General features: G+C 45.0%; 2 protein-coding genes across 2 annotated transcripts; both read right to left on the bottom strand.

Moving 5' to 3' along the window:
- Positions 1-13,409: 13,409 nt before the first annotated feature.
- Positions 13,410-75,009, bottom strand: NSG2 (neuronal vesicle trafficking associated 2). The gene is made up of 4 exons (XM_046668634.1): positions 74,881-75,009; positions 58,888-58,971; positions 15,346-15,456; positions 13,410-13,601 (listed from the first exon to the last, which is right to left on the bottom strand). The coding sequence occupies exons 1-4, from the start codon at positions 75,007-75,009 to the stop codon at positions 13,410-13,412; spliced, it is 516 nt and encodes a 171-aa protein (XP_046524590.1).
- A 43,399-nt stretch (positions 75,010-118,408) lies between these two features.
- C7H5orf47 (chromosome 7 C5orf47 homolog) lies at positions 118,409-123,827 on the bottom strand. Its single transcript, XM_046667766.1, has 4 exons — positions 123,329-123,827; positions 120,512-120,597; positions 118,971-119,070; positions 118,409-118,431 (listed from the first exon to the last, which is right to left on the bottom strand). The coding sequence occupies exons 1-4, from the start codon at positions 123,825-123,827 to the stop codon at positions 118,409-118,411; spliced, it is 708 nt and encodes a 235-aa protein (XP_046523722.1).
- Positions 123,828-134,803: the final 10,976 nt, after the last annotated feature.

Consider the following 134,803-nt stretch of genomic DNA (forward strand, 5'->3'; position numbering starts at 1 on the left):
ATGCCAGGGTAGTCTTTTAATAACTCTAAAAAGGTTTGACCTAATTCATCCGGGAGGGGAGCAGCCTGGGCAGAGACACCTGGTGCTGCTCCTCCACCCGTCTCGGCCCTGAAGCTGTTGCCGTGAGCAAGTCCCTGGCTTCGGGCCCCCTTATCAGGCCCCCCGCAGCGGGATTTTGAGTGCTGTGCAGAGAACTAAGCCTGGAGTTGGGGTCTCCAGCCCTCCCGATGAGTCTGTGAACCTCTTAGCAAATTTTAATCATACCCTTTTTCTTGTTATACTATCGGGGACTCTCAAACCAGGGAGCAGAGCCCTGAGGGGACGTGCGGGCTTGGGTGTGTTTTAGGGACGCTGTTTCCAGACCTTCAGCATCCAGAGGGCCTTGCTTCTCAGCTGGGCCCCTGGTAACCTGCAGGGTCTGTCTGTTCTACTTTCCCACCCGCTCTGTCGCCGTCACCCCTCTTGCACTGAGCAAAAGAAAGACCCGCTCGCCTCCAGCCCCATCATTACTCTAGTGCTTTGCCACAGGGAGCAAAGATCTCTTGGCCCAAATAGAGGGAAAGACTGGAGAAGAGACAGCTCTGGAGAGAGTCTCTCAGCAAAGCAGAGACCTTCAGGAGCTCAGGGCAGACTGCCCGTAGCACTCCCTCTGACTCTACTCAGCCATCTACCTGTCACTTCCTATATGTCTATCTGTCTATCTACCTATCTGTCTATCTATCTGTCTATCTACCTATCTGTCAATCTATCTATCATCGATCCATATCTATCTATCTATCCATCTATCTATCTATCCGTCTATCTACCTGTCTATCTGTCTATCTACCTATCTATCCATCCATCCATCTATCTATCCTTCTGTCTGTCTGTCTAACTCAGAATTCAGAAGTGCGATAGTCGCTTCAAGGTCAAGTTTATTTGCACTAAGTAATGAAGTCAGATGTTTTCTGACAGTTTGACTTGCCTGAGGGTTTAGATAAATGGCCTTGCCGTTTAGACATTTTTCAAAATTGAAAGAGCTGAATGTGCAATTTCAAGGTTTCAAAGAAAATATGTTTAAAGCAAACAGTTATACAATAAACAGTAAGCTATATCTTTTACAACCATTTAAACTTATAATTTAAAAGAATTTACATTACCAACCTAAAAATGTACAAGGGAAAACAAAGCTTTTAAAATTATTATTGTTTTCGGGGGACTTTGAGGAAAAGTTTTGAAGACCCCTGCCTTAGGCTATCACCCCTCACCCAGACTTGGCGTCTCAAGGCGTTTCTTCCAAATAAACACAGCGCTCTTCTCAGGGGGAAGTCTGGCAAATTGGCTTCTCCTTAATGCATTGCATTAGGAAATAATAACCAGGCTGCCCCTCTGCCTTTGGGAAAGGAGGTTCACTTGCAAAGGCTTCGATCAGGCATAATAAAGCTGTCTGATGGGCCAGACGAAAGGCAGACAGACGTATCAGAGAGGAACAGAATCACAAGGTGCGTGTTTGTGCCGTCCATATTTTCCAGGCCTCGGTGGAAAGAGGTTTCCTGTCCAGAGCTGCAGGCAGGTGCTGAGGCTGGAGCCCAAGCCAAAAGCGCTGCTCCAGGCTTTTCCACGATGCTGAGTCCAAACCGCCTCAGCCGTCTTCACTCAGGGCAGCGCTCCCTCCAGTGAGGAGTCGTCCACACCGGCAGCCATGCCCGGACTCGCTTAGGAAGAGCAGAGCGGCAGAGAGAAGGGGCTGGCTGCCCGGCTGGCTGAACCTAGCCCACCCAGGTTTCACCTACGCTGCTGAGCAAAGGGTTGAAGAACAGCTAATTAAAAGCACCACTTCTCACGCTGGAGAAAATACAGTAATGACTTTAAAGATTTTCCTCTGTGTTCTTTCCAAACGCAATTAGACGCCAACTACCTTTGCCGATTTCGAGCCTGAATTGCTGAGCTGTTTTATCTAACTCCTGATTACAAAGGCGTCTAGGGCTAACAGCAAATACCCCAGGGAGAGAGTTTGTTTTCCAGCTCATCTCGTCCAAATGAAGTGTCTCTCTTCATTCTGTTCTCTGGGCCAGCTCGTGGTTGGGCTGCTGTGGGTGTGACTGTTGGCATGATGACGGTTGTTTGTTTTCTCTGTCACCACACTGTGAAACCTCTGGCACCAGAGGCACACTGCCTCCCTGCAGCCCCCTCCAGGCTGTGTAACCCTATGTCCTGTCTCCTAGGGGTCAGCCTGGGAGCTCTGTGAGGGTGAGACCCGGTCTTCCCGTCTAAGTCCCCAGCAGCTGATCCAGACAGCGTGCGCCCTGCCTCAATGCTGTGAGACATTTCAAAGAACGTAAGAGCATCACTTTGGAGCTGCATGTGTTTGGCATCTATCACGATCACCCTGAAGGTGGGGTCTGCATTTGAGTCTTGCTGGCTCCCCAGTCCCTAGCAGAAACCCAGCATGTGGAGGTGGTCAGCAAACACCAAATCGGATAGATTCACTCAGGTTTGTATTCATTCGTTACAACGACTACACAATGAATAGCTGTAGCATGCAGCTCGGAGAAAGAACACAGCCTTTGGGGTCCACACTGCTTTGCTAGGGCTGGGGCAACAAGCACAACAGTTCTGGAGGCTGGAAGTCTGGGATCAAGGTGTTGGCGAGGCTGTTTCCTCCGGGGCTGTGAGGGAACGTCTGCTCTGGGCCTCTCCCTTAGCTCCTGCTGCCTCGCCGCAGTCTTGGGCGTGCCTTGGTTTGTAGATGCGTCGCTCCAATCCTCCACCTTCACAAAGCGGTTCGCCCTGGGTCTAAATTTCCCCTTTTTAAAAATTTCCCCTTTTTAAAAGAAGGACACCAGTCACACTGGACTAGGGCCCACTCAGTGACCTCATTTGAACTTGATTACCTCCGTAAAGACCCTGTTTCCTAATAAGGTCACATTTTGAGGTCCTGGGGGTTAGGACTTCAGCATATTTTTTTTCGGGGGACACATTTCAATACACAACAGACTCTAGCAGGCCTGGCTTAGGTCGTGACTCCATGAGTTTCCAGCAGTGTGACCACATACTCTCAAGCCCTTCGGAGGAGGTGCGGACCACTTGGTGTTTTTCTGCAATTTAATGCAAAGGCATAGTCTTCCCGTACTTCCACAGTACATGGAGTGCCCCACACGTTTGAATACTTTCTCAAATGACCTTCCAGCAGCCATCAATTCACAGATGAGGAAAGTGAGGCTCCGAGAGGTGATGCGACCTGCCTGAGGTCCCAGAGACAGAGCAGCGGAGCTGGGGTTCAGACCCAGGTCAACACACTCCTAGCCCAGGACTCTCTGATGCCATGGGTTTGCTGGCAGCTCCTTCATTTTCTCTTTCAAGAGCTCATTGGTGTGAATCGTGTTGTTTTTTCTTATTTAATTAGTTGGACAATTTGATAGAAGGCACTAAATTACCAACATAGAGAGGCAAGTGAATGCTGTTCGTCCTGCGGGAGATGGGGCGGGGCCTCCAGCCTCCAGCACTGCATGGCAGAGGGCGGCAAGGCAGATGGAGGGTGGCAAGGTGGGCACAAAGGGACTCCCTACAGGGATGCATAGGCCCACGCACAGGCGCTAGAGCAGCAGGGTGGGTTCAACCCCCAGCACCTGACCTCTCTGAGCCTCTGTTTCTTTATCCATAAAATGAAACAATAATAATAACACCTACTACATAGTCTACTGAGTGATCAAGCAGTTATAAAATAAGTAATACAGTAGAGGGATGGATAAGATGCTGTGGAGGCCCAGAGGAGGGGCTGACTCAGTCAGAGAAAGTCTGGATCAAAGTCTGAAGCAGAGAGAGCGTATGAACAATGGAGAGATGAACGTGGGGAGAAGAGCCCAAGGACACGAACCTCACTCCATGAGTTCAGGTGGGCAAGACCTCCTTTTCCCCCAACTCAATTTGGTTTCTATTTCAAGCCCCTGTTCTGCTGGGCCAGCAGGAGACGTAGCCTCAGTCCTTCAAGGAATTTGGCTCTCGAATCTTGGGCGTCTCTTAGAGACCAAGTGTGCCCGTCTCCATGCCCCCTTCGCTCTGTGTCTGAGCTGCACACGGACCCCTACAGTGTTCTGGGAGGCCGTCCATCCTCCTGGACATGTGATAGCCTTTCCTCTCTGGGGCCTCGGTGTCCCTGTGGGCGTCACCTGGTGAGCACCATGCAGGGTCCCCGTCCCCTCGGAAAGCCCCAAGCTTTCTGCTCTATCCCCTGCTCCCTTCAGCCCAGGGGGTCCTTTCTGGAATGAGGCAGATCTTCCTCCACGTTTCTTCAAGATAATTCCTGCTACCCAGGAATTGCCTCCCCTCTGTGGAGCAGATTTTGGAAACAAAAGCAAGAGGGTCGGGAAAGCGTTCCCTACTTTCTTCTGCGTGGTATCCTTTTCCCACACAATCAGCTCAGGGACATTACCTGTTTCCATCTGGTGTGGTGAGGAGGGAAGAGGGAGTGAAAAAACAGAAGCTTAATCTCCAAAATATATAGCAGCTCAAAGGGCATTGGAGGCTGTGGGTGCTGGGAGGGGCCAGCTTGATGGGGCTGAGTGTGGGTGGGAGGGGAGGATGGCCCATGGGGGACACGAGGGCGTAGGAGAAGCCAGGGCTCAGAATGCAGTGGGCTTTCAATGCCAGGTAAGGAGAGCCGATTTACTCCTGAGGGCCGGGAGGAGCCACCAAGAGGCTAGAGGCAGGGGAGTGACAGGGTCGGTTTAAGCCAATGAGAAGGATGTGTGGGACGGGACCCTGAAGGAGGGAGACTGAGGGGGCTGCCTGGGGGAGGAGTGAGGAGGACCAGAACTCGGGTTCTGGCAGAGGAAGGGGCAGGTTCAAGCCACAGTGTGAAAGTGGAATGGTCAGGGCTCAGCGGCCAACAAGCTGTTGGCTGATATAAAGGGAGGTTTCCACTCTGAAAGGCTGAGTAGTTGGTGACATCATCACCCGATTTAAGGGACGTGGGAAGTAAAGCCTATTTGGGGAAATATGATGAAGGTCTGAGGACACATACTGACTTTGAGGTGCCTGCAAGGACATTCAATTAGAGATGCTGAGCAGGAAGAGACGGACACGGGTGTGACTCTCAGGAGAAATATCTGGACTGGAGACAGATATTTAGGAGTTATTGATATAGAGGCATTTTTTTTCACCATCCATCCAGGAGTTCACAGACAAGTAATCTGATGATACAAACAGATTGTGATAACTTTGTGACACAGAGATACACAGGATTTGGGGGGACTACAGTGGAGGATCTTACCCAGTTTGGGGAGGTCCAGGGAAGACTTCACAGAGAAAGTGACACCCGAACTGAGTCCTAAAGCATGAACTAGAATGTGCTTGATGGATGAGATTGCTTGGGGACTGAGGAACTTTCTGGAGAGAGCTCATCTGAGGGAGCGGGTGTCATGAGCCTACGCTGTGGTGAGGCCTAGCTGTTGTCGCAGCCAAGCCTAAACAAGTCATGGAGTCCAGCTGGAAAGTGGATTTCATTTGTGTATTGGTGAGGGTAATTCTTTCTGCTGTAACAAATAAAATCCAAAATTTCATTAATAACACTATAAAAATTGTTTTTCAGTCATGTAATGGCGCAATGGTGTCAAGTGGCCCTCCGGCACATGGAGATTCAGGGACCCAGGCTCCTTCCATGTCATGGCTCCATCATCCGCTCAGGCCTGAGAATCCTCAGCTTCCAGACACTGCAGAGCAGGGAGGAGTGCGAAGGAAGAGAGCCGAGAAGCCCCACCATCTGCTTAAAAGTGCCAGCCTAGAAGTGACACACATCACTTCCACTCACATTTATGGTATATAATCAAGCTTGGAAACAAGAAGGGCTGGGAAAGATGATCCTTCACCAGTCAAGTCCCCCCTGGTGACAACTCCGTGCTCTGGAAAGAGGTAGTGGAACTTTCTAGAGAACCAGCAATCTCCGTCACCATTGGCATCAAATTGAGTAGCAGAGGGAGCATGGAGAACTGGTGTGGGGAAAGATTATCCGGCTGCAGCAGGGCTCCGTGAGAAAGAGCGATGTGACTAATTCGCAGTCTGCCATGAGTCCAGATGCGAGCAGTTAGGGTGACCATTTACTTACAACCCAAGCAGGACAGCTGTCACTCACATTTGGCTTTCAGGGCAGCCCCCATGGCTTCATGTAGGGGTCCCGTGTAGAGCCCAGAGGAGGTAGGGGTGCTGTGGATATAACAGAATGAAAGCGTTGTTTGGGGTAAAATTCTGTAGGATAGGCACTAGCCGTCCTGCAGTGGGCTCCTGATAATAGAGTGAAATTCAAAGGGAGGAGCACGTCTTCTCCTCTTACTCCACTGAGCATGAGGAAACTGGACACTACCCGCACTGTAGGGCGTCCGTGGCACTGCCCGTCAGTCTGAGCACGTCAGGGGCATCCACGGAGCTCAGCCAGGCAGCAGAGCCCAGCAGCTCCACACCTGTTCTCGAGCACAGGTGAGACTCCACCTGGGCCGGGGAAGGGGCTGGAATCCTCCGTGAGCAAATGGGGGCAGATGTCTATGACATTTAGGTATAAGCGTTAATAAGATCCCATCATTGCTCTCAGTGGGGAGGACCTGGGAAACTCAACTTAAATATAACCCAATACAATGACCCCTCCAAAATTGTCAGCCTTCAGAAAACAAGTGGTTCCCTCTCTGAGTCTTGATGGTTACACACAAAGGCAAATGATATACACCAACACACAAAGTTAATGAGTCAAAAACCGTTCTTAGAGATGTCAGAAATTCTAAACGTCAAAAACATGCCTTATCTGAAACAACTTTGCAGGTATACTAGAGATGAATGGATAAGTAAATCTATGGTAGATAATAGTCGGATTTTCCACAGTCAGAGACAGAAGTTACAAGGAAGCAGAGGGAATGTTAGAACAAATCCTTCAGTTTTGCACTGGAGACAGGTAGGAAAATAAAGTCACGTGGGTTCAATTTGATAGATGGACAGATGATAGGTAGGTAGATGATGGATAGACAGATAAAGAGAGAGAGAGAGATGTGTGTGTACGCGGGCTTGGACACCCCCATAATTCCCTAACTCCACCTACTGAGAGGCCCTGGAAGCAGTGATTCCCGCGGAGCAATGACCACACCTAACAGCCACATCTTAGTTCTAAATACCACTCCTCAATCAAAGAAACAGGGGGGCCGGCTCCATGGCCGAGTGGTTGAGTTCGTGTGCTCCGCTGCACGGCCCAGGGTTCGGATCCTGGGTGCTGGCATGGCACTGCTCGTCAGGCTACGTTGAGGCGGCATCCCACATCCCACAACTAGAAGGACCTGCAACTAAGATATACAACTGTGTACGGGGGTGGTTTGGGGAGATAAAGCAGAAAAAAAAAAAAGGAACAAGGGCTCCTAGGAGGCATGGTTGATTCCAAGACTAGGAAAGGGAAAATACAAGATGAGCCTGGAGCATCTTGTGGTGCCGGAAAATAAGAATGTGCCAAGAAAAAGTGTCAAAAGAACACAGGAGCTGACCTGAAAGTATTCCCAATGACATAAGCTGAAATGATTTGAGCAACAAAATAAATAAAGATAATATTTGATTAAAACCCAAAGAATAAATAAATATCCATGCATCCATATTAATATAAACAGATGATTGAATAAGTAAATAAATGGGGAGAAGGGACAACTCTTCCTTGCAGAATTCCAATTACTAAACCTAGAAGAAATGAGGGAAATAGAAATTACTATAAGAACACTACAGTAGTGGTCGCTGTGGGCAAGACACCCTGATGAATGCTAAAATGAGTGTGTGGAAGTTTAAGGGGATACAGGTTATCTGTACATCATCAAAGCACCTTCTCCCCAGTTTGTTACTAATTAGAAAGGGAAAAATAGCAACATTGAGGTTGACATCACCAGGAATAAGACGGCTCAATCTCCCGCACCCCTGCCGCGATGCTCTGAGCCTCTGGGTTCTTCCCCACGGGCCGTCTCCTCACCGTAACTGTGGGCGGCCACGAGACAACCCAGACTGAGCGGAATCCTCAAAACACCTGAGCAGCCCCCCTCAAAAGTGTCAAGCTCGTGAGAGACAAGGTAAGACTGAGGAACTGTCACAGGTTGAAGAAGACTGAGGACACAGCTAAATGCAATGCAGGATCCTGGAACAGATCTTGGAGCAGAAAATGGATTTTAGTGGAAAACTGTGAGATCTGAATCAAGTCCGCAGTTTGGTTTTTTTTTTTTTTGATGCAGGTAAAAAGTTTGGTTAAAATTGTTTCAGGAAACATGACAGAGACCTCAAAGCAATACTTTAAATTAACGTTATCGTTAACAATGATATATTTGCATAACTAAATGTGACATTTGGAAACTGTGAGTAGAGATGAGGAAAATGGGACGCCCATGATGGGGGAGTAAGGCAGGCCTGGAAGGAAGGAGACCGTGTCCCAGAGCTTCCTAAAGCGGGGGAGGTAACGGATTTCTGTGTTGGGGGCACTTCACAGCCACTGCTGTATTTTAAGCCACAAGAACCCTATGAGGGGAGGGGTTATTTATAAATAATTCCAATTTACAGATGAGAAAACTGAGGCTGAATGAGAGACTTATTCAAGATACAGTAGCTACAATTTGTTGAGTGGCTTTTGCAGGTAATTCTTTAAAGATTATTCCACTGAATTCTTGCAAAACCACATAGGTACGATTACTATCCCTATTTTAAAGATGGGGAAGCTGAAGCTTAGAGAGAAGGGAGTTGCCCAAGGCCGCAGATGCAGGAGGAGGAGCAGAGCCTGGAGACGAGCTCCTCCCAAGAGTGCTCCCCTCCCTCTGCACGTGCCCGACCCACACCAGGCCCTGACCCAGCACAGCGCTCACCAGGGACCTGGAATTGGAGCACAGATTACATCAAGTCAGCTTCTGGACGCCATTCCCCTGGAAGAAGACAGAGAGGCAGAGACAGAGAAAGACAAGGACAGATGGAAAAAGAGAGAGAGAGAGAGAGTAGAGAGAAAGGCAAAGAGGGTCTGGAGAGAGGGGAGGCCATCTTTGAGGGCAACTTTGAGTAATGAACTCTGGGTCTGGAATCTCAGAAACAGATGATTTCTGACAAAAGGGCAGAATCAAATACACCCCTCCACCCCACACACCCCCTCGCACCCCCACTCCTACCACCCCACATTCCCCCCCCCCACCAGACTGAGTCTGATCTTTGGGGACCACCATTGATGTTGCCAGGGAAACCAGACCTTTTCCCTCAACTGTTCAGAAGCGCTGTTGTTTTTTTTAAGAGGTGGTGTTCTGTGTTTCTTGGAAACATTACCGGGGTATTTCTCTCTTCTTCTTTCACACGACTCTCCAATCGGGTTAGTGCACATTATAGGCGAGGGGGGGCAGGGTTATTGATCGACAGCATTTCCGACAGGTGATCTTTCAATTTTCCAGGAAAACATACTTCTCCCTAAACATCTTCTAACCTGATTAACAGCTGGGATTGCCCCGGGCGCCACCACCGCCTTCCCCAAGGCCCGGCTATTGTCTGTTCTTTGTCTTCTTCCCCCTCGCTCTCATGAGCCCCAGGGGAGCGGTGGCAGCTTCCTGTGCCTAGCCAGTCTTTGCATCAGCACTGCCACAGGGGAACCATCCCAGGAGCATTGCGAGGGGCGGCCCTGGGCTTCTTTATGTTGCTCTTCCCAGTAATGGGGACGGAGTGGGTCTGTGGGGTCTTCTCTCCACCCTCCTGAATTCTTCCCTTCAAAATGCAACCCAGTCTTCAAGGCCCAGTTCCAAGACCAGTTCCTCCAAGGACCGCTGGCAGCCCCCGCTCTGCCACACTGCCCTCCTCGGAACTCTGCCCACGCCCTCCCCTGCACAGCTTCAGTCCAGGCTCGTCTCCCTGTCAACTGTGAGCCTCTCAGGAGACAGCTTCCCAGGGTTGGTGGGGAGATTAAAAAGTGGGCAAAAGCCACAAAGAGAGCTTGTTCTCCGAACCAGGGTGCTGTTTCCATCATGGCTCCGTGTCTCCCCCGACCCTCTGTCTGCCAGCAGCGCTCTGCTCTGCGAAACCCCATCCTCCAAAAACCAGAGGAGCTTTCCCCGGCCAAACCCCCTTTGGTTAAACTCTTCTAGAACTAATCTTCCTCTCCTTGGGCATTCATGGGGGGAGTTCAGCATCCTCCTATTTTGGGATGAGAAAATTCTGACTCCACCAGGAATAGCACATGGCCCCAGGGTTGCTGCTGAAAGCAGAAATGTCTGTCATCCTTTTCCATCCCTTCTAGCCTCCCTTCTTTCCAGTCACACACCCATAGCCTGTTCATTCCAGAGCAAAGATAGCTTTGGTTTATTTTTTGAGGCAATGGAGTGGCAAATCCATTTATGACAGAATGTTTGAACATGTGTTCATTAAGTCGTTAGCTGACTTTGTGTAATTGAAAAACATCGTGGGTGTTTGTGCGTTGGCCATATGGATCCGCCTGCCTCCGCGAGCGGGAAGCCAGCCCAGAGCCCGCCCTGTCCTTCCCGGCACTGTTCCCGACAGAGAGGCTGGACTCCAGGGCTTTACGGCACAGGCCAGCCTGTCTGAAGCCCGTGCGCAGCCCTGTGCCACCCAGAGGGCAGGCGCACTGCTCTCTTCCCCTCCTTCCCGCCAGCGTGCACATCAGGGCCCAGCTCCTTGTGCAGTCAGCAGCTTAGAGCCTCCAACCCTAGCTCTGCCCAAAGTCAGTCCTGGACTCTGCCTCCAAGGGCCCGCCATCTCAGTGAGAGAAGAGTTGTGAACGCAGACTATGAACTGGAAGCAAACTGCAGCCACGAGCGGCACTGCCCAATGGCACCGTGGCTAAGATGCTGGTACCAAAACGTGTGGGCTGGAATCACAGCCGGGCTGCTTCCTAACTGCATGACCTTTTGCGAGCTGCTGTGAGGCTCAGTGCCTTCATCTCAAAATGGGGGCCATGATGAAGACAAGGATGTTGATGATGGGGGTGCCCCCTCCCGGAATTGGCAAGAGGGTTGTATGAAGTAAGACACGCAAATCCCTCAGGACACGGCCCATAGCAGAGGCGTTTAAGTGTTTGCTATCCTTGACGTGAGCCGTTGACACTGAGTTCTGGCTGAGAATAGCTCAGCTCGCTTTTGTGATACCTTGACTCAACTTTCTGAGGAGTGAACTACGAGCTTGACAGCGTTGCTCAGGATCTTACAGGAGCAGTCGAGGGGGCCAAGGAGTCACACACACCCGGGGTCAGATTCCAGCTCATCCCTGAAGGCCTAGGGCATCTCTTCATCCTCAGAGCCTCAGTCTCTCCATCTGTCAAATGGGGATCAATAACTCACATCTGCTAAGGTTATAATAAGCCTTAAATGAGCTAATTATGAAGAGGGCCCCATCATCGCTCATCATCTTCCTCCTCAAGCTGTTGGCTACTGGCCGATTGTCTTCTGTCAAAGGCACCCGCAGACTTCTTTGGCCAATGTCTGTTTCCACATCCCCCTCCACCTCCAGACTTCGGGGCAGTGAATGCGGGTCCTTCACCACAGAATGCCCCGCACCCAGCACAGCCTGGCCCTCAGGAGGTGCTCAGTAGATGCTCTCAGGGTGAAGGACGTTGGGCTGCACAACCAGTAGCCCACATCTCTTGGTCCTGGCTTCTGACCTCAGCTTCATTTCAGGCCCCGCGGCCTGAGGATGGCAGGCCCCCCACAGTCCAATTCTGGCTCCAGCCTAACAGGACACTTGCCTCCAGAGCCCACCCTGTCCTTGGGACCCCTGCCCCCAGCATTTTCCTGGCCGGGCTCACTGAGCAGAAAGTAAAGAAAGTTGCAAAGGAAAATCAAGGGTCTCAGACACATCTATCTTTATTTGTTTCCTGTCAGAAAAGTTCAAGAATTACACCAAAAAATACTTCAGCCTCTGCTACCTACTGACAAAAATACACCACAAAATTATAAAGCGCTCAGCGGTTTTGCTGGGGACAATTTGTTATTCCGCTTCAGATGACGAATGAATTTACAGGTGACTCGAGGCGATGGGGGTGGGGGGTCGGATGAGAGCGTTTGGCAGGATAGTTCGAGCTATGCTAGTCAGCCACCCAGCTGCTGCATATGAAGGTTTTGGCAACATAGCAAGCCACCAGAAAATGCCGGGTACATGGCCTGTCAGAGCCTCATGGGGAAACAGGATCACATCTCAAATAACCAAGTCTCCTGTCAGTTCTGGCCCCATTGGGCCTGGAGCCAACACCGCACAGAGTGGGCCTCCCCGAAACATTCGCAGGAGAGCCGCGTGGGAGCGCCCGATGTGGCTCCAGGACAGTGGGAGGCCTGCCAACCCTCGATGCTACCTCCTGGTCAGGAGCTTCTAGAAGCAGCTTGGGGAGCTTGGACGAATGTCCCCTGTCAACACAACAGAATGGGCAAAAACGGTCACGTTTTTCAGCTTCCTTTAGAATGATCTGGCATTGCTGCAGCCCCAGTCTTAAAATCTGCCTGGCTGTCACCTGAGCTTCCTGTTAGGACCCTTATTGTTCTTCCTATTGTCATCAGCACTCTGGGAAACAACAAACAAAAATTTGAAAAGTTGGGTGCCTGTGCTCATAGTGTGGCCAGATGTCACACGCCCGTCCTGGCCTTGCCTCTTCCTGCAGCCTCTCCTGCCCTCTCTGCTTGCCCCCTGCCTTCTCCTCAACGTGGGCATCGCCCAGGTGTGGCCCTAGAAACACAGGAAAAACGCAGAGGCTGCCGGCTGCTCAGTCCGCTCACACCCGCCCTCCCCGGCCGCGGGGCTGGGCCCGGGCTCTAGCTGGCGTGCCCGCACACACGGGTTTGTGCTAACCTTGCGAAATACACCCGTGGTGGCTGCCTTCCACTTCGGGTTGTGTGCGTCCCAGGCTTACTAATGCAGAAACCAGTCCTTCTCTGCCCCTCAGCAGGTCCCAACTCCTGTGTTCCTCTCCTGCAGACGGAGGCCAACCAAGAGCCGGCGCCCGGGTCACCGCGTGTTCGCTACCTTCCTTGAGAAGCCCGCGCTGAAGCTACGATTTCTCCCCTCAGAAGCCCAGGGTGCGCTCTGCCTTTCACCATCTTCCAGATGCAGCCAGTTTAAACCCTTTTTCGTTCATTTTCTTTGTTCCTTTCTTTTTCTGTTTTTAAATTTTCCTAACAAATAATAAGCAGTGGCTTTGAAAATATCTTACATGGGAACAATCAACACGAAACATGCCTTTGTACATGAGCCTGACTGGGGACGGATCAACAATACCAAAGGACGGAAAGAAATATCAATTCAGACAACTCCAGTGCACGATATTTTCGGTGAGTTCCCCCCACCCACCCCCGGCCCCGCCCCCGCCCCCGCATCCCAGGAGTACAGTGTTGTCTTGTAACTGGAGTTGGCTTAGCCAACGGGGTCCCCCTCTCCCCCTCCACTCTGGCTGGGGTGGGCCTCTAATGGCCCTGGGTCTTGGGCGGCTTGGGCTCATGGATGACGGCGGCCGCCGACAGCCACGGCCCGATGGCCCGAGCAGTGCTCTGCTTGGCCACACTGTAATGGCTGATGACCGTGTAGAAGCGGCTTCTGGAGTTGGGATCCTGGGATGAGTAGTAAGCATCCAGGGAGGCCGGGATACAGCGCTTGTGCTGGGGAAGAGAGAGAGAGAGTCAGGGACAGCTCAGCAGACTGCTTCCAACCCACCCTGCAACACGGCCGCCCCACCTGAGGGCCACAGCCACACCAGGCTCTCAGCCAGACAGCAGGTGACAGCACCTGGCTTGGGCCTGGCACACAGCAGGCACTCCCCAACATCATCCCCATCATCAAAGCTGCCACCCACTTGAAGCCAGAAGAAATGAACCTGACACTGATACGACTTCAAGGCCAACCTCCTCCGCTTGCTGCCTGGGTGGCTATAGTGGACACAGTTGGCAGCCCCCAGATCCTCTTTATCTGGCTGATTCACCCATCGCCCAACTGCTTCTCTGGGCCACTGCCCACAGCCAACGGCTGCATCTATTTTATTTCCTTGATTTTATACTTGTAACTCTTTTCTCTTTTCTGTTCCATCAAAAGTCTTGTTTCCTAACAACATTGATATAATTGTATATTTGCCTTATCCTATATTTGCATATCAAAATGTCACAAAATAACACCAATATTATGACTAACAGACTACTAAATGAACCTCAAGATTTCTCTGCAGCTCTATGTGTCTTTAGAATATCTTCCAAAAAAAGAATTAAATAGGTAAAGGATAGACAAAGAAACCAAACATTTATTAATTTATTCAGCACCTCTGATGTGCCAGGCACTATTCTAGGTACTAGGAATACAGCAACTCTGTAACCAACGCTGGCCATACTTTTATGACCCTTCAAACAAAATCGTGTCTTGTTTTCAGCTTTCCATACCACCTACAGTCAATAATGTAAGGCCACCTGATGAAGGGCCTAGAGTCATGGTATTCGATGGACCTCTTCTGCCCGTCCCATCTATAGCCCATCATCTAGCAGGCCCTTTTTTTTTTTTTTGAGGAAGATTAGCCCTGAGCTAACTACTGCCAGTCCTCCTCTTTTTGCTGAGGAAGACTGGCCCTGAGCTAACATCCGTGCCCATCTTCCTCTACTTTATATGTGGGATGCCTACCACAGCATGGCATGCCAAATGGTGCCATGTCCACACCCGGGATCCAAACCCACGAACCCTGGGCCACTGAGAAGTGGAGCGTGTGAACTTAACCGCTGCGCCACCAGGCCGGCCCCTAGCAGGCCCTTTGCCAACTGATTTTACTGAAATTCTCTCCTTAAGGCCTCACCAAAACCCTGCGGGCAGGCATTATTAATGCCCACTTTGCAGGCAAGAAACCTGAGGCTCAGAGGGGCAAGGAGACACCCTGAAGTCACGCAAATGGTTCAGTTCTTCAAGGGAAGGAGCACAATGAGAGCCAGCCAGGGTCAGGGGCAAGGGCCCAGCTGCAGGACTGCAGAAGACCACCTCAGAAGCCCCGGTCCCCATCTTCACATCTCTGCGGGCCGACGCAGGGGTAGGGAACCAGTCAGGAAACCAGGAAGACTCGCGCCAGAGCCGAGATTTCCGGAGATGGAACAGTGTCTCTCAAGCAGGAGGGTGCGCTCCCTGACCCCGAAGCCGGACCACCTCCTGACTCCTGCCTGCAGAGCCCAACCTGGAAGAGAAGCTCCACCGCCTAAGGGGGACCAAGTCCTTCCTGAAAGCTTGGAAGCTCCCTGCTAGACACACACTGAATTTTAAACAGTCGGCAGAGGTTGCCATACCTAGAATTTGGATGCCAATGCAAAGAAGATGTCGATAAACCCTCTAATTGATGTTGACAGTGACTCCGGCCACTCACCTGTTGGAACCCCTTACCTTATAGACAAATCCCTCTGGGCAGCTGTGGTCATAGGTGAAGGCTTTATAAACCACCAGGAACACGATGCAGGCGAGGAAAGCGAGGGCCAGGCTGACGAGGATGGTGACCTGGAGGAGAACAAAACGGAGCGTCATCCAGCCTCTGCCTGCCTGCCTTCAGTCCACATGCGCAGCCTTCGGATCCCAGCGCCGGCCGGCAGCCTGGCATGGCAGAAAGAGTAGGAGGTGCCCGGACCCCAGAGAATTGGCTCTGTCACTAACTTGCAGTTTGACCCTGAGCAAAGCACCTGCACTCTTTGGGCCTTGGTTTCCCCCCTCTGCCGGACACTCTCTGAAGCTCCTTCTTGGCTCGGTGTATGATTCCCCCCCCCCCCCCACTTACTTTTTCGGTTAACGATGGGGGCATGGAGGGTGACCATTAAACCGTCGCTTCTGGTGCTCCCGTCTCCCCCCACACCAGCCCTGCTGCCCCTTCTGAATTCCAATCTCAGGTAGCGACCCCTTATTTCACCTCCACTTGGATGTCCAGCAGGCACCGTAGACACGTTCCCAGCCCAAACCCCTGCTCTCGTCCCACCCCAAACCTGCTCCACCTGCATTTTTCCCCAGGTCAGGAAATGTCAGCTCCACCTGCAGCCACTCAGGCCAAAAGCCTTGATATCGTCTTTGATGTTCCCTTTTCCTCACATCCTACGTCCAATCCACCAGCAGAACCTATCATTTCTGCCTTCAGATGCCTCCTTGATCTGACTGCTTCTTTCACTAGATCATCTGCACCCTGGCCCAAGCCATCGTCATCTCTCACCCGCGGTGTGGAGATGGCCTTCTAACCAGGGGCCTCCTCAACCCCTATGGTGTATGCATGCAGCAACCAGAGGTCCTTTCAAAAGGTAAGTCAAGGCACATCCCTTGTCTTCTCAAAAGCACCTAATGTTCTCCAAATCATTCATAGGAAAAGTCCAGCTCCTAACCATTATCTACAAGTAAGCTTTAAAAAATAGTGCAACACCAAACAGACTGGGGACACCATCAGGATTTACCAGAGAGGAGTCAATGGGTCATTTCTGGCACCTCCAGGCCTGCACTGGCCCCACCCCACCGCCTGTGGACAAAGGGGTAGGGTAACTCCCATGACACTGGGCACCTTGTGTTTTAAGCAGAATTTTTTTCCTATTATTTTTAAAAGCTGGTGGCCTTTTGAGTCAGTTTGCCTAGAAATATGGCGGAATCCCTCTCATGGAGAGAAAGTCTGTTTTGATTCAGAAGAAAAATAAAGTCAACCTTGGGGGTGCTCAGCCCACCTCCTTCCCACCCCAGGACGTGGTTTATGAGAACAGGTGGAGACAGAAGTCTACATTGCTCCAAACAAATGGAGGTGCTTGTTGGCAGCTTTAAATACTGGATGGGAGGAACTTGAAAAGGAAAAGAGGAAGATGGATATGGCAGGCGTCTGTCTGAATCCCGTGGGCAGACGCTAAACATGAGAAACACCCTGTGCGGGTGTGTATATGAAGTTACAGGACAGTGTGCTATTGTGAAATAATAAGAAACATATATATTTGGTCTTGTTCCTGTTTCCTGGCACAGAGCTTCTAAAACCCTTGCAATTTCCTCAGGATAGAAACATCTTTTGTTATTCTATCTGGTTTTATTCCCGGTTCCTGAAATAGCTCACATCTACCCAGGTGAAAGGAGACTCTTTTACTATTCATAGCAAGCTCCTTCCAACCACTCATGGGTTTATGTTAATGAGGTACTTTTGGAAAGCCCCTAAGGATGAGGGTTGGTTGCCAGGGGAACCACGCAGGTGATTAGAAGGATGGAATTTTGAGCCCCACCCTGCTAACCTGGGGAAGCGAGCGGGACTAGAGATTGAGTTCAGGCACCAGGGCCAATGACTTAAGCAGCCATGCCTATGTAATGAGGCCTCCACGCAAACCCTAACTGAAGGGGTTCAGAGAGCTTCCCGGTTGGTGAACAAGAACACATCCAGGAGCATGGTGCACCCCAGACTCCATGGGGACGGAAGCTCCTGGGCTCAGGACCCTTCCAGACCTCGCCCTATGTATCTCCTCATCTAGCTGTTCATCTGTATCCTTTAACTTCCTTTCTAATAAGTAAAGCACTTTCCTGAGTTCTGTGAACCATTCTAGCAAATTATTGAACCTGAGAAGGAGGTTGTAGGAACCCTCAATTAATAGTCTGTCGGTCAGAAGTACAGATGACAACCTGGGCCTTGCGACTCGAATCTAAAGCATCGGTAGTCCTGTGGGACCGAGCCCTTAACCTGTGCGTCTGTGCTAAATCCGGGCAGTTAGGGTCGGAGTTGAGTTAAATTGTAGGACATCCAGGCAGCGTCCACTCAGAATTGGAGAATTGCTCGTGGAAAAGCCCCCACACATTTGGTGTCATAAGTGTTAATGAGAGTACAGAGAAAAAGTGTTTCTGCCTTTTGGATGGTGACATGTAAAATTCAGTTCTGAACTATTGTCAACGCAGTGCGCTCTCCACCCCTCCATCTGCACCCTGAACCCTCAGCTTCAGCCTGCTGCACGCTCATCGGCCTCCTGCCCAGGATTGGGGTGCTGATGGTGCGGGGTGAGACGGTGCAAAGATGAGACTGGAATCACCTGGCAAGATGTGGAGACAGAGGTGTCAGAAGAGGTTGGAACCTGGAGCAAGAGCCACCTCAAAGACACCTACACTCCCTTAGAGCCCCCAAAGATAGGATTTGATTAGTACAAGGAAGGGGACCACCCAAGACCACTACCCAATGCTGAAGACCTGGGCACACCCAGTCAGCACATGTCTGGAGTACAGACGTAAAGAATTTTCAATGTCCAGATTTCCCAGTAGCTAAAGGTGAAAACAGCCCAAACGTCCATCAACTAGTGAATGGATAAACAAACTGTGGTCTCTGCACAGAACAGAATATTATTCAGCCATAAAAAGGAATGAAGTACTGGTAGATGCTACAAATGCGGATGGACCTCGAAAATATGCCACATGAAAGAAGCCAGACGCAGCAGGCCGCATGCTGTCGGATTCTGTTTATCTGGAATATCCACAGAGACAGAAGGCAGAGTGCTGGTCGCCAGGGGCTGGGCAATGGGAGTGGCTGCCTTCAGGAACAGAGCTTCCTTTCGGGGTGAGGAAAACATTTTGGACCTCGATAGAGGTGGCAGTCTCACAACACTGTGAACGTACTAAATGCCACTGAATTTTTCCCTTGAAAGTAGTTAATTTCATGTTATATGAATTTTACCTCAATTTTTTAAAAAATGCCCAGAGTCCAGGCTGATTATTTCTCTCAAGGGGACCTTAAACTCCTGCTAACATCCCCTCACCAGAGCTGCCCACGAGACTGGCACGCAGACCCACTCAGAGGTGCGTCCACGGACAAAGGTGTTGCTGCAGCCTCCCGTGTGCAAAGCAGAGTAGAGAGCTGCAGCCACGCAGCCGCCACATCAGCCAGATGCCCCCAACCTAACGGCCACGTGCAGTCCCAGCCCTGACTGAGCAGAGACCCAGGCCTCCTGGCGACTCAGGAGCAGGGCAAGACATCCCAGCACAGGCGTCCCCGGACACGGCTGGCTGCTTCCCCAGGTCAGGCGCAGGCTGGTGGAGAGGCAGAGGCTCTGGGAGGTGCAGCAGGGCCCAGCAGGACCATCCGTGGCACGGCTTCCCCTTGCAGGGGGCTCTTCCCATTTCCACCAGCCCTGAGTTAACATCCCCGCCTAGGAGAGGCAGGGTCTCATTCACCACAGTGCTCCCAGAACTCGACAAGCTGACCATAGCAAAGGTTCCTGGGGAAAGGGGAGGGAGGGAGGGGAGGAGGGAGGCCCTTAAATGATTCAGTGCTGGTGCCTGGATTGCCACCACCCACGTGGATTCTGATTCACTGGGTCAGGGAGGGTGGGTCCAGGACACGTGTGTTTTTATAAACTCTCCAGGTGATTATAATGTGCTCCCAGGAGGGAGAAATGCTACTGCGGTTTGACTGGCCTGCGTGGTTCTTGGGCTGGCTGCACCTTCTCAGGATCACGCCAGCAGCACTGTAAACACTCCTGAAGCTCTGGCCCCGCCCCCGACCACTTCCATCTGAATCACAGGGGTGGAGCCCGAGCCCCCAGGTGGTTGCCAGATGAAGACACTGGGCGGGGTGCCCCGGTGACTGTCAGAGTCCAGGGTCTGATGCGGACCCGGACACCAGGGCTGCAACCCACCCTGAGGGATTCTGCTAAGCAAGGCTAACTTGGATCGGGCGGTGCCACAGGGTACCTAACCCAGGAACTAGGGTGAGTAGAGGCCATTTTAGGCATTTAACCTTTCTTGGTTTGCCTCCTTGTCCTGAATCTTGGTAACTTCAGCAACTGGAGGCTGGTCACTCTTTAAGAGCCTGTGGAAGTCAGAGAGTACAGGGCTGTGAATCAGGCACAGGCCCTCCCTTGGGAACCTCACAGCCTACAGGGCAACGGAGAGGTGGACAGATGGACGCCGGCACTTGCAACAGCAAGGGGTGACACCATAAGTGAGGGCATCAGCACTGGGGGCTGCTGGACCTAACCAGCCTCAGGGTTGCGGGGGGAGGGATCAGGGAAGGCCTCCTGGGGGAGGTGACACAGGAAAGGGCTTCAGGGAAGAGTGCTAGGATAGGAGAAGGAGGTTCTGAGCAGAGGAAGTCGCATCTGCCACAGAGCAGAAGCCGGGCCTTCTGGAAACGTGCTATGGTTTGGAAAGGCTGGCCCAGAGGATGCAAGTGAGGGAGAGAGGCCTGGGGCCATGCGTAGGTGGGAGGAAAACCGATAAGGAAGGCCCAGACTAAAACTTGCCCTGTCCAGGGTAACAGGGAGCCCTGACAGTTTTAAGCAGGAAAGTGACAGAATCAGAATTATGTTTGGGAAAGACGTCTCTGGGGGCCACATGGAGGCAGGGGCCATTGGGGAGGCTGATGCACTAGGGATGCCCCAAATGCTTGCTAACCTGGCACTGGGGGTGGAAGGGGTTGCCGGCCTAAGGAGGTGAGCAGAGTGAGGTGAAAGGGCAGGAGGAAGGGGCTGACCGGGGAGGAGGGACATTTGGGCTGAGTCCGTATCCTTGGTGACTGAGCCAGCATTGGTTGTCAGGATCAGGTGGGGAGATCGAGGGTTCTGATTCGGTTTAGGGTGAGATTTTTCCTGCAGGCGGATCCTCACGAGGCATCCTGCAGCTGACCCCTCCCTCTCCAGGGACTCGTGGATTCAGAGGCCCTGGTGCTCAGGCCCTGCAGCCAAGCACCCGACGCAGAAGGTGAGCCTCAGAGGACCCGGGGGAGGAACTCCCCTCCCCACAGGGCGCCTCTGGACAGCAAAGCCTGGCTGCACCTCAGGATGCATTGACTCGGTTTCTGGAAGCCAGTGCTCAGAGACGCTCTAAAGCCCTTGGTTTCCCCTCTTGAATGTAACAGCCTGAGACCAGAAACAAACTACTTGTTAGCTCTGGGGCCAGAGTGGAGGGTTCCTTTAGAGACGGATGCTCACCACAGGAAGCAGCCTCCCAGCTTCCGGCTCCAGTTCACCCACCCGTTCACCAGCACAAATCTGTCACAGGGCCCGCTGCGAGCCAGACACCACCACACAGTCATGGCCTCTGGAGCCCAGGGCAGGGAAAGGGTCGGACACTGAACAATCAAATCCTCAAATAAATACGTGTAAAACAAGCCCTGGGGTCTGGCCCCATGGCCCAGTGGTTAAGTTCGCGCGCTCCACTTTGGCAGCCCAGGGTGTCGCTGGTTCAGATCCTGGGTGTGGACGTGGCACCATTCATCAGGCCAGGCTGACGCGGTGTCCCACATGCCACAACTAGAAGGACCCACAACTAAAATATATACAACTATGTACCAGGGGGCTTTGGGAAGAAAGAGAAGAAGAAGAAAAATAAAAAAAGATTGGCAACAGATGTTAGTTCAGATGCCAATCTTAAAAAAAAACAAGCCCTGGACAGGATCTGGGCCAGCACATCCGAGGGCAGCATGCAGACAGGGTGGCAGGGCTGGGCCAGGAGCCCGCGCGAGCAGACCCTGGGCCAGAGCATTCCAGGCTGAGGCAGCCCAGAGACCCTAAAGGAGAGGAGCTCAGGGTCCCAGGGGGCCTGGAAGGAGAGTCTGCCTGGGACAGAGGGGTCCGGGGGCAAGGGCGCTGCCGTGAGGCCCGAGGGGACTTTGGAGACCAAGGTCCATCGCCCTCGTCCTGCCCATGAGCGGCGCTTCCTACAGCGTCGTCCCACTGCTTTCAGGGAAACATCCCGCTCGGCCTGGCCTCCCTCTGCCACCCTCCAGCCTCTCAGGCCACCGCAGCCTTTCTTGCCGAGAGCTCCCGCTGTCCTGCTTCTCCAAGCCTTGACCCGGGCCTGGAACTCCAGTGTGTCCTTCCTTTTCAGGGAGACGTCTCCGCCCTGTCCAGCCCGGAGGCCCTGCCCCTGCTCTGTCCCTGCGCCCGCCTGGGCTGCCCTGACTGAGGCGGTGTCGTCCTCACCTCTTCAGCCCCTTAGCCCTCCACAGCTGGGCTGCCGAGGGCAGCAAGCTCACCTCATCCTTTGCTCTGTGCCGGCACCGAGACTCCTACTGAGTGGGGACCAGTAAGCATTTCCTGAACGGAAACGTTGAATTGAATTAAGGTCCCGACGCACACACAGCCACCCTCCCCCCAGATATACAGAAGCAGACACACAGACGACCTGGTCCAAACCCCACTGCGTTCACGGGGGAGGGCGCACTGAAACACCTGCTCTTGGCCTCTGTTCTCTTCCTTCCCCATTCGCAACCCCATCCACTGTCCACCGCCAACCCATACACAGGTTCAGACAAAAGCACCTTAACCTTGAAATGAATCAGGGTTTGGGATAGCATCAGCTGAGACCTGCCCAAGATTTCTCCTCCTGCTTTCGAGCACAGATCAGAGAGAGAACAGAGGAAGAACTTAGAGTATGCAGCTAGCAGCTCTGACAAAGATGCGCTGAGCCTGGAGTCCATGACCCGTACCTCCATATGGTAGGAATAGTAGTAGAAATAGGAATAATAATAATCGAGGCTAAGAGTTCTTGGGAACTTGCTGTGTACTAACATTATCACAATCACATGAAGCAAGTTGAATTTTTATTCCCGTTTTACTGATGGAGAAACTGAAGCTCTGAGAGGTTAAGTGACTTGCCCAGCGTCCCACAGCTAGTAAAACATAGGGCGAGACAATGCACCGAGGCACCTCAGGGCGCCTGGAACTCATCCTGCAAAACCAGCCTCGGCGTCTTGCATCAGTCGTGTGGGAGGCAGCTCTGCCCGCCGCCCCGGGAGCTGGCACTCCTGCAGTCATCCTGCCTCCACGTCTCTCCTGGAGCCCTTGCTCCAGTCAGCCGCCAGCTCCGGTGGCTTCTGCCTCTGGCACAGCTTACTCAACTCTCCACCATCACTTGCTGGGGTAGGACCACCATCGCCTCACCCCTGGACGCAGGGGCCTCCTCCCTGCTCCCCGGGCCTTCAGCCTCTCAGCTTCCAGGCCAGCCTAGACTTTCTAACAAGCCAACCGGTCACGCTGCTTCCCTGACGAATGAGCCGTCACATCTACAGGATCAAGTCTGAACTCCCCAGCAAAGCAGACACGGCCCTCCGCAACTTCACCTCCATTTCCCCTTCTGCCTCAACCACTTCCACCCACTGCCTGAACGCACCCTCTTCCCCCACCTCCATGCTCCTGCCCCTGCTGGTCCCTCTGGCCAGAAGGCCAGCTTCCACTTCCCAGTCCATCGTGTCCCTACTCATCCTGGACCCAGGTCAAGCATCTCCTCTTCCCCGAAGGCTTTCCGAGACATCTTCAGGCAATGCTTAGCCCTCCTCTGTCTGCCCGCAGCTCCCTAAGGCACTTGTCCCAGTGCACCCTAATTAACCACCACTTGTCTGCTTCTCCTCCCAGAGGCAGTGTGGAATATACTTTACTCTTCCCTTTATTAAGCACCGATTATGTGTCAGGCTCTGTTCTCGGCACCATACTCAGATTTATTCTTGTAAACCTCACAGCAGCCCTACAAGGCAGGTACATCTTCATTTTTTAGATGAGGAGACAAGGCACAGAGAGGTTACCTAGTTTTCTCAGGGTCACACAGCTAATTAATACACTCAGGAGTCTAACTCTATGAAGTACAGCCTGGGCTCTTAGCCCATGGTATCCTCCTTGTAAAGCATTTATTCACTGAATATTAACTGAGCACCTATAATACGCCAGAGAGCATTCTACACCTTGGGCATACAGCGCCGAGGAGGACAGGGCAGTCCCTGCTCTCATGAAGTTTACCTTTAACCCCTTTCAGTGAGTTTCCTCTTCTGTAAAAGGGAAATAATAATAGTATCTGCCTCTCAGAGTTCTGAGGATTAAATCAGATCACGCATGTGAAGCCCTGGCGTGAGCTGAATGGTAGTCCCCAAGAGATATGTCCATGTCCTGATCCCTGGAACCTGTAAGTATGACCTTATTTGGAAAAAGGGTCTTTGTAGACGTAATTAAGTTAAGGATCTTGAGACGAGACCATCCTGGATTGTGGAGGTGGGCACTAAGCCCAAGGACAAGTGCCCCTGTAGGAGACGTACACAGGGAGATGAGAGGAGGCCATCTGAATAGGAGGCAGGCTTGGCGTGATGCAGCTACGAGCCAAGGGACACCCGGAGCCACAGAAGCTGGAAGAGGAAAGGAAAGATCCCTTCCTGGAGCCTTCAGAGGGAAGGTAGACCTGCCAACACCTTGATTTTGGACTTCTGGTCTCCAGAACTGTGAACTATAAGCTCCTGTTGCATTAAACCACATGATTTGTGGTAATTTGTTATGGCAGCCCCAGGAAATTAATACAGTGCCCTCCCACAGTGCCTGGCATATGTGCTACAAATGCGAGCTCCTCCATTCCTCCAAAGCATCTGCCGTGCTCCTCAGCATGGACTTCAATAGCTCCAGCCACTCAGGGAGACTGCCATTTTCGCAACATGTATTGCTCTTGTGTACCTTTTCAGCCCTACCTCCCTTGGTGAACTCCTAGCCATGCTTCAAAACCCAACTCAAGACATGCTGCCTCCTCTGGGAAGCCTTCCTTTGCCTTTTACTCTTTTTAACTTTTTTACTTTCCTTTTACTTTTACTCTTACCATGCTTTTTTCCCTCCTCCGCTTAACACCCAGCCCCCGAATCATGATTGTCTCTTCTGTTGTTGTGTCATAAGGGCAGGGACCTGACCTTGTTTGTCTCTGTGGTCCCAGCAGCCAGTTGATGACCTGGCACAGAGTAGGAGAGATGCTAATGCATATGCCACATCCCCTTCTCCGTGCCCTTTCTCTCATTTTTGGCACAAAGAGCTACCCATAGTGAATCTTCAGGGCCCACAGCCTGACGAGGTGGCTGGATAAAACCACTGCCTTGGGTCACCTGAAGTCATTTGTCTGATGCTGGAGGAATTATTAGTTGCCCTCACAGCAATCTCTGTCTGTCCCCAAAAGATGGGAAGCTTCTCTCTGATGGCTGGGAGAAGTGGACGTTCCATTCTAGGCAATGTCCATGCAGTTTTCTGCAGTAGTTGTGGCCCGGTCCCAACAGAATTCCCGTCCTGCTTCTGCCTTTGATGAACTGTGTGACCTTGGGCAAGATGCTTCACCTCTCTAAGCCCCTGTTTCCTGACCTGGGAAAAAAGGAGAAAGATTCCACCCCACAAGATCAGTGTGAAGATTAAATGAGACAATGCCTGTCAATTGCCCAGTGTTTTCCCCGCCCAGGAGCTTAACAAGTAATGGCGATCGCTCATGGACTGTTCAAGAATGTGCTGGGTACCGTGTCAGGTGCTTTTTAAGTATTATCTCCTTTGACCTCATGCTAGCTCTGTAAGCTCGGTTATTACCCCCATTTTACAGCTGTGCAAATGGAGGCACAGAGGCGCAGAGTAACTTGTCTGAGGCCACATGGTTATGAAAGCAGTCGAGCCTGACAGGAGCCTGGACTGTCTGATGCCGCAGCCCTTGGTCCTAACCCCTACCTCGGCCGGCCTTTGGCTAACTATTTCTCGGTCTTGCAGCTGCGTTTGCTTGCAATGGTGCAATGAAACATTGCGACGCGGACTGTAAACTTGTTCCCGGAGGACACATCACTGCAAATGTGGAAATCCCACGAGTTAGGAAGAGAGAGGAGAAAAACAAAAGCCCTCCCGCTGTCTGCTGGGCCAGGACCCTGACCCGGGACCCTCATGGTGCCAGGAAGCATGAATTTCATTCATATTCACGCCCTGCAGCATCTCGGCCCCACAACACCCAATAAACCACCCTCCTCATGAAGGATGCAAACCCTGGAAGCCTTAAAGCAATAGAACCACTCACACCAGGGAAATTAAGCTTTGTGGGCAGATAGAAACAGAGCTGCCCGACACACATCCATCTTTCATACTTGACAGCTGGAAACTCCAGAGACAGAATTAGGCCGCCCGGCGCCATGCTCCTGGCCAGCCCCAAGGCTCCTGACAGTAGGGCTCGAGTGGAGAGACCGAGGGGCTCGCCACAGCCACAGATCTACCCCGATGACGCCCTCACTCCCCCAGCCCTGTCCCAGCACCAGCAGTGAACGGAGCTTTTGGAACCAGACTGTCTAGACCGAAGCCCAGCTCTGCCCCTCACTTGCTCTGTGACCCAAGGCAAGTGACTGGCCCGTGGGAATCCTTGGCTTACTGCTCTCTAAAATGAGGACGATGCTGATGGCTACCTCGCACCGGCTATTGTAAGGCAGAATGCGGTAGCGCGTAAAGCCCTCAACGTAGGCCAGGCCCTTAGCAGTGACCTTAGTCAGCATCCATGAGTGCACACGTGCGTAGCATCATTCATGCTCTCGCAACTCTGTGGGGTGCTTACTCTCAGTGTGCCCATCTTACAGGTGGTCTATCAGAGGCAGACGAAATGACTGCACATATGAGTGCAGAGTGAGGATTTGAACTCAGGTCTATCTAAGAAGCCCAGGTGCCTAGCCCCATGTGATACTGCCAGTAAATCTACAACTACACTAGAGTTTATTTTTTTTTTATTTTTTTTATTAATGTTATGATAGATTACAACCTTGTGAGATTTCAGTTGTACATTTTTGTTAGTCATGTTGTGGGTACACCACTTCCCCCTCTGTGCCCTCCCCCCACCCCCCCTTTTCCCTGGTAACCACCGATCAGATCTCCTTATCAATATACTAACTTCCACCTATGAGTGGAGTCATATAGAGTTCGTCTTTCTCTGACTGGCTTATTTCGCTTAACATAATACCCTCGAGGTCCATCCACGTTGTTGTGAATGGGCCAATTTTGTCTTTTTTTATGGCTGAGTAGTATTCCATTGTGTATATATACCACATCTTCTTTATCCAATCATCAGTTTCTGGGCATGTAGGCTGGTTCCACGTCTTGGCTATTGTAAATAATGCTGCGATGAACATAGGGGTGCAACGGACTCTTGAGATTTCTGATATCAGGTTCTTAGGATAGATACCTAGTAATGGGATGGCTGGGCCATAGGGTATTTCTATTTTTAACTTTTTGAGAAATCTCCATACTGTTTTCCATAGTGGCTGTACCAGTTTGCATTCCCACCAACAGTGTATGAGGGTTCCTTTTTCTCCACAACCTCTCCAACATTTGTCACTCTTGGTTTTGGATGTTTTTGCCAATCTAACGGGTGTAAGGTGATATCTTAGTGTAGTTTTGATTTGCATTTCCCTGATGATTAGCGATGATGAACATCTTTTCATGTGTCTATTGGCCATATTCATATCTTCTTTTGAGAAATGTCTGTTCATGTCCTCTGCCCATTTTTTGATCGGGTTGTTTGTTTTTTTGTTGTTAAGCCGTGTGAGTTCTTTGTATATTATGGAGATTAACCCTTTGTCGGATAAGTGGCTTGTGAATATTTTTTCCCAATTAGTGAGCTGTTTTTTTGTTTCAATCCTGTTTTCCCTTGCCTTGAAGAAGCTCTTTAGTCTGATGAAGTCCCATTTGTTTATTCTTTCTATTGTTTCCCTCAACTGAGGAGTTACAGTGTCCGAAAAGATGCTTTTGAAACTGATGTCAAAGAGTGTACTGCCTATATTCTCTTCCAAAAGACTTATTGTCTCAGGCCTAATCTTTAGGTCTTTGATCCATTTTGAGTTTATTTTGGTGTGTGGTGAAAAAGAATGGTCAATTTTCAATCTTTTGCATGTGGCTGTCCAGTTTTCCCAGCACCATTTGTTGAAGAGACTTTCTTTTCTCCATTGTAGGCCCTCTGCTCCTTTGTCGAAGATTAGCTGTCCAAAGATGTGTGGTTTTATCTCTGGACTTTCAATTCTGTTCCATTGATCTGTGGACCTGTTTTTGTACCAGTACCATGCTGTTTTGATCACTGTAGCTTTGTAGTATGTTTTGAAATCGGGGATTGTGATTCCGCCGGCTTTGTTTTTCTTGCTCAGGATTGCTTTAGCAATTCGCGGTCTTTTGTTGCCCCATATGAATTTTAGGATTGTTTGTTCAATATCTGTGAAGAATGTTCTTGGGATTCTGATTGGGATAGCATTGAATCTGTATATTGCTTTAGGTAGTATGGACATTTTAACTATGTTTATTCTTCCAATCCATGTGCAAGGAATGTCTTTCCATCTCTTTATGTCATCGTCAATTTCTTTCAAGAAAGTCTTGTAGTTTTCATTGTATAGATCCTTCACTTCCTTGGTTAAGTTTATCCCAAGGTATTTTATTCTTTTCATTGTGATTGTGAATGGGATTGAGTTCTTGAGTTCTTTTTCTGTTAGTTCATCGTTAGTGTATAGAAATGCTACTGATTTATGCACGTTAATTTTATACCCTGCTACTTTGCTGTAGTTGTTGATTATTTCTAATAGTTTTCTGTGGATTCTTTGGGGTTTTCTATATATAAGATCATGTCATCTGCAAACAACGAGAGTTTTACTTCTTCGTTACCTATTTGGATTCCTTTTATTTCTTTTTCCTGCCGAATTGCTCTGGCCAGCACCTCCAGTACTATGTTGAATAGGAGTGGTGAAAGTGAGCACCCTTGTCTTGTTCCTGTCCTCAGAGGGATGGCTTTCAGTTTTTGTCCATTGAGTATGATGTTGGCTGTGGGTCTATCATATATGGCCTTTATTATGTTGAGGTACTTTCCTTCTATACCCATTTTACTGAGGGTTTTTATCATAAATGGGTGTTGGATCTTGTCGAATGCTTTCTCTGCATCTATTGAGATGATCATGTGGTTTTTGTTTTTCATTTTGTTGATGTAGTGTATCACCTTGATTGACTTGCAGATGTTGAACCATCCCTGTGTCCCTGGTATAAATCCCACTTGATCATGGTGTATAATCTTTTTGATGTATTGCTGTAATCGGTTTGCCAAAATTTTGTTGAGTATTTTTGCATCTATGTTCATCAGTGATATCGGCCTGTAGTTCTCCTTCTTTGTGTTGTCCTTGTCAGGTTTGGGGATCAGGGTGATGTTGGTTTCATAGAATGTGTTAGGGAGTTCTCCATCTTTCTCAATTTTCTGGAACAGTTTGAGGAGAATAGGTATTAAGTCTTCTTTGAATGTTTGGTAGAATTCTCCAGAGAAGCCGCCTGGTCCTGGACTCTTATTTTTGGGGAGGTTTTTGATTACTGTTTCTATTTCTTTGCTTGTGATTGGCCTATTCAGATTCTCCATTTCTTCCTGATTCAGTTTGGGGAGATTGTAGGAGTCTAGGAATTTGTCCATTTCTTCCAAGTTGTTCAATTTGTTGGCATATAGTTTTTCATAGTATTCTCTTATGATCTCTTGTATTTCATTGGTATCTGTTGTGATTTCTCCTCTGTCATTCCTAATTTTATTAATTTGCGATTTCTCTCTTCTTTTCTTGGTGAGTCTGGCTAGGGGTTTGTCAATTTTGTTAATTCTTTCGAAGAACCAACTCTTTGTTTCATTGATCCTTTCTATTGTCTTTTTTGTTTCAATATCGTTTATTTCTGCTCTTATTTTTATTATTTCCCTCCTTCTACTGACTCTGGGCTTTGTTTGTTCTTCTTTTTCTAGTTCTGTTAGGTGTCGTTTGAGGTTGCTTATGTGAGCTTTTTCTTGTTTAGTGAGGTGGGCCTGTATTGCGATGAATTTCCCTCTTAGGACTGCTTTTGCTGCATCCCAAATGTTTTGGTATGACGTGTTCTCATTTTCATTAGTCTCCAGATAAAATTTGATTTCTTCTTTAATTTCTTCAATGATCCATTGTTTGTTGAGAAGCGTGTTGTTTAGTCTCCACATTTTTGCACCTTTCTCTGCTTTTTTCTTGTAGTTGATTTCTAGTTTAATAGCATTATGATCAGAAAAGATGCTTGATATTATTTCAACTCTCTTGTATTTATTGATGTTTGCTTTGTTTCCCAAAATATGGTCAATCCTTGAGAATGTTCCATGTGCACTTGAGAAGAATGTGTAACCTGCTGTTTTTGGATGAAGTGTTCTATATATATCTATTAAGTCCATCTGGTCTAATTCTTCATTTAATTCTATTATTTCCTTGTTGATTTTCTGTCTGGATGTTCTGTCCATTGGTGTTAATGGTGTGTTGAGGTCCCCTACTATTATTGTATTGTTGTTGATGTCTTCTTTTAGTTCTATTAAGAGTTGCTTTACAAATTTTGGTGCTCCTGTGTTGGGTGCGTATATATTTATAAGTGTTATGTCTTCTTGGTGGAGAGTCCCTTTTATCATTATATACTGTCCCTCTTTATCTTTCTTTATCTGTTTTGCTTTGAAATCTACCTTGTCTGATATTAGTATAGCGACACCTGCTTTCTTTTGTTCATTATTAGCTTGGAGTATTGTTCTCCATCCCTTCACTCTGAGTCTGTGTTTGTCTTTGGGGCTGAGGTGTGTTTCCTGGAGGCAGCATATTGTTGGATCTTGTTCTTTGATCCATCCTGCCACTCTGTGTCTTTTGATTGGGGAGTTCAATCCATTTACATTTAGAGTGATTATTGAGATATGGGGGCCTACCACTACCATTTTGTGTCTTGTTTTCCGCTTTTCTTCAGTTTCCTTTGTTTCTCGTCCCATGGTTTAATCTGTTCTGATGTAGAGCTGCTACTCTCTGTTGTTGTCCTTCTACTTATCTCCTCTGCTCTTGGTTTTGTAGCCCCTTTCCTTTTTTGGTTTTTTCAGGAATGAGGGTTTTCCTGAGGATTTCCTGAAGAGGAGGTTTTGTGGCAATGAACTCCCTTAATTTTTGTCTATCTGCGAAAGTTTTTATTTCTCCATCGTATTTGAAGGATATTTTCGCTGGGTAGAGAATTCTCGGCTGTAGATTTTTGTCCCTCAGATTTTTGAATATGTCATTCCACTCTCTTCTAGCCTGTAAAGTTTCTGCTGAGAAATCTGCTGATAGCCTGATGGGGGTTCCTTTGTAGGTTAGTTTCTTTTGCCTGGCTGTCCTTAGTATTTTCTCCTTGTCGTTGACTTTTGCTAGCTTCACTACTATATGGCGTGGAGTTGGTCTTCTTGCATTGATAAAGTTTGGAGATCTATTGGCTTCTGTCACCTGAAGATCCATCTCCCTCACCAGATTTGGGAAGTTCTCAGCCATTATTTCTTTGAATAGGCTTTCTGCCCCTTTCTCCTTCTCTTCTCCCTCTGGTATACCTATAATCCTTACATTGCATCTCCTAATTGTGTCTGATAATTCTCGGAGAGTTTCTTCATTTCTTTTTAGTCTTGCTTCTCTCTCCTCCTCTGCCTGCAGCAATTCTATATTGCCATCTTCCAAATTGCTAATTCTTTCCTCCATATTATCGGCCCTACTGTTCAGAGCATCTAGATTTTTCTTAATCTCCTTTATTGTGTTCTTCATTTCCAATATTTCTGTTTGGTTCTTCTTTATTGTATCAAACTCTTTTGTGACATAGCTCCTGAACTCGTTGAGTTGACGGTCAGAACTCTCTCTTAACTCATTGAGAATTTTAATGATGGCTGTTTTGAAGTCATCATCATTTAGGTTATATATCTCATTTTCTTTGGGATTGTTTTCTGTGTATTTGTTACTTTCTTTCTGTTCTGGAGATTTAATGTATTTTTTCATATTGCTTGATGTTGTTGATTTGTGCCTCCGCATGGAGATAGAGTTTAGTTGCTCCTTTCACTTGTTTCAGCTGCTGCGGTGGGGGAGCAGCTGTTTATACTGCACCAACCAGGAACCCTGTCCGCAGTTGCTAACTGGGCCTGGGCCCCTCCTCGTAGCCACAGTGGCCCTTTGGATTCCCTCCTCTGCTGTGGGGGCCGTCACAGGGGGGCTTCAGGCTGCTGGTGCCTACTGTTGCAGCCCACCTAGATGTGCTCTCTCCTTGGGGTCTGCAACGGTGTTATGGGCTTTTCCAGCGGCCAGGGGTGGGATCACTTATATTTGTCGCTCCGTTGCTGTCGGCACCCACAAAATCTCACTTGTCCTCTATGGGTCATAGGAGAGCTATTGGCATCTTCTACAGTCTGTGGTTAGTTCACCTAGCTATGCTGCTTTTGCCCTGGGGTCTTCCAGCCTTGTGGCTGGTGGCTGGGTGCCTTCTACTGGTGCTGTGCAGAGGCTTTCCCTAAGGCTGCTGTGAGCCTGTAGGGTTTCCCCCTAGGCTACGAAGCTGGGTCTCTGGAACTCCCCCCAGCCCCAGTCCTCTCCGAGATCTCCGGCTATCCCTAGACCCACGGGGCGGGCAACGGCAGCTGGGGGTCACCCCGCCCTCTGGGATTCTCTCCGGGCCTCTCCCGGAGCCGTGAATGCTCGGCGTGGCCCCTCTGCTAATGGCAGACAGAGAGTTTTGTCTGCTGCCCGGGCGGAACTCCGGCGCTTCCCGTCCGGGTCGCAGAGCCGGCCTTTGAAACTTCCCCCAGCCCCGGTCCTCTCGGAGATCTCCGGCAATCCCTAGTCCCACGGGGCGGGCAACGGCAGCTGGGAGATCTCCGTGCCCTCAGCGACTCTCTCTGGGACCCTCCGGGTGCCGCGAACACCCGGCGGGGACTCCCCGCCAATGGCGGGGAGAGACTCTCCCCGCGGGCTCAGGTGTGCAACTCCAAAGTTTCCCTCTGCGTTTAGGAGTAATTGCGGGGGGTTTAGGTCGGGTTCTGGTCACCTGTTTCCACCGTCACTCCTCTGTTGTGTGCTCGCTCCTGCCCTAGATGTGTGTAGATCCTCTGGGGGCATCCGTTGGAAGAAAGCCCCTTGCGGGTACTAGGCTGCTCGTCGGGGTCGGAGAGTTTTCACCTATTTCCACATCCTCCCGGAGGAAAGTCCATCTGCCTTCCGATGTATAGTCGTGTGGGTCTCTTGGACGTCCTGAGATGCTGTCTGGATATCCTTTGTCAAGCGATAAGTGTCCAAATAATTGTAGACTCGAAGGGGGAGAGACAAAGAGGACTACTCACGGCGCCATCTTCTGGCATCACTAGAGTTTATTTTTATTAAAAATGTATTGCCCCAGGGCCGGCCTGGTGGCGCAGTGGTTAACTTCACACATTCTGCTTTGGTGGCCCTGGGTTCGCCGGTTCAGATCCCAGGTGCAGACATGGCACCACTTGGCAAGCCATGCTGTGGTAGTCGTCCCACATATAAAGTAGAGGAAGATGGGCACGGATGTGAGCTCAGGGCCAGGCTTCCTCAGCAAAAAGAGGAGGATTGGCAGCAGTTAGCTCAGGGCTAGTCTTCCCCCACCCCAAAAAAAATTGCCCCATTATTATAAGAACAATATCGGCAATCCAAGAGCAAACACACCCACTACAATCCTGCCGCCATTTCAAGTCTGTTTTACACGCTTGTCATTTGTTCCTCTCCACGTGCATCCGTGCATAGATCTTGATTCCTTCTGCTCCTCCTCATTTTACCCATTTGTGACCCATCCAGTTTCCTATGAGCACATAGAACATCCTCACATACCAAGTCTGGACCACCCAGAACCAAGACAGGCCTCACCTTCACCATCTGCAAAATGGCTCTCAATCATTACACTCACCTCTACAAAACTGTCATGAGGTACAACCAAGATGAATAATGAAAAGACAAATTGCCACGTAAATGCGGGAGTGATAAACGAATGCTTCTGGTTGCCATCGCCGTTCTCGCTCTAACTGTGCATCATTAGAGCTGCATTTGGTTCAGGTATCTCCTCAGCATGAGGACCACTGGGCGTTCCACCATGCTGCCATTACCCGTGACTGTCCTCCCCAACCCGCTGACAGCCCCTCCAGGGCAGGGCTGTGCCCTCTGTCTTTGGGCTTCCGAGGGCCTGTGGTCCTACTATTTAAAGGGTTTGCTGTTGATTCCTGTTGATGGGGCAGAAAGCACCTCTGACGTGGGCCGTCTCTCCTCTGGTCTCCTGCCTCCTGCTGCCAGTCCATCGTCCCAGCTGGCCACCAAAGGGATCTTCCTAAATTACCCTCTGAACATTTGTGGTGGGGCTGAAAATCCCATTCTGGCCCAGGGTGGTCCTGACACCGTGGGTCTACCACTTTATGGAGCGTCAGTGCCAGCGAAGGAGATTGATCTGATGCAGAGTCGTGGCTCCTACACCTGGAGATGCTGACTCCCTTGGTCCTCCGTAACACCCAGAAATCAGCATTTTCCACAAAAGTCCAGGAGATTTGGATGCAAGTGACCCGGAGCCTGTAGTTAGATCAAGACGAAGGCCAGAATCCTTTGTCTGCCTTCTGAAGAGAGAGGGCAAGGAGCTCACATCCTTGATTGTCAACTATACTGCATCTACATGCATGCTCTCCCTCAGTCCCACCCAGCATCCCAGAACGTGGGTACTGTGGACAGCCCTGCTTTTCAGATGATGAAGCTGAGGACTGCAGAGGTTGGGTTGGTTGTCAGGATTTTCCAGGCCATCAGTAGTAGAGCAAGACCTAGAAGCCAGGTCTGTCTGGATCCAAACACACTTTTTCCCTCGGCACTGCACTGTCTTCATTATCTGGCCCCTGCTTATCTGTCCCACATCACCAATTGCTACTGCCCTAGGAACCCTCACACACACATACACACAGGCTCACACACACACACAGACACACACACACTCATAGACACACGGACACACACAGACATAGACACACACATACACATATACACACTACAGTCCCAGCTCCTGAAAGTTCTGGGCTCTGCTGCTGGCATGCCTTTCTACTGCCACCCCCTGGGGGGTGGGGCTGTCTCACACAGACCAGGAAGCCTTCCCAGGTCTTTTCCTCATGAGGGAGACATCTCCGGGGCTGGCCCACACTCTGGCCTGGCCACAGTCTCACATAGCTCTGGGTTGTCATGACTTCTTTTTTTTTTTAAAGATTTTATTTTTGTTTTCCTTTTTCTCCCCAAAGCTCCCCAGTACATAGTTGTATATTCTTCGTTGTGGGTCCTTCTGGTTGTGGCATGTGGGATGCTGCCTCAGCGTGGTTTGATGAGCAGTGCCGTGTCCGTGGCCAGGATTTGAACCAACAAAACACTGGGCCGCCTGCAGCGGAGCGCACGAACTTAACCACTCCGCCACGGGCCAGCCCCTATCGTGACTTCTTGACCACCGCACCAGATCGTGAGCTCCTCAGGGCAGCAACTGGGCCTTGGTGACCTCCTGCCCAGCTCTTGGCCTGGGCCCGGTGCAAAGAGCACGTGAGTGAGCTTTGAAGGTCTCACTTCCATATTCCTTTGCTTCTGTCAAGCCCAGAGCCAGACCCCAGAGCAGGGCCCATCATCTCCTCCACCCAGAGGGCCGTCCGTCCACAGCCCAGCTGCTGTCGGAGGCGCACAGCTGTCTCACTGCCTCTCAGCCAACCAGCGTCTAGACGCAGCCTGCATCTGCATCTCCATGGAGACGCCAGCCCTGCAGCCCAGACAGCCTGTTCCATTAAGCTACTTTCATTCCTCAATCCCCTTTCTTGGCAGAAGAGTTGATAAAAAAAAAAAAAAAGAATTAGGTCAGCAAAATTGGTTTGGAAAATTAGAAACCATCTTCTCCAAGTTCCAACGTGTGGCACTGCTGGGCACGCCCGCGGGGAGTGTGAGCCAGAGAAGCTCCTCCACGGCTCCCCATGATTCCTGCAAGGGCGAGAAAGGCCGCCTGCCACTGCCAGCGCCACAGGCACATGCGGCGGGAGCCCCTGCGCACCGAGGGCCGCCGTGTCCGGGAGGCAGCATTTCTGCCCCACTTCTCAACTCGCTGCCTGGTCCACAAGGAGGAAGGAGCCCCTGCCTGGACTTCCACCTCCTCACCCTCCTGCCTGACACACAGACACACAGACAAATAGACAGAAACACGCTCCCTCCCTGGGAGGAGACTCGCAGGAGTTTTCACAGAAAAGAGTTACTGGAGCGGGCCTGAGGCCGCTGCCTGGGGAAGGTCTGTGTGCAGACTGGCCCGTGGCCGGAGTCCGGGAATCCGGATCAGGAGGGTACTCATCGTTCCCAGAACAAGCAAGAGGGCTCGCTGGGCAGAAACTGCACCAAAACACGGTTCCTGCTGAGCCGCTGCCTGCCTCCTAGGAGTCTGGAACGGGGTACATCCAGGCAGGTGGCCTACATGACCAGCCCCCAGGACAAACCCTGGTTCCCAGGCCTCCAGTGAGTTCCCTGGTGGACAACATTTCACACATCTTGTCACTGCTCATTGCAGGGGAATGAAGCGTGTCCCGTGGGACTCCGATGGCCCCTGCCGGCTGTCTTCTGGCCCTTGCCCCCTGCGCCCTTCTCCGTTCTGACTGTGTGCTGTATCCTTGCACTGCAGTAAACAGCCGCAAGCGCACTGTACACCGAGTCCTGTGAGTCCTTTCAGTGATTCAGCGAGCTGCGTGGTCGTGGGGACCTCCGACACAGATCTCCTCACTATCCCCCTAAGGGAGAGGCATTGTGGATCTTATCTTCCAGAGCTCGGCATGCAATGGCCATGTTTTACGAGAGACCCTGTGCCTTAAAGGCAGGCCCCAGGTTCCAGCCCTTAACCCTCCGTTCCTGCCGCTCAAAGCCCAGGCCCCATGAAGATCTCTTCTTTTACATCTTGCCTCATGGGTCAGCACGAGGGCAAGGCACTCATTCTTCCTGCGTGGGAGGAGACTGGGCCATCTCTTGTCCGGTCCATCCTTCCCCTCCCCTGTGGCATCTTGACCTGGGTTATCCCTGGGTGAGCCTGGCATTGGGAATTGGGAACAAACACTCTCTCTCCTACCTTCAGCCTCACATTTTTTCCCTCCACTGATGGTGAGTATGCTTGGAACCATCCTTTTCTCAAATTGCTGTATGAGATCCCGTCCTGGGGTAGGGGTGGGCAAACCGGGAGGAGGAGCTAGAGACATACTTAGGTCTCCCATCCTAAGCCTCCTGCCCCAGCTTCGCTCATGGGAGAAGCTGCCTCTCGTGTATCAGGTGCTTGTCAGGTGAATAGGGTAGCTCTTTGTCTGCCATTTGGGGTCTACCCTTATGCACAGACATCCTTGGCAGGGAGCCTCAGGAAGAAAGAGTGAAGGAGTCTAACACCAAAACCCCTTCCTAACTCTTGTCAATTGACAGACGTGGGTGAGTGGGCTGACTCCACAGCCACTTGGCTTGGTCGAGGTGTTCACCATTTTCACCTTTAAGTAACACCCGGAAGCTGAGTCTGCCCTCAAAGCCCAAATGTTCTCAGATCAGCCACGTATGTTTCAGTGTGGCCTCAGGTGGAACGCTTTTCCATCAGTCTGTTCTGTCTCAATAAAAAGAGAAAAACAGGGTGATAGCCTGAGCCTCGGCTTCAAGCCAGAAATAGCCGTGTTTGGCTTTCAACCCCACCACCTCCTGGTTCTCTTATTACATTTCCTGGGCCTTAGCTTTCTCATCTGGAAATTGGGATCATAGTAACTACCTGGAAGCCCCAATGTAGGGATGGAACGGGATGACCGTGTGAAAATCCTGAGCACAATGCCCCGCACAGAGCATTCATCCCATTCTTCATTCTCACCCAGGATCTGGGAGGAAGGAACATGACCCAGGATCTAGAATCGTATGTCCTCTGTCTGTTCCACGGTTCCATGTTTTGAATGATTTTTTTTCATGCCCAGCAGACCATTCACTGAATACTAACAGATTCATTCTCCCATTTTGGATTCATCAGACTCATGTACACACCTGCGAATGAGAGATAACCGGGGCGACCAAAACAAAGATCCATGATGTTTTCGTTGGTCTGTTTGGCCTGATCAGAAGAAAAAATAGTTTCCTTTGGGTTTTATGAAATACTGGGACGAGGCTGAAGATGGCCATCACTGTTGGCCAGAGCTGGTCTGGAGCCAGCAGTCCCTGAGAGCAGACACGCTTCCACTTTCAGTTCCTCCTCCTACTTTCTGGGTGACTTTGGACAAGTTCTGTGACATCTCTAAGCCTTGGTTTCTTCATCTATAGAGTGGGAGCTCCAGTGATCCCCGGCTCCCAGAGCGATGAAAGACAGCGTGATTATAGAGATGTCTGGCTCCGGTCTGAAGAGCACACATCCAGTAAACGGCTTCTAAGCGAACATACCAGAATGCTTCCTGTTGTGATGTTATCTCGGGTAGAATGCTGGCCCTACAATGGCAAGACAGGTGTGAGAGCGAGCACCTGTGTTGTGTACTGTCGGTGCTCTGCTGAACCCCTCAGCTGGGTGAGTTCCTGGAGGGGGAGCTGACTTCATTTACAGGCCAAGCTCCCACATCCAAGATGATTTTATTGCAAAGGCTTAAGATGGACATTAAGAATTATTAAACATGGTGTCATTGTTTTCACTTTATTTTTTTTAATAATTTGTAAAACTAACCCTAAAGTAGGTCTTATCATTTTCCCCATTTTATAAATGAAGAACACAAAGACCCAAAGAAATTAAGTCACCTGCCGAAGGAAGCTCAAACAATGAGCGGAGAAGCAGAATTTGAACTCAGGTCCCAGAGGCTGGGGGTACTTTCCTCCCGCTCCACATCCTCTGCAACGGCCGCTACTAGAGTGGCTGTTTGAAATACAAAGGTTCTCTCCATCCCCAAACCAAAAGACTGCATTTTCACGCTGTTTGGTCAGTTCCCCAAGGACGTCCCCAAAAACCCATTAAACCAGCCCATTCTCTAAGGCTCCAATGAATCCCGCTAGGTAAATTGCCTTTTGAAAGGAAAAGGAAAATGAAACATCTGTGGCCTCAAGCTTAACACGAGCAATAATTCAAGGGGCTCATTCAGACCCCAGAGAAGGGAGCTCCCCTTGGGAGGAAGATGGGGCAGACGTGTGGTCCCAGCTAGAGCCAGGACTTCAGTAATATCTGTGGAACCCATGAAAGAGAAAAAGCACATTTTAAACTGGAACATTCCAAAGCAATAACTCATTTTCCAGTTTAATTTGTTATTGGCATAATCATTAGAAAGAAGAAATGAGGGTCTGGGGGCCTGGCTTATGTAGGACATAAATCTCTGGCCTCCTGAAGTATTTTTCATTTTGGAAATTCAAACCATCCTTCAACTTGGACCAGAGGATATTAAGACCTTTGACAGAGAACATCTTACACGAGCGAGAAGCTGAGGTCTTACTTCACAAGGTGGTGTCTTTATAAGCCGATAAACCAAAGGCAAATGCAGATAGAGATCTCAGCAAGCGCACCCAGATCTAACGACCTGTCAGGAGGGAAGGACCCAGCCTTCCCTGGTCAGCGCAGAGCCCACAGCAACACAAGGGAAGAGGGACAGTGAGACACTAGGGCACGTTGGGGCCTGGGGGAGCGGGAGGGAGCAGGCCCCCTCTGCAGGGGCTAGCAGCCGCTCAGCCTCAGACAGTTGCTGAGTTGTTGTCAAGGACGGGAATCAGGCCAAATGTCATTGATCTGCTTTTTCAAGAAAAGACAGACATGCTGAACTTTAAGTAAAATTTCCCAATTTTTAAATTGGGGGCAGCAGATAGAAAACTATGCTTTCTTTCATTATTCATTTTAAACCTTTCAACAACCCTATAAAGTTGGCCTTTTTAACCCTGTTTTATAGGAAATAAGGTCCCAAAAAGTGGTTGGTCCAGGGTGAGAAGGCCAGCAAAGGCTGAAACCAAGACTTGCCCCGAATCTGTTCTAGGAGGGAGGTGACGAGGTCAAAGGTGGGGCGGGGAGTGTGCCTGATCTGAGCCTGAGAGGAGGGCCAGCTCCCAGGTGGCACCATGAGCACCCGTGACCAATTACCGTGCAGGGCAGGGTGGGGGATTAAGGGGGTCCGGAGCATATGTCCACAAAACATCTCCAAAGAGGCCCGGGACCTTCGACCACAGAGGAGGGACTTGGGGGTGTGAGAAGAAGGACCCAACATTTATTGAGCATCTACTGCAAACCGGGTCCCAGGGTTACCTGCACTGCTTTATCGAGCCCACACACAATCGTTTGGGGAAGATGCTATTACCCCCGTGTTACTGAGGCAAGGCGAGGGAACTGCCCAGGGTCACACAGCCAGGCCAGGTCAAGCCTGTTCTCTCTAACATTTGCTCCACACGCCTGGGCCTTCCTCCTGCCTCAGCTTCTGGGCAAGGTGATCCCTGGAGATTCCACCGAAATCTTGTCAACCACCAACATTTTGTAAAATGGTCCAGATGAGAAGGTCCTCACAAATCTTGCCAGGGCTATTTTGCTCAGAGTGAAACTCAGTAAATTAAGATGTCACACAAGCCTTTCTGCTTCCACAGAGAGTGACTGTAGCTGGAACAAATCTGTCCCAACACGCAGGCAAATGGGCTTTGAGCAGACAGGTCATAAAGTTTATTTACTGCTGCTGTGATTATGGTTTTAATTTATTGTTAAGAAAACAAAAGGCTTCCAAGGGCTCAGGGTGCAGGCTCTGTAGTTCACTTGTGCCTATTCAGAGACTGGGATGCAGGCGGGAGAGGCAGCCAGGCTCTCGCATCAGACTGGCCTGGGATCCAGTCTCCACTCCACCATTTGCTGGCTGTGTGACCTTAAGCAAGTGGCACCACCTCTCTGAGCCTCAGTCTCCTTATCTGCAAAAAACGGGATTAAGCATAACACCCACCTACCAGGCACATTGGGACGCCTCCCAAAGACACTGGATGTAAATCTCCCACTGATGATGGATATCATTACAGTCGTTATTATTGAAATACATCCCTTAAGCAGTTGCCTCTAGAGCCAACTTCTTGACTTCCTGTCACTAAAATAGCAGGATGCCTGGCTGGACCTCTTAATTTCATCAAAATGGTCTGATGAGTCACAGCCTTAATTAACTTTCCGTGGTTTCACTGGGGCAGGAATCAGGCCCTTGCGTTTCACCCGCTCTTTCTGGCTCCAATAATGGAAGTGCATGTCTCTTATAAACCGTTCTGATTCTACAAAGACGAGCAAATGGCCCAGCAGACACACAAGGTTGCACCCAGAGCCAGCCTGTGAGGCTGCGGAAAGGCCTCTCCACAGAGCGTTACAGCAAGGGCTTGAAACTAATGGAATGACTTTCCTTCTACCTGGTTCCTACAGTGGCTGCAATCTGGGTCCCCAGTTCGTGTGCTTATTCAACTGTGACCTCCAGCCGTGTCTTCCAGGCAGCCCTGGCAGGATGCACTGGGCATCGTGACCCAGAGTGAAGCGTCAGTATCCATTCCTGTTTGCAAAGCTGCTCTTTGCAGAGATGCAGAGTTGCGGAAAACCGCCGGGTGGGGATGAAGCTCAGGTCAGGGCTGCTGCCTGGACATGGGAAAGGAGGCAGGGCGGAAGATGCGGAGAGCACAGAATGTTCGTAGCTGCAGGCTCGGTGGAGGGAAACCACCACAAGCTGCTAAGGAAGCTGTTTGAGATTTGCCTGTGTGAGACCTGAGTTTGGACTGAGCTCTTTGCTCCTTGGGGGGCCCCAGCCTTGAGGGTTCGTCTTGGTAGCCCCTGCATCTGGCCAGGGCTTGGCTACAAAGGGTAGGTGCTCCATAAATCTGTGCGAAGTAAATAAATGCTGCTTAACTAGTTTCCTTCATCTTATTTTTGTTACACCCCTATCTTTTTCCAGAAATAATTTAAGGCAACTTGCAGGCTCCGTGATTCAGCAATCACCCACATTCATTGGGTGCTCACAAGGTGCCAAGTTCTGCTTCGAGTACATCACAGTTTCTCCATTGTGGCTTCGCAGCCATCCTCTGTGAGCAGTATCATTATTATTACCCCCATTTTACAGATGAGGAAAATAGCAACGAAGCAAATGGAAGGGACAAGGATGGGCATGGATTAGAGGCAGGTGTTATAATAGTGCCTGTACTTGCAGCAAATGGGCAATAAATTGGCTCAAGGTTTTCTAGAAGCCTGGCCAAAGACAGAAACTGGTACTGTTATAACATTCACAGAGTCCAGAAGATAAAAACAAACTGATGGCTCCGAAGATGCGTAAGTGGCTCCTATCTAAACTGTGTGGCCTTGGGCAAGTCACTTCTCTCTCATCCTCTGTTTTTTCCTCTGTACAAAAGGAGCGATTACAATACTGTCCCATCACAGGGCAGTTACGAAGGTCAAAAGAGATGAGAAATGCAGCAAGTCCAGTGCCTGGAACCCAGGAGATGCTCCATCAACATTCATCCTCCTGTCTTACTTCTGGCCTTTTTTCTCCCTCCTCTTATTGAAGGAGGCATCTTGGAGCGTGGGTGTTTAACTGTAAAATCATTGGCGAGGCCGCCCAGTCAGTTCCTTATTACATAAAAGGAAGAAAGGAGCTGTGCAAGGCAGCTCGGGGCTTTTCAAGCACGCTTGCTCCTGAATTTCATGAGTGGTGAGCAGCTGAATGGTTTGGTGAGTTCCCACCTGGGCTGGGCTTGAAATCCACGCTAAAATGAAAGGTGTCCCCCGACTCCCCATTTGAGTGCCATGCCTTGGGAGACTTGGGAAAGTCACACTTTTCTGTCATCTCCTGCAGCTGAGAAATGAAATTGATTTTCTTGGCCTCATTTTCATGTTTTAAAGAACTACTTCCCCAGGGATCCCCTGAGAACTGAAATGGAGGAAATCTCATTCATATTTTGCCTTGTAACCCAGAGACTAATCATGCACCTGACAACAGATTCTGATGGAAACCTAGTCCACAGCAGGCCCCGGGCCAGGCACGTGGGAGGCAGGGATGACATGTACGTGGGCTCTGCTCTCAGGAGGGACTTTTGAAGGGGAGGTGAGGATCACTGTGATGAAGACAGCCCTGCGAAAGGGGGTCCTCCACCAGCCTGGGACGAGAGGGGGAAACAGCGATCCAGGCCGAGAGAAGAGCCTGTGCAAAGGAATAAAGCCGTGGGTGGTACATGATGGTGAAAGAGGAGGCTTGAAAGGTAAACAGAGGCAAGCTCAAGGAGGAGCATGGGTGTCAGACTACAGAGTTTACTGGGTGCACTAGAGAGCTAACTGGTGTTCACTGATGCGGTTCCATTGAGTGTTAAAAATTACTTTGGCGGTTTGGATGAAAACTGAATTGGAGGGGGTAAAATTGGGAGGTAGGAAGACCAGTCAAAGGCTCCAAAATTAATCCAGACTGGAACAAGTATTCCATGAGTGTCTTCTTCACAGCCCAGTACTGAGCTAGGTATTTTGAGAGATATCAAAACAAGGAGACAATCTTAGGTTTACTGGCTGACAACTGTGTTTTGGTGCTTTGCATATGTTATCTCACGTAAGCATCACAAAACAGGATCAGCACCTCCATTTTATACATTAAAACCCTAAAGCTCAGGGAGGTAAAGCGAAGTGAGTCACAAGGGGAGCTGGTGAGTAAGGCAGGAGTGCTGGGCTCTACCCCTCAAAGACCACTGTGGCCCTACTCTGCAGGGCAGTGTCAGGAATAAATGGGAGTAGGCCCCAACACAAAGAGGAAAGATGACTTGTTGCATCAGTGCGTGCAGCCTGGAGTGAGATGCTGTACTCTAGATCGAAGATGACTAATACATGCCTACAGGGTAATCTGTAAGTACAGAGCCTTGAGCTTTGTTAATATTCAATGATAAACGATGTTGCTTTAAAATCAAATTCACATAAATGGAGGTTTCAGCTATACAGCCAGCATCTCACGAACAGTAGCTTGTGGGCCACGTCTGGTACTTCCATGAGTCACCCACACCACCTACCCCAAGGCCTGGGACACAGTGGCTACTCTGTAAATACTTATTGACTGAATGGGGCCACTGAGAGAAAAATCACTAAAGGGAGATGCAATTAAGAAAATGACAATGGGTGCATTTCAAAGTACAATCTTTCAAATCTTTAGAGAGGTAGCTGGGTACAAATGGAACTTATTTGTTTATTAATTCTTCACATATTTACTGAACACTACCCACACCCTCCCAATAACACTAAGCCAGATTATTTTATGGGTTAATTCTGTTTTTTAAAAAAACTCAAAGAAACAGATTATTTCTCCACTCATTCAAATTTTTTAGAACATGGAAAAAGAAAAAGGTATGTACATTCTCTTTACAAAGGCAGCATAACAATGATACTATACCTGATAAAGACAGCACACGCAAAAACACTCAACACCTCACAACATTATTAATGCAAAATTTCTAAATAATATATTAGCAAATAGAATTCAGCTGTAACCCATGATCAAATGAGGACATGTAAGAACAGCTTAATAGTTAAAAATATGTTAATATAATTTACCATAACATTAGGTCCAAAAAAGACAAACCATACGATCATCTCCATAAATGCAGAAACAACATTAGGGAGGAAAAAAAACCCATCAATATGTAAATGGTGAAATACTAGAAATAGCAGATCTGAAAGTACTGACCAATGCAATTAGACAAGAAAATGACATTAGGAGTCTAATAATTGCAAAGAAGAAATAACATAAGAAAACTAAATATCAGAAAACAGAAGCAATATCAGCATTATAGGCAGATGATACAATTATATATGTAGAAAGTCCAAGGAGTTCAATTTTTAGGCAAACTATTCGAAACAATAAGAGACGTTGGTAACTGTCTGGTGGCAAATAAATGCACAAAAATCAAAAATATTTTTATTAAGTATAAATGAAAACCAGTTAGAAAAGATAATGGAAGAAAAGGTCCCTTTTACAACATCAACAGAAAATAGGTAAAATACTTTGGAATAAATTTAATAAGAACTGTAAAGATGATTTTAAAGCTCAGCTGAGAACCTTGAAAGAAGACGTGAACAGATGCAAAGTTAAATCTTGTTTCTACATTGACTCAATAATTTAAAGATGTAGCTTCTCAAATTAATCTATAAATTCATATAACCCAAATTAAAAGTAGCAGGAATTTTTGGAAACCTGAAAAATCTATCAACGTTTATCTGGAAAAGCAAATGTGCAAGAACGGGTGAGGAGTTTCTGAAAAGAAAAAGGACTAAGACAAGGACAGTTTATGCATATTTTAAGATTTTATTATGAAACTATGTAATTGAGTCAACTTAGTATTGTGTCAACTTTCAATATCAAATAATTGTCAGATCAGTGAAAGAAAAGAGAGCATAGAAGTAAACCCAAGTACATATGGGAATGCAGTATCTAAAAAGGCGGCATGTCAAGTCAGAGAGGAAGGATCGACTAACGATAGTAAAACAACTGGCAGCTGGCCACTCACAAACAAACGAAGTGGGATTCCCACCTTCCTCCTTACAAATTCCAGATGGATCAAAATTTTAACATAAAAAATAAAATCACAAAAGTACCAGAAGAAAACATGAGCTTACGGTGGGAGAAAGGCTTGATTTTTATAGAGTCAAATGTACCAATATTTTCCTTTATGCCTTCTGGAGTTTGTGATTAATTTGAGTTAAAGCAAAAGTAAGAAATCCTGCAGGCTTAAAAAAGAAGTTGCACCATAAACAAAACCAAAAGAGAAAGGACAACTGAGAAAGTACCAACCAAGTGAGAATGACTAAGTTCCTAGCTTTGGGAAGAGGCCATGCAAATCAGTAGGAAGGAATGACTAGTGGTCCAACCAAACAGGACACTTTGCAGGAAGGAAGCAAAGGTCAAACGGTCAGTAACTACAGGAGTCCCCTCTTAGCCACGTGGTCCCTTTCCATGGTTTCAGTTGCCCACGGTCTGAAAACGTTAAATGGAAAGTTCCAGAAATAAACAATTTGTAAATTTTAAATTGCCTGCCATTCTGAGTAGCATGATGAAATCTTACACCATCTCCCTCCATCCCGCCCAGGATGTGGATCATCCCTTTGAACTGCGTATCCTCTCTGTACATGCTACCCACGCATTAGTCACTTAGTAGCCATCTCGGTTATCAGATCAACCGTTGCAGTATCACAGTGCTTGTGTTGAATTAACCTTATTTTACTTAATAACGGCCCCAAAGGGCAAGAGTAGTGATGCTGCCAATCTATTACAGTAAATTGTTATAATTATTCTATTGTATTATTAGTTGTTGATCTCTTACTGTGCCTGATCTATAGATTAAACTTTACCATAGGTATTTATGTATACAAAAAGTATAGTGCATGTAGGGTTGGGTACTATCCACGGTTTCAGGCATCCACTGGGGGTCCTGGAACGTGTCCCCCGTGGATAAGGGGGGACCACTGTACACGGAAAGGGGCTTGGTCTCACCAACAGTGAGTGACATACAAACTTAAACAAAGCGAGCTGCCATTTTCTATCTATCTGATTGGCAAAACCTTTAAAGTTTGTTCAAGTGGTTCCGGCAACGTGGAGAAGAACACATTCGTAGGCATGGTGGAGGAAATAGAGACTGGTGGGAAAATTTTGGAAGAGAATTTGGCAAAATCAAAATTGGGTTTACATACCCTCTGCCAATGCTTTTAAAATGAAGATTTCCCATACATTACAAATATACTTACAAAATATGTGAAGGACGCATGTGTGTGTGTGTGTGTGTGTGTGTGTGTGTGGAGACATACACACTAGGACATTCACTGCAGCAGGGTTTTTAGTAGCAAAAGACTGAAGGTTCGAGCCACAATACAGGACTGATTGAGAAAGATTATGAAAATCCTCAGTCTACAGCCATTACACGAACAAAAAAGAATCTCAGTGTGCTGACGTGGGAAGATCTCTGGGATACATTATTAACAGAAAGAAAGCAAAGTACAGAAGAATGTGATAAAACGGTCCCAGTTGAGAAAACAAAAAAGGACACTAAATGTACATCCGCATATATGTACATGTATACCTATATGCTGACATGTAGAAAAAGTGTCCAGGAATGTACGAAACTCCTCCTGGGCTATCCAGTAGAGCTTTGTGCAATGACAGAAATATCCTATAAATCTGAGCTGCCCAGTATGGCAGCCACTAGGCTCGTGTGGCTACCGAGCACTTGAAATGTGGCTTGTGTGACTAAGGAATTAAATTTTGAATTTTATTTCCTCTTGATTAATTTAAATGTATATAGCCAGCTGTGGCTAGGGGCTTCCAATTTGAACAGCACAGATATAGACAATAGACATTTCGGGTGAGAAGGATGGTGAAGGGAGAGAAAGGGAGACTTATTTTCTGGTTTATGTGCTTCCATACCGCTGGAAGTTTGCACATGTATACTCTTATTTAAAAAGAAAAGTTACTGACCTCCTGTTATTTCAAAGTCCCAGAGTCGATAGTCACAGGGGATGCAGAACTGAATCGGGTGGAGCCTGTCCTCAGGGGCCCCGCTTTCACAGGGCCGTGGGAAAACACGTGTAGGGAAACAACCGCATGAAGGAGGGCCAGTGGAGGAACTCTCCCCAGCGAATAGGGTCCCAGGGGAGGAAGTGGTCAGCTCCACGTCTGACCGTGGGGAAGAGAGGAGCGGCGACTCGGACAGGCTGCACCCAGGAGGCGAAGTTTGAGCTAGGCCTATGAGATGAAAAGGTGACTACTAGACCTCAGGGGAGAGAAAGGCCATCACGGTGGAGGGAACAGACAAGCAGAAGGAGTGGAGGCGAGACAGGGCAGTGCCCAGGTTTCCATGCGTAACTGAGGTTGGTGGGAGGGCTGCGAAGGCAAAAGGAGAGGAAGAGATGAGCAAGAGACAGGTTCTGAGGAACAGGTGCAATAAACTAAGGGCCTCAGAGTTCAGCCTGAAGGCCAGGGGAAGCCCCAGAATGGTTTTAAGCAGGAAAAGGAAGTGATCACACGTGACTTTGCGAAGAGACACTCTGGCTATGACTTGGAATGTGAAAATCAAAGACAGAGCTGGAAATGAGGGGTGCAGTTTAAATATATACAAGACTTATTTTCATCCTATATAGAAAAAAAGAATAAAGCTATTTGTGCATCTAAAATTGCATTTTATACATTTTACTTTGCCAGTGAAACAACCACTTTTGGTCCTTTAAGAGTTACGCAGTACCAAGGGAAAAGAAAACTCGAAGGAATGTATTTTTCCCACCTCCCACAGCCATCTCATTTTCTGTTAAGCCCTGTAGGAACTTGAGAGATTTTTCGTCTTTACCTTTACTAATTTCTCTAGGGCTTCAAATCTCCAGGAGATGGCTAGGCTAAGAAACTGAATACTCCACAAGTCTGACACGTCCTGGCAGGGCAGCAGTGACGTGACTCCTGTTTTTAGACCAACAAACCTGGTGGCAAATTCTAGACCAATGATTCTCAACCCTGGCACTATTGCCATTTTGGACAGGATACTGCTTTGTTGTGGAGACTGTCCTGTGCATCACAGGATGTTTGACAATATCCTTGGCTTCTACCCAGTAGATGCCAGTAGCACAAACACACGTGCACACGTGCGCACACACATATACACAGAGCGACCGCACAGAGTGACCATCCTGAATATCTCCAGACATTGCTAAATGTCGCCTGGGCAGCAAAATCACTCCTGGTTGGGAACCACTGTCTTAGGACATCACAGACAGAAGAGCCCCTGGGGACCGCCCTCCAGCCCCCTCATTTTACAGATGAGGAAACTGAGGCCCAGACACGGAGACCACAAACCAGGTTTCCTTACTCAGTTTAGGGATTTTCTTAGAGATTAGAGATGTTTTTCTTAGCTTCAAAGATATGCAATTAAAAAAAGAAGTTGAAGTTTTAATTCAAGTCAACTTCATCTAGAGGAATATTCACTTAGTTTCTCTCTCTCTTTCTCTCTCTCTCTCTTTCTCTCCCTGATATACATGATTCAGCCTAGAATTTCTATTTACTAACTTGGTTTTCTAGCCACGAGTGCTACCAAAATTAATAATAATAATAAGAGATTATGGAAGCATCCGCCCTTCTCTAATTCAGCATTTTCCTTTGTTCACAGGGAAGAGGTTCACGGGGAGACGTCTAACGCATACCAGGGGCTGCTGTGTGCCAGGCGCTCTGCTAGGCACGTCACCAACGTAATCGTCTCAACAGCTGTCCGAGGCGGGCGCTGGTACACCCACTTTACAAAAGAGGCTCATGGAGGTGAGGTGACTTGCCTGTGGTCACACAGCCAGCGGTATCTAGAGCTGGCATTCGCACCCTGCCTGGCGGGTTGCACAGTAAACCTGGCTTCAGGTGGTGGAGCAGTGGGAGGGGTACGTAATGATCACCTGGGTGAGCACTGGGTCCCGCAGAGAGCCACACTCCCCCGCATTGCTCCCACCGCAGAGCCGGAGAGCTTGGCAGCATCTCCAGGAGGAAGCTGGGCTCTATGGCAGTTGCTATGACAACTAGTTTGCTTATAATTATAGAACGTGGTGGTGACGCGACGAGCTGCACATTCAACATTCAGGCACTTTGTTGGGACCTGTCTTCTCTGATAGTTACAGGAGCTTAAACATCATAAATTTTTAAAAAAAAACAAACAACCACATTTAATATAACCACTCGCTGCGGCAGTGGAGGCCCCGAGAGCGAGGAAGTCAGGAGATTAACCCTCCCACCGTGGGATGCGACTGAGAGGCAAGCCACACGACAAGGCGTGAGGAAAATGGCATGGATCCCTTGGGAAATTTTTGCTTTTCTTTCTTTTGGATCAGAGCATTTCAGGACTTGGCCAAACAGTGTATTCCAAAAGAAGAAAGAAGAAAAGAGAGCCAAAGAAAATTAGCCCAATGCTTAGCAAATCACAGAGATCAGCAGCAAAATTTTAGTATTCTAGCAACCACTTTGCAGTTCAGTTTAATTTAGTCAACTCCCCAAATGTGCAGGGTTTCCTGATTTGGAAGATGGTATAGACAAAAGAGTACATACACACACACACACACTCATAAACACATAGACACACAAGGTTTTCTGGGTCAGAAAACCTTGACTTTGCCCCTTATTGGCTGTGTGATGTTGAGTAGCTTAACTAACCTCTCTGATCCTCAGTTTTCTCATCTGTACATCAAAAATAACGCCCATTTCATGAGTTATAATAAACATAAAATGGGAAATGACTAGCAAACTACCTAGTACATAATAGGATCTCAATAAAATGGAAGTTATTGTTATTAAATAATTATAAATAAAAACTTTTAAAGTGACCATCTTCCGACACTGGATTTGAGGAACCTTTATGAAGCCCTGTGTGCAGCACTCCGGTCTGCCATCAGCCAGGTGCAGAGAACTCTAGTGGAGCCAGCGTGCCGTCTTGGAGCCATGACAGGTGCAGGACCAGAGGCAAACGCTGGGACCGTGGGCCGCCCAGGTGAGAAATGGACAGGAGACCGAGGACAGGTTTCTGGAGGAGGTGAGATCTGAGCTGGGTCACAAGGCAGGAAACGTGGGGTGGCAGCAGAGGCAGAGGGAACCGAATGAGTGAAGCCCTGGAGGGGTGCAAAGGTGTACAGGCTTGCAGAGCTGAGAGGCCCAGAGCATGGGGGGTGCAGGAAGCCAGCGGCAGGGGGACTGGAGCTGGCGGCAGGGCCACCTTTGGAAGAGCCTGCTAAGGGCCTCCCACGTTGCCTGTAGGAGGTAGGCGGCCATCAGAGACTTCTCAAGCAAGATCTGATGATCCGGTCTGGTTTTGCGCACAGTGGGTGGGATGGAGATGGCAGGTGGAGAGCTGGCACAGTGGAAAGGGCGAGTGAGGAGGCACGGAGCCAGGGCAGTGCCAGCCGAGATGGAGGGCCTCCTGAGGCGGAGCCGGGCTTGGGGCCCCCCAGAGACCCAGCCGACGGGGAAGCATCCATCCAGACAGATGAGCAACTCCCCAGAAACGAAACTATTGCGTAATGACGGGAGGAAGTCCCGTTTATCAACCTCTGTGGGACAGCACTGACTTCCACTGTCTCCCTTAGCCCTCACACCAGGCCTCTGACGTAGACATGGTTAACCCATTTCACAGAGCAGGAAGCACAGGTCCAGAAGGTGAAGTGACTTGCTTTAGTTCCCACAAACCCACAGTGTCAAGCCCCCAACCCGCGTACCTCCCCTCTCCCACCTTGCCTTTCCCACAGTCTCGCGCTGGTGAACGGGCTCCCGGGGCGGGAGGGCAGGATTTGCAGGGTTTGCCCGTTTCCGAGGTGTGAGCGCTCCCGCCGTGGTCGGTTACGAGCTTCCGGTGGTTGAACAACTACGGTGCCAACTTTTAATCAGTCAGCCCCTGCAGGCGTCCCACGGGAAACAAGAAGACCCACTCACTCTAGAAGTCATCTACGCTAAATTGATCGGCAAGTGACTTGCTTTATGGCAGCCTTTATTTACCAATGCTTGAATCAATGAGAATGAGAAGCCAGGACGAAAGCAGCCAGTCACCCGGCGACCTGTGGAGTGTCACTGAATCGCCCAGTCCTTTACCCAAACCCCGAGCGCCTTCCTCCTGAGACAGCACCAAGGATGTTTTCTCTCCCAGGGAAATGTTTTGTTAAAAAAAAGAAATTCAGCCACATTTGCTTTTCAATTCTCAATAACAAGATATATTTCTGAAGGTCACTCTAATAGTACACTTCCATTGGGCCAGGAGAGGGCCCCCAGCCAAAAGCACAGGCTGGCATCTCTATTGCGATCTCCAATAAAGTGGAAGTGGAATGGTAAAGCTTCAGCACTCTTGCAGCCTTTCTCACACGCAAATTCTGCGCCCCGCCCGCCCCCCCCCCCACCACCCCGCCCCCGTGCTGGATGCAGATGGTGACTCTGCTCCTAACTCAGCAGGCAGTGTTTTTAACAACTTACCTAAAATGTTCCTCAAAATAAAAAACAAAAAAATAGGAGGGCAACAGAAACCAAGACGACAGATAATAAAGTAAAATCTCTTGTCTCTATTTGCTGCCATCAGCAAATATTAGAATCCCACCAACGAGCGGAGGCCCCTGGAATTTTGATGAAAAATGGGTAGAAGCAAATGGCAAAGCTATCAGTGGAGTCCCACCGCTGGGGAACGTGGCATCAGAGGAAGAGATTTACGAGAATGTGTCATGAGCGAGAAGCTTAGAAGCAAGGATAGGCCCCGATTTCAAATAAAGATATTGAAAATGAGGCAGGCGGAGCTCCCGCGTTCACCAATGTGGAGCTGTTCGGTCAGCCACGGGGATTTTTTGTTTGCTCATTCACCTGTTTATTCAGGTATTCAGGACATCTTTTGGAGCCCAGGGTGCCCAGCCACTGGCTAGGATCTTGGAGTGCAAAGATGAGGAAGACATCATCCGGGCCTCAAGTCAGCGAGAGACCCAGCAGGTAACGCCACGATGCCAGCCCTGTGTAACTGGCGCTAGAAAGGAGGGTCGTAGAGCAGATGTGGGCATCCCAAGGAGGAAGGACAGACTTCACACGGGCGGGCAGGGAAGACCGCACAGGCCAGGAACCGTTTGAGCTTGGCGCTGAGTGATGAATAGGGAGTTTGCCCAGTGGTGGAGGCGGGAAGAGCCTTCCAGTGTGAAGGGACAGCAGGAGCAAAGACAGGAAGGCATAGAGTGCCTGGCACGATGGGGAAGGGCCAGTGCCCTGGGCAGCTCAGGCCACCTGTGGGAGGAGGCAGGCAAGCAGTGGAAGCCAGAGAAGGGTTTGAAGGATGGCAATGCCGTTGTAGGGCACGGGCTTTGGGAAGATTCGTCCTCCAGGGCAGTGAGCAGAGTGGACGGGAGCGGGCTGCGGATGTGGGCAGAGGGCCCGCCAGGAGGCTGGGCCGGCAGATGATGAGTGAGAACAGAGAAGAAAGCACAGTTACCGGACACTTTCAGGAGGGAGAGGGGCCTGGACTCCGCTGGCTGGTAGATGTGACAGCTGACCCCCGGGAGGCTGGTTCTGGGATTTCGCCGTGTCCCTTCCCATGTTGGTGTTAGAGGGGACGTGAGTGGAGTTGAGGCCTGAGACAAAAGCCAATGCGCCCATGTCTTTGCTGGACAGAGAGAAAGAGAAGCAGGAAAGGAGCAAGTGGCAGGTGCATCGGCTCGGCCGCCTGCCCTGGAGAGCTATTCTCTCGTGGCCAGACTCCCCTTCCACTCGTGGCAGCTTCCTGCCAGCAGCCTTCTCTACCGCCTCCCCCTGGTCTTGGCCTCCTGCTCTCGGCCTGGGAGCACACCCCATCCACAGCCTCCTGGCCTCTCTGAGCCTGATCTCCTTACCTGCAAGCGGAGTGATAACCCGCCAGCCCGGTTTGCTGGGATCCTTCAGTGGGACGACACACACTAAAGTGCCAATCACTGTCGGGGGCAGGGCAGAAGCCCAGGAGTTGAGTGGATCAGCAAATGGATGAGACAGTGAGAAAATCGATGCCGTGTAATGTTAGGCCTGACATTTCTACTGGAGTTTTGTTTATTTTTGCTTTATTGGTTTGTTGTTGTTGTTTGTTTTTAATAAGAGCCCACAGACATCAGTTCTTTAAAACTGGTGAGTTCTGGGGCCAGCCCGGTGACATAGCGGTTAAGTTCGTGTGCTCTGCTTCGGCGGCCCAGGGTTCACGGGTTCGGATCCCAGGCACAGACTTATGCACCCCTCATCAAGCCATGCTGTGGCAGGTGTCCCACATATAAAATAGAGGAAGATGGGCATGGATGTTAGCTCAGGGCCAGTCTTCCTCAGCAAAAAGAGGAGGATTGGTGGTGGATGTTAGCTCAGGATTAATCTTCCTCAAAAAAAAAATAACAACAAGAAAAAAAATGGCGAGTCCTGGTCCCTTTGCACTAATGCGTCCCTCCCATGCTGGCTTCTCCCGCTGGTTGTGCGCTGGATCTGGTCTGCAGGCCGCCCCAGGAGCCTTCCTCATGTGCCTGGACACCCTCCAATCTGAGCTTGCCCAGGCTATGGCCACCAGAGTCAGGTTTGCTCACTCCTGAATCAGGATGTGAGGTCAGGGATGAATACTGAGGAAGTCACAAAAGACTCGTGCTAGCGTCGTAACCCGCCCAACACCCACTGCATCCCAGGCCCTGTGCTGGGAACTAGGAACACGTGGGTGGGTGGGATGTGACCCTGCCCTCAGGGATCAGAGGCTGGGGTGGGGGCTGCAGATGCAGGCACAGCCGGTTACAGCACAGCAGTGTTCAAGGCCCCCATACGACCTGCAGAGCCCAGAGGAGGCACCAAACCCAGCTGAGAGAATCGGGGGAGGCATCCCAGAGGAGGTGACCCTACACAGACAGTACAGCCAAGAAGTTGGCCAGATTATTCTTGTCTAATCCACACATTTGTGAGCCACTTGAAAGCAAGGATTTTGTGTTCTGCATCTTTGAGTCTCCAACAGGCATTCAGCCCAACCCAGAGCAAACATTAATAAAGCCAAGAAAGAAACGGGAGGAAGAGCAGGAGGAGGGAAAGAGGGCAGGCAGGCCCCAGGTTGGCAAGGACAATGGCAGGTGGCACTGATGTGTGGCTGGGAGAGTGGGACATGGAGCCTCAGGGCTGGGTTCTTTTTGGCTCTGATTCATCCTGGATGAGTGGCCTTGGGATTCACTTCACTCCTCTGAGCATCAGTTTTCTCATCTGCAAAATGGGGATAATATTAAGAGTCTCTGGCTCACATGTTGTTGTTAGACTGAAAAGTGGATGTAAGAGCATTCTTAATAGATACTAGGATTATTCAAGTTATAACGGATATGTTAAGAAATAGCCCATAAAAAAAAATTGCCTACACTCCCCAGCAGGCAGAGATGGCTCCAGAGGTCGCTGCTGAGAGCCAAAGGCCACCCGTGAAGGCTGGCATTGCACTGGCTACCGTTTGAACCGTTCCTCCAGGGTTTCCCAGCCACATTCTAGCGGAAGAGCCAGGAAATGGAGGTCCAGGTCTGTCTCAACCAACAGGAAAAAGGTGGCTAAGTAGGCAGGAAGCTCAGAGCCCAGGAGGGAGAAAAGGGATCTGAACCGGAAGGCAATGATGGGCTCGCTCAGTAAGACCTCGAGAGTGCCGAGGACTTCCACTATGCATTAGCCACATGGTGTCCCGGCTCACTGATGAGGAGTCAGGAGCTCAGAGAGGGGAGGGGACCTCCCCAGATCGCAAAGCTGAGAGGTGATGGGAACAGGGTCTCAGCTGCCCAGGTGAGTCTAGCCCCACCACCTGTGAGTTCCCCAGGACACCTCTCATCAGCTTGACAAAAACGGCTCCAAATGCAACACCCAGTTACTTCTCACAGACCAGCCAAGGGGTAGCCAGATATGAGAGCATGACCAGGTGCACCAGCAACTTCCATAGCACCATACCCTCCGGGCACCAGCACCTTCCATCCCACCTATACCCTCCTTATCACCAACACCCTCCACAGTACCTATGCCCTCCATAGGACCAGCACCCTCCATAGCACCAGCACCCTCCACAGCAACTATACCCTCTATACCACCAGCACCCTCCATAGTAACTATGCCCTCCATAGCACCAGCACCTCCATACCATCAGCACCCTCCATAACCCCGGCACCCTGCCTAGCACCAGCACCTTCCATAGCACCAGCACCTTCCATAGCACCAGCACCCTCCATACCACCAGCACCCTCCATACCACCAGCACCTTCCATAGCACCAGCACCTTCCATAGCACCAGCACCCTACATAGCACCAGCACCCTACATAGCACCAGCACCTTCCATAGCACCAGCACCCTCCATAGCACCAGCACCTTCCATACCACCAGCACCTTCCATAGCACCAGCACCCTCCATACCACCAGCACCTTCCATAGCACCAGCACCTTCCATAGCACCAGCACCTCCATGGCACCCGTATTCTCCATAGCACCCGTATTTCCATAGCAAAATCAGCTTCAGAAGAACTCTCGCTCCCAGGACTAAGAAAGAGGAGAGGCTTCTCTCTGTGCGCTCCCATCTTCTCAAATACGCCTGATGACAGATCTTACGAGTCTAGGCCCTCACAATGACTTCAAGAGCCTCTTGGTTTTAGAAATGACAAAAATCTCAGGCGATTCTTTCACCCTTTCTCAATTCATCCTCCCCACCCTGCCCTCCCCCTCTTTCTCTCTCGCAGTTTAATTGCTATGAGCTGCCTTCTCCAGGTCAGTTTTGAGATGTGAAGTCACAAGCTGTTCCAGCAACGTGAAGGCATTGGAATGAGGGAGGGATGGCCTTTGGCGTCCCCATGGTTACCTCTGCCATGGGCAGCACCCTGGAGGGGCGGGCAGCCATGTTTACCAGCTCCACGCTCTCATAAACTAACTGGGAATTCTCCAACTTCCAGCCCTGGTTCTCCAGCCTAAATCTCCATCCTGCACTCCAGACCAGTTACGTCCAAAGGCGGCCAGACCACCTCCTCCTCCCGCATGGCCCCCAGGCACCTCACACTCAGTGCATCTCCCCAAGCCGGGTCCCTCAGCCTGTCACCTCAGCAGAAGGCATCCTGCTGGCCCAGCCAGCCAAGCCAAACCCTGAGGAGCACCCGACTCCCCTTTGTCCAACCAGAAACAAGTCCTCCATAAATTCCATCTCCATAACGGGACCGCGAGCCCCACCGCAGCTGACAGCTCAGACCCTCAGACTCTTCTTAATCGCCACCCCAGCCTCCTCCCCAGTGCCCTGAATCCACCCTCACTCCAGCAGATGCATTGTCCACAGCCCAGAAGCCAAAAAGAGCCTAGTGAATGCTCACAGCTTTACATAAGCAAAGGAATTTACTCCATTCCTCCCATCCTGGTCTAAGTGGCAGGGGACAGTCAGACCTGACCGAGGGCTGGCCCTGAACCTCAACGCCCTTCCTCCCTCAGCCCAAGGACTAGTTGAGTCAAGCTGTGGGGGCCTCCGCAGGCCCCAGATCACTCCTGTTCTCTTGGCTGGCTCCCTCCGTCCTAACCGGCAGGTATCTACTGCAGCAGCGCAGCCGAACAGAAGGGCGGCGGGCTCTGAGCACTGGCTCTGCGACTCACCAGCTGGGTGAGCAGGTCGCTGCTCCGAGCCACAGCTCCCCTTGAGAAATGAGGGCTATGTTAGCCTCTCAGGGGCTCGTGGGCAGCACACGTGATAAGAGAGCCGCTCACCAGAAGTTGCCAAAGAGAACACAATGAATAAATAAGCCAGGGCCCAACACCACCACTGACGACATAGCCACAGACGGCATTTGACACGTTTCTTTCCATGTCCTTTTTCCTCTCTATGCTTGTGGTTATTTCCTAGTTCCAAACCTAGAAAACATATAATTTCCATCTCTGCTTTTTTCACTCAACCTTCTCTGTGAAGTATTTGCCCAATTTATTGCAGGTCTTCATAACCATCATTTTAAATGACTGCTAAATAAGGCATAATTCCATCAAAAACTTGTAACACTCTGTTTGGTAAAAAGAGCGCATTTTTAAAACAGTTTCAATTTTTTCTGATTATTGAAACAATTATGCTTGTATAAAATTTGGAAAGCACAGGAAGGTAAAAAGAGGATGAAAATATCTCATAAGCCTGTAATTTAGAGTAAACTAAATACTCTGGAAAAAAGTGATTCTTATCAAACCATTAAAATAGTCTACCCTATGGCTGTGGTCTTATTCACAGAAATCATGAGAAAGTAGTTGAAAATCTAGCATTGTTTCCAACACTTTGATTTTATAAATCACATGGCAATAACTATTCTCGTATGCGCATCTGGGCACATCGCTAATGATCTCTGCTGCCACTGGCCTGGTGCATGCACCTGATGCACTGAGACCCCACCCTCCCCTCCCAGCCGCCTGCTGGCTCTCGCAGGTGTTACACGCAGTTCAGGTCCACGGGCACTGGGCCACGCTGTGTGCCGGACACTGAAGCTACAGCCAATAATAAAAGCAATCTCTGCCCTCAAAAGCAGTCAGCATGCAGAGAACCCCCACGTTCCGGGGGGTGCACACAGAGCTGCCACATTCCCTCCCTGGGTCCCATGCCCAGCTGCTGGAACACAGACTTAGCAGGGAGAAAGACAGCGACAGACACAGACCACCGCGTTTATCCACGTACCCACTCCACTTCCCACATAACCAATCAAGGGCTGTTTTCACTTCCAAAGCCCACGGCCACAGTTGACACAAAATAGTTACTATTGGTTGTGTGCTTATCATGCACAGATCCAAATGCTTTGCATGTATTCTGCATTCCATCCTCACAGCAACCTACTATTTATCCACTGACTTGCTTGTGGCCACGTGGCTAGTATAAAGCAGAAACAGGGCTCAAACCCAGCCAGACTGCTCCAATATCCATCCACAGAACCACTTGTTCTACCGCCTGCATGGCCGATTTTGCCTCCTAAATACCTTTTAGATCTGCCCACGTCTCTCTGCTCACCATCCTTGTCTGAGCCACTGTTGGTTTTTCACTTGGACGATTGCAGTAGCCTAAGAGTCTCCCCAGACTCTCTCTTGGCCACTACACTCCATTAACCATGTAAAAGCCAATGTGCTTTTTTCAAAAATGGAATTTCATCTGTCCTTTCTCTTCCTCAAATCCTTCAGAAGTTTCCTTTATGCTTCTAGCATAAAACCTAAATCCTTGCATACAGCCCACAAGGCCTGGAATTGTCTACCCTCTGCCCACTTCTCCTGCCTCATCTCTGCCTGCTCCCCACACTCCTTCTAGGGCTCAGCTTCACTGCCCCTATTCTTACTCCGTGTTGGGGCGAGCCTCCCTCTAGCCTCAGGGCTTTTGCACAAGCTGTGCTCTCCTCAACCACCTAAGGTCCTAAGCGACTTCCGCAGGGTACCTACCCGAGGTTCCACCGTGCAGCCTCACAGAGCATGCTTCACGGCTATTGCACGCAGCTCATCCATGATACGTATTTATCACTTCTAGTGACCCCTCCGCCAAGACAAAGTTAACCATTTGATTTTTACCACTAAGAAGTCAGCTTTTCTTTCCCTTCGTCTTCTTTTTGTATTGCAACCATCCGTTAACTAAAATTTGAGTTTCTTTACCTATTTCCATTACATTTCCTGGAGGTTGTGATGGAAAGGCACGGAGGTGGGGAAAGGAAGAAAAAGAAGAAATGGGACACAATTATCGATTATCAAAATATCCGAACACTCCGGGCAGAAGAGAGCTAAGCGGTCCTCCGGAGGCGGAGTTTGTGTCGTTTGATTAGACTCAGTGACCCGGATGGAGTGCACCCGCCATCGAGAAACCCTGCAGAGGTAGCGTCGTCCTCTCCCCGCCCAGGAGCGCCTGCTCCCCCAGCGCGAGGTGTCCGAGCTGGCCGAAGCCAGCCTTACCTTTACTCTTTCTGTTAGACCATCAAGAAACTGACCGTAAATTCGGCGATTTTCGGCACCCGGAACTTCCCTTTGTTCTTCTGCTCGGGCTGGTATTCCGTTCGCGTCTTCACGATAACCTGAAACGTTCAACAGGCGTTAGCACACCTGGAGGCTTGGGACATTTTTCTTTTTCTTTTCTTTTCTTTAGTAACTAGAATTGATTATACAATGCATAAAGATCAGAAAATAAAGAACCTCTCAAACACACACAAGAAAATAGAAAATTCAAATTACCCGTAATATTTCCCCATTCCAACAGAGACGACCACAGGTGACAATTTCAGTCACAGCTTTCCAGATGTTTTTACATGCATAAATATGCATGTATTATATATTTGCTATTTATGCAAATGTATGATTTCTTTTTATGAGATAGACTCATACTTCACAAATTATAACCCGCTTTTATCCCCCAACACTATACTAACATTTTTTTCCATGGGGACAAATGTGCGATTTCATTTTGAGGTAGCATAATACTTCACTGGATATGTATACCAGAATTAATCTAATTAGCCTCTCGTTGTTGAACATTTAGGTTGTTTCTACAGTCGGGTTACATAAACAAGTTATGAGGAATATCCTGCAGCTAAACCTTTGCACGTATACTTAATTCCAATTTGATTTTGGGACCTCCACAAAAAGAAACATGAAGGCCCATTGAATCTATTGTAGCATCTTATTTTCCAAAGCCTGAATGTCTTGCAGGGGCGGTTAATATCCGATCAAGATGTGCTGTCAACCTGCCAAGACACTGATGCCACTCCATCCCACTGTGCAAGCGAAGTGGAAGGAAAAAGACAGCTGACAGGTAATCAGTAACTATTCCCGAGTGCCATCGTGTCCCGTGCTGTCTGAGCCTCAGGGCCTCATCTACACACTGTGGACAATAACCATAACCCCTATTTAACAAGGTTGTTTTGAGGGTTAAATGCGATGATGATAGTAATATTTTTGGACCCACTTATTATGTGCCAGAACTAGATTAAGCACTTCATACACTTTATCCACATGCCACTACTATTTCCATTCTCTTGACAAGGAAACTAAAGCTCAGAGATGCCAAGATGCTTGTCCAAGGTCACACAGCTGAAAGGAAGCAATCTTCTGACCATGATCACTCTGACTTCTCATTAGAGCTTAAAGTAACCAAATTTTCACTGAAAACTCCCACCAAGTCTTCCTGGAGACAAACAGGCCAGTGTATGGATTCAGACCAGAATTCTTCTGTGAAGAAAGTTCTTTAAAATCTGAGAGGCATGCTATGGACTAAATGTAGCTCAAAAGGGAAAGGATGGGGACAGAACTACTATGATCGAACATCTCCTGTTTGGTGATTGAATATATTGGTTAAAGAGGCTGTGGGGCCCAGCCCATTGGAACATGTCTCCCTCCCTGACATCTGGAACCCACCTGCAGACACAAATTCTGCTGTCGTGTCCCACCCCACCCCAAGACAAAAAGACAGCCTGGCATCTTTCCCCAGGGGGTGCTGCAGCCGCACAAGGAGGGAGGGGCTTTGGGAGTGGGGTGGAGGAATGTTCTGTTATTTTTCTTTTCTTCCTAGTACGTACCTCAAAGAACAGGAAAGCAGAAGCCTCTGCACCACGGGTAAGAAAAACAATCCTCAAGCTTTGTGAATTTACGATCCAGCGAGCATTGGCCACGTGACACGGGTCACATCACTTAATTCTGTGCTGTGAGGCAGATACCAGTATTGTCAATACTGTGGGGAGGCGTAAGAGTGTGGGCGGATGCGAATCCTGGCTCTACCACAAAGCCTTCTGGGTCTTGATTTTCTCATCTATAAGATGGGAAGGTAACCACAACTACCTCAGTGGGTTGTTGTGAGGCTTAAATGACTTAACACAAGTTCAGCCCTCAGACCATTCATTCAATAACAAAACTTTATTTGAACACTGCCCCTGAGAGCTGCCGCATGTTCATCTGTGGATGTCTGCAGCAGATGTGGAATTGGGCCTGGCTTGCGCCTGTCAGCCTGCAGGTCCTCTGTACCCAGCCTATCAGGGGTGATACAAGGACTTCTTAAGAACAATCCTGCTCAAGCAAGGTCCTGAACTCCCTGTCTGAGAAAAAAAGGGTTTTGAAGGATGAATAGAAGTTTCCCAAGTGAGCAAGCCAAGGAAAGACGTCTTCTGCAAAGAGAAACACATGGCTGAAGAAACAAAAGTGTGAAATAGCGTGTGGTCTACACGTTTTGCTGTTTTGCTGGCATGTGAACTGGCTAGGCAGGCGAGAGTGGGGAACTAAGGTAAATAAGAGAGCAAGCACTAAAGCACAGCCATAGGCTGGGTGCTTCTGTCAGTACCTAACTCACGACGTCTGGAAAGGGCCAAGCGTCATGGTATATCTGCAGGTGCTTGTGAACATAAAGGATATTCTACAAATTTTAATTATTAGACATATTTTGGATATCATTAGATCAACTGTCAGGTTATGAAGTGGTATGGAAAATTTAGATGTCTGATCACTTCTCTGAATCCACATTCTTAGAAATATTCACTCACTTGGAATTATAATGGCAACTCCCTACCCTTCGTGTTGTGTGTGTGTGTGTGTGTGTGTTATAATACATCTCAGTATCTATTGCCAAGCACTGTGAATTCCCTGGTCAGTGTGCCATGTGAGCCATCAGCCTCGGGGCCACAATCGCCTTCTGCGGTAGGCAGCATTCTAAGATGCGCCCCAAGATTCCCGCTTCCCGCCATCCCCACACATGCACTCATAATCTCCTCCCTCAAGAGAGTGGGCAGGACCTGTGAATATGATGGCCGAGTCTCTCCCATGATTACATTATGAAATGTAAAACTCCATCATAGCGGGTTAGGTTGATCGCTACCAGGGGAAAGGCAGGAGGGGGGAGGGTGGAAGGAGTAAAAGGGCACGTGTGTACGTTGGCAGATGGTAATTAGTCTTGGGTGGTGAATACAATGTAGTTTACACAGAAATCGAAATAAAATGATGTACACCTAAAATTTATATAATGTTATAAACCAGTGTTACCTCAATAAAAAAAAAAAAAAAAAACACCTCCATCACAGCAGACTGGAGAGAACTCCTGCTGCCGGCCATGAAGAAGTCCGTGGACGTGTTGTGAGAGGACCATGCAGCTACACCTGAGGGCAGCCTCTAGGAGCTGAAAGTGACCCCAGTTGACAGCCAGGTCGCTTGCGAAAATGAGGACATCAGTCCTACAATCTCAAGTAACTGAAATCTGCCGACAACCTGAAGGAGCATAGAAGAGGACCCTGGGTGCCAGACGAGAAGGGAGCCCAGCCTACACCTTGATTCCAGACCCGTGAGACCCCGAGCAGAGAACCCAGCTCACCTGTACTAGACTTCTGACCTATAAAACTGTGAGATGATAAATTTGTGCCACTAGATTTTTGGTAATTTATGACACAGCAATAGAAAACCAATATGCTTTCCCACGGTGCTGAGCCCACCTCAGCCGCCTCTTGGCCTGAGCCCTTCCCTGCCGGGTCCTGAGCCGTCAGAGTGCTCTCCAGCGTCTGCACAGCACACATCAAATGTGAAGAAGCACGTGCTTCTTAGTCCTTCCTTCTGCCCCTCTATCTTTAAAAACATCCTTCCCAAAGCTCAAAATGCTCAAAACCATTTTCATCATTCCCTGTAAATTTAAAAGACTCCTTGCCACAGCCGCCATGTTGAGACAGGAGACAGAACGAAAATAATATTACTGTCAGAAGGAGACAATGAATAATCATTGCAGGCAATATCATTCTAATTGTCATAATAAATATTTCGTGGTTGCTTCTCTAGCATTCATTTCCTTCTTCCATCAAAAGCCCCGTGATATTCCTTCGGGGAACTCACCTCTGTCCCATGTGGCAGTCGTGTAGTCTGGTGGGGTCCATCCCCCCCTTGATGACAGGATGGTTTCTGATTGGATTAAGCCAATCAGGGCATACTATCCTATTGGTCACAAAATTTGATTGGCTCAGAGATGGGCACATCACCCAATTTGCACCAATGAGATATAAGGCCATACTGGCAAGGACTTGGGGAAAGAAGCCTCATTGCCCTTTAGGAGTGTCCCCAAAGAGTGTGCTCGTCCTCTGGGTGGGGTGAGGACTGGAGCTCTGGAACTGCTGAAGCGATTGTTCCACTGTGAGGAGGAGCAAGAGTGAGGTCGAAGGCAGCACATCAGGGAGGAGAGAGCCGAGGGGAAACCGAGGTGGAGGTGGGCCCTGATGACACTCTGCCCTCTAGATCCTTGCCTGAAGCCAGACCCATGCTGGACTCTGCAGTTATGGGGGAAAATACATACTCTTTGGACCTTAATCCAATTTTGGTTGGGTTTTCCATTGCTTGAGGTGAAAAGCTTTCTATCTGATACAAATGTGTTCCAAGAAAAACAAACTGGAAAACTATTAGAACTTAGTAAGATGTCCAAATACTAAATAAGCATAACAAAATCAATAAATTTTCTTGGCTTCCACAGAGAATAACCTCAAAATATAATGGGTCCACCAAAAGGGATCTAGAAAAATGTTCACAGCCACTTTTCTCATAACAGCTAAAACTGAGAACAATCCAAATGTCCATTAACAGGAGAATGGATAAATTGTTGTTTATTCATAAAATGAGGTGCTACACAGCAATATTACACACACGGGTCAATCTTGCAGACATTACATTGAGCAAAAGAAATCTGACACAAAGAGGTTTTATACACTGTGTGATTCATTTATATCAAGTTCAAAACGTATATAAAAATTTCCATGTTGTTTATTTATATAATATATATATATTTAAATATCCCATTTACAGTTTGCAGTAATGGGGGTGCTGAGTCCAGGCAGAGTTGGGGTCCAAGCCCTCCTTCGAATCCATATCCTGCTGCCCTGAACCCCCATGAGGTGTTACTTATGCCCTGTGTCACTCTCTAATGAAGACACTTCTCTTGGTTTCAGAGCCTCAGTCCTCAGAGCACCAAGTTCAAACACAGGCCAAGGGACAGGAGGGTACTTGACCCCATGTCAGTCCTCAGGCAGCTGTTCCTCTCTGCGGCTAAGCCACATTTTCTCCAAAAGCAGCCCAGGTTGCTACATAATATTTATCTTTGCCCCTGAGTTAAGCGTGAGCTCTCGAGAACCCCACCTGCACGTCAGAAGCAGGTCCTTGCCAATTTGCCAGGAGCAAATGGACAGTCCTCTGGCCTCACCCTCTTGGCCTCTCAGTAGTGTTTGACAGGCTTGTTCACTGGCTCCTCCTTGAAATGTCCTCCTCCCTTGGGTCCATGGCCGTCTCTCTCTCGGCGCTCTCCCTGCTCGTTGGCCGGCCCTCCTCAGTCTGCTCCTTTTCCACACGGCCTCTCAATATTAGAATCCCTCCCGGCTAGGTCATGGGCACTCCTGCCTCTTTCTACAAGTCCCCCTGAGTGTTCTCACTCCCCTCTTTATTCTCATGAAGCTCAAATTTACGTCTCCAGCTCAGACTTCACCCAGCTCTCAGACAGCCCTGCTGGACATGTGCCTTTGGGCCAACACCCCCAAATTTACCACGTCCACAGCAAGGCTCTTGGATTCCCCGACCCACCTGCCCCTCGACATCTTCTTCCCTATGGAATCCCCAGCTCAGAAAACAGCAGCATTATCTACGCCATAGTTTGTGTCAAATCACAGGAATCTCCCATGATCTCTCCCTTCCCTTCACTCCCCAAATCCATTCCATCACCGGCTCCCGTTTCCTCAAAAACTTCTCTCAAACGGACCCATTTGTCCAATTACAGTGCTGCCACCCTGGTGCAGAGCATCCTCATCTCTCCGTGAGTTTTCGCTCTGGCCAGCCTCCTTGTTGCCATTCTTGCCTCCCCAAACACAGGGAAAGGAGCTTTCTAGATCGAGGGAAGAGCACACACCAGCAAACAATCAGAAGACTCTCAGGAGGCTGTCACCTGGGGGAACCACAAAGACGTGGCCAGGGAACAGGGCAGGTGAAGGCAGGGGGAAACGGGCTCTGAATGCCACCCTAAGCATCTTGAAGATTAACTGGAGGGCAGTGAGGAGCTGAGGAAGGGTTATAAACCAGAGAATGGTTTTGGAGATGTGCACTCCGGGCAGAGGAGCAGCCTCTGGCACAGTGAGGATACACTGGAGAGATGGAGAGAGCAGGGAGGACCCAGCTCACGAAGTTACTGGAATCAAGCAGCTACCATGCCACGAAGCGTGGTGCTCTGTTCCTATGGAGTGGAGCCAGAAACATTTCCCTTCTATAAAAGGAGATATAGTAACACGCATGGTTTTTTTTTAGGACCTCTGAAGGGGAAAGCATAAGAAATGTTAGCCAATCATTATTAATTGTACCTTGGAGGAACCAGCTTGCATAAGCAAAGAAAGAGAAGAAGAGGAAATAAATTTGCAAAGAAAGGCTCTATTCTCTGCAGTTGGAAAAAAATGGAGCGAAATGGAGCTCTGAGCTCCTTGATTAATAACAGAAATGGGAGGGAAAAAGTGGAGAGGAGAGGAAAAATTTTTTCTACTCTTTATTATTCAGGGCGGGGCTTTACAAATATTCGGAAAAATGAACCTCCAGATTTTCAAATATCATTGTGGATTTGGGTAAAGAAACAAATTTGTTTTTTTCGTATTTATCAGTCCCCATTGTCCTGTCGGAGGCTGATATGAAGGACGTAATTTAACATAATTGGCATTGTGAAAATGGGATAAATTATTCATCCCGAAAGGACCCCTCGCCTGGATATATTTCCCCTTCGCAGGCAAGGCCAGATAATACATGGTGGTTCAGACGGCACAAAGTACAGAGCATAAAAATTTAAAATACTACTTGCCGGGATTATCAATAATGAAGAGGTTCCCACATGGAGAGGCCCCGGGATTGGCAGGAACAATGAATAAACGTGCAGAAGTGCTGACAAGGAGCAAGACTGTATTTTTATGAGCTGGACTTGCAGGGGACAAAAATAGCTCTCAGCTGCACCCTTCAGCTCCTCCCTGCAGCAAAGAGAAGTTCAGAGCAAGACCACGGACAGCTAGCCGTTCAGCACCTACTGTGTGCCAGGCACTGTGCTAGGGGCCCTACTGACGTGTACTCAGTTAGTGCTCAGCACTCTGCTTACAACATGCTCTCCAGTCCTTACATCTCTCCTCTAAGGTCGTCATTACTCCTATTTCTCAGACGAGGACTTTTCACCTCAGAGACTTCAGTCACTTGCCTATGATCAAATGACTGGTAAGTCGTCAAGCTGGAATTCAAACTCAAGACGATCCTGCTCTTTCCTATCTGTCATGTTTAAAAATAAATGGTACAGGGGCCAGCCCCATGGCATAGCAGCAAAGTTCAGCGTGCTCTGCTTTGGCAGCCCCGGTTCACGGGTTCGGATCCCAGGCGCAGACCTACACCAATCGTCAGCCATGTTGTGCCAGTGACCCACATATAAAGTGGAGGAAGATTAGTACAGAAGTTAACTCAGGGCTAATCCTCCTCAAGCAAAAAAAGAGGAAGATTGGCAACAGATGTTAGCTCAGGGCAAATCTTCCTCAGCAAAAAAATAAATAAAAGGTACCTACTATGTGCCTGACACTGTGCCAAAAGCTTTGCATCCTATATCTCAGCAAATCCTCTCCATCACTGAGGTAGGAATGACTGTCCGCCATTTACAGATGAGGAACCTGAGTCTTGAGAGCAGAAATGACTTCCCAGCCTAATAGCCACTGAGAGGCAGCGTCAAGGCTTGAACCTGAGCTTCTGGCTCAGACCCAAGTGCCACCCACCAGTAGGGTCGTAACCCTCCACCTCCGATCTTTGGGACCTGGGACAATAGGCACTCCATAACACTGTTGAATGAATGAGCAAACCAATGAGTCCTCTCTCTAAAGAGACCAGGTGAAGTTGCCCACATGGGGCCTGAGGACTTAGGAAGGGGACCCTTCTCCCATTTGCCCCATCACACTTCACCCCACACTTCATTTCTTTGGGTTTGAATCCCTTTCCCTGGGACTTTGAAGCTGGGTATTGGACCCAGAAAACAGGGTAAAATGTCAGTGCTCATAGGATGTTAATGGCAGTGTAGTCCAATCCCATCAATTCATAGATGGGGAGATGGGAGCCCAGAGAGGGAAAGGGATTTGCTACAGGTCACACAGCAAGACTGGGTCAGAACCAGGCCTCTGGTATGCACCTGCTGACTGAGTCCTAGTGCAGGGCTCTTTCTGTGGGATCAAGTCTCTTTTCCTTGCTGAGCCTTTGCTGCCTCAGAGCAGAATGGAAGGTCGGCTAGCACGGCCTCAAATGTACCAGTGAGTCTATGGCTTAAGTCTCTGCCTCTCCATCTCTGTGGCAATGCATAGTGTGGGCAAGATGGAGGACTCCGCATAGGACCCTCCACAGAGGCTTCCAGTTCCTTCTGCTCTGAGCAGAGGCCAGCGGCCTGGGCTGGAGTCATCGCAGTGAAGGAACACAGCTCCGCCACCAGGCTTGTCCTCTCCAGTCCAGGGGCCTAGCGCACTTCACTGCTCAACTTTCCTTGCAGCCTCGGGCCAGGCCCTGTGCTCTCCAGGAACAGTGGTCCTGATTCTGGGACTGAATTGATGATAACAACAACAACAATAAAAATTAAAACTTTTCATTAAGCATTTACTAAGCACCGGGCACTGTGATAAACATTCCACACGTATTTTCTCATTTCATCCTTAAAATAATTCTTAGAAGAAGATATTATTGTCTTCATTTTAACAATTGGAGAGGTCAGAGTGGTTAATAAAATTGCTCAAGGTCACACAGCAAATAGGTGGAGTTCAAACTGCACTGCTATAATGTCTCCCTCCAAGTACAGGGACAGGGCTTGCTCTAGTGTCTCTGTGTGTGTGTATGTGGGCAAGCCACTTCAGCTCTCTGAGACTGTTTCACCGTCTGTGAAATGGGGGTGATTTTTAAAAAATAGAAAATTTGATACATGCTCCTGGTAAAAAACCATGAAAATTACAGAATAAAAGTCTTCCATCAGCCCCACTCGCCCCATCCCCACTCCTTAAACATTTCGTGGTTTCTTGCGTGTCTTCCCAAAACTGTCTTATAAATTATAAGAATAAGACATACACACATGTTTCCACAGATGAGATCACTGCAAACCATGCTCTTTAAAATTGTTTTAACCAAGCGCTGCATCTGTCGCTTCTTCCACATTAGCACAAGCAAGCCTGCCTTGTTCTCGTAACAATCACTTAGTATTCCACATCCGTGCCCCGGAGTTTATTTAGCCAGTCCCTTCTCATGGAACATTCCAGGGTTTTTAATATATAGGCTTTTGCATACTTGCAAAAATATACCCATAGGATAACTTCCTGCCAGTAGGAAGCATACCAACCAAACAGTAGCCAGAGTTTAAATTGTATAAACAGTGTCAAAATACCCCTGATATTGCACCAGATTACATAACCAACGGGAGCATGTTGAGATCTGCTTTCCTCCAGTGTTGTCAGCTCTGGGCATTGTCATTTTTTTTCCCAACCTAATAGGGGAAAAGTTACATTTTCTTTAAATTAAGCTTTTAAATTATGAAAAACTTCTAATATGCTTCGTGATCATTTTATGTCTCTGTTGGAATCATCTAGGCAGAGATTTTGCCCCAAGTCGGGGTGACATAAGCCATCTCCTGCGAGACCCTGAAGAGCAGACCACGGGGCTCTGCATGCCTGCAGAGATGGCGTTTTGGCCGCTCTCCGGGGAAAGGCTGCCGGCTACATGATGCTCTGGCTCAGGGAGAGAGAGAAACCCTCTGGTGAAACCAGAGAGAGGCCAAGAAGGCATACAAGACCAGGGACCAGAGTGGTGTCTCCTTTGCCCAGCATGCTTCCAGGTCCACCCGTCGGGCCCCTGCACCCCTACCCATGAAACCCCATCCTTCTCAGCACGTTTTGCTTTTACAGTCATCTTCCAAAAATGTCAACTTCAGACATGTTCCAGATGTGCAGTGAAAGAAAGGAAACTATATCAGTGTGCTCCTTCTGTCTGCCGTTTAGACAATTTTCATGTGTTTGCCTCACAGTAACCCTATTACGTAGATCTTATGCTCATTTTACAGTTGGAAAAAACCAAAGGCCTGAGGTGCTAAGCAACTTGCCACACAGTAAGTAAACAGCGTCGCTGAGATTTGAACCCAGGTCTCCAGGACTAGAGTGCGCGTGGTCTACCACGCAAAATTTGAAGTGTGCCAAACATCCATAATTGACCTCTAAATGTCTGCACTTCTCTCCTTGACGAGCAGGTGACCAACCTCCTCCAGACAGAGGTGGAAGTTCGCCCAGAGCCCAGCACCAGGCAGCTGGCTGCCGAGTGCACGGTTCACCTGTGGCTTTGCCACGGTAGGTTTGTGCCTGTCCGTGGCTTGCTTTCCGTGGACCTGCCTCCATTAGCTGGCATCTCCCAGCACATCCCAGTGCAGATCTTGGCTGCACAGTTTCTTCTGGGTGTTTCCTGGGACTGCGTTTCACCTCCCTGAGCCTATTTCTGCATCTGTAAAGTGGGGTCATAGAAGCAACCTTATACAGGGGTTGTGGGGACATCTGGGTTATTGTGGTCATTTAGATAAACCAAAGGCAGGAAGGCTGCAAAGACACATCCTAGAATTTGGGATCTGCAGGTGGTGTTCCAGCTTCTCAAGCCCTTGCTCCCATGGCCTTGGGAAAGCCACCCAACTGCTTAGATGCTAGACTATTCTGCCACCTGGCAAGTGGAGAAATTAAGCCCAGCTTTAAGCTAGGCAAGGGACAGGGGGCGTCATTCAGCTGGCATTTCCCACTGCGCACTGCACGCCAGGACCAAGGCTACAGAGACGAGGCAGAGCCGAGGCCCTCAGGCCTGGGGGCAAACCTTCTCAGTGCTCACCTGGCACCACGCCTACATAATCCAGCCCACTCCCTCCGCCACTCCCCTAGCGCCCACCACCGTCGCCCTCACCAACGCGGCAGTGGCTTTCTACCTGATCCCCTGCCTTCCACTCTTGTCTCTTCTGCCACCACTCCTGGTGGGCGTGCTGCAGGACACCCAGTCACTTCTGTTTGGGGGAAACTACTCTGGTGCTGTGAGGGGGACAGATTGAAAAGAAAGAGGAAGAAGAGACCAGGAGACCCAGCATGAGTCCCTTGTCGCTAGAGTGGCCCACAGCAGCGAGAGGAATCTTCCTAAAACAGAAATCGGATCCTCTTACTCTCCTCTTTTAAATTCCTCTGCAAAAATACACCAGGCCTCACATGAACCCGTACCGCCCTCGCCTCACTCCCCGAGTCTGTCCCCCTCACTCCGCACGCCCAGCAGCTGGCTTCATGACTGTTCCTCCATCTGCCTAAGTGCCTGTCCGCACGCTGCTGCCTCTGCCCCTGCTCCCTGACCACCAGCCTCTAGGGCTCAGCCAGGGCTCCTTCCTCAGAAGGACGTCCCCTGACCACATGCCCATCACTGTTAGGTCCCCCTAAGTCTTGTTCTCTCTTGTGTTACAGCACCTCATTCTTTCCTTAACAGCCCGTCTTGCAACTTGCATCCATGTGCTTTTGTTTGTGTGATGGCTTGTCTGAAGTCCCAGTGGACTGGAAGCTCCATGGAGGCAGTGGCCATGCCTATCTTTTCACGGCTGTTTAGGCACAGCCGCGCACAGTGCCTGGCACACAGAGGCACTCAAAGCAGATGTGCTGGATGAATGAATGAATACCTTCCAGTGCGATAAGTACAACCACAGCTCTAGTTATGGGCAGTCGGGAAAGGTGTTCAGAAGAGGGGTATTGGCTATTCAGACAGCAACGGGGTGGGAAGGGCATTCTGGGCGGGAGGGATGCATGTGCAAGGAGGAAGGAGCATGAAACATCCTAGAGGACCCGGAAAACTCTACGGCAGGGTTTCTCAGCCTCGGCACTGTTGATATTTGGGGTGGGATAGTTCTTTTTTAGGGGACTGCCTTGGGCATTGTAGGATATTTAGCAGCATTCCTGGCGTCTACCCAGTAGATGCCAGTAGCGTCCCCCTTCCAGTTGTCACAACCAAAACAGTCTCCAGACATTGCCAAATGTCCCCCTGGAAGGAAAAATCACCCCTGGTTGCCAACCACTGCTCTCGGGAGGCCTGACATGCTGGTGTTCAAGGTACAGTGTGGGGAGTGGTAGGAATGGAAGCCAGGGGGCAGATAATGAAGGACCCCAAATGCCAAGGTGAGGATCTGAGGACTGTGCCCTGCGAGGATGACTGAAAAGGGTTTGCGCAGGAGAAGGACGTGGTCACACCTCAGGGCTGGTAGCCTGGGTGCAGTGTGGAGCGCTGGTTAGAGTGAGGGAGCAGGTGGGAGGCCAACTGCCAGGCCAGCTGGGCCCTTCTCCCGAGGCCGGCGCTGCGCAAGCAGGGAGCGCTGGAGGCTGGGATGCTCTCTCTAGAGGATGGCCCCGGCCCCACCTGCAAGTCCAGGAGAGCTCAAGGAGGAGCCGTGGCCGTGGCTGGGGGAGTGTGGACTTTGAGGACGTGCTCTCCAGGTGTGGGGGCTCCTTGTTATTGAAGGCAGAATGGTGCAGAGGGAAAAGTTGGGGTGGCAGGTGCTACGAGGTTCCAAGCCCAGCTCTTCCACTCTCTGCCTGTGAACCTTGGGCCAGTCACTCCATTGATCTGAGCCTCAGTTTCCCCATCAGTGAAATACCCACCTCACACAGCTGTTGGGAAGATTAACTGAAACAACAGATGTAATGCTGGGCATGGCCCCATTCCTAGCCCCAAGCAAGGACTTCCAACCTGCTGGTCCTCTCCACTTAGCCTCCAAAATATTTCCCCCTGAGGCTCAGCTTTCATGCTAAAGAGTATCTGGTGAGCAAATCTAAAGATGATTGTCAGTATTACATACCAAGAACACTCTGTGTTCTACTTTTTCAAAAAGAAAAACTATCCTTTAACATTGGGGTCAAATATCCTTCTTTCTGATAACCATTTTAGCTTCAAACACTCACCACCTGACTGGAACCTAATCAGAGAGCCGACAGCTGTGCCAGGACTTGCTCTGGTTCCCTGTAGCCCTGTGAGGGTGAGTCCCAGTGTTGTCACACCGCTTTACACACGAGCAGGCTGAGGTAGTTTAAGAAACTCGCTTCAGGCCACTAGCCAAAGTAGGCAGGTGGAGCAGGGGTGTGAACCCGCCTGGGGAGGGGGCTTCAGAGTCTGCTGGTGACTAAGCTTTTGGAGGACCCCTTTGGCTCCTTGAGTGGAATTCACTTTTAACACATCTGTTCAAACATCAGGGGGAAAAAGTTGTTTAGTCTTATAAATATTATAAAATCTAAGTACTAGCACGGAAAACTGCTAATATAATTTCCCACACAGAGAAGAGAACACAAAGGCCTCCGGAGGAGAAAAAATGCACACGAGTCACCCTGTAGGGTGGCAACCGAGCTCGAGCTCAAGCCCAAGTTGTGGACTCCCAGGCCAGCTGGTTCCCTGTTTCTGTTGAGGTGGAAGGTTCTGGAACAACACTGCCTGGGTTCTGGGTTCTCCAGACATTTCCAGATGCCTACCCACTATGTGCTTTGGGACGTTATTTGACCACTCCATGCCTCAGTTTCATCATCTTGAAAAACTGGATTAAAGTAGCAACTCCTTTATTGGATCCTATTAACTATTGAAAGGATGAAAGAAAATCATGTGTGTGTGTATGTGTGTGTGCGCACATGCATATGGCTCAGAACAGCACCTAACATGTAGGAAGCCCTTGGACATGATCATTAGAATTCTCCTCTGGTTGGTTTTGTGCCAGGCACCTTACATGTGAGGCCACACCTAAGTTTGTTCTGACAATTGCAAGGTAGGTGTGCTCCCCCGGCCCGCCCCCCCGCACAGAGGAGGAAGCTGAGACCTGCCTGGTGGAGAAACTTTGCCATCAATGTTAGAGGAGTCTGTGGTGTGGCCCTTGGGCCTGTGTTCCTGTGGGATTTGCATCTTTCAGGAGGCATCGGTTTCCCCCTCCGTGCATGCAGGTCCACAGTGTATTTATCCTTCAGCCTTTGGGACAGCTTTTTGGTACATTTTAACAGAATGCTCAGTGATTATCAGGCCTACCTCCTCTCTCAGGGAAATAAGGAAGCCCTTGGAGGCAGGGGGACAGGGTGGGGGGAGTGGGAAAGACAGAAGCCACGGTTTCTCTGGTGACTGGCAGGTGTGTAGGGTTAGTGGGAGAGGCAACCTCACCACAATCCCTTTTCCTTGCACACCTCTCAGGCACATGCAGATCTTCAAGGCTGCAGCTGTTGGCTGGAGGGTAAAGATTCTTCTTAAAGCCTCACGAAACCTCAAGAGAATATCCCCCTTACTCTTCCCCAATTTCCATTATATTCGGGTTCACATTCCAGCATTGCCACTTACTCCTTCTGTGAGCCTGGATTACTAACCAAATTTCTCTGATTCATCACCTTTTGCCTATAAATGTGAGCACATCATCCCTGACTCCCAGGGGAAGCGTGCATGTAGCACGGTGGTTCTCCACTTTGGCTGGACACAGGACTCATCTGGGGAGATTTAATTAATACTGGCGCCTGGGTCTCACCCCTAGAGATTCTGATACAGTTGTTCTGGGGTGTAACCTAGATGTCAGGATTTTAAAAGCTTCCCAGGTGATTCTAACACACGGTTAAACACCAAGAACCCCTGATATAAATATAGCAGACACCCAATGAATACTGCCCCTTCACATCTCTTTAGTGTTAACTGCCTGCTCAAATTTTATTTTTCAAGGCTTTATTGGTTTCTCAGGATGGCTCAAGTATTCTTTATTTCTGCCACCCCCGGGCACTTTCTCATATTGACAACCTCTGCACTTTCAAAACAGATGATTCAACCCCCAGCCAATCAGGCAGGCCCTTTATCTAGCTTTGGCTCGTTTTCTGTTCATTGGATAGAGCCAATTGGTTAAGACACACAATGCCCTCTTGGAGATGCCAATGAGAACAAGAAACAGATGGAATGATCCATTGTTTGCTCCTCAGTCAGGGAACTCCATCATTTGCCTCCAAATCTCTCTCTTACAGCGAGCAAAAGCTCACATTATAAAACCAAGTCCTCTCAGCTGCATCTTAAACAATAACGTTTCTCCCACCCATATCCACGGGATGACCCCCCCACCTTTGTGTATGTAAATGCCCACCTCCATTTTTCATGGACTACTCCCATGTCAGGAGATGTGCCATCAGCCAGTCACTCATTTCCAGCCACGCCTCCCCCAAAGACACTCTACTCCAGTCATGCTATTTCCCCAAAGCTCTCCATGCTTTGCACATGCGTGCCCTTTGCCTTAAATGCCTTTCTCTCCCGTGCTCCACCTGAAAGGTTTTACTCACCTTCAAAAGCCAGATTCAAATGTTCCCCTCTGCAGCTTACCTAACCTGCCCTCCCAGCTGCCTCCCCACCACAACAGAATTTGGTTGTTTCCGTCTCTGTGCTCCCACAGTCTTGGTAATGCTCAGCATTTAACATGACGCATATACTAATGTAAGTATTATACTAGATAGGGATTTTTTCATTTGTCTTTTTATAACCAACCTCTAGCAGAGGGCCAGGGCCTTCATAGGTGCAAACTAAATGCTTGTTGGACTGTGTCCAATCCTCTCTGCTCAGATCTATACCAGTCAGTTTTTGAAACACCTCCCCAAAATAATCAAATCAGATTTCCTCTGTCACCATCTAGAAGCTTATTATCCTTCATCTGTTACAATAAAACTCTAAAAAGATTAATTTTCTGCCCCATGTATGTACATGTGAATAAAAAAAAATGAATAAACACTTACCATAAATCTGAAATAACACAAGAGACGTCATGTCTCTCAAAGGAATAACTACATTTTACAAGAAAGGGAACATATTTGGCTGAGGAAGCAATGAGAGGGTTTTGGGGGGGATTTTTTGCTGCTTTATTTCCTACGATGGGGGAGCAGGGGGGCTGCTGAGGAGAAGAGCACCTGCTTTACCTTTTCCGGAGCAGGCAGCTGTAAGTGGTTAACCTCCAAGGGGGTGATGAGAGGGACGGTCTGGAAGCCATCCTCAACCGAAGGCGGCTTGGTTCCCTTCTCGCTGGGGTTACTGTTCAGCTTCACCATCCTTATGCCTTTCTTCCCAGACCTAAGGCAAGCAGTGGGATTCTAGTTACAGTAGGAGGTGAGGCAGGGAAAGAGAGGGCTGACGATGGAGAAAATAGCGCTGTCCTCAACAGCTCCACTCAGGCAGCTTTCAATGTAGAGATCAGTCATCGATCTTCTGCCAGATTTCCTGACATGATTCCCATTATCCAGTAAAACTTCTTTAATCATCAAAATATGCCACCTGCCCATGGGGTTCAACAGATCTCAAATTTGGGAAACTCAAGGCAAATCCAAGACTTACTCAAAAAATATACAAGCTTAAAAAAATAATCTAAGACAGTAGAACTAATGTAGTCATATAATCTCAGTGAAAATCTTATTCTTAGTGCCGAACTAAATGCTCTTATTCTGGGTCACCCTGCGGTGTGATAAATTGCACCTTACCACCCTGGTTGCTATTTTACCATATTGGCTTTTCTTCAGCAATCTCTCTAAAATACAATAAATACATTCAATGTTTCTATGTGTAGTGTACCCTTTGACATGATATGTAGGTTGTACAGGAGATACAGTTTCCTAAAACAAAAAAGGACTGGCTCAAACCCAGTCCTGTTATTCAGCCATGGAATGCCTCCATTTCCTCAATAGCGAAGGGCTATTTTTTTTTTTCTTTGCTTCCATGGAAAGTTAGCAACCTCTGTACTGCAAGATTGCCAGCTAAATACACAAATCACATTTATTCTTCTCCAGCTCCCTTGGAAGTCAAACGGTGCTCCCACCCCACCCCACCCCCAGAAGCCCAGCACAACTGAATTTCTCTTGTCAATCCTGCTGATGGAACATTATGAGACAAGATAGGTTTGTTCTGGGGGTAAAAGGGATGGTAAAGGGTTGAAGGATATTGGGGAGTGGTTATAGCAAAAACAAATGTCTACTTACTGTGCTGCACTCTTGGGGGTCAGAGCAGAGCCAAGCCAATTTGAAGAGGACAGCCAGGAGTCCTCCCTCCACAGCCCGAGCTTGTGGTGCTGAAAGGACAGCGCCTTGTGTGCGTCTGGATTGGGAGCTTCTGAGAGCGAGGCGCGAGCGAGCAAGCGGGGAAGGGCTCCTGGCAGCTGCCTGCCTGCTCTCTCGCTCGCGCCCCCTCCCACCGGGGAATGGGTTCCCACACCATCTGTCATCTGGCACCACCTGCTGTTTCGCATGCATGGCCACAACCACAACATGGGACAAAATTGTTTCAAGAAAGTAGGAGGGATCCTAGCCACACACACACAAAATTAATGTGCACCATATAACAAGCAATTCTTGAACCTTTTTAAAAAACTGGAGACCGAGATACGTTTATTAGGAGAAGGGAAGACCTCCTAAGATCTTCTGGAACAACTTTATGGAACACGGAATTGTTCAGAAGCTGCACTGTGCTCTGACCTGTGGTAAGGAGAGAAGAACTAATATTTATTGACTGTCTCCCATGCAGTGGGCACTTTTCCAGGCTCTTTCATTCTATTTCCCTCATTTGCAAAATGTGATTTCTAATAGTACCTACATGATGGGGTTAGTGCAAGGTGTGAATGTGATAACATGGGGAAAGCATTTGGCTCAGAGCAGGACACATGGCAAGCACTACATAAACATAAGCCACTATTCTCAGAACACCACTGTGATCATACAGATCAGCTAAGGTCACAGAGCTGGCATAGCACCAGGAACTGAGATTTAGACTCTCATCCATCGCCACTAAAGTTTGCATCCAGTCCACATCATTACGTCCATGACTTCCAGGTTGGTGTCTGGAATCAGAGAGGGCAAAGTCTTTGTGTCGGCTCTCTCACTTCTGGCTGTGGGGATCTTGGATGTTTTGCATTCGCTCTCCAAGCCTCCATTTATGTATCTGTGATGTGCGAATAATAACACTTCCCTTGCAGAGTAGTCATGAATATGAGAAGAGACTGTGTTCAAGGAAACCCCTTTCAGCCTGGGGACAAGGTTCTGAATTACTGAATTACTTCATCCCAGGGGATTGTTCTCATATACTCTTCAAATCTTCTGAGATCAAGATCATCTCCACTGGTCCCCCAGCTGTAGTTTAAATCACTGTTGGTAATTCACCCCAGCTGCAGTGCTGTTCAGGATGCACTTCGTGAGGTTCAGTTGTCTTGACATTAGTAACAGCATACCCTTCACATTCAAAGTATCCTAGTTTGCATGATAAATAGTTTGGTCACCTTAGTTAGTGCTCACATGCTGCAAATCCACTCTATTAGCTAAAAAGCCAGGAGAAAACATATTATCTATATTGTTCAGTAACAAAACGGATGTGTGTGTGCGCCTGGGTGCCTCTGTGTGTGTGTGTGTGTGTGGAGAGAGAGAGATGTTTCTGTGACAAAGACTATAACATATCAGAGCGGCACAGGGCACTATTAATAGAAGCATGCGTGTCTATGAGACAGAGGTATTCCAATAAGTCTTAGTTCCCCGTTCTCTGCTTCCCAAAGGCCTGGATAATTTTCGGTGCTGGAATTAGCTAAGGACAACACAATGTAGACAGCTACATGGAGGCCAATTGCAAACACTTGTGTTTGACCCTATTATTGCTGCCTACAAAGGAAAAAGATAGTTCCTTCCACACAGTTTGTGGTTTATTCAGAAGCAGAAATAACTCCAAGCCAGAGGCTCTGAGAGTTTAATAAGGTCCAGGAGAAGGGCCTGTCTCATAGGAATGGGAAATCCAGTCTTCCTGATATGTGAGGCCAGAGAGAGGTTGCAGAAAGAAACAGGGCCTGAGAGTGATGTGGAGAAGCCCCTTGTTTGAAAATGGTAGTGAGAGGTGCTTAATACAATAGACTATTATTCTCCTGTTGAGTTCTCGAAAATATGTTTGACAGCTGAAAACAAAAATTATGACATTTTATGGTGACGTTTTCCATGTATGTTAACTTAATATTCAAGACAATTGCAACATAAAGAATGAAGGATAAAGGGATTAATATGGTGGTCATGTTTCTATATTCCACTTGAAATTGTAAAGTACTGATTCCAATTAAACTGTGAAAAGTTAGTTATATCTATTGTAATCCCTACGGCAACCAAAAATATACAGAGATGAAGCCCAAAATACAAAAGATAAATTTAAATGGAATACTAAAAATGTTCAAATAACCCACAAGAAGGCAGGAAAAGAAAAACAAAGGAACAACAACAAAAACATGGAATAAACAGAAAACAAATAATGAAATATTAGGCTTAAATCCAAACATATTGATAATTACATTAAATATAAATGGTCTAACAAAATATATAAAGAATACAGTCTGTCAAAATGGAGAAAAAACATGAACCAAATATATGATGTCAACAAGAAACTCACTTCAAATAAAGTGATATAGGTAGGTTAAAAGTAAAGGGTCATGCTTTTAGCTTTTGGCTCCGAGGAGGCCAACAGACAGTTTTCTCCTCTCCTGCCACATTTGAGTTCATCTAACACCAGCTGTCACCACCATGCTGCCAAAGCTCGACTCCAATAAGATCAAAGCCACATACTTGAAGGATACCAGTAGGGAAATCCGTGCCTCACCTGCACAAGCCCCCAAGATCAGCCCTCTGGGTCTATCTCTGAAAAAAGTTGGTGACGACATCGCCAATTCAGCTGGTGACTGGAAAGGTCTAAGGATTACAGAGAAACTGACTGTTCAGAACAGACAGGCCCGGAGTGAGGTGCTACCTTCTACCTCTGCCCCGATCATCAAATTCCTCAAGGGATCACCTAGAGGCAGAAAGAAGCAAACAGGAAGCACAGTGGAAATTATAAACCAAACAAGTCCTAACTAATACAAAAATGGAATTTTTACTTTAAAATCTTCCAAAAAAAGAAATCTCCAAGCCCAGACATATTCATGGGTGAATTCAACCAAATATTTTTAAAAGAAATAACACCAATTCTACACAATCTCTTCCAGAAAATAGAAGAGGAGGGAAGCTATTCCCAACTCATTCTATGAAGCCAGCATCACCCTGATACACAAAAAGATAAAGACAGTACAAGACAAGAAAACCACAGGCCAATATACCTCATGAACATAGGTGCAAAAACCTCCAACAAAATATTAGACAATCAAATCCATTAGTAGACAAGAATAACGATACACCACAAACAAGTGGGCTTTACCCTGGGAGGGGAACTGAAGGAGAAAAAGCATTTGATAAAATTTAACATCCATTTATAATAGAAACTCTCAGAAAGTGGGGAATAGAATGAAATTTCCTCAACCTCGTAAAGGGCATCTTTAAAAAAAAAAGAAAGAAAACTATAGCTAATGTTATACTTAATGTTGAAAAACTGAATTCCTTCATTTCAAGATCTAAAATAGGCAAGAATGTCCACTCTCATCACTTCTATTCAACGTCATACCTGGAAGTACTACCCAATGCAATAAGGTGAGAAAGATATATAAGAGGCAAACAGACTGGAAAGGAAGAAATAAAATTAACCTTATTTGCAGACAACATGATTGCTTACATAGAAAATCAAAAAAAAATTTCTTAAATTCCTAGGACTAATGGGCATGTTTAGCAAAGTCATGGATATATGGATGTGCAAAAATTAATCATATTTCTATATTTTAGCAATGAACAATTAGAAACCAAAATGTTTTTAAAATGTCATTTACAATAGCTCCCTAAAATGAAATACCTTGGTATGAATCTAGCAAAATATGTAAAGAATCTTTATAGTGAAAACTACAAAATGCTTATGAAAGACCTAAATAATTGAAGATGCACCAGGTTCATAGATTGGAACACTCAACGTGGTAAAGACGTCAACTCTAAAAATTGATTTGTGGATCAACTTTCAATTCCAATCTCCTGCAGGAGTTTTTGTAGATGAATCTAGATCATTCTAAAATGTATACGAAAGGCGAAGGAACTAGAATAGCCAAAACCATTTTTTAAAAAGAAGAATAAAATTGGAGGAATCCCACTATCCAATTTTAAGACTTACTATACAGCTACAACTATACTGTGCTTAACTACACAGCTCACTATACAGCAGTGCGGGCTGCATTGTGCTGGCAATGGGGTAGACATGTAGATTAATGACAGAGAGTAGAGAGAACAGAAATAGACCCATACAAATATGGTCAATTGATTTTTGATAAAAGTGCAAATGCAATTCAATGGATAAAGATAATATTTTCAAAACATGGTTTGGAACAATGAACCAGGACTTGAACTACATGCCTTACACAAATATAGATCTAAGAGCAAAATATGAAACTATAAAATGTTTAAAAGAAAATACAGGAGAAAATCTTTGTGTCCTAGGTTTAGGCAAAGAGTTCATACACTCGACACCAAAATCGCAATCTCTAAAAGATTGATAAATTGGAGTTCATTGCATTTTAAAACTTTTGCTTTGCCAAAGACACACTGAAGCTACAGACTGAAGAAAATAATTGAAAATCGTATATCTGACAAAGGACTTGTATCCAGAACATATAAAAAAAACTCACAAAACTCAACAGTAAGAAAACAAACAATCCAATTGTAAAATAAGCAAAAGACTTAACCAGACGCTTCATCCGAGATTGTGAATAGACGGCAAATAAACAAAGTAAAGGATGCTCCAGACCCTCAGCCATCGGGGTCCTAGAAGAGGGCAGAACTAAGTTAATCAGGCTTTGTGTGAATGAATCTATCAGATCCCTTCCAAGAGTTTATCTTTGTAGAGAAAGAAGTGGAGCGTGACCCAATGGAAGAAAAGGCTCAAAGGAGAGAACAAGATGCTTTACAGATAAACTTCACCTACTTCCCAACTTTGTCCAAAGAGGCAAAAATGTAAAGTGGGAAAAGTAAGGATGAGGGAGTCAGATACGGGACTTGGAATCCACCTCCTAGATGGTTGCAGGCCTTGAAGAACTACAGTCTACTAAAAGAGAGAGACTCACCAACAGACCATTAGACAGCCCTTCCTGTGTGCCAGGCACCACGATAAAGACTGTGTATGCATTGTCTCTTAATCTGCACAACAAACTTCTGAAGTAATGATGATAATACTTAACGTTTATTGATTATTTACTGTGTGTCAAGCACCAGTTTAAGCAATTATCATGTAAAATACCATTTACTTCTCACAGGTACCTTGCGAGGTAGTTACTGCTATTATCCTCATTTTACACATCATAAATTCAAAGCTCAGAGCAGTGATTTCACAATGTCAAACAGCTAGTAAGTCACTAAATTGGAAATCTCTCTCAATCTAGACACTAACAAGATCACTATGACAAAGGGTAGTAGGAGTAAAAAGAGTCCATTACTCACTCCTACCCTAGGAACAGAAAAGATTTCCTAGAGGAAGTCTTAGCTAAGAGCAGAGGATAAAGAAGAGTCAGGAAGGTAAAGAGGGAAAGGCATGTGCAAAGGCCTGGACAATTCCCAGGAATGCTGGGTAGAGTTCAAAGTTCAATATATCATAGATTGTCATATAGATTCCTCCAGTTCCTAGGGCTGCAGTTGGCAAACAAAGCCCAAAGGCAGTAGAAGGAAGGAAATAATAAAAATCAGAGCAGAAATAAATGAAATAGAAACTAAAAAAAGCAGTAGATAATACTTCTACCCTAATCCTGGCAACCACTGATCCTTTTTCTGTCTCCATAGTTTTGTCTTTTCCAGAATGTCATATAGCTGGAATCCTACAGTATGTAGCCTTTTCAGATTGGCTTCTTTCACATAGTAATACGCATTTAAGTTTCCTCCATGTCTTTTCATGGCTTGAGAGCTCATCTCATTTTAGCGCTGACTAATATTCCATTGTCTGGATGCACCACAGTTTATTTATTCATTCACCTGCTGAAGAACAACTTGGTTTCTTCTAAGTTTTGGCAATTACCAGCTTTCAGCTCCTTTGCATAAATACCAAGAAATTCAATCGCTGGATCCTATGATATTGGTCTGTTTAGTTTTGTAAGAAATTGCCATTTGTCTTCCAAAGTGGCTGTACCATTTTGCATTCCCAGGGGCATTTTGCATTCCCAGGGGCAGTTGCAAGTGGTGACCAGGAGTTCCTGTTGGTCCACTTTCTCACCAGCATTTGCTGTTATCATTCCAGATTTTGGTCATTCTAATAGACATGTAGTGGTATTTCATGGCTGTTTTAATTTGCATTTGCCTGACGACATGATATGCAGCGTCTTTTCATATGCTTATTTGCCATCTATGTATCTTCTTTGCTTAGGTGTCTGTTAAGGTCTTCGATCTATTTTTTAATTGGATTGTTTGTTTTCTTATTATTGAGTTTCGAGCGTTCTTTGTATATTTTCAATAACAGTCCTTTATCAGATATGTCTTTTGCAAATATTTTCTCCCAGTCTGTCGCTTATCTTTTCATTCTCTCGACAGTGTCTTTTACAGAGCAGAAATCTTTTATTTCGATAAAGTCCAGCTTAGCAACTCTTTCTTCTGTGAATCATGCCTATAGTTTTGTATCTAAAATGTCACTACCAACCCCAAGGTCATCTAGATTTTCTTCTATGCTTTCTCTAGGAGTTTTATAGTTTTGAATTTTACATTTATGTCTGTGATCCATTTTGAGTTAATCTTTGCAAAGGGTGTAAGGTCTGTGTCTAGATTTGTTTTTTTGCATGTGGATGTCCAACTGTTCCAGCACTATTTGTTGAAAAGACAATCTTTTGTCTATTGTATTGCCTTTGCTACTTTATCAAAGATCAGTTGATTATATTTAAGTGGACCTGTTTCTGGGCTTTTTCATTCTATTCCACTGATCTGTTTGTCTGTTCTTTCCCCGATCCCGCACTGTCTTGATTATTGCAGCTTTACTGAGTCTTGAAGTCAGGGAGTGTCCGTCCTCTGACTTTATTCTTCTCTTTCAATGTTGTGCTGGCTATTCTGTGTATTTTGCCTCTCCATATAAACTTTAGAATCAGTTTGTTGATATCCATAAAATAACTTACTAGGATTTTCATTGGGATTGCGTTGAACTTATAGGTCAATAGAAGAGCTGATATCTTGGGAAAAACTGACATTTTTACAATAGTTAGTCTTCTTATCCATGAACATAGAATACTCTCCACTTATTTATCCTTTGATTTCTTTCATTATATTTTATAGTTTTCCTTATATAAATCTTGTACATATTTTGTTAGTTTATATCCAAGCATTTCATTTTTTTGGTGATACTATAAATGGTATTGTGTTTTTAATTTCAAATTCTACTAGCTCATCGCTGGTGTATAGAAAATCAATTGTATATTAACCTTGCGTCCTGCAACCTTGTTATAATTGCTTATTAGTTCCAGGAGATTTTTGTTGGTTGCTCTGGATTTTCTGTGTACTTTTAGGTCGTTTATGAACAAAATCAGTTTTATTTCTTCCTTCCCAATCTGTATACCTTTTATTTCCTTTCACGTCTTACTGTATTACCTAGGACTTCCAGTACAATGGTGAAAAGCAGGAGTGTGAGGAGACATCCCTTGCCTTGTTCCTGATCTTGGTGGGCAAGCTTCCACTTTCTCGCTATTAAGCGTGATGTTAGCTGTAGGTTTTTTGTAGATGTTCTTAATCAAGTTGAGGAAGTTCCCCCTAGTTTACTGAGAGTTTTATCATGAAAGGATGTGGGATCTTGTCAAATGCTTTTTCTGTACCTATTGAAACGAACATGTGTTTTTTCTTCTTTAGCCTGTTGATGTGATAGATTATAGTAAGTGATTTCCAAATGCTGAACCAGCCTTGCATACCTGGCATAAATCCTGCTGGGTTGTGGCATATAATTCTTTTTATACATTGTTGGATTAAATTTGTTAATATTTTGTTGAGGATTTTTACATCCTGTTTATGAGAGATATTAGTCTGTGGTTTTCTCTTTTTTTGTAATGTTTTTGATTTTGGTATTAGGGTAGTGCTGGACACAGAGAATGAGTTAGGACATAGTCCCTCTGCTTCTACCTTCTGAAAGAGACTGTAGAGAATTGGTATGATTTCTTCTTTTAATGTTTGGCAGAATTCACCAATGAACCCATTTGAGCCTGGTTCTTTCTGTTTTAGAGGGTTATTAATTATTGATTCAATTTTTTCAATAGATTACAGGCCTATTCAGATTACCTGTTTCTTCTTGTGTTAGCTTCCACAGGTTGTGTCTTTCAAGGCATTGGTCCGTTTCCCCTATGTTGTCAAATTAGTGAGCATAGAATTTTTTTATTAGCCTTTTAAGGTCTGTGGGACCTGTAGTAATGTCCTATCTTTCATTTCTGATATTAATAATTTGTGTTCTCCCTCTTTTCTTCTTGGTTAGTTTGGTCAGAGGGTATCAATTTTATTGATCTTTTCCTATTATTTTACTTCTCAGATATTTATTGGCCTTGTTTCCTCTCTCTTCTTTTTCAGGGATGCTAATTACATGTATGTCAGACCTTGTCCCAGCTTCTCTTATGGTCTTTTCTATATTGTCTGTTTTTTATTTTTCCTCTCCATGCGTTAATCTAGATATTTTATTTTCTTTCCTTTTTTTAAAGATTGGCACCTGAGCTAATATCTGTTGCCAATCTTCTTTTTTTTCTCTCTTTCTCTCTTCTTTTTCACCCAAAGGCCCCCCCTCCCCACCCCAGTACATGGTTGTATATTCTAGTCTTAGGTCCTTCTGGTTGTGTTATGTGGGATGCTGCTTCAGCATGGCTTGATGAGTGGTGCGAGGTCCACACCCAGTATCCAAACCAGTGAAACCCTATGCCACTGAAGGGGAGCATGCAAACTTAACCACTTGGCCATGGGGCCGGGCCCTAGATGTCTTCTATTTGATCTGTCTTCCATTTCACTAATCTCCTCATCTGTCCAATCTTTATGCTTTTTGGTTAATTTGTCCAAGCTACTGGTAAATTACATATTGAGTTGTTTATTAGAGTTATTTTTAAAATTTTTCAGATAATCCTTATGTTCTTTTTATAGATTTCAGGTCTTTGGAGACATTTTACATTTTGCCATCTATCTTCTTAATGATTTCTTTACAGATATTTCAAAGTCCATGTTTGATCATTCTAATATCTGGATCACATGTGAATCTGGGTCTGTTATCTTTTCTTTTCTCCCTTGGTTTTTAGTAATTTGATTCTGGAAAGCCTGTTATCTTTTTATTGAATATTTTACATGGTGTATGAAAAAAATTAGAGAGGCTCTAGATACTGTTTCCGTCCTACAAAGATAATTTATTCTTATTTTGACAGGCAGTTAAAAGGGGGCACATTCACTTTGATCCAGCTAGGGATTGAGATAATGAGAGGCCGAGTTTCAGTACTTGTAAGGTCTGGTCTATTTTTGGTTTAAGCAGTCCCTCATGGGTCTCAAATGAAAGCCTAGGATGTTTAGCAGGACCCCTCCCTGACGGCACCCTGAACTCCAATTGTTGTCTCTCTCTGATACCGTGAGACTTCAAAGGGTCTGTTTAAGTTTCTTAGCCTCTTCTTATCCACATTCTATTTGGGTCATTATCAATCTTCTGCATATGTTCTGCTTTGGGGAATATATTAAATTTTCTTTGTGGCCTAACATATGAACTATTTCTGTTAAAGTTCTCTGAACATAAGGAAAGAAGTCATATTCTACATAAATATAGGTTTTTATATATAACTATTAAGTCTGTTACTTAAATTATTTAAATCTAATCTTCTATACCCTCATTGATGTTTCACTTGCTTGATTTGTCAAGCAATGAGCGAGGGGTGTTGCTATTTTCCATTATTTTTGTGATATTTCTCCTTGCAATTAAGCTATTTTATTTGGCACATTGTTTCATGATGTCAATTGTCTTGTGAATTTTGCTTTAATGGATACAAAATGATATATTAGTCCTAGTTAGTGTTTCATGATTTGAATTCCTATCTGTCTAAAATACAAATGCAAACTCTTCTCTCTATGGTTTGTATTTGCTCTACTCAGCCTTTTATAATTGACTTTATTTCTTAACTAGTTTATTATAAATAACCTTTTTAATATGGAAATTTAACCCCTTAAAATTAAGTCTTACAATAACGTGTATTGTCTTCTACTTGTTATAATTTTTATGGTTCCTATTTCCTTAATTTTCTTCATTGTTTTCCACAGAACTTTTTTCTCCAATAATTTGGAAGGCACACATAATGTTTTAAAATGATGTCTTCAGTTGTTTTTTAGTATGTCAAAAACATATTTGAATAGACATTCAGCTCCCAGCCTAAAGAACAGAACAAATTCTTTTGATCTCCTCCCAAGTAAAATGAGATAATTGGTATGCATTTATTTCTCTTCCTTTTCCTGCCTCTCATTTATCCCATATTTGTCAGACGTTAAGCCCAAGCCTTCATTTTCACTGACGTGCATTTTCCCATTTTATTTCTATTTCCTGAGACACTCTTGTCAGATTGGAAGTGGGAGAAGAGTGAATACAATGTAAGTCTTATTCCAAAGGGTTCAAACGATGCTTTATCTGAAAATAATTATTTTACATACGTAAGTTTCGGAGGATCTGTGATGCTTCTGTGACTGGTTTTCGTTGCATCTTAGAATTTAGTGTTTTGTTTTGCTTCCGTGTATAGATATACCTCCAACGAAAGAGGTGATAAAAGTACTTTAACTGTCTCATTATAAATCTTGTTAAGTTGTCGGCTTAAGAATATTGTTCAAAATTTAATGGTGTGATAGAATATAAGCTTTTAGAAATCTGTTCTAAGACTCTCCCAGAGGCAAGCATAAAAGGACGCTCTGCTCTTATTATTGCTAGGAGCTCTATATTTAAATTTCAAATAACAGCAGTCAGTAGGCTATGAAAAGCATGAGATTCTCTTTCTTCTTACAAAAGGAAGGAGCCATTGCCTACTTTTGATTTAAAGAAAAAAAGGACAATAGAAAGGCAGAGAAGCAAATGGCAGAAAGTCTTGTCCAAACTTCTCCACTGATTGGCTAGAAATTGATGAAGAAGGAAACTCTAAAATAAAAGAGGCAGCCCTGGGGTCAGAAATTGAAATCGGGTTAATATAAGCAGGATGACTTGTAAAGAACCCTTCCAATTAAGGTCTGGGGGTTCACTTGGAAAGAAATAAGGTGATAAGAATAAAGGCTTTTTGAGAAAGTTTTTCAAATTTTGCCTAGAAATTTATTTCTTTAAAAGGCATTCCAAGGGACTGTTTTCCTGTTAAATGAGCCATTCATCTGTCTCTTCCAACAAAAGCCTTCCCAGTCTATATTGTAAAATAAGTCAGAATTGAGTCAAAAGTTTCAGTTGCAGGACAAGTCCCCCCAAAAGCCAATTCTGGGAGCTTTGAATGCAGGGGCTTATTAAGGAATGTTCTCAGGATAGAGAAGTGAAGGGAAGGAAGCAAAACTGGTTGGAGGGAGAACTTGAATTGTGATACAGTCTCAGCAAAGCCCTCAGCCAATCTCACAAGGACCTTTGAAGCCAGGATGGCCCTTCTTAGTTGTCCTGAGTTGAGATGCAGGTGGGCACCCTACTCTAAGAAGGCAAGACCTTGGGCAAGGTGGTCCTTTTCAGCCAAGGGCAATTCTCAGAGAGGGCTAATAGCTCAGGCTGTCAGCCAACAGCTGAAGGACAAAGGCTTTCAGTCCTGAAGCGGGATCTATTTGGGTAGCACAGCATCCACCACAGGCTCTGTCCTAGGCTGTCCTCATACCAGAGTCCCTCACTTGACCATCACACCCCCTGACTTCAAATACCATTCGTATGCCAATAACTCCTAAATTTACATCTCCATCAGAGAGATTTCTTCTGGACTCCAGATCCATATACACAACTGCTTCCTTGGCGTCTTCATTTGGATGGTCCACAGGCACCTGAGTCTCAGCATGTCCAACCCTAACCCCTGGTCTCTCCTCTCGAAACTGCTCCTCCTCTTGCATTACCCCAGGGAATTGCCCATTACCCATCCGCTGTTCTAGTCAGAAAACTGAGGGGAATTTCTAACTTCTTCTACACTCCTACATCCAATCACCTAGTCCCGGAATTCTCCTTCCCAAATCTGTCTCATAGCGGTCCCTCTCTCTCTGTCTTCTTGACTCCTCCTTAGTCCACTCTCTCTCCCTATATAACAAGTCTGTTGACAGCATGGTTTCCTCCCCACTGATCTACTCTTTATCCTACAGCCCAAGCAATCTCTGTACAAGGAAATTCTGATGATGTTATTTCCTTGCTGAGAACTCTTCAGAGGCTTTTCTTTTCTTTTTTTTTTTTTTAAGATAAAGACCAAAATCTCAAACTTAGCCTGTAAGGCTCTTTATGATTTGCTCCCTGCCTACTCCACAAGCTTCATCTCCTGCCACTCCTCCCCGTGCAGCTACACTCCAGCTTGTCTGACCTCCCCACCTAGAGACTTTCCACATGATGTTTCCACGGTGGCTCCTTCTTCAGAGTGCTCTTCTCCACTCCTTTAATTACATTCTTAGGATTCTCCAGAGCCACTTAGATATTACTTCCTCAGAGAAGTTCCCCTGAGACTCCAAACTATACTTGACTCCTGTTGTATACATACTCCCTCTGCACTCTGTTCTTCTGCTAAAATACCTATCATTCTTAATTATATAATTATTTGCATAATTGTGATTTAATGAGAGTAGGGATTGAGTTCTTAGATTGAGTTGTGATCTAAATATCAACAACCAGCAGGCGGATAGGTTCATCCCAAATGATGAAATACTATGTAGGCATTAAAAATAATGTCATAGAATATTAAATAACATGGGAAATGTTTATGTTGAGTAAAAAGAGGAATCAAAAATGTATAGATGTTATAATCTCAACTATGTGAAAATATAAAGACTAAAGATATATAAAAATATTTATAGGTTTTTCTGGATGATTTTATGGGTGATTTTCATTCTCTTCTTAATACATTTTTTTACTCCTTATTTCCCCCAACACATGTTATTTATTTTTAAATCAATGGAAAAAATTGAATAATTTTCTGTTAGAGAAAAAAATGTACTGAGTTCTAGAAAACGATTTTTTATTTTAAACAGAAGATTTATAAGAGACTAGTAGGCTAACATGACGAAATCCAATAGTGAGTATAAGTCCACTGGATGTTATGGAAAACCTTGTGGAAAATCCCCTTTATGGGTCTCAGATTCTCTGATACACCCAAGAGGATTAACAGCTGTAAACACCTATTATGCTTTTTCTCTTCCAGCTTTATTGAGATATAATTGACAAATAAACACTGTATATATTTAAGGCATATAATGTGATGTTTTAATATGTGCATACATTGTGAAATGATCACCACAATCAAGCTAATTAACATATCCATCACCTCACGTAGTTACCATTTTTTGGTATGTGCTGAGGACACTTAGGATCTTTTAGCAAATTTCAAGTATACAATACAGTGTTATTAACTACAGTCACCATGCTGAACGTTAGATTTCCAGAACTTATTCATCCTGCATAACTGAAATATTGTACCCTTTGACCAACTTCTCCCCATTGCCCCCATCCCCAGCCACTGGCAACCACTATTATCTCTGCTCCTACAAGTTCATCTCTTTTAGATTCCACATGTAAGTGAAAGCCTTCTTATTCCACATAAAAATGAGAGTTTTTGTCCTTCTCTGTCTGTCTTATCTCACTTAGCATAATGCCCTCAAAGTCTATCCATGTTGTCACAAATGGCAAGATTTCCTTCTTTTTTATGGCTGAATAATATTCTGTTATATATACATATATGTGTATATACTATATATACATATATCACATTTTCTCTATCCGTTCATCCACTGATGGACACTTAGGTTGATTCTGTATCTTGGCTATTGTGAATAATGCTGCAATGAACATGGGAGTGCAGGTGTCTCTTCAAGACAGTGATTTCATTTACTTTGGATAAACACCCAGAAGTGGAATTGTTGGATCATATGGTATTTCTTTTTCTTTTCTTTTCTTTTCTTTTCTTTTTTTGGTAACAAAGACTGGCCCTGAGCTAACATTTGTTGCCAATCTTCCTCATTTTTTGCTTGAGGAAGATTGTTGCTGAGCTAACATCTGTGCCAATCTTCCTCTATTTTGTATGTGGGACGCCACCTCAGCATGGCTTGATAAGTGGTGCCTAAGTCTGCACCCAGGATCCAAACTGGCGACCCCCAGGCTGCTGAAGTGGAACCTGCAAACTCAACCACTATACCACTGGGCCAGCCCCTATTTTTAATTTTTTGAGGAATTTCCATACTGTTTTCCATAGTGGATGCACAAACTGACATTCCCCCAGCAGTGCACAAGGGTTCTCTTTTCTCCCCATTCTCAACACTTGTTATGTCTTGTCTTTATAACAGCCATTCTGACAAGTGTGAGGTGAGATCTCGCTGTGGTTTTGATTTGCATTTCCCTGATTATTAGTGATGTTCAGCATTGCTTCATATACCTGTTGTTCTTAAACAAGTTGCAACAAGGATGTGAGTGTCCCATCCCAGAGGATGGACTATTCATCTCCACCAAGCACAGAGAACTTGTAGCATTTGCAAATTCTCTGTGAAAAATCCCCCTTTGTTGAGAAGGTATACTTGCTTGATTTTTTATGCCCATATTAAAAAATTGGGGAAAAAATCATCCCTCACTGACCCACATAAGGTAAGAAGGCCCTTGCCTTCACTTCATCCTCAAAACAGTTGCCAAAGCAGTTCTATTAAATATTAATGAGTTCATGCCAATCCTCTGCTCAAAACCCTCCATAGCTTCCCTTCTAACTCTGCAGTCCTCAAACAGCACAACATGATCTGGTCTCTGCCGCCCTCTCTTCTCGTCTACTGCTCTCTCTTTCTTACTCCACTGGACCTCTTTTTTTCCTCTTCTCCAGCTTCAGGACCCTGGTCTTTATGCAGAATGTTCCTCATGCATCTGCGTGACTGGCTTCCTGACTTCAGGTTTTTCTCTGAACGTCACCTTCTGTGTGGAGACTTCCCTTCATCTCCCTGCCTAACACTGCATCCCGTGACACACCCTCATCCTCTTTCTTTTTCTCCATAGTACTTACTTTTTTAACATACTGTATATTTTACCTATTTATTTTGTTTATTATCTAGCTTCCCCAAAGACAGGGATTTTTGTATGTTTTGTTTATCTCTTCCCCCAGAGCCTAGAACAGAATCTGGAACATGATAAATACTCAATAAATACTACATGAATGAATGAACAAGTGAATAAATGAGTGTCCCACTTGAACCTGACTCACATTAGGTAGGAGCCTTGTCACTGAATGTCGCCACTCCCCCAGTCTCTGCCCTAGCTCATTATATAATTGAAGACTCCCACCTGCAGGCAGGCGTGGGTAGTACATGTGTGGTAACTATTTGGCATTGCCCTTTGTTGATATAATTTCAGTTTTCAGTTGGTCTCTGCCTCTTGATGTCCAGAAGATTCCATTTCATGATGATTTTTTAAAAGGGAAATAAAAGTTCTGGCCAAACACTACTAAGTTACATAATACATATTCTAAAATGGCATTTACTAAAAGACTGGGATGGATGGAGTTAACCATAGTCAACTAGGCTATTTCCAGTTGTTTGAAAACTTCTCTAAAGTTCACCAGATTCCTGGAATAATAGGGTCTAATAAGGACACATTAGGGGCATGGAAAGACCAACATGACAACTGACAATTAAATGGAGTCATTTGAGATCATATTGGAGCACTTCCAGAAATATGAAAAATGTCCCTCATACTTAGGTTCTTAGAAAGTAAATAATAGTGTAAATGAGGATATTTCATGAAGCAGTGAGTCAATCCTCCAACTCTGAGTCTACAGATTAATTTGATTTCATACTGTAATTTTCTAGAGACATAAAATGTTACCACACACACATTCAGATTTCTAAAAGCATAGAGGTCAGAGGACTCATTCAGGGTTATTATCATTTATTATCAATAAAATTACACAGATTAAGCAAGCGATTAATGAGTTTATCCTGAGGAAAAGTGGAATCACCTGGACCCAAATTGTGTTCTTTCCCAAAATGTAGATTTCTTGACACTTTACTTGACTTTTAGAAAGTGCAGAATAAAACAAATGAACCACAATGACACTCCACAATATGCATGAATTTTAGCAATGCAGTATTAAAAAGTAATAAAAATTAAACACCTAGATTTATAACACAAGTTTTAGGAAGACATATAATTGCAACTAAACTATAAATAGAAGGAAAATAAAGAAACCATAGGCACAGGATTCAATAGGATGGTTATCTTGAGTAGGAAGGGCAGGGAGGATGGTTTGGGACATGTTGGGCAGTGGGATTAGACATAAGTTATTCTCAAGACATTATCTTGGGGCAGGTTCACAGTTACTCATTGCATTATTAAAAATAACCAAATAAAAGCAGACCATGCACTAACCAATGAAAACGTCATTAACAAGGATTAATGATTAATCCAATCTGCGTATGTGAGGTCCATAAATATGATGGGTGGGAGACATGGTGGTTATAATTTCATGATGACATGAAATTAATTATAATTAATTAAGAGTCAATGAGTCAGCCCTGCTGGTCTAGTGGTTAAGATTTGGTACTCTCATCACTGTGGCCCAGGTTCGTTCTCTGGTCAGGGAACCATACCACCCATCCATTGGTTGTCATACTGCGGCAGCTGGGTGTTGCTGTGATGCTGAAAGCTATGCTACTGGTATTTTAAATACTAGCAGGGTGACCCATGGGAGACAGTTTTCAGCAGAGCTTCCAGACTAAGACAGACTAGGAAGGAGGACTGGCCACCCAAATTTTGAAAAACTTGGCCATGAAAACCCTATGAATAGCAGAGGAGCATTGCCTGATATAGGGCCAGAAGGTAGGAGTCGGAATTGACAACAAGAGAGAATGGGCCAAATTTCTGGATTCAGCTTAGTATGTACCAAACTGGAAAGAGCATCACTCCCACCTTAATGAACAGAAAGCTATCTCCCCTACAAACAAGAGAGCTAAGCACTGGCAGACCAAAAATTAAAAGACACACAGGAAGCAAGAAAAAAAAGTCAACACACAAAGCAATCAACAGAAACAGATTCGTATATGATGCTGATGTTGGAATTAACAGACCGGGAACTTAAAATAACTTTGATTAATAGAATGAAGTCTCTAGTGGAAAAGGCTTGACAGCATGCATGACCAGATGAGGAACTTCATCAGAGAAATAAAAACTATAAGAAAGAGGGGCTGGCCCTGTGGCCAAGTGGTTAAAGTTCAGTGCACTCTGCTTTGGCGACCCAGGTTTTTGCATTCAGATCCTGGGCACAGACCTACCTCACTCATCAGCTGTACTGTGGAGGCATCCTACATACAAAGCAGAGGAAGATTGGCACAGGATGTCAGCTCAGGGAGAATCTTCCTCATCAAAAAAAAAAAAAACTATAAGAAAGAATAAAGTGGAAATGCTAGAAGTAAAAAAAAAAAAAAAATGCTGGAATAAAAAGTTTAAAAATGCTACTAACAGGGATAAAGAATGCCTTCCAGAGGCTCATTGGGAGACTTGACACAGTGGTGGAAAGAATCAGTGAACTTGAAGACAGATCAATAGAAATTGCCCAAACTGAAAACCAAAGATACAAAAGAATGGAAAAAATAGAACAGAGCATCCACAAGCTGTGAGAATATGTCAAATGGTCCAAAATATGTGTAATTGTAATACCAAAAGAAGAAGAAAGAAAGAATGGAATGGAAAAAATATGAGAAGAGATAATGGACAGAATTTTCCAAAAGTAATAAAAGACACCGAACCAAATATCCAAAAAGTTCAGGGGAAAATGAAAGGATACAAGCAAAAACAAACAAACTACAACAACCTAGATACATCATATCCAAATTGCTAAAAGCCAAAAATAGAGGGAATCTCTTAAAGGCAGCCAGGGACAAAAAATATTTTATATACAAAGGAATAAAGACAAATAACACCAGACTCATCAGAAACTATGCAAGCTAGAAGACAATGGAGTGTCATCCCTAAAGTGCTTAAAAAGCAAAGTCAATCCAGAGTGTTATACAGAGGAAATACCCTGCAAAAATAAAGACAAAATAAAGAATTTTTCACAGAAATAAAACAGTTATCATTACCAGCAGACATGCATTAGAAAATATTAGAAGCAGCTCTTCAGTCAGGATGATAGAAAACAGAAATTTGAATCTATCTAAATAAATAAGATCACCAGAAATTGCATAAATGAAGGTAAATATATAAATCTTTTATTTTTCTTTTTTGCCATTACCTTACTCCTACTCTCCAGAATTTCCACAATTCTGAACGTCTGAATTTCTAAAATTCTGAATTCTGAATGGTACACTTTCAGGATCCAGGACCTCTATTATTTTCTTGGTCACTTTGATAGACTTGAGTTAGAGAGAAGAGCACAATAAGGATGACCAAATTATCATCCTAAATGGAAATCCCCAGGGCTTCCTCACTTCTTGTACTAGAGTGGCCGTAGAATAAATTAGAAGTCTCACAAGATTTTAAGCTCTGTAGCCAAATAGCATCGTGCACAGGCCATCTTTCTGGGATTCTTTTTTTTTTCCAGAGGAAGTCATGGGATCTTACCCTGTGGCTAGAAACCACTTACATTTCCTCCTGGAGACTAGACTTTCTGGTAGCCTTACAGTTTGAGCACAGCCATCAAAGAAGGAATGAATACACTTCCCAAGGCATTCTATTTACAAGCTGAGGGTTTTTCATCAATCACATAAAAGAGAGTGACATTTTCAGTTCAAACTAAAGTGACTCATCCAGCCAGAGAGGTGGGTCATTAAGGACACATGACACGTTCCAGCTTAACCTGCTCTTTGACTATCAATACCTATATAGTCATCTTGCCATATATCTCTCCCTGATCCTTCTCTATTTTTTTGACATTGAATACATTATTTTACTTTTTTCCCTTTGACCCCCTTCACCTATTTCTCCCACCCCTCACCCTGCCTCTGGCAGCCACCAATCTATTCTCTGTATCTATAAGCTTGTTTTTTTTTTGTTTTATTTTAGATTCCACATATAAGAGAAATAATTCAGTATTTGTCTTTCTCTGTCTGACATATTTCACTTAGCATAATGCCCTTGAGGTCCAACCGTGTTGTTATCAATGGCAAGATTTCATTCTGTTTATGGGTGAATAATATTCCACTGTATATACCAACATTTTCTTTATCCATTCATCAACCTATGGGCATTTAGGTTGTATCTATATGTTGGCTATTGTAAATAGTGCTGGAGTGAACAAGGGGGTGAATATATCTTTTCGAGTTAGTGTTTGTTTTCATTTTCTTCTATTAAATACCCAGAAGTGGAATTGTTGGATCATACAGTGATTCTATTTTTAATTTTCTGAGGAATCTCCATACTGTTTTCCATAGTGGCTGCACCAATTTACATTCCCACCAACAGTGCACAAGGTTCCCTTTTCTCCACGTTCTCTTCAGTACCTGTTCTTCCTTGTCTTTTTGATAGATGTCGGGTAATATCTCATTGTGGCTTTGATTTGCATTTCCCTGATGGCTAACGATGTTGAGCATCTTTTTATGTACCAGTTGGCCATCTGTATGTCTTCTTTGGAAAAATGTCCATTCAGCTCTTTCACCTATTTTTAAATTGGATCGTTTGGAGGGTTTTTTGCTGTTGAGTTGTATGAGTTCTTTATATATCTTGGATATGAACTCACTATTAGATATGCGATTTGCAAATATTTTCTCTCATTCAGTAGGTTGCGTTTTTATTTTGTCAATGATTGGCTTTGCTATGCAGAACTTTAGTTTGATGTAGTCCTACTTGTTTATTTTTGTTTTTGTTGCTTGTACTTCTGATGTCAAATTCAAAAAACCATCGCAAAGACCTATATCAAAGAGTTTACCACCTATGCTTTCTTCTAAGAGTTTTATAGTTTCAGGTCTTACCTGCAAGTCTTTAATCCCTTTTGAGTTCATTTTTGTGTATGGTGTAAGATAGTGGTCCAGTTTCATTCTTTTACACGTCCCTGTCAGTTTTCCCAACATCATTTATTAAAGAGACTGTCCTTTTCCCATTGTGTATTCTTGGCTCCTTTGTTGTAAATTAATTGATCATATACACGTGGGTTTATTTCTGGGCTCTCTATCTTGTTCCATTGATCAATGTGTCTGTTTTTATGCCAATACCATACTGCTTTAATTATTATAGTTTTGTAATCGAGTTTGAAATCAGGGAGCATGATACCTCCGGCTTTGTTCTTCTTTCTTAAGATTGTTTTGGCTTTTGGGGGTCTTTTGTGGTCCCACACAAATTTTAGGATTGTTCATTCTATTTCTGGGAAAATGTCAGTGGAATTTTGATAGAGATTGCATTCAATCTGTAAATTGCTTTGGGTAGTATGGACATTTTAACAATATTAATTCTTCCAATCCATAATCACAGAATATCTTTCCATTTATTTGTGTCTTCTTTAATTTCTCTCCTTAATATCCTGTAATTTTCAGTATACAGGTCTTTTACTTCCTTGGTCAAATTTATTCCTAGGTATTTTATTCTTTTTGATGCAATTGTAAATGGGGTTGTTTTCTTAATTTCTCTGATAGTTTGTTATTACTGTATAGAAACGCAACAGATTTGTTTGTGTTGATTTTGCATCCTGCAACTTTACTGAATTCATTTATTAGTTTTGTTTTCTGAGGAAGTCTCTAGGGTTTTCTACATATAACATCATGTCATCTGCAAATAATTTTACTTCTTCCTTTCCAGTTTGGTTCCATTTGCTTCTTTTTCTTGCCTAATTCCTTCAAAGCTATGTTCAATAAAAGTGGCAAGAGTGGGCATCCTTGTCTTGCTCCTGATCTTAGAAGAAAAGCTTTCAGCTTTTCACCACTAAGTATGATGTTAGCTATGGGCTTGTCATATACGGTTTTTATTATGTTGAGATATGTTCCCTCAGTACCTGCTTTGTTGAGAGCTTTTTATCATAAATGGATGTTGAATTTTGTCAAATGGCTTTTCTGTATCTATTGAAACAATCATAAGATTTTTATCCTTCATTTTATTAATGTAGTGTATCACACTGACTGATTTGCATATGTTGAACCAGGCTTGCATCCCTGGAATAAATCCCATTTGATCATGTAGTATGATCCTTTTAATACATTGTTGAATTCAGTTAGCCAACCTTTTGCAGAGGATTTTTGCATCTACGCTCATCAGGGATATTGGCCTGTAGCTTTCTTTACTTGTGCGTCTTCATTTGGTTTTGGTATCAGGGTCATGGTGGCCTCATAAAGTGAGTTTGAAAGAGTTCTCTCCTCTTTTATTTTTTCGCAAGAGTCTGAGAAGGATTGGTATTGTTTCTTCTTTGAATGTTTGGTAGAATTCACCAGTGAAGTTGTCTGGTCCTGGATTTTTGTTTGTTGGGAGACTTTTAATTACTGATTCAATCTCCTTACGAGTAAATGGTCTGTTCAGATTTTCCTCTTCATGATTCAGTCTTGGTAGGTTGTATGTTTCTAGGAATTTACCCATTTCTTATAGGTTGTTTAATTTGTTGGTGTATAACTGTTCATAGTAGTCTCATGATCCTTTGTATTTCTGTAGTAACAGTTGTAATATCTCCTCTTTCATTTCTGATTTTATTTGAGTCTTCTCTTTTTTTCTTGGTGAGTCTAGTTAAATGTTTGTCAATTTTATTTATCTTTTCAAACAACCAGCTCCTACTCTCATTGATCTTTTCTGTTGTCTTTTTAGTCTCTATTTCATTTTTTATTTTTAATTGCTCTAAAAGATTATTTGAAGGTAGACTGAATAATTTAAGATGTATATTGAAAACCCTAAGGAAACCACTAAAATTTTTTAAAAGAAGTAATAAATAATAATCTGTGGTAGGCAGACTTCTAAGATGGCCCCTAATGATCTCTACTTCTGGTATTCACACCCTTATGTAGTCACTTTCCCTCAAATATGGGAGGAATCTAGTGACTTGCTTCAAAATAATATAATTGACAAAAGTGATGGACTATCACTTCTATGATTAGGCTATGAAAGACTGTGACTTCCATGTTGCTAGAAGACTCTCATGATTTTGGAGAAGCCCACATGGCAAGGAACTGAGGGCAGCCTCAAGCCAACAGCCAGCAAGGAAGTGAATGCTGCCAATAACTAATGAGTGAACTTGAAAGTAGGTCTTCTCCAGTTGAGCTTTTAGATAAGACTGCAGATGCTAAGGGGAATCTTTGCGGCCTTGGGAGAGATCATGAGGCAGAGGATTTAGTTCAGCTGTATCTGTATTCCTAACCCACAGAAATTGTGAGATAATAAATGTATGTGGTTTTAAGCCACTACATTTCGGGATAATTTGCTTTGTAGCAATATGCAACTAATACTGAAGTCAGTAGTGGAAATAAAATGAAATAATAAAAAATACTCAATCCAAAAAGAAAGTTGAAAACGAGAACCAAAAGAGACAGAATCATTAGGAAATAGCGACCCAGGTAGCAGACTTTAATCCAACCCTATCAATAATTCTGTTTATTGTAAATGGTCTAAACACACCAATTAAAATCAAAATTTGTCAAATTGGATTTAAAAAGAAAAACCACTATAGATTTTCTGTAAGTAATACACTTTAAATATAAACTACGAACATCGTAAAAGTAAAAGCATGAAGAAAGACACACCATGCAAGTGCTAATCAAAAGAAGGCTGATACAGCAATGTTAACATCAAAGTAGACTTCAGGACAAGGAATCTTACCAGGAATAAAGAGAGACATTACCTAATGACAAAGGTATCAACTGACCTTTATCATAGGTCATAACAATTCTAAGTGTATATGTACCTAATAACATTATACAAGAACAGCATTACCCTGACACCAAAACCAGGAAAAAAATTACAACAACATAAAACTATAGACCAATATCCCTCATGAGTATAAGGCAAAAAAACTCAACAGAATAATAGCAAATCATTTCCAATAATAAATCAAAAGGATATTATATCATAACCAAATAGGGTTTATCTCATGAATACAAGGCTTGCTCAACATTTGAAAATCAATCACTGTAATTCACCTTATTATAGCTTTATGCACTTCTCTCAAGCCCCCACCTGCTCCTTAAGTCCTGGAAACCACTAATCTGTTCTCCATTTCTATAATTTTCTCACTTCAAGAACGCTATGTAAATGGGATAAAACAGTATATAACTTTTGGAGATTGGCTTTTTTCACTCAGCATAATCCTCTGGGGATTCATCCAGGTTGTTATACGTTTGTTTCTTTTTATCACTGAGTAGTAGTCCATGGTATGGAGACCACAGTTTGTTTAATTAATCATCCATTGAGAGACATCTGGGTGGTTTCCAGTTTTTGGCTATTACAAATAAAGCTGCTTTAAATATTCATGTACAGTTTTTTTAATTTGACGAAATCAAATTTATCCACTTTTTTTCTTTCACGGATTTTTCTTTGGTGCCACATCTAAGAATTCTGCCTAGTCCTATGTCATGGATACTTTCTCCTATGTTTTCTTCTTAACATTTTATGGTTTTACATTTAGCTCTATAATCCATTTTGAGTTATTCTTTTATATAAAGTGTGAGGTTTAAGTAGAGGTTCACATTTTTGCACATGAATATCCAATTGTTTCAGCACCATTTATTGAAAAGACTACCTTTTCTTTATTGAATAGTCTTTGCACATTTTCTGATTCCAAAATATCAATTGAGACTTATGCTTTCAAGAAAATAAAAGACATACTTTTCCCTATTCCTCCCACTAAGTATTAAAAATTATAGACCTTGGACATTATATGTAAAACAAACATAAGGACACTCTGAAATGTGTAGAGAAGAAGACAGACCAACTAAGGACCTCAGGACCCAAGGAACAACAAAGTGGTAAGTTCGCTGGGTTTTCTTTTTGTCTTGTATATCCCAGACTTGCAGTTGAAGAAGCCAGAAACCTGGAAATGCCAATAGGCACAGATAAAATGTCCCAATAAAAGCCTGCTCTATCTGAAGGGCCAGGAAAGAGGTAGCCTAGGAAAATATAAACTTTAAGACAATAATTGCTCTACTCCAGCCAAACACCACAGAAAAAACTGGAGCCCAAACCACACCCACACCAGCAAAAGCCTGAGTAGGGACCCCAGACCTCCACCCTCCACCGGTACTGAGGTGTTCCAGTGGGGTGATGTCAGCAAAGGCCAAGTAGGGAGCAAGGATCTTCAATTTCACTGGCCAGCAATGAGCCTTCTGTTTCCTCTCATACACCCCTGCTCCCACTTCCATCACTGACCCAGCGTCAATGGATATCACATGAGGAGGAGGAAGGCAGGAAAAAGAAAACAGAGAAATAACAAACAGAAAACAAAAAACAAAATGGAAGAGTTAAGCCCTACTATATCAAGAACTACATTAAATGCAAATGGTATAAATATATCAATTAAAAGACAGAGATTGAAAGATGGCCCTGTGGCCTAGTGGTTAAGTTTGGTATGCTCTGCTTCAGTGGCCCAGGTTCAGCTCCCAGGTGTGGACCTACACCATTCATTGGGGGCCGTGGTGTGGTGGTGTCCCACATACAAAATAGAGGAAGATTGGCACAGATGATAGCTCAGGGCAAATCTTCCTCAAGCAAAAAAAAGGAAGATTTGAAACAGATGTTAGCTCAGGGTGAATCTTCCTCAGGAAAAAAAAAAAAAAGACAGAGATTGGCAGGGTGGATTAAAAAACATGACGCAATATATGCTGTTTTTAAGAAATTAATTTCAAATATAATGATTTGGTAGGATAAAAGTATAAAGATGGAAAGAGATGTATTAATTAAAAGAAAGCAGGAATAGTTAAATTAATATCATATAAAGTAGATGCAAGAGCAAAGAAAATTACCAGAGACAGAGAGGCACATTATATGATAAAGGGTCAATCCATCAAGAAGATATAGCAATACTAAATATGTATGCACCAAAAAATAGAGCTGCAAAATATGTGAAGTAAAAACTGATAGAACTTAGAGAAGAAATAGACAAATCCACAATTAAATAAAAAATAAAACCACAACATACCAAAATCTGTGAGACATAGCTAAAACAGTACTGGAAGTTTTATAGCACTAAATGCATACATTAGAAAAGAGTAAATTCTCAATTCAGTAATCTAAGCTCCCACTTCAAGAATCTACCAAAAAAAAAAAAAACAAAAAAAAGAGTAAAATAAACCCAAAGGAAGTATAAGGAAGGAAATAATAACAGAAATTAAAGAAATTGAAAAGAAAAACAAAATCAATTTCCTGGGTGGCCAAAGCTGAAGGCTGGCTAACATCAGCTGGCCATCATTCTGTCTACTTAGTTGTTCACTGTCTCTTCAGCAGTAGATGCTTTCTAGTGGGTCAAAAATCTTCACACTTTGTGCTCCTTCTCCTATGTCCATCTACATGCCTCTATCCCAGACTCTCTTGTCTCAGATCTTCAGTATTTCTGATGAGTCCCCAGATCGGATGGCCAGGCCATTGGCCACAGCTCAAGAATCCATATACATTATCACTTTTGGCCACTCCTCCTACAACACAAAACGGATGACCAGGTATGCTACTTGTAACTGTGCCCTTTTTCCTTTCCAGTACCTTTCAAGGACACTCTGGAACATGGTTGTAGTGTTACCACATCTATATTGGCTTAAACCCATGATTGAACCAATCCATTCATAAACCAAAGCTTGAACTCTTCCTCCTCTTTCAGCTGATTTTCTGAGAACACTCATATGGGCATAGGTGCAAGCAGGGGGAGAAGAGCTAATACAACTAATGTGGATGACATGAAGATTGGACTACCTGCTCATGTAGCTCACTCGTGCTCTCCTGGCCCACTTGGTCTTCATTGCTGGACATACTGTTTCCATGTTACGATAGTCTTTTGCTGGTACTCCAATTTTTTCACTTGAAAGGTTCAACAGAATCCTATTCATAAAGTGAGGTTCCAGATGCATAATTACTTGGTACCTCATGGCCAAGCAATCTGTCTCTACTAGAGCCCAAAAATATGTCAGAAGCTATTTCTCAAAAGGCATTTAATTGTATGTTGTGGATAACATGACCTTGATCCATAATTTCATTATGAGGCTTGTGTCAGGTTTCCCATAAGCTTCACACTACATCGTTTCCCACTACTAATATCTCCAACACCATAGTCTTCCAAATCAAATAACCCAAGAAACAGGACTGCTTACACCAAAGCTTGGACCTAATTTAGAGCCCTTCCCTGACCTGGGTCCCACTTAAAGTTGTCAATTTTTTGTGTCACCTAATATATGGGCTAAGTCGATTTCCTAGGTGAGGAATATACTGCCTCTAGAACCAAAGAGGTCTACCATGCATGTGTTCAATTTTTGTGGTAATAAATTCAGGATGCATGATGGTTTTTACTTTGGAATGGATATCCTGGCATACTCCTGAACATTAGACTCTAAAAATGTCACTGAAGTTTTCTTCATTGGACTCCTAAAATCTTCACTGAAAATTCAAGCAGGGTCCTGAATCTTTGTAGGGTTTATCGCCAACTCTCAGGAGCACACATGTAATACCAAGACCTCCAGTGTACTAGCCAGCTCTTGCTTGACCTGCCTGACCAGCATAAGGTTGCCCGACCATACTAAGGTAATGGATCATTGTCACGTTCCATGGGATGACCAAGCAGTCCAGATCTCTTTGGACTATATTATGATGAAAGGCAGAGGAGTTAACATAACACTGAGGCAAAACTCTAAATGAATGTTGTCTGCACCACATGAATGCAACTGTTTCTGGCTTTTTCTGATTGAGATGGAAAAGAACGCATTTGCCACATCAATGGCTACATATCACATTCTTGCTCTACCAATGTTATTCTTCTAGCATAGCAGCTACAAACAAGGCTACTACTTGGTTAAGTCTAGGACAGTCTACAATCATTCTCAAGGATCCATTCAATTTCCTCAGGGACAAGACTGGCAAATTAACAGAGAGATGATAGGAACCACCATCTTTGTATCTTTCAGGTGTTTAATGGTGGCACTATCTCTGCCAGTCTCCCTCATCCCACAAAATGTGATCTTGTTTTTCAACTAATATCTTGGCTGAGAGAGTGGTGGAAGTTTCAGACATTTCCACTTGTCCTTCTCCACTATGATAATTCTTACCCCATAGGACAAGTATCCAAAGCAGGAGTTACTCCAACTACCAGAGTCTATGAATTCTTGATTATCTATAGTCCTATATTTCATCCCCTTTGATTAAGCACCCTTAAAATCTAATCCCTGGGCTATGCTACTTGCTCACAACAGTACCTGCATGGCTCTTTGTGTGTATATTCTCTTCCCTCACTTACCTGGCCCAGCACTTTTCCAGTTGGCTTATACTAGAATTTAACCTTAGTTATGGCCTAGTAGCTGGGAGAGGAAGTGAGGGCAGCTGCCAAGGAGAACACCTGTTGCCTTGAAGGGAGGAGCTTCTGCAGCCCCTTCCATCACAGGTGAAGAGTGGGCCAACTGTGCAAATTCCAAGTGTTCAGGAGAATCTGCAGAGCCAACATCTTCAGGGAAATCCATCCAGATATTGCCATCACACATCCCAGGGTCTCAGATTGGCCCAGTGTGGGCTCTGACCTTGGCATAGCAGACCTGCCTCGCTGACCATTTCTACATTTCTGGAGCTCTGAAACTTCATCTATTAGATCTTCTGTTTGCCACTTGGCTAGATCTGTTCTCCACTGCAACAGATAAGGGCTTTTTTGTAAACTACCAGAGAGATCCTGGTACATACAGAATAAGGCATACTTATTTTGTAACTGCTTATTAATGGACATCAGTTTCTTATTATCCTCTCTGTAGGGTGCTGGAATACAACTTGGCAGTAACTGGCCAACTAAACTGTATTTGAAGGTGTTACTCACGCCATATCTTTCAAACGCCTGGATTATCACACCTGTAAGGGCATTCCTCTTCACTGGGAAGTTTTTCCAAGTCACCTTAGGTGAGATCTTTAAGAATAGAACCACCACCATGTGCCAGGGACTATCTATACCATACATACTACTCAGGAAGGTGTCTCATTGCCAGATGGATGGTGAATAAGCCATCCCAGTGCCCATCTTACTACCTACTTTATCAGACCACTCCTGACATCACTTGTGTTAGTTTGAGTCCTCTCAGAAGCAGACACCAAGGTGGAATTGATGTGCAAGGTATTTACTGGGGAAATGCCTGTGAGGGAAAGCTGAGAGGAGGCCAGGGGAGCCTGGCAGAGCCATCCTACCACGATGGAACACGAATCTCTGTAGGGGAGGGAGGGACGGAAAGAGGTTGGGGGGGAAAGTCTTAGACTCTGTCTCTGCGGTAGTTCTAAGTAAGTTTCTGCAAGGCAACTGGGGAGTCTTTGGGGCTGTCTCACAGAACTGGGCCTGCCTTAATATCCCTGCCACACTCAATCATTGGCTGGGAGCAACTAGTTAGGAAGTAGGGCCTCATATAAATGTAGTAGTGGATTCACAATGCGGCACAGGCAGGCCATCAGTCAGCCATGCCCCCGGTGCAGCAAACCTGAGTCTATCTGCACAGCCAGCATAAATGTATAGTCTCTGACTTAGGAACTTGGGCTGCTACTCTAGGAGCACACCACTGCCCAGCCAAGCACTCTCCCTATAACAAAATGAGGCACTCGTGCCGCTTCCACCTCCATTTACAGAGTTTTCAGCCTTCCTATTCCCACAGGCCTGGATCCCAAACTCAAAACTAGTCTCACTGGGGCCAGACTGGTGGTGTAGTGGTTAAGTTCACATGCTCCACTTCAATGGCCTGGGGTTTGTGGGTTCGGATCCTGGGCTCGAACCCAGAACCACTCGTCAGGCCACACTGTGGCAGCATCCCACATTAAAAAAAAAGAGGAAGATTGGCAACAGATGTTAGCTCAGGGCAATCCTCCTCACCAAAAGACAAAACAAAACCCATCTCTCACCATTTCATGATAATCTGACTCCCAGAGACTCCTAGGTTACCTAAGACTTTTCCTTTCCTCTCTCAGACCAAAGGCGGTTTATTTTTGCCCAGTAGTCTAGTATTTGCAGCTCCTGTTTTGGGTGCCAGAGTGGGTGTTTGATGCTCAGCTGTGCAGGGCGGAGATGGAAGAGATCTTCCAGTGGTGCAAGTTAAGGATTTGGGCGAGTACAGAACAGAGGACAAATATGGCAATGCTTCAAAATTTTACAATACTTCAAATTTTAACCTTTCTTCAGTTTACACTGGATGTGAAAATATCCTAGGTTTTAGTTAGTTCCTTTGCTAAAAGTTCCCATTGGTTTTTCCTCATAATTGCAAAGTTCACCTGAAACCTGTCAGAGACCTGGAATAAATGGCTGAACGACATTTTGAAGCATTGCCATATTTGTCCTCTGTTCTGCACTCACCCTAATCCTTAATCTGCACCACTAGAAGATCTCTTCCATCTCCGCCCTGCACAGCTAAGCATCAAACACCCACTCTGGCACCCAAAACAGGAGCTGCAAATACTAGACTACTGGGCTAAAATAAACCGCCTTTGGTCTAAGAGAGGAAAGGAAGAGTCAGGTACATATCTGGCGAGTGAGTATTCCCACTCATGGAGACCAGATAAACGACAGTCCGGGCTGGAGATAAAAAGAAGGCAGGATCTCATAGTTGTCTGAGTCATTTAATGTGGGGGTCATTAGCCACTTCTGGAATTAAAGAACCAAAAATAAATCACAGTACCATAGCTGGTATTCAGTGATGTGTCAGCAAAGTCATATTATATTTACTATATTCTATTTAACAAAACAGAGATTTAATACATTTGCACCAGAAATTATTAAATAACAATTAAAAATTTTAGAGCAAATATCTAGAATACTCATTTCAGTAGGAGTCTTCATTACTCCGTGGTTCGTGAACAGTGAGACAGACTAAGTTTGTATCTAGAATTAGACTCATATTTTAAATCTAATAAATATTGACATACGTGTTAAATTAAAATACTACTTTGCTGTGTCAAGCCATATGTCATAAAAATATCAACCTACATTGCAGTGAACCTAAAATCCTCATTCACATTCACCACAAAACTTTATGCAGCGTAAATTACCTTTTAAACAAGTAAATGTCTCAATTTATACAGATTTAAGTGGTATAAGCTAAAATTCAAATTTAGTTTTGGTTCAATTTCTTGAACCCAAGAATTCAGCAGCCTGAAAATTTACCCAACACGCTCCAAAAAGATTGCATGACCCTCCATGCCAGGGGACCTTTGGACACTGACTGCACGGCAGGCAAGGCCTAAGCCGTTTGCCCAGGTAATGTGTCCTTCAACTGGAAACAGGTAGATTTGGTAAAAAGTCACTAGAAGAACATGTGACCACAAATCCTAGGCTGTTCTAGTCTCCTGAAGTAATTAACTTATAACTAGAGAAAGAAACAAAATTATGAATTATTTTATAGTGCATACATTTTATACTCTTTCATGAGAATTTTGTAATATTGCCACTTTGTATTGCCATTGTAAGAGAAATGAGGAAGCCCATCCTCTCAATGCCCCAAAAAGAATGGAAGTCATCACTATTATGATCCGGGACAGAAAAGAGAAGGCCTGCCCCGTGAAGGGGAAGAAGTAAGAAGCGTACATAGACCTTATCAGTGGCACACCTCTTTTTACGTTTCTTTCCTGAGGTTTCAGTTCCATCTAAGCTTTGGATATAATTTAGGGAGACAGACTGTATCGCAAAAAGCAGGAAAAGTGGTGTAAGTAATAGTTGATTATTACTCAATATTGAATCGAAAATTATGGAATTCACTGGAAAACACTTCTAAATTATTTACAGAGTTCTAAACTTCTCATTCATTGAATTAAAAATAATGTATCTATTAATTAGGAGACTGGAAAGGAGAAGAATGTCTCCTCTGATCTTTGCCCCAAAATTTTGCTAAAATACTCCATATTATAATATAGAATTTGCATAAATTTACTAACTTTCCTTAGGATGAAAAGACGGCTCAAATAACCATTCGTTCTAACATCCCAAATAATTGTTGCTATGTAAATTGTAGGCTTTTATCATGAAATAATTGAGAAATTTAGAAAAAGTGAGGAAGCCAAAAATAATTTAAATAAATCCAAGTTTAATTTAAAAGTCACATTAAATGAAGAGATGAATAAAGCAGCAGCTGCAGACTCATTAATAAAAGGAAAAAGTTGGCAATTTAAATGAATGCAATTGTATTGATATGCTAATTTAAATTTTATGTATAAGAGTAATTTAAAAGAATATGGAATATGTATTAATTCTTAAAATAATGCTTGTATGCATATGATAATATTTTACTAAAATTTTTATTAACTTGCAAAGAAATACTATTAATTTATAAAGAAAGTAGTTTTTCTTTTCAACTATTAAAGTTCCAATTCCAACAAAACACACCAAAATGAACAAATAATTATGATTCAATTTAAAGTTCCATCTTTAAACTCTTCATAATCTTCTTTGGTAAACAGATCCAAAGATGGGTTGATCCTAAATAAAAGACGACAAAATTGAATCTTGTTAATGTAAAATGTCATAATGTCAGCAGTCACTGAAAAATCTTAACGTTTCTAAGACTGCAAAGTAACAGCTACTCTCTATATTTACTGTTTTGATAGCTTTCACTTTCTCTAGTTGACCATAAAAAGTTTCCGATGGACTCAATATGTAACTCATATTTTTCTTCTCCACTCCAACTCCTGCCAATACCCTTGGTGACTTCAACAGCCCCGTTTACAGCAACTACGTCACAGAAGCACAATATCCCAGGCCTTTCCAAGCCACCTGAGCTGCTCACAAGTAAGGTCATTGCTTGGAGGCTGTCATCACTTCGAGCTTCTGCTTTACTTCTAGGTGTTGGACTGACTCTTAAAATGTTCCTAGTGGACGCATTTCTACACTCCTGCTTTGTGTCCCCCTGCACTCTCACTGAACAAGGTCATTGCCCTCCTGTAGACTGCTGCTCCCTTGATCTCCTGCAAGCTTCATCAGTATCCCCCTCAGACCCACAACCATCTCTCTCGTTACTCCTGATTGAGCCCTAGAACCCCTCTTTGAAACTGAGATTCCTCTTCGTCCTGGACGTTGCCTCACATACTGTTCTCAGTCCTCTCCTCTGCCTCCATCCTCACATTGAGGTTTCCATCTGCATCTACTGCTAACACTACATACGACCTTTATGCAGTATAGATATTACACTAGCACCCATACAGCACTTCTAATTGCTTGCTTGGAATTTTCACCTGGGTACCTCACTATCACCTAAAGTTCAACATGCCAAAATAAAACTCAGTACCGTCACAAAACGAGTTCCTTCTTTCGACTTCCTTCTTTCTTATCTACTCCTTCTCAAAACTCAGTATCATCTCTCTTATCCATTATAGCTGATCACTTGTCTCCTCTCCGCCCCTCTGCCATTCTCATTTAAGTGCATTTCACTTTTCACTTGGACTGCTATTATAATCCTCAGATTTTCTTTTTCATCTCCTATCTTGCCCCCATTCCAAAGCTTTCACAAAATGACATCAGATTCTTTCTAAAATGCAGATCTGAGCTACTGCTTTAAAATGTTCTGTACTGATGATGTACAAGATATTTGCATATCTCTTATTATCTTTCCATAAAATACTTATTAGTGACAAAAGGAAATATAGTAATTATATATAGTAGAGAAATGGATAACCACTTAGCCAATAGATCAAAGTTATCATCAATAAGGGATAAATGAAGATCACAGACTCCAGATGTGATACTCTGAGAAAGAAGCAACATTACCTAGATAATGTTCCAGCCAAAAAGGCAAAATATGAATCAAATCATGAGAAGGCATCAGCAAGTCCAAAGTCTGAAAAATAACTGGCCTGTATTCTTCAAAAATGATAATATCATGAAAGACAAAGAAAGGCTGAAGAACTGTTACAGATTAAAAACTAAAGAGGCATCACAACTAAATGCAATACATGATCTTGGACTGGACCTGGTACCAGGAAAAATATCCCATGAAAGACTTTATTGGGACAATTGGAAAAAATCGGAATATAGACTATAGGTTATATAAAAGTTTTATATCAATGTTAAATTTCCTGAATTTTATAACTACAGTGTGGTTCATAAAAAATATCCTTGTTCTTAGGATACACATACAAGTATTAAGAGGTAATACTTTATACACACACATATATACACATACACAGAGACAGAGTATAAGAATGCTAAAGCAAATGTGGAAAGATGTTAAAAATCTGTGAACCTAAGTAAAGGGTATTCTGGAGTTCTTTGTATTATTCTTACAACTCTTCTGTACATTTGAAACCAGTAAGATTAAAAGGTTGGGGTCCAGCCCGGTCGTACAGTGGTTAAGTTCCCACATTCCACTTCAGTGGCCTGGGGTTCGCCAGTTCGCATCCTGGCTGCGGACCTAAGCACCACTTGTCAGGCCATGATGTGGCAGACGTCCCACATAAAAAACAGAGGAAGATGGGCATGGATGTTAGCTCAGGGCCAGTCCTCCTCAGCAAAAAAGAGGAGGATTGGTGGTAGATGTTAGCTCAGGGTTAATCTTCTTCTTCTTCAAAAAGAAAAAAGAATAAAAGGTTAAGAAAATGTCTCATGTTTATTCATTGCCAACTGAACACTGCCTTAGCCCAGCATTCAAATGAGACCCTTTGAAATACAGTCTCAGTATTATTTTTATAACTCTCTTCACTGTGACTATCTTAAACACACTTTAATCACACTGTACATTCCAGAACGTTTTCTTGGACTCCATGAACTTGCTCATGTCCGTGTCTAAAATATACTCCCCTCCCCCACATTCTCACTTATACAAATCTAATGTCTCTTTTCCAAGGCCCAACTTACTACCTTTACTATTACTTTCCAAACCCCACCAAACTGGATGTAATCTCTCCCTAAGAAGTTAATGAGCCCAGATGATTAGTCAACCAGGGAACAATTGAAAAGGAAGGGGGAAAGATGATATGCTCAGTTTAAAACATGTGGCATTTAAAAGTAACCGGAATAGCCTAAAGAAATTCAGACGTACATGACCAGAAAATGGGTGAGCTACCTCAGATAAAAATGTAAAGAGAGAGTAGGACCAACAATTACTCCTAGGGAAGCATCTGTTATTAGGTGGTAGCAAAAGGGACAAATAAAAAATACACAGAAAATATGGTCAGAAACACAGAAAGAGAACCATGACGTAGCCTCCAGAACACTAAGAAAGAAGAAAACTTTGAAGGAGAAGTAGTAAGATAATATTAACGGTGACAGCATGTTCAAAGAGAAAGAGAACTAAGCAGAGGTATGAAGAACAACAAAGCATGGAGCATGGAGAGAGTAGTTTCAACAGCATGGTGAAGATAGGGTCCCAACGACGTTTATCAAATTTCAACAAATATTTAATGAGTACCTCCTATGGCCAAATACTAGGTTTAGGAAGGAACAGGCTAGAATTAACAATGGACATATACTAAAGGTTGGAGAAGGTAGGATGTAAAAGGAAGGAAAGAAGTCTATAACTGTTATCTAAATGGGTTCTCACCAGAAGATAAGAAGATTCATCCTGTGTGATCTGAGTCTAGGAGGAAGATAAAATATAAGGAAAATTCAAGTTGGCGTCTAGCACTGATTTTCCCATTAATAAATACATATTAAGGCATAAGAGTTATAATACATTTTTAAAACAAAAGTATTAGTTTTTGTAATCTGGTTTAAAATTGTATTACAAAATAATGAAATACAAGGCTACCTTATGTTTTTAAGACGTTATTTCTGGACAACTCTGCACATTATTTTAAGATGTTAAATAATCCTTACAAGATTGCTTGATGTTTAGCAGAAGGCCTCTTGCTGAGGCACAAGAGAACCTGAAAAGTTCAAGTTATGGCCAGAGCAAAATTAGGTGTAATCTGGTATGTTTATTAAAGTAATTGGAGCTGGATTAACAGTAAGAACAATGTCCAGGTGTTTTGCACATTGCTCTGCCTATTCAAACATCATTTTCACTCAAAAACTACTGACTACTTTTTCCTTCCTAATCCCCTCTCCTGCCTCATTTTCCTTCTTAACTGAATATGAAAAGTAGAGTATCACTAATGTGAACATTACTTTATATGCCATTATTGCAAGTAATTTATGCTATTATTGATGCAATATGATATGAACGGTAATGAGTTCCCAGTATTACATTGCTTACAGAATGGTACTCTGCTCTAATTATTATCTTATGAAAATATTCTTCACAAAATTAAATTCTACAATGGTTGACATCAGCATCATGGTGGAGTTGTTCTCTTTGTCTTCCACCTCTCAGTTATAACCAGTAGGACATACATGGACCAACAAAGGACTCCCTGCACAGCACACACGAATGCCTGAGAGATCCATACATCTATGCATCTGAGGTGGGTGGACTGGACCTCTTAGAGGTGGTGTAAGCATGGGAGCAGCAGCAGCAGTTCCCGAGACCAGAGGCTCCAGGAACTGAGGTAACACCCAGGAGTCCAGGCAGCCCACGTTCCTGGAGGTGCCAGGAATCATTGCAGGCTTATGACCAGAAGCTCTGGGAACCATGATAATACGTGTGACCCAGGCCCCTCCCCCTTGCCCAGAGGTGGCATCTCCAACACTGATCCTCCAGCAGCTGAGGCTGCGCCCAAGACACAGATACTCTCCACAATGGTGGCAATGCCCGTGACATGAGGTTCTAAGAAGCACGGTAGCACTAGAGAACAGAGGCTGCAAGAGCCACAGCGGCACTTGTGGCGCAGTCCCTGTCCCTCTCCCTCCCCCAGCAGCGGTGGGTGGTACTTGCAACCTGAGGCTTCAGGAAATACAGTGGTGCCCCTCACCCAGTTCCCTCCCCATTGACCAGCGGTGGCGCTTCCAACACTGGCCATTCCAGCAGCAAGGGCTGCATCCAAGACCCCAAGACCCCCAGCAGCAGAGGCAGTGCCCATGACCTGATGTTCCAGAAACTGCACAGGTGCAAGAGAGCAGAGGCTTCAGGAGCTCCACTGGCATTTGTGACCCAGGTACCTCTACCCCCATGGTGGTAGTGGTGTCACCCACAACCCCAGTCCACCTAGGAGCAGTGTCCCTGGCAGCAACGTTGCCAGCAGCCCTAGATAACCTTGGAGAAGCAGCACAGGTGGCACATGCAACAGCAGCACCCAAGCCCAGGCAGAGCCCACAGAGAGCCAGGTAACAGCAAGAGTGCAGCCCATGATCCTGGTCCCCCCAGCTGCACAAGTGCCCACAACTTCAACCCCCCACGCACAGAAGTAGCACCTGCAGATCCTAAAACTTGGATGTGGCAGAGGTGCCTGTAACCCTGGCTGCTGCCCCATTCCTCCTCCCCCGACCACCATAGTGGGGTAACCCATGATACAGGCAACCCCAGAAGCAGCAGAGGTGCTGGCAGTCCAGTGATGCCAGTGGTGACATCCATGACTGCAGTGACATCATAAGCAACAAGGCACCAGCAGCTTCAGAGGCACAGCAGCACAACGAGGCACTGACAATGCTTCTGGAAGATGCAGAGAAGGGGGAAAAGTGTAGGCTCTCAAATACAACGTGAAGCAGCTCAGAATCAAAGTAAACAGAGCCTTACTCAAGTAAGAAAAGTGTTTTCTACCACAAATGTGCTAGCAGAGGAACAACTCATGAAGTACCATGAAGCACTACAGTAACACAGTAGCACAAAAAGAAAATGACAACTCTCTAGAAACCAAACTTGAAACTATGGAAGACTGCAATCTAACTAACAGAGAATTCAAAAGAGCTGTCATGAAGAAACTCAGTGAGTTACAAGAAAATTCAGAAAGACAGTTCAATAAGTTCAAGAGTAAAATTAATGAACAGAAAGAGTATTTCACCAAAGGGACTGAAACTCTAAAAAAGCCCCACAAATTCTGGAGCTGAAGAACACAATCTTCCTCACCAAAAAAAAGAAAGAAAGGAAAGAAAAAAGAAATACTAGCTGAGAACTTCCTAAACCTGGGGTAAGAACTGGATACATAAGTACATGAGGCTACCAAACCACCTAATTATCTCAATGCAAAAGACCCTCTGCAAGGAACATTATATTAAAACTGTCATAAGTCAATGACAAAGAAAAAAATATTAAGGGTGGCCAGAGAGAAGAAAATAACTCCCAAAGGAACCCCCATTAGGCTATCAGCAGCTTTCTCAGCAGAAACTCTATAGGCTAGGAGAGAATGGAATGATATATTCAAAATACTAAAAGATAAAAGCTGTCAGGCAAGAACACTCTATCCAGCAAAGTTATCCTTCAGATAAGGAGAAATAAAGGCTTTGCTGGACAAATAAAAGCTGAGGGAGTTCTTCCACTAGAACTGCCTCATAAGAAATGTTGAAAGGAGCCCTCTTATCTGAAACAAAAAGGCAAAGGTATATAATGCTTTGAGTAAGGTAATAAATAGACAGAATCAGAAAATTGCAACACTATATCAGAATAGGTTAGTCAACACTTAATTATAACATAAAGGCTAAAGGGAAAGAAAGCATTAAAAACAACTATAAGCACTTTGATTTGATAACAAACTCACAATACAAAAAGGGATACTTTGTGACAACAAAAACGTAGAAGGGGAAGAGGAAAAGGACAGAACCTGTACAGGCAAATGGAGACAAGATGCTATCATCAGAAAAAGGACTACCTCACCTATTAGACCTTTTATACAAACTTCATGGTGACCATGAAACAAAAATTCAGAGTAAAGTCACAAAACATAAAAAATGAGGAAACTGAGAAACACATCACAGAAAACGAAGACTGAAATGGCAGACAGAAACACAATGAAAAAGAAACAATGGAAATATAGAACAAGAAGAAAACACAAGATAAAATGGAAATATGAAGCCCTCGTACATCTATAATCACCCTAAATGTAAATGGATTGAGTTCACCAATCAAAATCCACAGAGCAGCTGGATAGATTAAAAAACAAGACCCAATAATATGCTGCCTCCAGGAGACCTATCTCAGCTCTAATGACAAACACAGGCTCAGAGTGAAGGAATGGAAGATGATAGTCCAAGAAAATGGCAACCAAAAGAAAGTGGGTGTAGTTGTACTTATATCAGACAAAATAGATTTCAAGCCAAAAAAAATAACAAGAGACAAAGATGGACATCGTGTAATGATAAAGGGGACATTCCACTAAGAAGACATAACATTTATTAATACATATGCACCTAACATAAGAGAATCAAAGTATACAAAGCAACTATTAACAGACCTAAAAGGAGAAGTTGACAGCAACACAGTAATACTAGGGCACTTTAACACCCCACTAACATCACTGGATAGACCATCCAGAAAGAGAATCAACAAGAAAACATTGGCCTTAAATGAAAACCTAGACCAGAAGGACTTAATAGATATATATAGGACATTCCATCCAAAAGCAGAGGAATAAACATTCTTCTCAAGTGCACATGGAACATTCTCAAAGACAGACTATATGTTGGGAAACAAAACAAGTCTCAATAATTTAAGAAGACTGAAATCATATCAAGCATCTTTTCTGAGCACAATGGTATGAAACTAGAAATCAACCATAGGAAGAAAGCTGGAAAAGTCATAAATATATAAAGACTAAACAATATGCTACTGAACAACTATTGGATCAATGGAGAAATCAAAGGAGAAGTCAAAAAATACCTGGAGACAAATGAAAATGAAAACACAACATACCAAAATCTATGTGATGCACCAAAAGCAGTACTAAGAGAGAAGTATACAGCAGTACAGGCTCAAGAAACAAGAAAAGTCGCAAATAAACACTCTAAGGCTACACCTGAAAGAATTAGAAAAAGAAGAACAAATGAAGCCAAAGTCAGTACAAGGAAGGAAATAATAAAATAAGACTGGAAATAAATGAAATAAAAGCTAAAAAGACAATAGAAAAGATCAATGAAACTAAGACCTGGTTCTTTGAAAATATAAACAAAACTGGCAAACTCTCAGCTAGATTCACTAAGAAAAAAAGAAAAAGGGCTCAAATAAATAAAATCAGAAATGAAAGAGGAGAAATTTCAACAGATACTACCGAAATACAAAAGATTAAGAGACTACCAAGAAAAGCTATATGCCAACAAACTGGAAAATCTAGGGGAAATGGATAAATCCTTAGAATCATACAACCTGCCAAAACTGAACCACGAAGAAATAGAGAATTTGAATAGACCAATCACAAGTAAAGATATTGAAACAGTAATCAAAAACCTCCCAAAAAACAAAAGTCCAGGACCAGATGGCTTCTCTGGTGAATTCTACCAAACATTCAAAGAAGATTTAATACCTATCCCTCTCAAACTCTTCCAAATAATTGAAGAGGTAGGATGCTTCCTAACTCATATTACAAGGTCAACCTTGCCCAGATACCAAAATCAAACAAGGATGACACAAAAAAGGAAAATTACATGACAATGTCCCTAATGAACAGAGACAGAAAAATCCTCAATAAAATACTAGCAAATTGAATACAATACATTAAAAGGATCAAACACCATGATCCTTTAGGATTTATTCCAGGGATGCAGGGGTGGTTCAACATCTGCAAATCAGTCAATGTAATACACCACATTAACAAAATAAAGAATAAGTCACATGACCATCTCAATAGATGCAGAGAAAGCATTTGACAAGATTCAACACCCATTTATGATAAAAATTCTCAATAAAATGGATATAGAAGGAAAGCAGCTCAACATAATAAAGGCCATATACAACAAACCCACAGCCAACAGTATACTCAACAGTAAGAAAGTGAAAGCTATGCCTTTAACAACAGGAACAGGACAAGGATGCCCACTCTTGCCAGTCTTATTCAACATAGTATTGGAAGTCCTAGTCAGAGCAATTAGGCAAGAAACAGAAATAAAAGGTATACAAATTGGAAAGGAAGAAGTAAAACTGTCACTATTTGTGGATGACATGATTCCATATACAGAAAATCCTAAAGAATCCACCAAAAAATTATTAGAAATAATTAACCAATACAGTAAAGTTGCAGGGTACAAAATCAATACACAAAAATCAGTCTCATTTCTATACATGAACAATGAGCTAGTAGAAAGAGAAATCAACAATACAATCCCATTTATAACCACAACAAAAAGAATAAAATACCTAGGAATAAATTTAGCCAAGGAAGTGAAAGACCTGTACACGAAAAACTATAAGACACTGTTGAAAGAAACTGAAGAAGACATAAAGAAATGGAAAGATATTCCATGCTCATGGACTGGAAGAATAAACATAGTTAAAATGTCCATACTACCAGAAGCAATCTATAGATTCAATGCAATCCCAATGAAATTTTTCACAGAACTAGAACAAGGAATCCTAAAATTTATATGGAACAACAGAAGACCTCGAATTGCCAAGGCAATCCCAAGAAAAAAGAACATAGCTGCAGGTATCACTCTCTCTGATTTCAAATTATACTACAAAGCTAGAGTAATCAAAACAGCATGGTACTGGCAGAAAAACAGACACACAGATCAATGGAACTGAATTGAGAGGCCAGAAATAAACCCACACATCTATGGATAGCTAGTTTTCAACAAAGAAGCCAAGAACATACAATGAGAAAGAAAAGTCTCTTCCATAAACAGTGTTGGGAAAACTGGACAGCCACATGCAAAAGAATGAAAGTAGACCATTATCTTACACCACACATAAAAATTAACTCAAAATGGATTAAAGACTTCAATGTAAGACCTGAAACCATAAAACTCTTAGAAGAAAACATAGGCGGTACGCTCTTTGACACTGGTGTTAGCAGTATCTTTTTGAATATCATATCTCCTTACACAAGGGAAACAAAATAAAAAATAAACAAATGGGACTATATCAAACTAAAAAGCTTCTGCAAAGCAAAGGAAACCATCACCAAAACAAAAAGGCAACCTACCAATTGAGAGAAAATATTTGCAAACTATATATCCAATAAGGGGTTAGTACCAAAAACATACAAGGAACTCATACAACTCAAAAACAGAAAAACAAACAACTCAATTAAAAAATGGGGAGAGGAACTGAACAGACATTTTTCCAAAGATATACAGATGACCACCAGGCACATAAAAAGATGTTCAGAATCACTAATTATTAGGGAGATGCAAATCAAAACCACAATGAGATATCACCTCACACCCATCAGAATGTCCTTAATTAACAAGATAAGAAATAACAAGCGTTGGAGAGGATGTAGGAAAAAGGGAACCCTCATACACTGCTGGTGGGAGTGCAAACTGGTGCAGCCCCGATGGAAACAGTATGGAGATTTCACAAAAATATAAAAATAGAAATACCATGTGATCCAGGTATTCCACTTCTGGTTATTTATCCAGAGAACACAAAAACACTAATTGGAAAAGATACATGCATCCCTATGTCATTGCAGCATCATTCACAATAGCCAAGACTTGGCAGCAACCTAAGTGCCCAATGGATGAATGGATAAAGATGTGGTATATACATATATACAATGGAATACTACTCAACTATAAAAAAGATGAAATCTTGCCATCTGCAACAACATAGATGGAACTTGAGGGTATTATGCTAAGTGAAATGTCAGATGAAGAAAGATAATTACCATAAGAATTCACTCATATGTGGAAGATAAACAAAAAAACAAATACATAGACACAGAGAATAGATTGGTGGTGACCAGAGGGAGATGGGATGCAGGGAGGGCAAAATCAATAAAGGGGCACATGTGTGTGTTCATGGGTGGCAACTAGACTTTTGGTGGTGAACATGATGCAGTCTATACAGAAGTCAAAATATAATGATGTGCACCTGAAATTTATATAACGTTATAAACCAACGTGACCTCAAATAAAAAAGTAGATAATAAAAATAAATTAAAAAAATTAAATTCTGCAGATTTATTGACTGTCAAAATAGAAGCTGTCATCAAGTGACTGTCCAAAGAACCTACAGAAGCATTCAGCATGGCAGCACGTGTGTTAGGATATGCATGGGAAGGGGATAAATAACTACTACTATTTATCAATTCATGGGGCATTATTAGTTACATAAATTGTATCCAACTTAATTGTTTGAGAATCCAGAACTTCCAATTACGTTAATAAACATACTAGATTACATCTAATTTTGCTCTGGCCACAATATCAACTCAACACTGATGAAATTTTAGAACATGATTAATTTATGAGTGTTTTCCAGGAATGAAATAATGACATCAAGGTCATACTTCAAGGGCAGATTTTGTTAAATGCATTAAATCAGACTGCAGCATCCATGGAAAGGAAGTGACTACATGAAGTGACACCAAATGTATAATTTCATATTGTAGTTAAAATGTTTTTCTTCATTAATCTGCACGAGTTTTGTAATCTGCATTAAAGAGTTGGCATTAAAATTCAGATTTATGGGCCAGCCCAGGGGCAGAGTGGTTGGGCTCATGCACTCCACTTCAGCAGCCTGGGGTTCAGGGATTTGGATCCCAGGCAGGGACCTACATACCACTCATCAAGCCATGTGTGGTGGTGTCCCACATACAAAATAGAGGAAGAGTGGCACAGATGTTAGCTCAGAGCCGATCTTCCTCACACAAAAAAATTCAGATTTAACAGACAAGTATGTGCCCTTTGCTCAGTAAATTCTAGTCAAGGCTCACCTTCTGCAGTCCTCCACTCATACCTACACCTGTGGTCTACTCTACACTCATTGCTTCAAGATGTTTGTACCTTTAATTGTGATGAACAGTGATAATACGGTACCCTCGTTACTATAGTCTCTACATCGAATGTGACAATTCAGAAAACTATGGGTCTCATGGGACCAAGGTAACTAAACTCTTATAGAAGCCAGTCTTTTTTAATACAATAAAATACAATAAATACTACAATAAAATAAAAATTGTGTTAACTTACTTTCACTAGATACTTGCTGGCGTTTCAGCCTGAGTCTATATTTTTCATTTTCTTCAAGCATTCTAGAAATGACTTTGTATACTCTATTCCATGCTAAAACCTTAAAAAGATAAGCACAGTTAAGGAATACTGAGTAGAGAAGCTGGAATACATTTTGATGGAAGGAACTGGGAGTGACTCAACTGTGTTGCATGTCAATGTTTTTTATTATAAAGCAATATTAGCACTTAGAGACCTAAAATGTAACTGTAATTGTTTTCTCATCATCACTGAATTCTCTGGTCTCTTTTCCCAACTTCCTAGCATTTCCTCTCTGTGGTATTTAAATTAACCGCCCTGGATGAAGTTTCCTTTCAAAGGCACTCTCTATAAAGTCCTGCCTAAATGGTTCCAACACATTCAGTTTTGTTTGGAAAGGTAACAAAAACAGTGAATTCCTATTCCTATGTCTAAACCACTGGGCAATGATTTGATTTTTTGACGTATCTATTCTAGTCAAGAATTAAACCTTTCTCCTAGGACATACCAAAGCAAAATTACTAGAGAGCACGAATATACTAAAATAGAAAGAATGAGGACTATGGAAGCAAACAGATCTAGGCTCAAGTTCTGGCTTTGCCACTTACCAGTTGCTTGACATTGGGCAAGCACTTTAATCTCATCTAGGAATAACTTCATACACTGGATTATTAGAATTTTGAAAAATATATGTAAAGCACTTACCCCCAGCGTCTGGCACACAGAAGTTATAAGTAAATATTAGCTACTGCTCTTTTCTCCTCATCCAAGAGGAAGTGGTTCTTGGAAGAAATATTTCTTAGTACAGTGAGGAGATTAGACGATCACTCAAAATACACGCACTGCAAGGATTAGTCACCTTACATGCTATTCTATACTATCCATGGATTATAAATCAAACAAACTTGAAGCTCAGAAACAATATGCTTTTATGTGCCATTACCAACCAACAATTTCTTTAAATTGAAGTATAAAATGTATGGTGGAAAACCAAGATTGGTAGAGCAACTGAGGCCGAATATGTTTAAAACACTCAAGTTCCCATGACATCTGGACCACCAGAGGTGGAAATGATTCAGCAGTAAAGGCTCACCCTTGTCCGCTTTCCTGCTAGAAACTTAATGTATAGCCCTGGTCTTTAAAAGAGCAACATGACACCAATACAGATACATTCTTCTTCTCTGTGAAATCCATGATTTTCTTCTTATATTACACTATTTATGAGAATTTATTCTCTTCTATGGAACATATATTTCCATGCTTTGAAAAATCTTCCAGTGGGTTACAGTTGGATTAAAATGTGTTTTATACCTCGAACACTAAAACGACTATTCTTCATGGTTAATAAATATTTCCAAACCCGGTTTCATTTCTGCTAAATCAATTGTATTTTCTCATTTCAGTAAATTTAATGTTTCAAAAGACGGAGCTATTTTTACTGTCTTGAGTTTCTTCACATATTTGTATTTAGAGAGGTTAATCTAAAATTCAGATATTGCTCATTCCCCTTTACAATGATATACCTTTTTCTTTTTCTTCATTATTTTGGAAGCTTCATTCAAAGGTATCGGAAAATCAAACTTTTTAGCTAAATTCTTCTGAGTTAAACCTAATTTTAAAAAAAAAAAGAATGAGAAGGTAAAATATCAAGGTCAACACATATTCACCGTCCTGAGAATGGAGGCAATTATAAATGTCTCCTGAGCTGTCTTTGAGGACTTCTACATTTGTTGGTATATTTCTGATCATTTGACAATAACAGTTTCCAAAATAGCTAATACTATGCTGGGGGGAAACAAGCAACGAAACTAGAGATAAACTACCTTGGAAGTGCCTAGAAAATCTCCTTCCTTTTCTGATTTGAAAGGTGAGTCCCTAAAAGGCCAGCAATAGAGTAAACAAATGCCAGAAACCACATCTTGCCCCAGTCAACCTCTACAGTCTCCTTTCTTCTCAACTTCAGATACACATCATACTTCTAACTACACAAAACACCTTGTTCCTACCCTCTCAGCCTTTGCACATGCTGTTCTATCTGGCTTTGACACACTGTGTGCATGCACATGCACACACACACACACACCTGGCAGGCAAATTTCTACCTGCTCTTCCAGAAAGCTTCCCATCACCTCTTCTCTACAGACTTCCTTCAAACACACACAGCCCCACACACAGCACTGGCTCCAGGAACACCTTGTTCACAGCACTTAGTACACTTTTATTCCATGTGTTTATAATGCATTTCCTCCACTAAGCTGTGACCTTCTGGAGGGCAATGGCCACGTGTGCCTTATGCATCTTTCTATCCACTAAACACTTTTATCAATAAAAGGAAGAATAAAAATAAATAAATAAAATTCCCTGCTCAAAAAAAAGTATAAAAAGAACAAAGAAAGCATATGTAAGAAATTATAAAGTTTTATCTTTACTATTTATTTTTATTTATTAATGAGTAAGAGACTAGAAAAACAAAATATCTCATTAATAAATCAAAATCCTGTTTTTTAACAAAATGGACAAAACACTGGCTAACTTTATCAAGAAAAAGGGAGACAGCACATACATACACAAAAAGAAATGACAAGAGGGACATAACCATTGAAACACAAGAAATTTTCCAAAACCATAAGACACTACTTTGCAGACCTTTATACAAATAAATTTGGAAACCTGGATGGAACAAATAATTTCCTAGGGAAATACAGATGAGCAAAATTGACCCATTAGAGTTAGAAAGCTTAAAGAGACCAATTTCCATGGGAGATATATAGAAAGTTTTTAAGGAATTAGCTCACAAAAAGCACTAGGCCCAGACGGTTTCACAGAAGAATTCCAACAAATCTTCAAACACCAGGTAGTCCCAATGTTCTATTAATTATTCCAGAGCACTGAAAAGGAGGGAAAAGTTCCTAATTCCTCTTATGAAGTAAGTATAACTCTAATAATACCTAAACTAGATGAAGTACAAAGAGAAAAAAAACTACAGATCACTCTCTCATGAATACCACTGCAAAAATTCTAAACAAATTATTAGCAGAGTCCAACACTACTTTAAGAAAATAATACATCATAACCAAGTAGGATTTATTTCAGGAATGCAAGGTTCGTTCAATATTAGGAAATCCATTTGTATTACGTGCCATATTAATAAAACTAAGGAAAAATGTTTATCTCCATATATCTGAGAAAGCTTTTGGCAAAATTCAACACCCATTAATGATAAAAACACTGAATAAAATAAAAATTGAGGGATACTTTTTAATATCTTAAATATATATGCCTTAGAGCTAAAGCCAATACCTTATTTAATGGGGAACACAAGAGGCATTTCCCCTAAGGTCAGAAACAAGGCAAGGATGCCTACAATCTCCACTACTATTCCATAATTGCGCTTGAGGTATTAGCCAATGCAATAAAAAAAAAAAAAATCTATTGCAGGCATAAGAATGGGTAAAAAAGAAATAAAATTATCCTTATTTACAAATAATAGTATATCTGAAAAATTATGTGTCAACAATAAAACTGACTCATAAAAGAATTCAGTGAAGTACTAGGATCTAAGATTAACATACAAAAATCAATAGGCTAAGTGAAAGAGGCCAACCAGGAAAGCTCACATATTGTATGCTTCCATTTATATGAAATGTCTAGAATAGGCAAATCTATAGAGTCAGAAAGTAATTTAGTGCTTGCATGGGGCTAGGGTTGGGGGGAGGGGACAGAGCAAGGGGGAACAGTGAATGCTAATGGTACAGGGTTTCTTTGGGGGGTAATAAAAATGTTCCAAAACTGATTGTGGTGATGATTGCACACTTCTGTAAAAAACACTAAATTGTGTAATAGGTGAGTTGAAAGGATTCTGAATTATATCTCAATAACGCTATTTAAAAAAAAAAAAGCACAGGTGGGCCCTCTTTCAAAGGCAGGCAGGAGTTTTTGGAATAATGGAAATGCTTTGCATCTTGTTTGTGGTGGTATGTCACTAGAGTATATAACCTTGTCAAAACCCCTCAAAATGTACGTAAACCAATCCTAAACAAAGTCGACTTTTTCTAAAGATGGAGAAGCGTCACATCCACAAACAGTAAACATTTGGAGGACATGACGGAGGAGGAAGGCCGATTTACTACAGCGGAGACGACCAAAGGCCTAGGAAGACACTGAACAGGATTATGTAAAACCTATAGAGGGACAAGTTTTAAATACACACATTCCAGAAAGACACAAACGTAGACTGAACACACGGAGAGCCATCCTCCGTTCTTAGAGAGGCCAGCTCCCCTTAAGCTCATCGCCAAGTCAGCGGCCCCGAGGGAACACAGCGCGCCAGGCCGCATCACGCCGGGCCTCGGGGCTGCGTCCGCCCCGTCCGTCTCCGCCTCGTCTCACACGACAGCGCCCGCCCCTCGCGCCCCTCCTCGGGCTGTCCTCCAGCCCCAGCGCGGCAGGGGCGACCTGGGGCCCGGCCTGGCCGCCCTCAGGGTTGCGGCCCGACCCAGGGCTGAGGGGAGGCCAAGGGCGGAGAAGCCCACCGCGCCCACCCGCCCCCCTGTCCCCCTGTCCCCGCCGCCCCTTCGCGCCACCTGCACGTGCCACCGGCGCGGGGCTGCTCTGCGCGCTCGACGCCCGCTCGTCCGAGGGGGCCGCGGGGGGCCTGGGCCCGGGGCCGGGGGGCCGCCCTCCACCATCCGGCGCGCCCGCCCGGCTGCATGTGGCCCCGAGCCCCGGGCTCCGGCGGCCGCCCAGCTGCAGCACACCGCCACACCGGTGCGCGCCGAAGCGGGCCACGTAGACGCAGGCCGCCGGAGGCCGCGTCCGCCCCCCGCCAGCCGCCGCCATCGCCGTCGCCGTCGCCGTGCGGTCTGTACCGCAGCCGCGCCAAGGCCCTCAGTCGCCGGGGCACCGTCCGCAGCGGGGGCGGGGCGGGGCGCGGGGCCGGACCACTGGTGGGGGAGAGGGGGTAGATGAGGGGCCGGACCACTGTGTGTGTGTGTGGAGGGGGCGTGCTTAGGGGACAGAATCCTGTGAGGAGAAGGGGAGAGGGGAGGCGGGCTGGGGGCCAGCCCAGTGTGGGGGAGGGAGGGTAGATGAGGGGCCGGACCACTGTGTGTGGGGGCCGCTGAGGGGCCAGACCCCTGTGAGGAGGGGGCTGGACCACTGTATGTGGGGTGGGCTGGGGGCCGGACCACTGTATGTGTGGGGGGCGTAGCTGAGGGGTCAGACCACTGTGAGCAGGAGGGTGGACCACTATACTTGGGGGCAGGCGGGGGGCTGGACTACTGTGTGTGGAGGGGAGCTGAGGGGTGCGACCACTGTATGGGGGGGGCGGGCTGGGTACTGGACCAGTGTGGGGAGTGAGTGGTAGATGAGGAGATGGACCACCACAGGCGGGGAGCTGAAGAGACGGACCGTGTGTGGGTCTGTTGTGTGGACAGTGGGGGAGTGGACCGCCGTGTGTATGGTGGCCAGGGAGAGGAAGGGCTGAGACAGGACCACTTGGGGGGGGGGGGGGGCGGGGGGGGGGGACGGGGGGGGGGGGTGGCAGATGAGGGGACAGACCACTGGAGAGGGGAGCTGAAGGGACAGACCACTGGAGATGCGGGAAGGGGTCCTGCTGGGGGCTGGAAAGTGGACCAATCTGAGGGAGGTGACAGACCACTGTCGGGCCTGGGAGGTAGGGGCTGGATCACTGTGTGCCTTGTACTGGGTGAGGGGCGAGCTGGGGAGCAGGACAAGTGCGCATGTGTGGGGCAGGCAGGGTGGGGAAGGAATGAGGGATGGGGGAGGAGGTGGGGAAGTGAGAGACCCCCGTCTGGCATATGTTGGTCCTGGGTGTGGTCCTCAACACCCTGCACAGAGAGGACTTGGGGCTGAAGCCCATCATGGTTCAGCTACTAACCAGCTGGGTTATTTGAGCAAGCCACTTTCCCTCTCTGAGCCTTGTTTCTTCAGATGTAAACTCAGGATAACTGGGTGGTTAAGATAAATCAAAATAAGGGGTATTAAGCATCGGCACATAGTAAGAGGTAGTTTCCTTAGACTTAATTTTCACTTCACATTTATTAAGCACTTACTCTGTGAAGTGTGTACCATAATATCTTTATGTATACTTTACAAATAGCTTTCCCATAGACCATCTTGTTAAATCCATGCAGCATTTTACAGCAGAGGAACTGAGCCTCCAAAATGTGGAGGGACTTCCCCAAAGTCATAGGCAGTGACAGAGACATACTTTCTTAAAATAAACTTTTAAAAATTGAGTTAGAAATATGTGTAGAAAAGGGCACCAATTCTCAGTATGTGAATAGATGAATTTTCACACAGTGAACAGACCCATGTAATATCCTCCCAGGTTAAGAAGCACCACAGAAGCACCTCGTGTCCCTGGCCAGCCCCATCCCTCTCCTCTCTTTCCTGGTTTCAAACAGCCTCAGTTTAGCTTTGTCCCTTGGGTTTGACTTCTTTGACTCAAGTTATGTTTGTGAGAAACACGCTATTGTGTGGATTTGTACCTCATTTGTATATACTACCCTCTATTCATCCATTCCATTCTTGATAGACATTTTATTATTTCCAATTTGAGACCCTTATTAATACTGCTGCTAGGAACATTCCTATGTGTATCTTTTGTTGAACATATGCTATAAAGTATATCCACCTTAGCGTGGAATTGTTTAGGATATTCATATGTTCAGCTTTAGTAACTACTAACAAGCAAGTACTCAAAATGGTTCTACCAGCCAAGTATGGAAATTCCAGTTGCTCCACTGTTCACCTCCACTTGGCATTGTCAGTCTTTTCCATTTTAGCCATTCTGATGGATGTATTAGGGTTCTCCAGAGAAACAGAAGCAGTAAGATGTGTATACATACACACATAGGATATAAATGTATATATATATCTCCATCTATGTGTGGAGACAGAGAGATTTTAAGGAATTGGCTCATACAATTGTGGAGAAAGGCAACTCCAAAATCTTCAGGATAGGCCAGCAGACTGGAGACCCAGGGAAGAGGTGATGCTACAGTTCAAGTCTGAAGGCCATTTGCTGGCAGAACTCCCCTTCGAGGGAAGTCCTTCTTTTTCTATTAAGGCTTTCAACTGATTGGAGGAGGCCCACATTATGGAGGATAATCTGCTTTACTCAGAATTATACTGGTTTAACAGAATAGGAACAGTCTAAGGGAACTCTGGGACAATATCAAGCACACTAACATTTGTATTATATGTGTTCCAGAAGGAGAAGAGAGAGACAAAGGGGCAGAGAATCTATTTGAAGATATAATAGCTGAAAACTTTCCTAACCTAAGGAAGGAAACAGATGTCCAAGTACAGGAAGCACAGAGAGCACCAAACAAAATGGACACCAACAGCCCCACACCAAGACACATTATAATTAAAATGTCCAAAATTAAAGATAAAGAGAGAATCCTCAAAGCAGCAAGAGAAAGGCAACAAGTGACATACAAAGAAAAGCCCATAATGCTATTGGTGGACTTCTCAGCCAAAACTCTACAGGCTAGAAGAGAGTGGCGTGACATATTTAAAATTCTGAAAGGAAAAAACCTCCAGCCAAGAATACTTTATCCAGCAAGGTTATCATTCAGAATGGAAGGAGAGATAAAGAGCTGCCCAGACAAGCAAAAATTAAAGGAATTTATCACCAAGAAACCAGTTCTACAAGAAATGCTGAAGTGACTTATTTAAGTGGGAAAGAAAAGACCACAAATAGGGATAAGAAAATTGTCAAAAAAAAAAAAAAAAAGCCAGGCAATAAAATCACTGATAAAGGCAAAAATCAGTAAAGAGAGCAGATCAACTACCTATGAAGATAATATGTAGATTAAAAGACAAAAGTACTAAAATTACCTATTTCAATGATAAAAGGGTAATGGAAAGACACACACAAAATAAGAGATTAGATATGATTTCAAAAACATAAAATGTGGGAAGAGGGGAGTAAAAGAGTAGAGCTTTTAGAAAGAGGTCAAGCTAAAGATACTATAGACTCAATATAGATTGCTATATACATAGAATATTATAGAGGAACCTCATGGTAATCACAAACCAGAAACCTATAATAAGTAAACAAATAAGTAAGAGGAAAGAAATCAAATATATTACTAAAGAAAGCCATCAAACCACAAGGGAATAGAGCAAGAGAAGAAAGGTACAGAGAAGAACTACTAAAACACCCAGAAAAAAGTAACAAAATGGCAATAAATACATTTTTATCAATAGCTATTTTAAATGTTGATAGACTAAATGCTCCAATCAAAAGACATAGGGTGGCTGATTGGATAAAAAAAAAAAACAAGACCCATATACATGCTGCATACAAGAGACACACTTCAGACCTAAAGACACTCACAACCTGGAAGTGAAAGGATGGAAAAAGATACTCCATGCAAATGGCAAAGAAAAGAAAGCTGGGGTGGCAATACTTATATCAAACAAAATAGACTTCAAAACAAAAACTGTAACAAGAGACAAAGAGGAGCACTACATAATGATAAAGGGAACAATCCAACAAGAGGATATAACACTTATAAATATCTATGCACCCAACATAGGAGCACCTAAATATATAAAGTAATTATTAACAGATATCAAAGGAGAAATAGACAGTAACACAGTAATAGTAGGGGACTTTAACACTCCACTTACACCAATGAATAGATCATCCAAACAGAAGATGAATAAGGAAACATTGGCCTTAAGTGACGGGTTACATCAGATGGACTTAGTAGATATATAGAGAACATTCCATCCAAAAACCTCGGGATACACATTCTTTTCAAATGCACGTGGAACATTCTCCAGGATTGATCACATATTAGGCCTCAAGACAAGTCTCAATAAATCTAAGAAGATCAAAATAATACCAAGCATCTTTTCTGACCACAAAGGTATGAAACTAGAAATCAACTACAGGAAGAAAATCAGAAAACCCACAAAAATGTGGAGAGTAAACAAAATACTACTGAACAATGATTGAGTCAATGAAGAAATCAAAGGAGAAATCAAAAAATACTGGAGACAAATGAAAATGAAAATATGGCATGCCAAAATCTATGTGATACAGCAAAAGTGGTTGTAAGAGGGAAGTTTAATAGCAATTCAGGCCTACCTCAATAAACTAGGAAAATCCCAAAGAAACAACCTAACAGTGCGCCTAAAGGAACTGGAAAAATAAAAACAAACAAAGCCCAAAATCAGCAGAAGGAAGGAAATAATAAAAATCAGATCAGAAATAAATGAAATAGAGACAAAAAAACAATAGAAAAAATTAATGAAACCAAGAGCTGGTTCTTTGAAAAGATAAACAAAATTGACAAAACTTTAGCCAGACTCAGCAAGAAAAAAAGAGAGAAGGCTCAAATAAATCAAATAAGAAATGAAAGAGGAGAAATTACAATGGACACCTCAGAAATACAAAAGATTATAAGAAAATACTATGAAAAGCTATACCCCCCAAAATTGGATAATCTAGAAGAAATGGATAAATTCCTAGAATCATACAACCTTTCAAAACTGGATCAAGAAGAAGTAGAGAATTTGAATAGGCCAGTCACCAGGAATGAGATAGAAACAGTAATCAAAAACCTCCCAAAAAATAAAGTCCAGGACCAGATGGCTTCCCTGGTGAATTTGACCAAAGAAAATTACAGGCCAGTATCACTGATGAACATCGATCCAAAAATCCTCCACAAAATACTAGCAAATCAAATACAACAATACATTTAAAAGATCATACATCATGATCAAGTGGGTTTCATTCCAGGGATGCAGGGATGGTTCAACATCTGCAAATCTATCAACATGATACACCACATTAACAAAATGAAGAATAAAAGTCACATGATCATTTCAACAGATGCAGAGAAAGCATTTAACAAGATACAGCATCCATTTATGATAAAGACTCTAAATAAAATGGGTATAGAAGGAAAATACCTCAACATAATAAAGGCCACATATGCCAAACCCACAGCTAATATTATTCTCAATGGAGACAAACTGAAAACTATCCCTCTCAGAACAAGAACCAGACAAGGATGCCCACTTTCACCACTCGCACTTAACGTAGTATTGGAAGTCCTAGCCAGAGCAATCAGGCAAGAAAAACATTTCTTTTGAGAAGCCAGCTTCCAGTCATATTACTGCTCCTTTGAAATTAACGCATCTTTTTTCCTCTGTCGTTCAGATTTTCTTTCTGTCTTTGCTTTTCACCAGTTTTACCCTGATATGACTGGGTTTGGTTTTCTTTGCATCTATGCTTGAAGCTTGGACTTCAAGTGCTTCTTGAATGTGTGATTTGATACCATTTCTCAGTTTGAGTAAATTCTAGGCCATTCTCTTCAGCTATTGCTTCCATTCCATTTCTTCCCTTCTTTCATGAGACTCCCCTAGACATGTTAAATCTTCTGACTCTGCTCCATAGATCTCTTTCGCTCTTTGTAGTTTCTGTCCTTGTTTCTCTTGATGCTTCTCTCTGGTCACTTTCTACTGACCTGTATACCTGTTCGCTAATCCTCTCTTCAGTACTTTCTAATCTGCTGTTGAGTTCTAAATTTCAGTTATTATGTTTTTTTTCTCTGAAATTTCTATTTTCATTCTGCTGAATTTTCTCCTTCAGAATGTTTTCTAGAATATATTGATCAAACTTATTTTCAATCCCATTATGATAACTGCAACAACCTTTTTTCTCTCTCCTTTATTTTATTTTTTTGCTTATTTGATTTTTGAATCCTGATATTCTGGGGAATTTTTTTAATCAAATGCCAGATGTTGTATAATTAAAATTGTAGAGCTTATTTGAGGGCCCAGATGATATTGCCTTTTTCCACAGGGAATTTCCTTTTGTTTCTGGGAGGCAGGTAAGGTAGGGGGAGTTCATCTTAATCCTATCAGGGATTGAGTTGATTTATAGCTTGGCTTCAGTCTTTATAAAGGCTGGTGTACGTCTTGTTTGGTCTTACTCCTTAGAGTACAGCTCCTCAGGTGTCCCAACTTAAAGTCTAGGGCATTTATGAGGGCCTTCTTGACTGGCCCTTAACTCTAGTTTTTGTCCTTTAAGCCCCACGAGACTGCCTAAGGCTCTGCTCAACTTCTCAGCCTCCAGGCTGCTGCTCATAAGCCAGCAGTATCTTATCTGATGGGGGAAGCCATGCTGAGGACTGAGCCATCTCAGTGCTTCTCTTGTCCCTGAAATCTTGGCCCCTCAAGGTCTTACCACCTCAGTAGCTCTCCAAATCTTTTTGAACAGATTTTTTTTTTTGTTCTAAATCCAGTGTTTGATTTTTTTCTTGGCAGGAGAGACAACAGATCTGACACAAACTAGTTCCCCCTGGCCAGAACAGGGATGTGGCAAATGCAGTGGACTGCATGTACCCAGGTACCTAACACAGTGCCTAACATACAGGCATTCCATGCTCGTTTGTTGTATAAATGAAGAAATAAGTAAACGAATGGTCAGACTAATTATAAAAGGGCAAGAGTAGAAGGAATAAAGGGTGAAAGTCCCACAAGAATCATCTCTTCCACCAAGACCTTTGTGAAGAGCGTGTTTCCTCCTTTCCTGACTCTTCCTCTGTTCCGGCTCCACCCCTGCCCTACATGCAGCCTCCTGCTCACATCTCCCGCACCTCACCTTCTCTATCCCCAGGAAGGGCTCATCGCTTGGTCCCTTGTGTCTTGGAAACCCAAGCAATGTCTTTGGTGTCTGCCAGGCAGGCAGTGGCCTTCTCTGCTCTGTCCTAGCTGCTGGAGATGGTGGTGTTCAGACTTGAGTCCCAAGAACAAGGGTGGATGGCAGTGTCCAATTCCAGTTGGGTCTGTCTGTCAGCACAGCAGTTTCTCTTTACTACGTCACTTGGTGAAGGCAAGCATCCCTTTCCTGTGGCTATGTCTACGTCAAATTCCTATGGAGAAACAGCTATTTATTTCTCTTGTTAGCATAGTTGGGACCAGACCTTTCAAAACAATCCTCTCTCATCTCCCGTCCCACCTTGTGGATGCCATTTCAAAAGAAGCTACCCCTGACATTAAGTGTTTTCCAAAGGATGGCACCAGCTTCCCCAGGTCAGCACCACCGGCCTCCTTTGACGTTAGTCTTCTGATAGGAGAGAGCTTGCTGGCTCACCCTACCACTTACGTAGCCGACATTTCCTCCTACCTGCAGCTGGCAATCTGCCTTCTGTACCAAGAAGTCCCACCTCCACTGTTCCACTGACACGACAAGGTCATTTGCCACTTTTGACCTTGCTTTCCCTCCTTAAAACCCCTCCATGGCCCCCTGTTGCTCTGAGGACACAGTACAATCCTCTTCATGGTCCTTGTAGGGCCCTCTGGGATCTGCCCCCCCACCTCCTCAGCCTCATCTCAGCTCTGCCCTCGGCCTCCAGTGCTACCGAACCTCTTTCAGTTCCTCCAGGTGGGTTATTTGCACCTTATGTGCCTCCTGGAATAAATGTATTACAAATTATAATCGCCCGTTTACAGGCCCAACTCCCCAGCTAGACCCTGGGGACAGGGACCATGTCTAGTTTGCTTTTCATTTGAGTGTTTACTTGCTCGTGCCTATCTCCCTCCCCAGACAACGAATTTGATGAGATCAGGGGCAATGTTTCTGCTCAGCATCGTATCCCCAGCGCACAGCAGCGTGCTCCACACACAGCAAGGCCGAAGGCTCCGACAGCCCCATGTTTCCCTCCGTTCCACCAACTATCTTCTCCTGAACGCTTTCCATGAGCCGAATGGATCTGTGCTAGCATCACAGGGAGTGTGTAATTTGTTCTCACGACCTCGCCATGAGATAAGGACTTCATCCAACTCCGTGGGGACTGTTAGCCTCACTTTACAACAGGAGGTGGAGGCACAGGAGAAGTTCAGGGTCTCAGCCAATGTGACTGCGGGAAAATCCTAGAGCAGAGATTCAAAGCTGGGCAGTGTGGCTCCAGCACCCACGCCCTTAACCCCTGCTGCAGGCTGTCCCCATCACAGCCTCTATCACACTGTGTGGTAGGGGCCCCTCTCCTCCCGCACCGAGCTTCTCTCTGACAGAAACAATTGAACAAAGAGTGAAGAAGTGAATGAATGGCCAGCTCTCAAGGTGAGGAGCCTTTTTAGTTGCTCAGCTAACCTCATCCACCAGGTGGCAGTCACAGCTCCCAGATAAAATTGCCTTTCCCTTTTCCACCCACTTTGAGAAAGAGACAACTCAATTTTTATTTTTAGCAAGGAGTGAGGAGCCTGAATTCAAACCTCGACTCTTTGGGTTGCACTTTTTGAAAATGGCACTTGGAAAAAGTGCCTTTCTAATCCATACACGCTGTGGGGTGAGTGGCCCAGGCTGCTGGTGCCGGGCGCACAGAGAAGTGCAGGGCTTGCCTGGGGGGCGCACTGCATAGGCGGACCAGGGGCAGTTGCATGAGAGGCCATTACAGCCCACAAAAGAGGTGATTGCTCCTGGGCCCCCCACCCCCCATGGAACAGCTGCAGGAGCTGAGAGGACAACCAAAGGCTGCGTATTCGTAGTCATGAATTCCACTTGGCCAGCAGCAGGCTGGGGACATATGGTCCCCCAGGAGATGGCCGCAGATGACTGTCAGAAAAGGGCCTTCCCACCTCATCTGTGCCTCAAATGCTGTTTCTCCACTCTCCACTGGTTCTGCCACAGGCTTCTGGCAGCTTCCACCGTGCCCCTGAGAGTGGAAAGGGTTGGGGGGCTGGAATGGTCCTTGCTGCCAAGCCAGCCTCAACTTTCAAAAAGCTAACCCCGGGACTTCTCCGAGAGAGAAAGAGGCCAGGCCAGTTCCACGGCCGGGGGAGGCAGGCAAGAGGGAAGTTCTATTTCTTAAAATGGAGAAATTGTGATATATTTAAAATGGTTACATTAAACAAATAAATGCTGTTAATCCCCAAAGTACAACATAACAGAATTATGCTTTTCTCCAGAAATTATAGGAATTATTCTTAAGACTGGATTCTTTCTGGGTTACAAGCAGAGGGCGTGATAAATTACCCCAGCTTAAAGGTGTGTGACGGCTCTCAAGCCTGTTCTCAGACCTGTCGGTGGATCTCTGTGGCCATTGTTTAACCTCTAGTTAGTGTCAACCATCTCCATTTTCTGCCCTTTGTGAAGGAGAGGACCTCGGGCCCCAGGGGACCTAGCCCCAAAGCGAGTTTGTTGGAACTACAAGGATGGGAGTGCCTCACCCTGTGGGGAACAGGGAGAGAATTCTCTAGACCTGGTAGTGAGGAAACTGAGCATCCTCTCCCTCCCCTGCTGCCTCACTCCCACTAAACACACACACACATACACGCACAGACATGTGTGCACCCAGGCTCCTGGTTTCCTGAGCCCAGTCTCCAAGATTAATTAAGGTGTCTGTGTCGTCCGTCTCTCTCATCTTCCTTCCGTACGCCCTCTCCAAATTAGAATAACCCTGCCTCCGGCTAAAAGCCTGCTCCATGCGTCTGAGTGCCGCTCATCACCTGTTAAAGCAGGAGCTCTGTGCCCTTCAAACAGGCAAAGAATGGCAATGAGACACCAGAGGAAGGGGACTGGGTGAAACACGCCCTTTGCCGTCGACACCTCCTGAAGCATCTGTGTGTCTAGGTAGAATGAAAACAGGCCTTGTTTCCTTCTGGTTTCACGAAGGTTTTGCTTCTGCTGAAGTGTTCCAAGGGCCTGGGATCAGGACTTCGGGGGAAAGTGTGTTTCCTCCAAAAACAGTCAGGCGTGTGAGATTTTCCAAAACCCGAGTCATTCTCACGTGTCTTCCTCACTCTCCATGTCTCCCCTCACAGGTAGCCCTATCCACCGCTCTCCATTCTGCTGCCACCATCCTGCCCCAAGCCATTGCCCTCGGTGGACATCCACCATTGTCACGCACTGAGACCACTGCCATCCCCTCCTGAACGACTCTTCTGCTCCCACGCTGCTCATCTGCAGTCTGTTCCGCACACGATCGCTGGGATGATCACAGGGCGTGGCAGCTCCCGACCCTTGCCTGTAGCCACTGTTCAGGGGCTCTCCATCTACTGTGAAGTAAAATCCCACATCTCCAGCCTGGCTGACAAGGCCCTTCTTTGGCCCCTCGACCTCTCTGAGGGCAGCTCAGGCGCTTCTTCCCTTTCGCTGTGCCCTTCCGTGAATATATCAAGCTCAGCCTTTTATTTTTGAGGAAAATTAGTCCTGAGCTAACATCCACCTCCAATCCTCCTCTTTTTGCTGAGAAAGATTGGCCCTGAGCTAACATCTGTGCCCATCTTCCTCTATTTTATGTGGGACGTCTGCCACAGCAAGGCTTGACAAGCGGTGGTAGGTCCGCACCCAGGATACGAACTAACAAACCCCGGGCCGCCAAAGGGGAACACGTGAACCCAACCACTACGCCAGCCTCTAATGCTTAGTCTGTCTCAGGACTTTCCCATGTTCTGTTCCCTCTGCCCAGAATGCTTGTCCATCAGATTTCAGCATGGCTTCTTTTCCTCTTGTTATTCAGATCTTAGCTTCGCTCTCGCCTGTCAGAGATGCCTTCTCTAATCTCCCAATTAAAGCAGCCGCACGCCCAGTCTCCACCACAGTATCCAGCTTTATTGTCCTCGTAAGACTCAGCACTAACACTTTTTTGTTTATGTGTGTGTTTCCTTGCCGACTGTCTGATTTCCCCTTCTGAATGTCAATGCTGACAGGATGAGGACCTCGCTGGCTTTACCCCACGATATCCCCAGAGCCCAGAACAGTGCGAGCACTCGTTGGATGAATGGTGGAATGAGTAAGGAAACTCCTTGATATCATTCTTTGC

Source organism: Equus quagga, chromosome 7, assembly GCF_021613505.1.
Source record: "Equus quagga isolate Etosha38 chromosome 7, UCLA_HA_Equagga_1.0, whole genome shotgun sequence".
Lineage (NCBI taxonomy): Eukaryota > Metazoa > Chordata > Mammalia > Perissodactyla > Equidae > Equus > Equus quagga.

Bases quoted from the DNA above. Each gene is read 5' to 3' on its own strand.
- NSG2 (XM_046668634.1), bottom strand. From the start codon at position 75,009: ATGGTGAAGCTGAACAGTAACCCCAGCGAGAAGGGAACCAAGCCGCCT. The intron at 58,972-74,880 runs GTAAAGCAGGTG...TGAACGTTTCAG, and splicing joins AGCTGCCTGCTCCGGAAAAG to GTTATCGTGAAGACGCGAAC. The intron at 13,602-15,345 runs GTAAGGGGTTCC...TCTCTTCCCCAG, and splicing joins CAGAGGGATTTGTCTATAAG to CACAAGCGCTGTATCCCGGC.
- C7H5orf47 (XM_046667766.1), bottom strand. From the start codon at position 123,827: ATGGCGGCGGCTGGCGGGGGGCGGACGCGGCCTCCGGCGGCCTGCGTC. The intron at 119,071-120,511 runs GTATATCATTGT...TATCTTTTTAAG, and splicing joins TAATGAAGAAAAAGAAAAAG to GTTTTAGCATGGAATAGAGT. The intron at 118,432-118,970 runs GTAAGTTAACAC...TCTTTAATGCAG, and splicing joins CCAGCAAGTATCTAGTGAAA to ATTACAAAACTCGTGCAGAT.